This window comes from Anabrus simplex, chromosome 2 (assembly GCF_040414725.1).
Source record: "Anabrus simplex isolate iqAnaSimp1 chromosome 2, ASM4041472v1, whole genome shotgun sequence".
In the NCBI taxonomy this organism is placed as follows: Eukaryota; Metazoa; Arthropoda; class Insecta; order Orthoptera; family Tettigoniidae; genus Anabrus; species Anabrus simplex.
In genome coordinates, this window is record NC_090266.1 from 465,811,290 (window position 1) to 465,955,468 (window position 144,179).

The window sequence follows — 144,179 nt, forward strand, 5'->3', positions numbered from 1 at the left end:
TTGAAAAACAAAACACAAAAAAGCCCATGGTATATAGTCAAGTACCACAGTATCGTATTAACAATATAAGCTGTTTTATGACAAAAGAGTTTTTCTTGCCTCCTGCAAATTACGCTTCTTGTCGCTTACGATATGCTGGATTTTCAGGGACGAAATACTTCTTGTTAGTCTATACGAGAGCAAAATGTGTAAAATAGGCAAAAATCTTCTTCAATTGAGGTATTTTCAGGCTGTAAAGAACCACAATTCTAATCACATATTACAATAAATCGTGCACATATAACGTTTTTCATGCACCCCAACGAGGAAAATAAAGGTGAGGAATAATAATACTGGTATCTACCATAGACGTTCGCATTTTTATTACAATGTAGTTCTTACTTCGCGCTGCTAAGACAAAGGGATGGTGCCGTGCCGTTACTGAGCGGTGAGCAAACTGCGATAAGGTGTAATATATAAGGTATTACACTGTTATTGAGTTAGTCAGCGATCAGTGGGCAAGAAAGGAAGCAGCAAGCAGCGAACACAAGTGTCATATCTCTGGTGAGTAAAGGATTTCTTGTTAATAATTCAGGTTTGATGTATTTATCTATACATTTTAATATATTACTAAAAGCTTGGACAATTTTATTTTATTCGTCCTGATCGCAACCGTTTGTGAAAGTTACGTCAACCATACCAAACTGCAGTTTCATTTTATTTCGTTGTGTCGGTATGAAAACGATATTTCAGAAAATAATCTGACTTCTCAGACGTTTATTCTATATTTTACTGTAAGCTATCAGATTTGTGCCGGCCCCGTGATGTAGGGGTAGCGTGCCTGCCTCTTACCTGGAGGCCCCGGGTTCGATTCTCGGCCAGGTCAGGGATTTTTACCTGGGTCTGAGGGCTGGTTCGAGGTCCACTCCGCCTACGTGATTACAGTTGAGGAGCTCTCTGACAGTGGGATGGCGGCCCCGGTCTAGGAAGCAAAGAATAACGGTCGAGAGGATTCGTCGTGCTGACCACACGGCACCTCATAATCTGCAGGCCGTCCGGCTGAGCAGCGGTCGCTTGGTAGGCCTTTCGGGACTGTTGCACTATGGGGATAAAATATTTGTAGCTAATCTTCTTTATCAGGGTCCTACCGGATTAGTTGGCCGTGCGGTTAGGGGCGCGCAGATGTGAGCTTGCATCCGAGAGATAGTGGGTCTAACCCCACTGTCAACAGCCCTGAAGACGATTTTGCGTGGTTTCCCATTTTCACACCAGAAATGCTGGGGTTGTACCTTAACTAAGGCCACGGCCGCTTCCTTCCTACTCCCAGTCCCTTCCTGCCCTATCCTCGCCATAAGACCTATCTGTGTCAGTGTGACGTACAGCAAATCGAAAAAAAAGTGTCAGGGTCCTAATGACGTGTTAGTCATAGAAAAATAAGCTGCTTCTTGAGAAAAAAAAGTTGTTGAATCATATGAGAAGTACAGTGTTCAAGAGTTAAGTGAAATTTTTTTTTTGCTATTGGCTTTACGTCGCAGTGACACAGATAGGTCTTATGGCGACGATGGGACAGGAAAGGGCTAGGACTGGGAAGGAATTGGCCGTGGCCTTAATTAAGGTACAGCCCCAGCATTTGCGTGGTGTGAAAATGAGAAACCACGGAAAACCATTTTCAGGGCTGCCGACAGTGGGGTTCAAACCCACGAATACTGGATACTGGACGCACTTCAGCGACTGCAGCTATCGAGCTCGGTTAAGGTGAATTTAGTGTGCGTAAAGGTTACCTAATGTAGCCTACTGTAGTCATACATTTTCGGTTTTGGCGTGTTTACTTGCAACTTTCCGGGCCGGACTTCGATGAAAGCGGGCATGACTAAAGGCCGGTCTCACATTTAACACCAACATGTTAAATTGAACACATTAGAATTGGCATATATGTTGTCATTGTGTCTTCCAATTGACTTTGCATGTCAACTCAGAATGTTGAGATTAACACTTTAAACATGTTGGCGTGTTTTCCGCTCCAAGTGGAAAACATGTCAAGTCAATTCGTTGTTCGTGAGATGTCGGTACAGCTTCGGCAACGTCCGTGCTGTTTCCGTGCAAACAGATGGCTTAAACGGCGTGCTTCTCGTGAAAAAGCCAAAAAGTAGGATTATAGTTACAAGCTACAAATACAGTACGCGCACGTGTGTCGTTAACTCTGCACTATACTAAAATGTATAATCAGAAATGGAGTGAAGCAAGGGGATCACTCTGGACTTAATTGATGATATAATAGAAAGGCCTTCTTTGTGAAAATTCTCATCGAAGGAATACCGACATAAAGTGAGGGAAGTCGACAGTTTCCAGGAACTCGAAATTATCTATAATTGCTCCCGCGAGTGCACTGAAAAGAAATTAACCTCCCTCCGCTCCCAGTACAGTTGAGAATTGCAAAATGTTCAGAAAAGTCAGAAGTTGCGGAAACGCAGAGTTATCCCAAGACGCAGGTGAGGTGGAATAGCTGCTCGTACCTGTGTGTCCTCCTTTCTTATGGTAGGAAGTATTTTTTTTCCAAAACTACATTAAAATCATGGTCAGACATTCTCAGAAAGTTTTTAAATCCAAACTTGTCTTCTACTTTTAGCTCATTCAGAATGTCATCTTCATTGTGCCTTTTATTGAGATACTGTCGAACCCACATTCTCCTTTCCTTCGTTCTCAAGAACTTGTAAGAAGCAACAGTGTCAATAACAAAGGTCAAATCTTCTTCATCTGAGTCTATTGCCCTTGTTTGAAAATACAAGATACCACCTGAATTTATTACCTCAAACTGATATCATGAACTACCTGTATATAAACAAAGGAAGTCAAGTTTAATAATAATGTTATTTGATTTATGTCCCACTAACTACTTTTACGGTTTTTCGAAGACACAGAGATACCGGAATTTTGTTCCGCAGGAGTTCTTTTTACGTGTCCGTAAATCCACCGACACAAGGCTGACGTATGTGAGCACCTTCAAATACCACCGGACTGAGCCAGGATTGAACCTGGCCAGTTGGGGTCAGAAGACTAGCGCCTCAACCGTCTGAGCCACTTAGCCTGGTGAAGTCAAGCTTAACATGTTTATAAGTGTGGACACAATGTTAAACGAAACAATATTTAACATTTAACAGTTAACATGTTGATGGTGTCACCAGTTAACATTTTTTTTTCTTTGCTAGTTGCTTTACGTCGCACCGACACAGATAGGTCTTATGGCGACGATGGGACAGGGAAGGCCTAGGAGTGGGAAGGAAGCAGCCGTGGCCTTAATTAAGGTACAGCCCCAGCATTTGCCTGGTGTGCAAATGGGAAACCACGGAAAACCATTTTCAGGGCTGCCGACATTGGGGTTCGAACCTTCTACCTCCCGAATACTGGATACTGGCCGCACTTAAGCGACTGCACCTATCGAGCTCGGTCAGTTAACATTTAACAGTTTTAACATGTTAAATGTTAATCAGTGGAGACCGGCCTTAACATTCCAAGTATTCCACCGACCGGGATCAACATGAAGTGTGAGGGAAAATATGGGAAGTCGCTTCTAGACTGAACACGAAAGAGATGTTAACCCTCTTCTCTTCTCCTTACTTACCTTCTCTTTTCTTCTTTTCTGAGTGTTTTTTCCCGAGACTAAGTGTACTCCCTTTTCCAGACTCTCCAATAAATCTTAAATTTATAGTAGAAGAGAAAATCGAATTTAGACTGATCAGATGGGAAACCAAGACTAAGATCTCGCTTCCGATTTCAACATAACTATTCGTTAATGCTTTTTGGCTGTTAAATATTAATGTAATAATAATAATAATAATAATAATAATAATAATAATAATAATAATAATAATAATAATAATAATAATAATAATAATAATAATAATAATAATAATATCCATCTTCGTTATAGACTGTAGGTGTATATATCTGTCCCTGTATAAATTAAGAGGGGAATTCCGCAAGGTAGTATTATTGGACCTTTGTGTGTTCTTATATAGGCCCTATATCAATGATATGTGTAAAGAAGTGGAATCAGAGATAAGGCTTTTTGCAGATGATGTTATTCTGTACAGAGTAATGCATAAGTTACAAGATTGTGAGCAACTGCAAAATGACCTCGGTAATGTTGTAAGATGGACAGTAGGCAATGATATGATGATAAACGGGGTTAAAAGTCAGGTTGTGATTTTCAGAAATAGGAAAAGTTCTCTCAGTTTTAATTACTGCGTTGATGGGGTGAAAGTTCCCTTTGGGGATCATTGTAAGTACCCAGGTCTTAATATAAGGAAATATCTTCATTTGGGAAATCACATAAATATGATTGTAAATAAAGGGTACAGATCTCTGCGCATGGTTATGAGGGTACAGGGGTTGTAGTAAGGATGTAAAGGAGAGGGCATATAAGTCTCTGGTAAGACCCCCAACTAGAGTATAGTTCCGGTGTATGGGATCCTCACCGGGATTATTTGATTCAAGAACTGGAAAAAAATCCAAAGAAAAGCAGCTCGATTAGTTCTGGGTGATTTCCGACAAAAGAGTAGGGTTACAAAAATGTTGCAAAGTTTAGGCTGGGAAGATTTGGGAGAAAGGAGACGAGCTGCTCGACTAAGTGGTATGTTCCGAGCTGTCAGTGGAGAGATGGCGTGGAATTACATCAGTAGACGAATACGTTTGAGTGGTGTCTTTAAAAGTAGGAAAGATCACAATACGAAGATAAAGTTGGAATTCAAGAGGGCAAATTGGGGCAAATATTCGTTTATAGGAAGGGGAGTTAGGGATTGGAACAACTTACCAAGGGAGATGTTCAATAAATTTCCGTTTCTTTGAAATCACTTAAGAAAAGGCTAGGAAAACAACGGACAGGGAACCTGCTACCTGGGCGACTGCCGTAAATGCAGATCAGTAGTGATTTATTATACCTATCAGTGTTCAGTCTGCAAGACATTGTGAATGAACTAAGCACCACAACTATCCCCTCCTTAGCCTCTGCTTACCTTACCCTTTATTCATCCAGTCCATTATTATCCTTGTTAACCTATTCTGCTGCATTCGTCTCACATAACTCCACCCCAGAAGACGGTTCATATGCACCGCTTCGTAATCGGACTTAATTCCCAGCTTAGCCGTTATTTCATCATTGTGAATACCCTCCTGCCATCGTTTCCACTTGTTTGTACCCGGAATCCTTCTCACTAGTTTCATATCTCTTACCCCCAGGTTATGAATTATATATCCCGAGTCCAGCTTTCACTCCCGTACATCAAAGTCGGTCTGAAAACACAGCAACTTAACGGTAATTTCGTTGGAAAGTTAACATCTTTCCTGCAAAATTACGCTTATGTTAATTGCCAACTCATGGCATTATTTTTGCTACACCTTGATTCAATTTCACTTTTGTCTAATAATAATAATAATAATAATAATAATAATAATAATAATAATAATAATTTCTGTGGCGAATATTTTTACTAGAAGTGGTATAAACAACGTAAATACATAATATAAATAATTAAAACACTCGCCTCACTCTTGGGCATCAATTAATTTCTTAATATAATTACAAATAATGGACATAAAATAAATGGAATGATTAATTGAAATGTCCGGATTTGGGTACCAGATTTCACCAAAACCGATCCCTCAAATTGTGATAGAGCGTGATAATTCTCTCTCCCAGGTCGTGTTCATAAAGCTGCGTACTGGTACATCTGCTTCGGGCCTTACCTATCCCTCCGAAAACAATTTTAGCAGGTAGAAACTGCACCTAGGTTCTCCAATAACTTCTGCATTGATTCCACAAAAACTACATATAATCTGATTTGTATCAGTGCATGAGCACTTAATCAATGCACAAGGATATATACTTAACATTCGAAACATTAACAACCGCTGGAAGACTCCCTATGCACATTGAATAATTCGAGAACCAAAGGAGCGAGCAAGTGGCCGTGCGGTTATGGTAGCGCAGCTGTGAGCTTGCATTCGGTTGATAGCGGGATCGAACCCCACTGTAGGTAGTCCTGAGGATGGTTTTCCGTGGTTTGCAATTTACACACCAGGCAAGTGCTGGGGCCTTCTTTACCTTAATCAAGGCGACGGCCGCTTCCTTCCCACCCCTAGCCCCTCCTATCCCATCTTCGCCATAAGACCTATCTGTGTCGGTGCGACGTAAAAAGAAGCAGTGGGAAACGACAGCGAGCACCGCACTACCACTTGTAGTGAGCCCGATGACCAATAGTTACGATGCGATGTATATTGCCCTTCACTATCCGGCTCTCACACTCAACACATGGTATAGCACTTTGATACTGTACCTCTTTAAGCACTGACACTAACATTTAGTTTTAGAGACACTTTCGCTTCCACAAACACACGCTGTTGGTCTATGCCTTGAAACCAGGCCATAGATTACGGAAAGTTGCCATGAGATACAGAAGACCAAGTACATGTACTAGAAAAGTACACAATAGTTGTATAAGTACAGTATTAGTAAATTCTTCTTCGTCCGACTCGTTGGCTGAATGGTCAGCGTACTGGCCTTCGGTTCAGAGGGTCCCGGGTTCGATTCCCGGTCGGGTGAATTCCAATGGCCCGGGGGCTAGGTGTTTGTGCTGTCCCCCACATCCCTGCAACTCACACACCACACATAACACTATCCTCCTCCACAATAACACGCAGTTACCTACACATGGCAGATGCCGCCCACTCTCATCGGAGGGTCTGCCTTACAAGGGCTGTACTCGGCTAGAAATAGCCACACAAAATTAATTAGTAAATTCTTCAAAAGTAAATTCTTCAAAATTAAAATGTTCTTCGGACCACATCTTCCACACGCATAAATAGACTTCCTCACCCCCCTACGCCTCGGTATGTTCAAGCTCGTTCGGCGTGTCTGTCCAATCATGAGCGAGAGATTTCTCGCGCTATGATACCAAATTTGATTTTTCTCCAACCAAACCCGAAGCTATCACTTTTAGGTCCGTAACTAGCTACGGAGATAACTTCAGGATGTCCTGGTCCAACACTTGGATTCTCCGCATAACTCACTAAAATTTTCCCTGGATGTATTTCCAAACCGGGAAATAGCTATATGTTACCCTACTGCCTGTACAAAACAAACTACTAGTATCTAATATGAAGACCTTCCAGCTTCAAATATTACTACGGGAATAATAATAATAATAATAATAATAATAATAATAATAATAATAATAATAATAATAATAATAATAATAATAATAATAATACAATTTGCTTTATATCGCACCGACACAGATAGGTCTTATGGTGACGATGAGATAAGAGAGGGCGGCTAGGAGTAGGAAGGAGCATCCATTGTCTTGGGGTTCGAGCTTACTATCTTCTGAACGCAAGCTGATAGCTGCGTGACCCAAACCGCGCGGACACTTGTTCGGTATAATAATAATAATAATAATAATAATAATAATAATAATAATAATAATAATAATAATAATAATAATACGTTGTGACAGAGTGTGCGGGTATGACATTTGTACCAACACAAATAATAAGTGCTGCTGATGTTGTATGGCTAGTAGGGTATGATGTACATCTCAATGCTACCCCAACGTGACGAACACTTTTCATCAGTACGGTACTGAAAACTGTTAATGATATTCATACCACGAACTCGCACTATCTCATGCACCCTACGATCCCTCTTCCCCAAACTACATGATCGAGTGATTGAAAGTGCAGTTATTGAGATTACCACGTTTACAAAATATTAAACTGCAGAACCGTAAAGAGTTGATAGTTCGTGTTTAAACCATTATGTTATTAAATGGGGCCTTCCTGGGCTTCTTTGAAATGATCTCTTTTATCAGAAGAAATTTGAATGTCTGGAGTGTTTCTAAAACCGGAAATAATTTCATTCTTTCTCTAAATTAAATACATTATTGAAAATCCTCTATTTCTCTAAAACCTACCTATATTTTAATTTTAATTTCGTGTGGCTATTACTAGCCGAGTGCAGCCCTTGTAAGGCAGACCCTCCGATGAGGGTGGGCTGCATCTTCCATGTGCAGGTAAGTGCGTGTTCTTGTGGTGGAGGATAGTGTTATGTGTGAGTTGCAGGGATGTTGGGGACAGCACAAACACCCAGCCCCCGGGCCACTGGAATTAACCAATGAAGGTTAAAATCCCCGACCCGGCCTGAAATTTAACCCGGGACCCTCTGAACCGAAGGCCAGTACGCTGACCATTCAGCCAACGAGTCGGACACCTAGGTGATCTTTCTTAAGTCATAAGGATAACACGTCTGGGTAAAGGAGGACGTTTGGTAAACCACAAAGAAATGTCTCAGTTAGGGATATGCTGCCTACTGTCCTGAAAAAAAAAAGAGAAAAAATAACTTGTTACAAAGATAAGTAATTAGGGGGCCATATAATAGGGAAGCGTATTTTTGACTTTCCTGTGCTATGTCTCGCATAGAACTTCGACCGACACACGGGAATGTATAATAGCTACTACTTCATCATTAGGGAACCGTAAACGATATCTGAATGCTTAATATACGGTGTAAGATGAAAACATTCTTTGAAATTAGTTTCCATAATCAGTGACGACATGGCGAGTGGTGGGAGCATCCGACATTTCGTACTGAAAATCAAGATTGTCACGACGCAGTAAAATTAGTATAGCTCGCGGCTCCGTGGTGCGCGAGTATTGCGTGTGTTATCACTACAATTGTCTCGTAGAATTCTATCATACTGGCTGCCATCGGTCACAAAAAACTACTATAACTACAAGACCAGGTCAGTTAAAAAGTTGAAAATTGTACTAAATATGCACAAAATGTCCTAATATCTTCAGGTCATATGAATCAGGAACTACCGTGAACGCGTTCAGGAAGACAGAGGAAAATTTGAGGAATCGAATAAGCCCGGGAAGTCTGCAGAGAGTACAGAGGGAGCTTGCGGACTGGGATTCGGCTGCAGATTACCAATTGGTCCTTATAAATTTCAGATCATATTCTTATTACATCTGCTTTTTTTTCGCTATTAGCTTTACGTCGCACCGACACAGATAGGTCTTATGGCGACGATGGGACAGGAAAGGGCTAGGAGTGAGAAGGAACCGGCCGTGGCCTTAATTAAGGTACAGCCCCAGCATTTGCCTGGTGTGAAAATGGGAAACCACGGAAAACCGTCTTCAGGGCTGCCGATAGTGGGGTTCGAACCCACTATCTCCCGAACACTGGATACTGCCCGCACTTAAGCGACTGCAGCTATCGAGCTCGGTATTACATCTGCTTCTTATCTGTCACAATGACGTATTCTACACCATAAACCTTGCCTCCGACACAGCCCACCTATTTTGCGATCTTCCCTCGTACGGTATTCAATGACAACTCCTGGTAAAGTCGCCCTATATTCTACCAAAGGGCACGATGTACCAAACGAATCAGCTTCCCCTACCAATATTTTGTTCTGTAGCCCAACGAAGTGTGTAATTCGTGAGATCGATATTTCTCTGCTAACATATCATCCCATATATTACTAATGCACTAAGAGCACATCCTGCAAACGATTCAGGAAACTATTATTGTTCCCGCCATGTGACTAAAGACCGTTCAAAAAATATGAAAATCAGTCTACAGTGTAACTATGTTAAGATGTGCCAATATCAATCAATCAATCAATCAATCAATCAATCAATCAATCAATCAATCAATCAATCAATCAATCAATCAATCAATCAATCAATCAATCAATCAATCAATCAATCAATCAATCAATCAATCAATCAATCAATCACTACTGATCTGCATTTAGGGCAGTCGCCCAGGTGACTGAATCCCTATCTGTTGTTTACCTAGCCTTTCCTTAAATGATTGCAAAGAAATTGGAAATTTATTGAACATCTCCCTTGGTAAGTGTTCCAATCCCTAACTCCCATTAACACAAACGAAAATTTGCCCCAATTTGTCCTCTTGAATTTCAACTTTATCTTCATATTGTGATCTTTCTTACTTTTAAAGACACCCCTCAAACTTATTCGTCTACTGATGTCATTCCACGCTATCTCTCTACTGACAGCTCGGAACATACCACTTAGGCGAGCAGCTCTTCTCCTTTCTCCCAAGTCTTCCCAGCCCAAACTTTGCAACATTTTTGTAACGCTACTATTTTGTCGGAAATCATCCAGAACAAATCGAGCTGCTTTTCTTTGGATTTTTTCCAGTTCTTGTATCAAGTAATCCTGATGAGGGTCCCATACACTGGAACCATACTCTAGTTGGTGTCTTACCAGAGACTTATATGCCGTCTCCTTGACATCCTTACTACAACCCCTAAATACCCCCAAAACCATGTACCCTTTATTTACAGTCATATTTATGTGATTACCCCAATGTAGATCTTTCCTTATATTAACACCTAGGTACTTACAATGATCCCCAATAGGAACTTTCACCCCATCAACGCAGTAATTAAAACTGAGAGGACTTTTCCTATTTGTGAAACTCACAACCTAACTTTTAAGCCCGTTTATCAACATACCGTTGCCCACCGCCCATCTCACAACACTATCGAGGTCACCCTGCAGCCGCTCACAATCTTGTAGCTTATTTATTACTCTGTACAGAATAACATCATCTGCGAAAAGCCTTATCTGTGATTCCACTTCTTTACACATATCATTGATATGTATATATATGTCCTATTATACTGCCTTGAGGAATTCCTCTCTTAATTATTACAGGGTCAGATAAAGCTTCACCTACTCTAATTCTCTGAGTTGTATTTTCTAGAAATATAGCCACCCATTCAGTCACTCTTTTGTCTAGTCCAATTGCACTCATTTTTGCCAGTAGTCTTCCATGATCTACCCTATCAAATGCCTTAGATAGGTCAATCGCAATGCAGTCCATTTGGCCTCCTGAATCCAGGATATATGCTATATCTTGCTGAAATCCTACAAGCTGAGCTTCAGTGGAATAACCTTTCCTAAACCCAAACTGCCTTCTGTGAAACCAGTTATTAATTTCGCAAACATGTCCAATATAATCAGAAAAATGCTTTCCCAAAGCTTACATGCAATGCATGTCAAACTGATTGGTCTGTAATTTTCAGCTTTATGTCTATCACCCTTTCCTTTATACACAGGGGCTACTATAACAACTCTCCATTCATATGGTATAGCTCCTTCAACCAAACAATAATCAAATAAGTACTTCAGATATGATACTATATACCAACCCATTGCCTTTAGTATATCCCCAGAAATCTTATCAACTCCAGCTGGTTTTCTAGTTTTCAACTTTTGTATCTTACTGTAAATGTCATTGTTATCATGTGTTGCGTATGTTGAGTATTCAGCCCGAAGGCTGGTTGGATCCTAAACAGGTTCACCATTAGCTGTCATAGATGGCCTAGGTGTCACTGAAGAGGCGCACTAGGGAAATGAGGAGTGAGGTAGTTTCCCGCTGCTTTCCTCACTGAGCCAAAAGTTGCTATTGCACATCAGTCTGCCAGACCCACTGAAATGCGTGCACCAACCGACCCTATGAGGGACATTTTCACACCATTCGTACTAGGGACTGGCTGCAGAAGGAATGGCATTACTAGCGTCGCTCATACCTTAGCCACTTTCATATTGTCAAAGCCAAGTATAAGACTGAGACAGGTCAATGAAAGTAACAATTTTATTCTAGCTCATACCAGCAGACATGGTGCACTGTAAACACTACATCTTGCCAGCAAAGGCCTATTGTTATCATAGGTAAATTTTAATACTTCTTTAGTATTACACACCTCCCCTATCTGGACATTATCCTTGTAACCAACAACCTTTACATACTGCTGACTGAATGCTTCTGCCTTTTGAAGATCCTCGCATACACACTCCCCTTGTTCATTTATGATTCCCGGAATGTCCTTCTTTGCAGTAGCGTAGCCAGGATTTCAGTTTGGGGGGGGGGGCATTCATCCAGAATTTTATTTTGATAGGTGTCCAAACTTCCAGAGTTAAGGTGGTGTAGAACACATAAAAAGGAAATTAGTGTCCTTGGAATCAAGTAAAAGTGGTGGATTCATGCGGATTCCGGAAGCTAATAGTAATGCTCTTCTTCTTCTTCTTCTCCTTCCACCCCCCTCGCTTTTCCCACATCTGTAGGGTCGTGGGTGCGGACTGCGCCGCACATGTTGATTTGGCCCTGTTTTACGGCTGGATGTCCTTCCCGACGCCAACCCAATATGGAGGGATGTAATCACTGTTGTGCGTTTCTTTGGTAGTTTAGTATGTTGCCTGAATATGAAGAGGAAAGTGTTGGGACAAACGCCTACTCCCCGAGCCAGAAGAATTAATCAGACGCGATTAAAAACCCCGACCCGGCCGGGAATCGAACCCGGGACCCTCTGAACCGAAGGCCTCAACACTGATCATTCAGCCAATGAGTCGGACTCCGGAAGCTAATATTAATATACGTTATATATAAAATGCTTAATAAAAGTAGATTCGTTAAAACTCCTGGGGTGTCTGGTCTCCTTGGACGACAGTCCCCCTCCCCCGGCTACCTCTGTTAGTCCCATCCCAACACAACTGTAGCATTTCATATACTCCGAGTGCAAGTGAAATGAATGCAAGAATAAACAGTGTGATTAAAGATGCAATATTCTGGTTTAGAACAAATACGGTAATGTTATTATAACAATGGTCATGTGATAAGCAATAAAGAAGTGACATTTTATACAAATAATGCGGCAAAGAAACACACACACACACACACACACGTACGTCGAATACAGGTTTCTCGCCCTTCTTGTCCATGGCTAGATGTTGAAGCCAAGAGAAAGATGGCCCATCGTGACTCGTTATTTCGATATCATAAACAAACCCTAGATGGCACACACTTCGAAACTTACCGCATCTTAAAACATCGCACAAAGCAGTTAATCACAAATAAGAAATGTATATATTTCCAGAATTTAGCTAACAACTTAAATTCTAATCGCGCATGGGACCAACTTAGAGCTCTGGGAATAGGAAAACATCAACAGAGACTGACGACTTCTGATATTCCACTTGAAGAACTGAATGATTACTTTAGTAGAATAAATATTCAACCTACCCCAATTAACTGCACCGACTCATCGCCCTCCCCTCCAGCCAATTCACCATTCACATTTCACAGCGTCACAGAAAATCAGGTTGAAAAGGCTTTGCAATCCATTAAATCAAAGGCTACAGGTGTAGATGATATTCATATTTTATACATAACATTATGGGTGGTGTCCTGCCTATACTACTGACGCATATACTGAATTACTGTTTACTAAACGGAGATTTCCCTTCTGTATGCAAAACAGCCAATATTATACCGGTACCTAAGAGTTTACACCCTCAATCACCCTCTGACTATCGTCCTATGTCTATACTACCTGCGCTTTCTAAAGCCTTTGAACGTTTAGTATACGAGCAAGCTCTGGAATACCTAAATCAAAATGCTCTTTTGGACCGTTTGCAATCTGGATTTAAGAAGGATCACAGTACGGCGACAGCGCTTTTGAAGGTTACTGAAGACATTAGAAACGCTGTGGACAAACGACTGCTCACTACATTTATCCTTCTTGACTTCAGTAGCGCCTTTGGCACTATAGTAATTTGACTATGATAAAGAAAATGAAACTGCTAAATTTCGACCTGGCTGCGCTTAAGGTTTTTTGTTCTTTCTTGAGTAACCGTCAACAGCGTGTAACAGTAAACGACAAAGCCTCTAAATGCAAAATGAAACTCAGTGTTGCCCCACAGGGCAGTATTCCAGGGCCTCTAATTTTCTGTATTTATAACAATGACACACCATCTGTGACAGGTAATAACACCTGAAGTTAAATTTAACTCGATAAACCGACTCTCTCGCCGTAATTATTAATGCACAATTAATGCTGACGATCTTCAAATATATCGCCTTTGCAAGACAAGATATTAACAATGACCTCCGACGAATCAATATACCAGGTGGCTCACGGACGCCGTACTTTCTACTTATAAATGTCCCGCATGCATAAGTGATTAAATTTCCTTTTCTGCATCTTTGGCGTGTTAACAAACAGTAGCGGCGGTGCGAGCTCGCAGCTGCGCGGCCCTAACTTCACGGCTAGCTCAGCCGGTACAATTAAATAGAAGTACGGCATGATCATGCAATTAAAAGTTATTTAGTATTTTAATACACACTAAGGAACTAACAGACACTGAAGAGGCTGCCAGACTGACGAATGCATGCGGCATACCGGTGAATTATAACTCAGTGTCCACGACCTTGGCAAAAACTTTATACCCCTACTACCCTTCCCCACAGCACATGCAAAGTCTCCACTACTTGCCGTAGCGCTATACAAATCGGTTAGCCGCGACGAACGGCATTTGGTGCTTATTTCCGCCAAAAATTATGTTAATAATTAAGGAAAATAAAGGAAAGAATTAGCAGATAAGACACAAAGGCTTGTACGGATAACGTTTCTTTTACAAATAATTCGCTGTGAGCTTGCATCCGGGAGATCGTGGGTTCGAATCCCACTGTGGGCAGCCCTGAAGATGGTTTTCCGTGGTTTCCCATTTTCACACCACGCAAATGCTGTTGCTGTATCTTAATTAAGGCCACGGTTACTTCCTTCCAACTCCTAGGCCTTTCCTATCCCATCGTCACCATAAGACCTATCTGTGTCTGTGCGACGTAAAGCAATTAGCAAAACAAATAAAAATAATTCCTAGTTCCAGGTGGCTAAAGTGAATATGTAATGTTTACTCCACAAAGTGGCGAGGGGCGGGGGCGACTTTCCTTTCACGCCCCACCCCCTAAACGCCGCTACTGTTTGTTAACAGGCCAAAGATGCGGAAAAGGAAATTTAATCACTTGTTAATTTATACATGTGTAGACATTCCACTCCATAAAAGAGTTGCTTGTATGAAACAAAGACGATACTGTTCGGTGAAATACTTGTGTAGAAGGCATACGTCTGTTTGGAGCTTCGGTTGCATTCCGACCGGGTTTTCCAGATTAAAATAATGTCTATGTATTCGTCGCTGCTGAACACACTAGCCATTGGCGATAAGCAGACAGTAAATATAGTGCGGCTGTACCATACACCAGCCTAGAACTATGCGGTCGAAAACGATGTTTACTAATGCAAGGGGTGCATTCGACCTCCAGCGCTGAGTAACATGCTGCGAGTGGGACTCTGTTTCTTATCTCTTCATATTCTGACGTAACCTGCCCGCTAACAGTAGTTCCCCTGTTAAAATCAGTTGGTAGACACCCCACACATCACTTATGCACGCGAGACATTTATAAGTAGAAAGTACGGCGTCCGTGAGCTACCTGGTATATGCACAACGAAACTCTCTTATACTAAACTGCACAAAATCTCAGGCAAACATAATTGGATCACGAAAATTACCGAGCTGCTCAAACAATGTCGCAATCCCGCCTATCCTACTGAATGGTAACGGTTAAAACGGTTAAAAATCTCGGCGCTATGATGAATGAAACAGTTGATTGGTCTGATTACGCGAAAGAAATACGTAAAAAGATTTTTGGAGTGCTTCACCTTCTTAAACGGCAGAGGGATGTATTTCCATTTGAGCTACAGGCCAAACTCATACAGACACTCATTCTCCCTATTCTTGATTATTGTGACGTTGTTTTAGTTGACATGACGAGAGAAGAAACACTTAAACTTCAACGAGCACTGAATCCCTGTCTGCGATTTATTTACAATATTGGGTACGATGTTCATATCACCCCATATTGTCAGGCTGTCTCATGGCTGATGTCTGATAAACGTCGGCAGCTACACACTTTACCGATGGTGTTTAGAATGGTAACTGAAAGCCAGACATTGTATATTTCTTCTAAATTCATCTTTTTATCATCATTTCACAACTTAAATACACGTTCTAGATTCATTCTTTCTATTCCACTGCGCCCCACAAATAAAGTTTATAGATAATGTGTGGCGACTGTCGCCAGATTATGGAATTCCCTGCCAGCTCAGGTCAGAGAAACTAGCTTTTCTTAAATCACGATTTAAGGTCACCTGCCGAGACTACCTGGTGAGGACAGCTGACTTAATGGTTGAACATGAATGTGTGCGTGCCTGAGGATTAGTCATTTTAGGAGATTTTAATATTAATTAGTTTTAATATTAATTTAGTTAATAATATATTTAAATTTGTTTTCAATTCTATTTATTTTCAATTCTATTAATTTATGTAGTTCTAACTATTTTAAGTACCTCAGTATTTTATTTAATATTCTGACTAGTATGTGGTTAAGTATACGAGGGGGCCTGGATCCCACTGTACAGAAGGCACTAATAAATAAATAAATAAATAAATAAATAAATAAATAAATAAATAAAGAAATAAATAAATAAATAAATAAATAAATAAATAAATAAATAAATAAATGTAGAGTGTAAAGTGTGTGGGTGTATATATTCTTTTTAGTTGGTAAAGAAAAATTTTACGTCTCAACATATGCTAGATAGGGTTTACCTTGTCCTATTAGTATCCCTCATGGTTAGGGCCGCGCAGCTGTGAGCTTGCATACGGGAGATAGTGGATTCGAACCCCACTGTCGGCAGACCTGAAAATGGCTCCCCGTGGTTTCCCATTTTCACACCAAGCAAATGCTGAGGCTGTACCTTAATTAAGGCCACGGGCGCTTCCTTCCCACTCCTAGGCCTTTCCTATCCCACCGTCGCCATAAGACCTATCTGTGTCGGTGCGACGTAAAGCAAACTGTTAATCAGTTTCCCTCGCAAGCCTGGGATACAGAATATAGTAGTATAAAGTTACAGTTTTGTGACGCTAATATTCGAATGTATAATTTTTATTAACACGCCATAACCAACGACACGGAGCTGTTGCCATTTCAACACCGTTTTAGGGCCACCTACCCAAGCCGGGATTTGAACCTGTGAACTCAGACTCAGAAGGACAGCGACTCAACCAACTGAGCCACATGAAAAGGAGGCGTTTGTGATTATTGTTATAAATAGATGCCCTTAGTATTTATACAAAGGTTTTTTGAGGAGCATTTATTACGGCGTACGTTTTCCAACTGTCCTAAATGCATGAGGCCGGGCAGAAGAACTAGCTGGAAGCTAAAGAGCCTTGCAGGGGTGTCGCTTCGTTCTCTGTTTACTTTTCCAAACCAAACTCCATGGCGTAACAGCCCCGAAGGGCCATCGCCTAACAAGCGACCGCTGTTCAGCCCGGAGGCCTGCAGATTACGAGTTGTCGTGTGGTCAGCACGACGAATCCTCTCCTCCGTTATTCTTGGCTTTCTAGACCGGGACCGCCATCTCACCGTCAGATAGCTCCTCAATTATAAACACACGGGCTGAGTGTACCTCGAACCAGCCCTCAGATCCAGGTAAAAATCCCTGGTCTGCCCGGGAATCGAACCCGGAACCTCCAGTAAGAGGCAGGCACGCTACCCCTACACCGCGGGGCAGGCTGGTTACTTTTAGGTCTCCTTATTTTAGAATTTGACTTAAGGCATCCTGCATTCGATTCCCGGCACTGACAGAGTTAAGAAAGGCATTGGATGGGGAAGACAATCTTGTTTGTGGGTGCAGTAGAGTTGGCCTTGAGTCTCCCGTAATCAAAATATCTACGACCTGGAAGGTAGTCACCTTCATGGGGTGTAGTACCAAAGTGGTTCCTTTTATTAAGAACACAAATTAAATGAAAATTCTACTTCCTCACAAACGAAGACCGATATTATCAATTTTAGGAACAGTTCAAATAATGCAGCCGGTTTATGTTAAGAGTACAGAAGCTATGATTGTACATGGTAACAATCAAAACCATCAATATCTACTGAATATCCGTCACCGCACTCGGTAGGACCGGCTTTTTTTCATATCCACCGGGCGAGTTGGATGCTTGCATCCGGGATATAGTGGGTTCAAATCCCACTGTCGGCAGCCCCAAAGATGGTTTTCCGTGGTTTCCCATTTTCACACCAGGCAAATGCTGGGGCTGTACCTTAATTAAGGCCACGGCCTCTTCCTTCCCACTCTTAGCCCTTTCCTTTCCCATCGTCGCCATAAGACCTAACGTGCAACGTAAAGCAAATTCTAAATAAAAATAAAAAAATCTTTTCACAGCCCCTTCAAAGGAAAAGTTGTATCCACGCTACTGGCCTCCACTTACACCTCACCCACTGAAATTATTTTGTGGGTGCGCCACTGCATCCACTCACCATTTAAGGTACAAGGTAAGCCCGAAGAATGGTTGGATACTCAAAATACACCATCATAAATGACGCGCTTATGGCTCAAAAGTATAAAGAAAGGTAAGGGACGGGATCTAGTGTTTTAAGTAGAATCCATATCAATACTACGTGACTTCCCATTTTAAAAATATTTCATTAATCGACTGCGATTCAAATCTGGGCCGTCCTGAGGAGAAGATAGAACCATTGGAACTGAGTTATCACGCCCGCCAATTACAAAATATTTACCCGCACTTTTGATGGTGCAATTTGAGGTTCCAATCAATCTCCGGGTATTTGACAAAATATATAGGCCTACATATCGAACTTAGGCACGCATCCACGATTGTCTTGCTACTGTTAGAATTTAAAAAAACCCTTTTTCTTAACCTACCGAGGATGTACATAGTTTTGGCTTCTCAGTGACGAAATGGCCCTCTTCAAAAAAAATTACTTGTATGGCACAAAGTGGGGAACTGACGTGTAGCTCAAAATCCTGTCACAGTCTTCCCAACGCTGCAACTTAAACACAGCATATCTCTCAACCACGATACAATTCGAGATCCCTAGAACATTGCTGTTTCCTAGAACCGATGTGCAAAAGCTGACACAATGTTCTAAGCTTGCAGCTGTTTCTGGCCGTGGCCCCAGTTATCTTGGTGGTCACGTTCCGGCCCCCAACTGAGTAATACCTTGGTAATTGCCCTTTTACTGTCCGGCTCCATGGCTAAATGGTTAGCGTGCTGGCCTTTAGCCACAGGGGTCCCGGATTCGATTCCCGGCAGGGTCGGGAATTTTAAACTTATTTGGTTAATTTCGCCTACAGGGGGCTGGGTGTATGTGTCGTCTTCACCATCATTTCATCCTCATTACGACGCGCAGGTTGCCTACGGGAGTCAAATCAAAAGACCTACATCTGGCGAGCCGAACTTGCCTTCTGACCCTCCGGCACTAAAAGCCATACGCCATTTCATTTCATTTTTTTGTTGCCCTTTTCCTCATGTCTTGGCATTTGTCAACACACGGTTACATTCCCAATACTGAGGCCTCTACAGGAAAATATCCCCGCGCACCACAATCCTAAGTGTTTTCCTTTCATTCAAGCAGTACAAATATGGAGAATTATATATGGCTCTATTGAGCCTTGCTAGTAGAATCTTTGTCGCTACGTTAATTTAACATTTCTGTACCGGTACTCTAACCTTGCTACCGACGATGCTCAAGGTGGTACCAATCTTCAGTCACACATTTCTGACATCTTTTGATTCAGTTACCGTTCACATACATGAGTTCTTCTTCGATAATGTTCCTAATTTCTGCTATAATATTCCCCTGCAGTTCCTCTATAGTGCGAGTAGTATTTCCCACGGATAAAAGTTACGCATGGCAAGATCAAGGGAACGAGATGAATAGCGTCTTCTTTGTGAAGATTTTCTTTACCAAGCGAGTGTGTGCGTAGTTTGCGTCACGTTGCTGTCAGCTAGCATCAGGGAGATATTGGGTTCGAACCCCAACTTCGGCAGCCCTGAAGATGGTTTTCCGTGGTTTACCATTTTCACACCAGCCAAATACTGGAGATGTATCTTAGTTAAGGCCATGGTCGCTTCATTCCTAGTCCTAGCCCTTTCCTAACCCATCGTCGTCGTAAGACCTGTCTATGTCGGTGTGGCGTAAAAATATAGTAAAAAACGTCTTTGTGTTGATAACAAATTTTCTTTGGTGGATGTGACTTGCCGCACCCGATTCCGCGAGATCTCCACAGTTAAACAACATTGGGTGTGGTCAGCACTTGGATGGACAGTCACGTGCTGGTGGCTAGAGGAGGAGCGAAAAGGAATAGACCACCTTACCACAAGTAAACTTCGGCTCTGGATGCCTGATCAGTCGTCCTTGTTAGCTTAACTCGGGGCACTGACTAGGTTGCCAAAGTTTACGTTTGTAAAAGGTATTTGGTTTTGGATGCAACTCAGTATTTCCTTCTTCTTGCGTCCATCAGATGTTATTCTACTACTAAGATATACAAACTATGCTATGAAGCCTAATATAATAAATTCTTCTTTGCACATTCACTGGACTTTCTCGAACGTGTGTTTATGTGTCCTTTGGTCCTAATAGGAGCTACTACCCGCAGTTTGTGCTTATAGTTTGTAATCATTCTGCAGATCCTAACTCTACATGAAGGTGGTAAGCTCATACCGTATAGTGTGAATCACAGCAAGAAAAACATCCCACCAGGTACCATCAGGAAGTACAGAGCCAGCAAACATAACACGTAGAATGTTATGCCACTGCCGTGTGAGGCTGCGCCAGTCCTCTGAGTGATAAACATGTATTGTATGTCATTGAGTCACCTTCCAGCAACTGCTTGTGAGTCAGTTTCTTCTCGCTAAGTTTCCTGACTGAAGACCATCGTGCACGGAAAAATAAGAAGATAATACTCCCTTCCCATAGTTACGGAATATCAGGAAATGAGGAGAGAGTATTAGTTTATTGTAACCCATTTTTTGATAGGTAAAAATAACCCTTGGTGCAACAGACTTGATGGGCCTTGGCGTAGCAAGTGAGGCCTGAGGTGACGCGTGGTCAGCGTGACGAACCTTTTCGTCTATTCTTCTCGGCTATCATCATTATAAGTGCCCAGCTCCATGGCTAAATGGTTAGTATGCTGGCCTTTGGCCTAAGGCGTCATAGGTTCGATTATGGGATGGATAGGGGATTTTAACCTTAATTGGCTAATTCGCCTTGCTCGGGAGCTGGGTGTCTGTGATGTCTTAAGCATTAGAAGTCATCTTAAGAAGCACTCCATCCTCACATACGTGAAGGTCGCCCATAGGCCGTCTACTAGGAAAAAGGCCTGCACCAGGACTCTCCGCCATTATTATTAGCCCGTTATCATTCCTCGTCGCACGTGTACTTTGCATGTGAGCAATTAACACATCGTCGCTGTGCCTGCACAAACTATGTGACATATTTTAGCTTAGAACTTTGGCCGGCAATGTTCTCTCATCTAAGGTTCAATATTGTGCGAACGTTGTCAAGGAATTCTCGCTCTTCATAATGCATGCGCTGCGAGTCATTTCCCCAAAAATGTTATCACATAGCGGTTTCTGCAAGGCGCAACGACGAAAGAAAGTAAACCTGTGTCCTCGCCCCGAGGTGGTGCAGCTTTCTTCAGGTGTGAGCTGCATGCATCGTTTTAACCACATACCAGTCCTTCTGCCAATGTTAAATTTCTGGCAGTACCAAGAATCATACCCGGGCAACCGAGGACGGCTGCTAATAGCACCAACCATTTCACTACGTAGACGGACACGAACAAATAGGCCCTATTAGTAGTATTTATTATACATTATTTTATGTTTCAGATAAAATAAATGAAGTCAATAAAATTGTTCAATGGAAGGGGCTATGTTAAACCCGGTAACCTCCCACTCTTGTGTACTCGACTGGAGCAACTTTCGATATATGCGTTGTTTGTTTGTTTGTTTGTTTGTTTGTTTGTCCAACCCTTGTCCCGTTTCTCCAGGGGGTCGGGTATGAGGTGAGATAAATCTGTCATGACGCATGTTTATGACCCGATGCCCTTCCTGACGTCAATCTCATCAGAGGAGTGGATGAGATGAAATGAATGACGTGATGTATACGATAGTAGGAAGGGAGTGGATGAAGTCCTGTGCTGGCACACAGCCTACTCCTGTCGAATAGCACCAAGGGGTCTGCTCAAGGCTTAACGTCTCCATCTGACGGACGAATGCCCTCACTCCATATGAGCACTGCAGAGAGGTTTGGAACTTAATCCAGGCTTTTGGCACGTAATCTAGTGATTAGAAATTGTATACCACCAGCTCCACTACCACGCCGGCCAACATTCTGATGGCCAACATTTTTTCGACCAATGAGAATCGAACCGGCTAACCACGGTGTCAAACCGTTTTGACTTCAACGCCTTAACGATCATGACTTTATATTTATTACAACAGCCAGTACGTGTCCCCTCCATAATTTAGCTTTCCTTTTCGAAAACCAACATAATTTATTAGCAGCAGTCATTGCGTCCTGTGTTGCATAAGCGGTAAGCAAGTAAGAACCAATAATCTGATCATCAATATCGGACAAATTGTCAATTTTAGGAATTTCATCTCGAAACACACACATATAAATGTTCAAACATGCTTCACCTTCGTCACGTAAGTTGTAAACACACATGTTCAGCCTCCAACCAAGTAATACACCAGATTCTTCTGGTTTATACAACATAAATGCATGATGCGGGCTGATATATACGTTTTTTAATAATACTTCTTACTACTATTTTTGTCTGTTACTACATCATAATTCTTTCTTTCTTTCTTTCTTTCTTTCTTTCTTTCTTAATCGGTTAACACGCCAGGGTTGGCTTTTCCCTCGGACTCAGCGAGGGATCACATCTCTACCGTTTCAAGGACAGTGTCATGGAGTGTGAGAGTTTGGGTTGGGGATAAAACTGGGGAGAAGGACCAGTACCTCTCTAGGCGGCCTCACCTGTTATACTGAACAGGTGCCTTATGAGGGGAAGGGAAGATTGGAAGGGCTAGACAAGGAAGAGGGAAGGAAGGGGCCGTAGCCTTAAGTTAGGTACCATCCCAGCATTTGCCTGGAGGAGAAGTGGGGAACCACGGAAAACCACTTCGAGGATGGCTGAGGTGGGAATCGAACCCCCCTCTACTCACTTGACATCCCGAGGCTGAGTGGACCCAATTCCAGCCCTCGTACCCCTTTTCAAATTTTATGACGGATCCGGGAATCGAACTCGGGCTTCCAGAGGTGGCAGCCAATCACACTAACCACTACACCACACAGGCAGACACTACATCATAATTATAATTTAATCGTAGTAGTGTTGTTATAGCCATTTTATAGGTTATCAGAATTTTTCAGCCCAAGATGTTAAACAAAGGGACTGTATAGCCAGGGAGGTAAAGGCTCGCTCGGTTCATTTGATAGCACCTGGTTTCGATTCCCCATCAGGAAAACAAATGAGATTTCCAATTCTGAATAGACGAAAACGAGTGCCAGGTTATTTGCGGGGAACAAAGACGGCCGGACCTTAAGCTAACTACTCTATCTCACTTATTGTAGTGCCGTGGTTACGGATAGCGGAAGCTTTTACCTTCCACTAGTCGAATGTTCTTCATTGTCTGTGAGGAGATGACCTTGTTTTACGCAAGATATTAAACAGTGTTATAATTCTAGGACAAACACGTATCCTACCCTTCAGTATTTATATTAGTGCTTTTTAATGTTATTTTCTTCTACATTGCCGCAAATTTCTTATCGTACAAAATAGTTTTGTTGTATTTCCCGGTGGGATCAATCTTTGTTTAATAGGGGAAAGTCGGGAGGTATCGGACAGTTTAACTTTTCTGCCATAATTTGTTCATGGAATAGGAAAAAAATCATGTAATGCATTTTATAAGCATCTATATTCTTGTATCAACGTACTCACTAGAATATATTTAATCACAATTAAAAACACGGACAATATTAACAAATTAAGGAGGTCATTACACTTTCGTAGGTTTGAAAAATGGAGGGTGGTATCGGACGGTCAATCTTTTTTAACAAAAATTTATTTTTTTCACATTCAAAATAAAACAAATTAACGTTTAGCCATTCTGCAAATATCACACCCATTAGCGTTGAAGATTCTTGATGGACTAAACAAATATTTAGGCACAAGATAATTTAATTTATCAAAAATATGTCCACTTGCTCCTTGTTGAAGCCTACTGCTCGCTGCAAGCTGATAGACTCAACCGTCCTCAAACGGAGGTCTTAATGCCTCTTCATAAAATCATATAAAGGGTCTTTCCTGACATCATTTTAGTTTTATTAAACCTATGTTCAGCTCTCAATTCCTCAGCAAATTGATACACAAGTTTTAAAAATTCTGTTTTGATGAGTGGCATGAGCTGACTGTCGGGGCCCTGATATACATGTACAGGTCATTCTCTTCTTCATCTGAGAATGTTCTCTGAAAAGTCTCACTGTTCGCCGTACACGCTTTTATTGGAATCTCTTTACCAGCTTCAAGAGCTTTAATTGTATCTTCTAACGTGCTTTTGTGGAACAGAGGAACATTGACTGGCCTCTCTAATACTCATTCTATTGTCCCTGACACTATTCACGGCTAATATTATATTGCTTTCTTCCCATTATCCGCGTATTTTCCCCATGCTTGCCTAAAACAAAAGATAGTACTATCAGTAACGCGGACGGAACTGCAACCTATGTGTCCGATACCGCACGCCAGTTTCGTGTCCGATACCGCACGAATGACTCCCTTAAGAAACAACTGGAATTGAACGAGAACGTTCGAAAAGAAACTGATTCTAAAACCACGATATTACAGAGTAAGGAATACTGCTTCTGCTAATGTACTTAAAGTTCAATGTAACTTATCCTTGTTGCTGCTACTTCCTGGTAAAAATAAATCCGTGCCGGCCGAAAATCACACATAGGACAAAAATACACCACCAGTCATAAACGACCCTGCCTTTCGACTGAATAGGATGTACCCACCCTTCAAACATGCAGGCGGACCTGTGAGTAGCTAAACAGGTTCTGCCACATGCTGCTAACAAAGACATCTGTGAATTGTCCGATACCAGCCGCCGTCCGATACCTCCCGACCTTCCCCTACAGAAGTCTGATAATTATGTAGATATCTTTCCCTCTTGTACCCTTAGATTCACTATCAGGATATTTCATTCGAAGTTATTCCTACTGCAGACTCTTAACAGATGTGCTTCTGTCATCGTTTCTTCACACAGCAAACAATAATTATTCTCATCTTCTTTCCTTTTTGACATCTTTGACATCTATATACATGTCCTGCCTGGCTGACTGACTGATTCATCATCGCCGAACCAAAACTACAGGACATAAAGAAATGAACTTTTGAGGATACATTTATATTACAATGAAGGTGCTCACTAAAGGAGGATTTTTGTATATTCCGTCGCTAAGGGGATGAAATGGGGGAGGGGGTGAATTTTAAAATGAGTGTATCTATATCTCGCCGGCCCCGCGGTGTAGGGGTAGCGTGCCTGCCTCTTACCCGGAGGTCGCGGGTTCGATTCCCGGCCAGGTCAGGGATCTTTACCTGTACCTGAGGGCTGGTTCGAGGTCCACTCAGCCTACGTGATTACAATTGAGGAGCTATCTGACCACACGACACCTCGTAAACTGCAGACCTTCGGGTTGAGCAGCGGTCGCTTGGTAGGCCATGGCCCTTTGGGGTAAAGTAAGGGTTTATAGATGTTAAAATTGGTATTTGGAATCTCCTTTAAAATAAGGAAACACGTATATTTTTGTTTTCGGAAAATCCTCTTAAGGGGAGTGAAAAAATGTGAAGAAAGTGTTGAATTCCTTTTATGAGGATACTTATATATAAAAAATGAAGATGTTACAGTCATGAAAATTGGTGTTTGGAATCTCCTTTAAAATTAAAGAAACACGTACTCTTTGTTTTGGAAAATCTACGTAGGAGGGGGTAAACGGAAGGGACAGATGGGGGTGAATTTTTAAAATGAGTATATCTATAATATATCTCAAAAACTTAACATATTACAGACGTGAAAATTGGCATTTTTAATCTCTTTTAAAAATAAAGTAACACGTATGTTTTGTTTTCAGAAAGAACACTTGGGGGGGTAAAATGACTGTAAAAGAGGGTTGAAATATTTTTATTAAGATTCTGGTATAGATATCCCCAAAACTGAAGATATTACAAACGTGTTTGTTTTTGGAAAATCAGTTAAAGGGGTAGAGTGGGTGAAAAGAAGTGAAGAAAGTGTTAATTTTTTATGAGGATACTTATAGGGCCTATATCAAATACTGAATATGTTACACATGTGAAAATTGGTATTTGGAATCTCCTGTAAAAGTAAAGGAACACGTATAATTTGTTTCCTGAATATCCACTTAAGAGGAAGCATTAAATAGGGGTGATTTTTTTAAAAATTGGCATATCTACAGTAGATCTCAAAAACTTAACATATTACAGACGTGAAAATTGGTATTTTTAATCGCTTTTAAAAACAAAGTAACACGTATGTTTTGTTTTCAGAAAAAACACTGGGGGGGTTAAATGACTGTAAAAGGGGGTTGAATTATTTTTATTAGGATACTGGTAGTGATATCTCCCAAACTGATGATATTACAGATGTGAAAACTGGTATGTGGAATCTCCTTTAATAAAGACACCCGTATTATTTTTTTCGGAAAATCCAATTAAGAGGGGTGGGATAAAAGAATTGAAAAGTGAGCTGAAATCTTTATTTGAGGATACTTATATCTCGAAAACGAAGGATGGTAGGGGGAGAAAATTGGTATTTGGAATTTCCTTTAAAAATACAGACACACGTATTTTGTGGCGGGGGAGCGGAGTGGGATGCAATCAACTTAAGGGGGTGTAAAATGACTCGAATTCTTTTTATGAGGATACAAAGAAGAAGTGGACTTAAGACAAGACACCCCTCGGGGGGTTTTGACTCGGGATGGGGAGTGGTGACAAAAATATGGATTTATATGAAACCATTTGAATTATGAAGTTAAAATTTCAAGTGATATCCTAGGTGTTAAATAACAGAAGGTTTGAAACAAATTTAACCGCTCAGGGAGTTACACTGGGGTTAAGATCGGAAAACAAATATATTCATTCGTCCCTCCGAAACGGTTTAACGTACATAGGCAAAATTCCAAATTGCGGTATATATTTTAAATTCTAGGTGTGAAATAGGAAATATTTTTTGACGTTCCACCCCTAAAGTGTCAAATGAAGTTAGCTCCGTAAACGAAATTATTTATCCCTCCAAAACCGTTTGACGTACAAATCTGCAATTTTACGAGAAGGGTCTTCTTTTATGTCCTAGGTATAAAATATCGTATACTTAAAAATATTTCTCCCCTAAGGGGTTTGGATAGTGGTTGACTCTCAAAAACACAATATCCATTCTTCCGAAACAGTTTCAGACACATACTAATTTTTTTTATGAAGGGTGGTCTTCTATATCCTACATGTTAATACAGTAAATTATCAAAAACATTCACCCCTTGAAAAAGTATTCATTCTTCCATTACTGTTCGTCGTGCAAAATCAAAATTTCACAGGTTGGTCGCTTTTACAAGGTAGAAGTTAAAAAAGATAGGGTTTTAAACATTCAAATATATTCTTATGGGGTTAAAATTAGTGTTAGATCAGGGGAGATGTTTACAGGGTTCCGCCATGGCATTAGATGCTGATCATTCGTTGTTACATTGAGGGTTCAATTCTCGATGACTGCTAACGTAATTATACTCTGCCGGGCAAAGGGAATGCGGGACAGATTTTATTAGGGAATTCACTTTCCTCTAGTACTTCCATTCCAGTAATATTCATGTGTCAGACTTCGCCTACTGGCATTTTCCTGTACCTCGCCCATATCTGGAGCCATGTTGCCTGATACGGCACTTGGCACAAATTATATTGATAGGAATATTAGGCCTAGATATATAAGCTTATTTATTTTATTTTATTTTATTTGGGGTCATTATTAACGTAGTGGATGGCCGAAGTTTGATTCCCAATCGATCTCGAGTTGACATTTTTACCTGAAGTATCACGTGGTATCAGGCCGTAAACCCCCAGTCAAAATCCAAAATGAGTCAGGTGGGTCTGGCTACCCCAGAAGTACCTAATAAATAATTTAAAATATTTATTTATTTATTTATTTATTTATTTATTTGAAAGCTGTTTAGCTATGTGAGTAGAAGTCAGTCAATATCACTAGGAAACCTTTCATGAGTTAGGGCGACGTTAAACAAGAAGCAAGGAAAAACCCCTTGTAACACTGGTACCACAACTGAATATTAATTAAAACTTTGCGACATCCAGTGAAATAAGACAAAGACAGAAAACTAAATAATAATAATAATAATAATAATGTCCGCCTCTGTGGTGTAGTGGTTAGCGTGATTAGCTGCCACCCCCGGAGGTCCGGGTTCGATTCCCGGCTCTGCCACGAAATTTGAAAAGTGGTACGAGGGCTGGAACGGGGTCCACTCAGCCTCGGGAGGTCAAATGAGTAGAGGTGGGTTCGATTCCCACCTCAGCCATCCTCGAAGTGGTTTTCCGTGGTTTCCCACTTCACCTCCAGGCGAATGCCGGGATGGTACCTAACTTAAGGCCACGGCCGCTTCCTTCCCTCATCCTTGCCTATCCCTTCCAATCTTCCCATCCCCCTACAAGGCCCCTGTTCACCATAGCAGGTGAGGCCGCCTGGGCGAGGTACTGGTCATACTCCCCAGTTGTATCCCCCGACCAAGAGTCTGAAGCTCCAGGACACTGCCCTTGAGGCGGTAGAGGTGGGATCCCTCGCTGAGTCCGAGGGAAAAGCCGAACCTGGAGGGTAAACAGATGATGATGATGATGATAATAATAATAATAATAATAATTATAATAATAATAATAATAATAATAATAATAATAATAATTTGTCAACAAATGTCCAGGCAAATGCAGCGGAGAGGTCACCATAGGATCCCACATTTTAGAATAATAACAGGAATGTATAATTTATATAGAGCATAAAAGATTCTATCTCAGGTAGTGCAAATAATGACTGGAAAACTAGTATGCTGTTATCTGACAAGGGGGCATTCCCTACTCGTCACCACCGATTTCGCTCAAATTTATAGAACATGCAGGGCTTGACTGGAAATGAAAGTACCTGAAGTGGGAACTCCAGATGGCCAAGCGCATAGAAAATAAAAATAAAAATGTTGACGGGGCTCTCGCACCGTATAAGCCACTTTCGTTAGTGTGCACGGCGAGCAGTTGTTGGCGTAGCGGTTAAGAGCTCGAACTGGTAATTTGATGGTCATGGGTTCTACTCCCAGTGTGGAGACTGTGTTTTCTGTCAACTTTTATATTATTCATTTTCCAATTACGCAAAGAGGTGAATAATTCATTTTATTTCATTTTATTTATTTATTTATTTATACGCAAAAGGCATAGAAAAGGTAAAAAATTGGGATTTCATTGTCAGACTCTTTTCTACCTGTGCCAAGAATCTATTGTTTGTTTACAGCCGCCAGGAGCAACCTTCATTTGTCAGATGAAAACCCAAGGAGGGGAGATAGCCAGTAAAGGAGCAAAAAGAAAAATGTCTGTTTGAACACGTCGAGAAAGTTCGCAACTCCAAATTTTCTACAATTGTGCGCTCATTAAAAAATGACGTCCTATATGCCTTTTGTATATAAATCATCATCATCATCATCTGTTTACCCTCCAGGTTCGGTTTTTCCCTCGGACTTAGCGAGGGATCCCACCTCTACCGCCTCAAGGGCAGTGTCCTGGAGCTTCAGACTCTTGGTCGGGGGATACAACTGGGGAGTATGACCAGTACCTCGCCCAGGCGGCCTCACCTGCTATGCTGAACAGGGGCCTTGTGCAGGGATGGGAAGATTGGAAGGGATAGGCAAGGAAGAGGGAAGGAAGCGGCCGTGGCCTTGAGTTAGGTACCATCCCGGCATTCGCCTGGAGGAGAAGTGGGAAACCACGGAAAACCACTTCCAGGATGGCTGAGGTGGGAATCGAACCCACCTCTACTCAGTTGACCTCCCGAGGCTGAGTGGACCCCGTTCCAGCCCTCGTACCACTTTTCAAATTTCGTGGCAGAGCCGGGAATCGAACCCGGACCTCCGGGGGTGGCAGCTAATCACGCTAACCACTACACCACAGAGGCGGCTTTGTATATAAATAAATAAAATAAATAAAAATAAATGAATAATATGCAAATTGAGAAAGATATCCTCCACACAGGGAGCCGAACCCACGACCATCGGATTACTAGTCCAAGCTCTTACCGCTACGCCAACACCTGCTCAGCGTGCGCACTAACATAAGTGGATTATACGGTGCGAGAGCCGCGTCAACATTTTTATTTTTATTTTTATTTTCTATACGCTTGGCCATCTGGAGTTCCCACTTCGGGGCTTTTCATTTCTAGCCAATCCCAGCATGTTCTATAAATTTGAGCGAAATCGGTGGTGACGAGTAGGGAATGCCCCCTTGTGAGTCTTACGTAATACCCCGGCAAACGATAGAAAATGGTAGGAGCATGCAATCAAGGCTAACATAAATGACTTTAAGGAATGGTTTGACTCTATTCTCTATATTGCCAGAAAAAAAGGAAAACATATACAATGTGATACAGATAATAATTTAGAGTTTTTGTGGCGTGAATCAGATCCGTCGTAATACTCTCGCCGCCCACCCCCCTTAGAATTATCAATTTACTTCCCACATTTGAAATGGGCGGGTACTCACTCCAGTAGATCGCTGGTTTTTGAACCTCATATGCTGAAACTCCGGAGCTGTCCTTTGTTTGGTCTCGTTGTGAAGAAATGTTCCAAACCAGCGCGCAGCGTGTTTTTGGTGAAGTTAAACACCATCCAATCTGGCACATTTTATAGTACTTTTAAAGCTATTACCGCATTACGCTTTAAACACACGAACCCAATGGACTGACAATGGTTCGTGTATGCTAATTTCAGTACTGAGACCGAATTATCGGTACTTATCATCATCATCATCATCTGTTTACCCTCCAGGTTCGGCTTTTCCCTCGGACTTAGCGAGGGATCCCACCTCTACCGCCTCAAGGGCAGTGTCCTGGAACTTCAGACTCTTGGTCGGGGGATACAACTGGGGAGCATGACCAGTACCTCGCCCAGGCGGCCTCACCTGCTGTGCTGAACAGGGGCCTTGTGGAGGGATGGGAAGATTGGAAGGGATAGGCCAGGAAGAGGGAAGGAAGCGGCCGTGGCCTTAAGTTAGGTACCATCCCGGCATTCGCCTGGAGGAGAAGTGGGAAACCACGGAAAACCACTTCCAGGATGGCTGAGGTGGGAATCGAACCCACCTCTACTCAATTGACCTCCCGAGGCTGAGTGGACCCCGTTCCAGCCCTCGTACCACTTTTCAAATTTCGTGGCAGAGCGGGGAATCGAACCCGGGCCTCCGGGGATGGCAGCTAATCAAGCTAACCACTACACCATAGAGGCGGACATCGGTACTTATACCACGTATAAATAACACTGGTAACATGATGGTCTTACACCAGCTCGTAGCAACTGGCTTAATTAAATATACAAGCATCGTCGCCATAAGACCTATCTGTGCGACGTAAAACAAATTGTAAAAAAATAAAGAAAAACACGTTTTCACAAACTTCACAAATACGACTCACGACGTGGCACACTGACAGCAGTCATTGCAAATGGAAGATTGTAGAATCGGTCGTCTGAATTATACTTCCTAGGTTTTTATATTCATAGGTAATAAATTTCGTATTATTCCGGATTGAAGAGCAATGCAATGTAAAACAGAAGCTAAAGGTTTCCACCTATTCAAAAATGTTACATATTTTTGATGAAACAAGTTTATGTTTTACTAGAGACCATCATCAGTCAAAATCAATAAAAGTTAAGGCAACACATGAATTATAGATAAACTTTATGAAGCAAGCTTGTGTTGTTGAAATAAAAATTTGGATATTAAACACTCATCGTAATCACATGTCTTGTGTAAGTTTTCAGTTTCATTAAAATTTGAAGAATTCATGTGTGTATTCATTTTTGCATATTCAATTTAACTGTAACTTCAGTTATCACCGTTTAATGCGAACTCATGTTTCCCTAACAAAGAACAAACCCAGGCTCATAACGTCACTCTTCACGTGTACCTAACAAGCTATGAGTGCACTCGCACTTGAGTGTATTGTCTTTCAAGCGAGTATACTAGCACTTGAGTATATGTCCTTTCATGCGAGTGCACTCGCACTTGAGTGTATGTCCTTTCATGCGAGTGCACTCGCACTTGAGTGTATGTCCTTTCATACGAGTGCACTCGCACTTGAGTGTATGTCCTTTCATGCGAGTGCACTCGCACTTGAGTGTATTGTCTTTCAAGCGAGTATACTAGCACTTGAGTATATGTCCTTTCATGCGAGTGCACTCGCACTTGAGTGTATGTCCTTTCATGCGAGTGCACTCGCACTTGAGTGTATGTCCTTTCATACGAGTGCACTCGCACTTGAGTGTATGTCCTTTCATGCGAGTGCACTCGCACTTGAGTGTAGGTCCTTTCGTGCGAGTGCACTCGCACATGAGTGTATGTCCTTTCGTACGAGTGCACTCGCACTTGAGTGTATGTCCTTTCATGCGATTGCACTCGCACATGTGTGTATGTCCTTTCAAACTGCACCAGTCCAGGGCTTTAGTGCATAATAATAATAATAATAATAATAATAATAATAATAATAATAATAATAATATTAATAATAATAAATTCGTAAGTGCATTAGCTGAATGGAATTATACACCAGCTCGTAGCAACTGGCTCAATTAAATATACAAGCATCGTCGCCATAGACCTATCTGTGCGACGTAAAACAAATTGTAAAAAAATAAAGAAAAGCACTTTTTCACAAACTTCACATATTGACGATAATACCACAATCTCACATGACTTCGAAGAATAACCCTAGAATCAAAGTCTCTTCACCCTTGCTTCACAGTAACCGCGACTAGATTTTAGAGCAACCGGGCCGATGGTGCGTCCTTATAACGTGTATTAAACGAAACATGCCTATTTATAAGTAGGGGTTTCAAATATAAGAGGAATACAACGTCACTACCAAATTAGAAGAATGGTATTTTAAGGTTTTACAAACATCAATTTTATTAAACTGAGAAAATAACACTCACAAATACTAATATAGAATGTGCCACAAAAATTAATATTAATTAGAAATATGAGGGATTTAAATCGGTGAAATTAAAGTTCATCTGTCGTTTCAGAATTTGCATTCTGCACCAAATAATCCCATAATATCTGAGAGGCATTTCCCTCATCATTATTTCAACTATTCACACACAGTGTTAGAAACGCTCATTAATTGATTGGTGAATTAATTTTACACAATAAAAGGGACAGTTATAATTACATGTTATGTAATCATCATGACTTCATATTTAGGAGTTGAAGTCCGCTGTATCATGATCTTCTGTGATCGTGTCATTATATGATCACGTGATTTAAGGCAATGATCAAACTATGACGAGCACATCCCATGATATCTGAAGTCATATTATAACTCCTACTAACTAACCTCATTATTATTTACAATGATGTAAATAATCGCATAGGTGTATTTCGCTGAAATTATGACTAATACCATGGAATAATATAATACAGAAACAACGCTGAACCTATGGACAACATATTGACGATAATACCACAATCTCACATGTATTAATACACTTATCTGAAAATAAACACACATTATATCACTTTTAATGTATTAACAAAAGTATGGGAGGAGTGGTCGTTCCACCACCAAAACGACGGTGATGATACTCGTCACCCTCAGATGGGATCGAACCCGTAGTCTTCTTGCAGCTGGATGCATGTTTTTAAATCCCTAAATCGAATCAAATAAATGAAATAAATTTGGGAGGAATTCTTCCGTTTCCTAATATGTTAATTCAATTACAACAATGACAATTAACTATTCTGTGTGTGATTGTTTGTCGTATATTACCAGAAACGAACATTAAGTCAACATCCCAAAAGTTGTGAAGCCTGCGGTCTGGTCATTCTCCTCAGCCCCCTACCGCAAGAAGCATACTCAGCTGGCACTTTCACTCAACGTAACGGTAATCTGCACTGTCTCCCTTTCAACTCAGTTAAGGAAGGATATCTCCCTTCCCTCAGCTGCCGATTTTAAAATTCGGGCTAATGCAGCCCCTTAGAGTACAAATCTAACATATTTTGTTCCCATATGGTTTTATTCAATCTCATTTTGTCGGCATTAGTGTGGCATAACTCCTCACACTTTACATAAATTATCTCTGACACATCTCCGTTTTGCTTCAAACTATCAATTGGCGACGTATTATCTGACCATCGTTCTCACTTTGACATTCCAAACACACATATTTGCATAAGAATTTATTCTTCGGGACATTTTAAAAATTTACATATTATGACCACGATCTAAAAATCATACTTGCATCCGGTATTGTATCTTTAGCTTCTAAAATACCCTGTCTTACGCATGAAGTAGTCTACGTACTTTCTGAGGATACACAACGTCTCATCTCATGATAATAATCGAGATTATTTAAATGAATACTACTCCCATTCATAATAATACTTAACGTAGAAAAAATATCAATACTAAAATCTTATAATTAAGATGCAATAATCTTCCCAGGGGGTTAAACAAAATGCTGGTTACTATACCAGTAAAAAAATTCCTACTACATTAAACTAAGAGACTATAATCCCTTTGAAATAGCCTGCGATCATCATTCATATTTTACCTAATTAACATGCAAAATTTAAATATTTACAGGTGGGATATGGCGTTCACATAGAAGAATTTTGAAATGTACTTGTCTATTGTGATCATTCTTCTCCGAGATGGGCACATCCATGTCGACTTAAACTATCTTCTCGACGTCTTCGATGTCGTGAGGTCTTCAGCTCGTCCCTATGATTGGGTCCTCCATGTTGTAGATTTTGACCAGGAGTTGAATGATCTTGAAGACACCTGATACACTATGATGTAGAATAGGTAGGCAACTCGTAGATTCTCCCTCAAGGCCGACGATCACCCGTTCAGATATGCAATGAGGAAACAATGTGATTATAGTTGCGTCAATTTTGTGATACGCACTACAATCAAATATGGTTAGAATTACTCATGTACTTAAGTAAGCCAACACAGCAGCGATAATGTCCTGCTGTTTCGTCGCCCTGATCCTCTACTCTGCATGTACAGTTATTAACACTCAAATGTTATTGAAGTATTGCATACACACACTAGCACTGTAACTTGATGTTAAGGATATGAATTTTGCCTAGTTCACAACACCTCAACATGTAAGACAACTCACTCATCACGTTTATATGCTTGGCAGACGTTGCCCATTTATTATTATTATTATTATTATTATTATTATTATTATTATTATTATTATTATTATTATTATTATTATTATTATATGTGAACCAGTATTTTCTTATTAAATTCTCCTTTCAACTATATAGTCGTAATGTTGATTACGTATTCACGACACTTCACTGTGTTTAACCAATTGTACTTCAATTGGGCCACACACACATTTATTTACACATATATAAAAGTAGCTGAGATACCACGCAGCTCACTGTAGGTAGATTATTCCTTGTTCACAGAACCAGTTATTAATTTCGCAAACATGTCTAATATAATCAGAAAGAATGATTTCCCAAAGCTTACATGCAATGCATGTCAAACTGACTGGCCTGTAATTTTCAGCTTTATGTTAATCACCCTTTCCTTCATTTACAGCGGCTACTATGGCAACTCTCCATTCATTTGTTATAGATATATTTCTCAATGCTGTGTCAAATTCCGCCTCTCATTTCATCAGCATTGAAAGACTCTTCTGTTTATATTCCATTATCATCTGCTTCTTTTCCTTGATACAATTATTTAATATGTTCCTGCCATCTTTCTGCCTCATTCATTTTTCCCTAGAAGCGGTTTTCTGTCCGAGGCCTTGATATTCCTGCAGTTAGTTTTTCTTTCTCGAAAAGTCTCTTTTATTTTTCACTGTTCACCATCTACATTTCCCACGATCGTCATCGTCATCATCATCATCATCATCATCATCCTATTATTATTATTATTATTATTATTATTATTATTATATCATCATCATCATCATCATCATCATCATCATCATCATCATCATCATCATCCTCCATTTGTTTCCATAGCGTGGCTCAGGCTATGAATCCTGCTATTCTTTCAAACACCCGTTTTAAGTCCTGTATCGGAATGTCGTACTCGGGTGAGGCCGTACAGCCATAAAAAAAAGTGTTCAGCGACACGCCCCTGGAAAAATGTGACTGTCGTTATACAATACAACGGTCCGCATATCAGAATAATATAGAATAACACAGCGAAATTGAAGATACGCTAAATAAACAAGTAATAATGAATAATTAAGTAATTTAATTGTACCAGCGGTACACATTCTCCGGCTATTTAAACTGCGCTCCTTCTCTACGCCCATCTGTGTCAAGGGACTTGACTTTTAATCTCCCAAACTTACTTCTTCATTGGTGTGATGGCTCTGTCATCTGTTTAATAATGCCACCTGCTGGACTAGCAACAAGCTAATTAGCAATGAAATGTTTATTTAGGGAGTTGGTAAACCTTTTTTTGAGGAATTTTTTTAATGTACGAAAGTTGTTAACCCTTCAGCTGGTTCTTCCTCTATTGTAATCTATCAGATGCTTGTAAATATGTTCTCTAGCCAATCAAATCCGAGGGTGTGTAGGGGAATTCAGCCTATAAGCGAAGTGCATTTCCAATTTAATCTGGAAGCTTCCCCTACGGAACTATAATAGCAGGGCACTTTAGGGCCACCTTGTCTGAATTGCTCCAGTGTCCGGGAGTACGACTTGTCGGAAGCCTAGGGAGGCAGGGGCGCGGCCTGCTTGAAGAACATCCAGCAATAACAAGGTAATGGCAGAATTTACCTAAACATGTGATAACACCTGCGAGTAGTTTGAGGGGAAGTTTTCAGCCTTTTTAATTTATCGTAACTTTGTAAACTGGTGGATTAAATGTAGGATCTTCGGTGAAGACTGAGGATTCTGGTTCTACTCCCTGCTGGGAAATATGTAATGTAAGAGAAAGAAGAGTGGTGACCCTCTGCCGTCTCCCCTTCAACTTTGCAATTGGGTGACTAAAGTTTTCAACCTCTAAATTTTGTAAATCTTATCTCGGCTTAAAATGTTCCCCCTTTATTCACCCCTTTGTAGCATAGAATTAGCCTCTGTAAAATTGGGCCTTAAGCCCACTTAGGGTTCTAGAAATATCTATGAGGAGTGCTGGTATTTCGCATCCTTGCCTTTTGTTGTTGGCCGGTTATGTGTCTGTTCTTTTTACTCTTAAGGCCATGTAGTATGGGTAGTTATGCCGCTGTTTACTCTGTTCTATTCATAGGTTAACCGTTTCTTCGTTTTAGTTCCCTTTGGGAACATTGACTACTATTATTGTTCAGCAATGGTGAAAACTTTGAGGTGGGTTCACCCGATATGTTGCCTAGTGTAATTTTAAGTCCGTCATGAAAAACTGATTGCGTCTTCGAGGCTAGACTCTTGTACTTTGGAGCTCAGACTCCTGTGTAGCGTACCTGCTCGGAGCAAATCTTTCTCTTGGAAAATATTGTACCTATCCGGAGCAATAATGCTCTTCTTTTTGTAATTTAGCGACTAGGTATTTATTCCAAGATTTGTACCTGATTTAGGACTTATAAGTCCAAGATATTGTTAGAGCTGAGGAGCTCATTATTAACCTTGCAATTTTTCCATATACTTCTATTAGATTTTCTATCTCTCAATTTTATGAAGGGAAAGAAACAAAATTTCCAAATTTGTTATACTAAAAATTGCTCTAAGTAATCCCATGTCCAGCTATTCAACTCAGGCGATTCCTATTCCTCTATGAACCACGGAAAATCCGTAATATAAATAAATAAATAAATAAATAAATAAATAAATAAATAAATAAATAAATAAATAAATAAATAAATAAGTGAAATGAAGCTCGATGTGAAGAACTTCACTGATCGTCGGTGTGAGTGTATGGGAGGGATCCTTGCTATTTTGTAACTGAACTGTCTCTGCATTTCCACTCCGAATGCTTGCAGTGAGCGTGTAGTTTATTATTACTAGCCCCTTGAAGAACTGTTACAGAGCTGTAAATGTGCTACGTACAACGCATAGCGGGCAATGGGGAACGTGCAAGTGACTACTAGCGCTAAAGTTGGCGAAACAGTGAGGTGGCGTGCAGGCTATGCTGGTTTACCTAACATACGACTGTGGTGTTGATTGATGGAAAGATTTGTTATTTGTGTGTATAATAGTATATTGTAGCACCTAATTTACAATATAATATAGAAGCAATATGGAATGTCGACGCCGTGCTAAACGACACTGTTGTGTCGTGAAGTGCCCTCATTCAGGACGTTGTAGCGATCCTATTGTAAAGGTTTTGGCGTTCAATACGAAAAAAGAAAGAAAAACTGAATATTGGCAGTGAACCGAGTGAAGTAAGTATCGTGAAATAATACCAGAAGTATAATTGACACCTTGATAATGACAATGGCGCAAGTCATTATTAAACCAGACATTAATGGCGTCTCGTAAGTTCCTTGTCCTTGTTTCATTATACTATTATTGCTTAATCCGTTTACAGTTCAGGGTTGCATTTTCCCTAGGACTCGGCGAGTGATCCCACCTCTAGGGTAGAGGAGTGTCCTGTAGCGTGAGACATTTGTTCGGGGATACAACTGGGGAGGAGAACCACTACCTCGCCCAGATGGCCTCACCTGCTATGTTGAGGATGAGAGGATTGGAAGGGATAGTTAAGGAAGAGGGAAGGAAGCAGCCGTGCCCTTAAGTTACAGTAGTTACCGTAGAGGAGAAGCGAGAAACCACGGAAAACCACTTTGAGGATGGTTGAGGTGGGAACCGAAACCCCTCCACTCAGTTGACCTCCCGAGGCTGAGTGGACCGCCTTCCGGTCCTCGTACCACTTTTCAAATTTTGTGGCAGAGCTGGGAATCGAACCCCGGCTTCCGAGGGTGGCAGCTAATCACATAAACCACTACATCACAGAGGCGGACTGTCCTCGTTTATTACAACGCTAAATTCATATAATACGATAATTAGTTTTATGCTGATTCCAGATTTCACTCTTTCTGTAAATAAATCCGAATTCTTTCCTGCGAAATATATATATATATATATATATATATATTTTTTGCTAGGGGCTTTACATCGCACCGACACAGATAGGTCTTATGGCGACGATGGGATAGGAAAGGCCTAGGAGTTGGAAGGAAGCGGCCGTGGCCTTAATTAAGGTACAGCCCCAGCATTTGCCTGGTGTGAAAATGGGAAACCACGGAAAACCATCTTCAGGGCTGCCGATAGTGGGATTCGAACCTACTATCTCCCGGATGCAAGCTCACAGCCGCGCGCCTCTACGCGCACGGCCAACTCGCCCGGTGCGAACAATATTGAAGAGAGTTAATACTGAATTTTGAAACTTCTTTAGTTTTGATTCTATTTTGTACCAAATGTACGTTTCACATTTAATGACAAATAAAGACATATTTTATCAAATTAGAGATACGTAGATTTGTTCAAACGTTTTTTTAAAGTTTTCTCATCTAGGCCTACAGTACTAGCAAGATACCTGTGCTTTGCTACGGTTTTAAACTGACAGTTTTCTTTCCAAGTTTTCAGTTTTGGAGAGTCCACTGTTGACCAGCCTATAAAATACACGCTCAGTTCGTACATCAAACGGTTTTGGAGAAATTATTATTTCTTTTCGGGTCTAACACTCATTTGGACACCATACAATTCGAATGTTTTAAAAAAAACCCTATGTTATTTAACATCTAGGGCGTAGACGCGACCAACCTGTGAAATTTCGACTTCGTACATCGAACAGTAATGTAGGAATGAATGTTTTGTTTCAGGGTTAGAATGTTTTAAACATATTTCTTATTTAACATTTAGGGCATGTAAACTTTTAAGCTGGTTAGGAGCGCGCAGCTGTGAGCTCTCATCCGGGAGATAGAGGGTTCGAACCCCTCTGTCAACAGCCCTGAAAATGTTTTTCCGTAGTTTCCCATTTTCACATCCGGCAAATGCTGGGGCTGTACCTTAATTAATTCCACGGCCGATTCCTTCCCATTCTTAGGCCTTTCCTCTCCCATCGCAGAAAAAGGAACTTTTAAGCTCGTACATGTAAAGTTTTCAGAAGAATGAATATTGTAATTGTCAACCCCCATCTAAACTCCTTAGGGGAAGAACATATCTCTAATTGTGAAGCCAAGCTGAGTGGCTCAAATGGTTACGGCGCTGGTTTTCTAAGGCCCAGTTGACAGGATCTATCCTGGCTCAGTCAAGTGGTATTTGAAAGTGCTCAAATACATCAGCCCCGCGTCCATAGATTTACCAGCACGTAAAAGAAGTCCCGCGGGACAAAATTCCGGCACCTTGGCGTCTCCGATAACCATAAAAGTAGTTAGTGGGACGTAAAACCTATACTGTTATTAAAAGATTTTGAAGTACATCAAACATATAAACATATTTCTTATTTAACATTTAAGGCATGTAAACTTTTAAGCTGGTTAGGAGCGCGCAGCTGTGAGCTCTCATCCTGGAGATAGAGGGTTCGAACCCCACTGTCAGCAGCCCTGAAAATGTTTTTCCGTGGTTTCCCTTCTTGTAAAATTACAACTTCGTACGTGAACGGTATTGGAGGGATGAATAATTTCCCTTAGGCGTGGAATGTTTAAAATATTTCCTATTTTATATCTAGGATTTATAAATATATACCGCCATTTCGAATTTTATCTTCGTACGTTCAACCGTTTCGGAGGAATGAGCATTTTCGGATCTTAACCCCACTTTAACACCCTTAACGATCAATCTTTTTCCACACCAGGTAAATGCTGGGGCTGTACCTTAATTAAGGCAAGGGCCCCTTCCTTCCCGATCTTGCCCTTTCCTATCCCATCGTCGCCATAAGACCTACCTGTGTCGGTGCGACGTGAAGCAAATTTAAAAAAATAGAACCAGTTATTTAACACCTATGATATTATTTTGTAATTGTGGTATTATTTGATTCACTTCACGGCATTAAATCCATCATAAGTGAAAATGTCCCTCGATGATCGCTCCTTGCTCAGTAAGGAAGTCTGCTAGAGCGCTCTGAACTTCCCCATAGCCTTACAATCGTAAGTGTACTAACGCGCACTAAACCGCGCGTCAGTTAGCTCCGATGAACTGTGACAGCCTGTCAAGGTGGGAACAAGGGTTTTAGTCCTGCTCAGCGAATTACTTTTTTTTTTTTAAATAATGCTTCTTGTTAACCAAATACGTGTGCATTTCTATTCATTTTGAAATATGGCATTGCGATTTTAATTATGCTAGTCTTAAAAAGGACTGTTTTAGACATGGCTTAATACCTCGTCCATTATCCATCGGCTTGAACAGCTTGTCGGAGCCGACGTGGCATTGACTCAACAAACTTCCTAAAGTATTACTCATCGAGGGCGATAGAGGCATCTGCAGACAAAACCTAGTGCTCTGTATGCCTTACACCTCACTTCCTCCACGTGCTTATTCCATTTTAGATTCTCCGTAATGTGCATACCCAGCAGTCTGATAGAGTTTGAAGGCGGTAGTTGGATTCCACATGGAGTAGGATGATTCTGGAGTGGTTGTCTAGCTCTTCTTAATCTTTTATATTTACAGTTACTATTTATATACGATTTCCACAGATCTATACCATCCACAGCCGATTTGAATCGTACTAGATCATCATTATTTTTCGTGGCTCTGTAAATGACGAAGTCAATGGCGTACTGTGCCATGGTCGAATTTACACAATCCGGTAAGTCGAGAGCATAAATCGGGTACATGAGGGGTCCTATCACACTACCCTGAATTACTCCAAAAATAATTAAGGTTTGGTCTGATTTGGTCCTTTCGTACACAACACATGGCGTTCGACCCACCAAAAATGACTCAGCTGTGCCAGCAGTTTACCTTGAATGCCGTAGTTGCAACTTTCTGATGTGACACCTGGACAAAAGTTTTGCTTCAGTCCAAGGTCACACAGTCTATTTGTGAGACATCCGTCTGCTCCAAAGAGAACTGCCGGTCATCAATGACGTTTGTTAAGTGTTGTGCAGGATTTTCCAGGAAGGAAGCCATGCTGGGTTGAGTTCAACGGATTAGAGATGGCGATCCCAGAAACCCGGGACCAGGGACACTGTGTCTACTTCCACAGTGATGGCTGGTCACTAACATGATGAGATAGTCTGTTTCCGAGGTGTATGCCGTGCCGAAGGAATGAGTACTCAAATTCAATTTATTAAATATTATATGCTTACTTAATTGGCAATGGGATAGGCTAATTTCATTAATGTGTGATTTAATAAATTAACAAAAAATGTAAACGAAAATGAACCTTAACTACATCATACTGTAGGAGTGCTTAAATACGCCATGCAGACATTCATTCCTACAGTACGGTACGGTAAGATTCATTTACCTTTACACGCACTTATAGGAAAATGAACACAATGGAAACTATTCTGATGGACTGCATTTTCATACATGGCTGTGAGGCGTGAAGTCTTAAGGAAAATAATGGGTTGGAAAAGCGCATTGCTTCCTCAGCGACGATGTCGCTCCTCTCTTTTCGTTAAGTCCTAAGATATGACAATATATTGGCAAAAGCAATCGAGATGTAGGCCTATCTAGATCCTAAATAAAAAAGCAAAGCAAAGTCACCTTTGTACAGGCCATGAAGGCCCTTGGAGGAGTGGAAGGTAAAGGCTTCCACCATTGTTAACCTGGGCACGTGATGGGGGAGAGTGGTTAGCTTTACGCCCGGCCGCCTTTGCCCCCAGGAATTAACCTGTTACTCATTTTTGGTGTAGGCTGAGTGGACCGCAGGGAAATATGCACCTCCGGAAGTGGAAATCTAGTTTCTTAAATTTTACGACTTCCTGACGGGGATTCGATCCCACGTCCTTCCGGGCGAATCGAGCACGCCTTTACCGCATCGGCCAGGCAGCCCCTATCCTAAATAAAACGACTCCTTTTCATTGCTGAATCTATGTGTAGTGTATAGTACTGATGAAACATGTTTAATTAATAGAGTTTCCCTACAGATTTGATACCGAGTCGGCTGTATCTCTTATTCTGCTGGTCCTCTTTAAGTTCACCAACAATTACATGAGTACCATTGTGACTCATAGATATCTTGTAATTCCTGATAGTCTACCAGTAATATTCTGATTCCAGATGGCTCACTTCAAGGAAAATGATAATTTGGAACTGATGACTGAAGATTCTACATTCATCATGCCTACCGACCAAACTCGTAATCAGGTAATGTAATTAATCTACTTAATTAATAAGTATGTAGAGTGTGTTCGTATCGTAGTCTTCTCTCTGTAGGTAGAACACAGAAAAATAAAGCATATATATACAGTACTGTACATACATATAATATATATTGTAACCTTGGGAATGTCAAATCAACGGTAATGTCCTCTATCATTCTGCCACGGCATTCTGTAATAAACTGTAGGCTACTTACCGCTCTGAGACTCTCATCTGCTTGGAGCGCGATCGGCTCGGTGGTATTCTTCTTCTTCTTCTTCTTCTTCTTCTTCTTCTGGTACATAAGGATATTAAGTACTATGGGCACTATCACTACTAAATGAGAATGGACCAGGTTAAATTTTTACAAATTCATTTATTCAAATCGAACTTAATTAAAATAAAAAATATTTGGTTTGCAAATAAAATCATTAAATGGACTCGAACCGTAAAATAACAATCAACAGTTCGGTTACGCCATGAGCAAGAATTATCCATAACCGATGAATTAAACTGAAATTAATTACTGACACCACATGTGTGCAATATTGACTAATGACTGACGTAACGTAGTTACCAATCATCTACAATGTCAAGTACAATGATTGTTACATAAAATAACTCTGAGAAGTGTTAAAGTTATATTTAGTTTACTTGACAGTTACCGAAAATTAAAATCATAAAAAGAATGACATTGACTTATGTGAATTGACACTGCTCCGATAAATAATTAGGATTTTCCTGAGAACACACTTGAGTTTGCGAGTCTACTGCTCCCCCTTTACCTTATTATTATTATTATTATTTAAATTAACATAACATTAAATATATGGCCTCAACTGACCTTTCATTACCTGGTATCGGAAGGATATTCAAACAAAATTTTATCCATGAGCATTTCAGATCACTGTGTTGTTACCCTGGATTCTCTAAGTTAGAAATTCTCATAAAGAAATCAAATGAACAGCCCTGTCTAACATCTACATGTTATCATTACACATTTAAATGTTTAACCCAACCGAGTTTGCATGATTCGCATACATTTTCCCCCAGTTATAACAAAATATCTTACCGGGCGAGTTGGCCGTGCGTGCAGAGGCGCGCGGCTGTGAGCTTGCATCCGGGAGATAGTAGGTTCGAATCCCATTATCGGCAGCCCTGAAAATGGTTTTCCGTGGTTTCCCATTTTCACACCAGGCAAATGCTGGGGATGTACCTTAATTAAGGCCACGGCCGCTTCCTTCCAACTCCTAGGCCTTTCCTATCCCATCGTCGCCATAAGACCTATCTGTGTCGGTGCGACGTAAAGCCCCTAGCAAAAAAAAAAAAACAAAAAAAATATCTTAAGTCTACATCTGTACATTTACAGTCCTACTTATTTACAATTCTACAGAGACCTGTTCAGTGACTTACTTACTCATTTGGAATTTGCTAGGATACTGTAAGAGAAATGTTGTTTTAACAGACGTAACCAAGTTGTCTTCCTCTCCTGAGGTAACTGACCTCATATTTACATTATAGTGTGGGTGAATCCTCCCACGTTGATCATAAAACAAACTAATTGACAAAATGAAAGAGACAGATAAACCTCAGTTGTCCTAATTCTACCATCTAAATACACTCCTGAAAAAGAAGACATCCTATCATATCTAAACTGTAGTATTTACACACAGCAATAAAATCGCGTACCAATGACTGTATCTTCTATCTCAGATGATGAAGGCACCTGTCTTTCAAATGACTGAATGTCACCGGAGGTTCTAATGATTTCCCTTGTCACAGTGACTATGGTAAAATCTCAATGTGGACGGTGTGTGTGACCAGGTCCAATTATCTAATATCATGGTCACTATAATAATTTAAATGTCTGAAACGTCGCTTAACCTCAACATAAAAGAAATCAGATTAAAAAACAAATAGGCCTGAAAATACGTCCGGCTGAAAGATATTCAGAACTTAACCAATACTCATCCTTCCATGGCAGAAAATTACGAATGAAAAGTCAATCAACATTCATGGACATAAATAAATAAACAATATTTTACCTACGTAGCAACATGTTACCGTGCCATAGATTATCATTATTCACAGGTGTAATTTAAGAGTATAAAATAATTGGACATCAATTTAATTATGCTTCATATCAGTGGACACAATCTGGAATCAGTTCAATATCGATTAAATTTTCACAATGCGTCTGGATGTGAGTACGGTGGTCGAGTAATTATAAGCAGACATCTGCCTTTCTCTATTACACAGCGGCTAGTCCCTCTTTATTTCATTTCTTATTTCCACCTAGATTCTTATTTCTCTCTTATTATTATTATTTCATCGAAGCTTCATTAATATTCCTCACTAGCTCATCACTTGTTAACCAGGACTATTTCCACTGGTACCTCAACTTAATATTTTCCTCCTCTTGCGGTGATTTCTTTCTTTCTCATTTTTCTTGTTGCTCGATATTTTCATTTATATCAGACCTAAACTCACTTCTACACATCCGATCGGCACTGTATAAATTTTACTCACTGTTACGTAAACAAGGCAACAAATTTATAATTTATTTCTTACCAGTTTCCAATTATTTTATTACTGTGTGGTCATTACCGATCCTCTCAGGGATATCAATATCAACCTATTCTGACGTCATGTTGGAAACCTCGTAAAAGTCACAACTAGAGACAGTTAAATAACTGATGCAAATCGCAACAGTATTATTATTATCATTATCTTACAAATTTTCAATTTTTTTAAACCACGTCGTTGAAAAAATCATGACAATTATTATTATTGTTGCGATCCATCACTATAAAATTATTATTCGCAACACAGCATATTATTATTGTTTGACTTCTTATTATTGTTATCAATGTGACTTAGAAATTCTGGGCACGGTAGATACAAATTTAGATCATTAAACGGCACAGTAGATATTCCAAAATTTTGAACACAACGAAATCAATGCACGTTAAGCAGCTGATGATTAATATCGGGCCCTCAACATTAATTCACGACATGCCCCTAATTTATGGTACGTGGCCTACAATTTTACATTTAAAGCAATATTAGCTGTCCTTTGCAAAACCTAAAACAAAGCAAAGTTGGCATAATTGGGAACATGCATCATTTTCAAAAATATTTTTTTTGAAAAGTACACCAATGAAATAGTATGTAAACGTATTACATTGTGGTATGTTGCCTTGTTTTCTACCATTAAAAAAATATTTAATAGTGCCTTTCCGCAAGGCGAGTGAAACGGCCTCTGACGTAAGCGGCGCGCTGTGACGTCACGATCCAGTACCGCATGGAGCTCAACCAGCCGTTATGCATCAGCCGTTGCTAAAAGCCGATTGTTTATTATTCATGATCGCGAATAACTTCAAAATGACAGAAAGAAGGTTCAAAACAGCACAATCAGACAATCTATCATGTGTAGATGTCGTCATTCTTGAAAAATAGTGACTTTTGTGGCCGCAGAATTTCGCGGATAAAAAACAAGTTTGTAAGTGGCATCTTTTATATACGTGCAATGTACTGTAACCCATAGTATTAGGATAACAACTGAACCTGGATAGATATCACATCACTTTCAACATTTCCTTCTAGACTGATTCCCCTATTAAACATTACATTTTCGGGCTTTCAGCATTAGTAAAGTAAGAAATCGGATTTCAGCACTAACATAAACATATAGGTAGCATTGTAGTACTAGTCCGCTTCTGTGGTGTAGTGGTTAATGTGTGCCACTCCCGGAGGCCCGGTTTCGATTCCCGGCTCTGCCATGAAAGTTGAAAACAAATAGTACGAGGGCTGGAACGGGGTCTACTCAGCCTCGGGAGGTCAACTGAGTAGAAGGGTTTCAAATCCCACCTCAGCCATCCTCGAAGTGGTTTTTCGTATTTTCCTACTTCTCCTCCAGGCACCTAAGGCCACGGCCGTTTCCTTCCCTCTTCCTTGTCTATCCCTTCCGATCCTCCCATCCTCCAACAAGGCCCCTGTTGAGCATAACAGGTGAGGCCTCCTGGACGAGGTAATGGCCCTCCTCACCAGTTTCATCACCATACTCAAAGTCTTACGTTCCAGGACACTGCCCTTGAAGTGGTAGAGGTGAAATCCCTCGCTGAGTCCGAGAGAAAACCAACCCTGAAGGATAAACTGATTAAGAAAGAAAGAAAGAAAGAAAGAAAGAAAGAAGGAAAGAAAGAAAGATCATAGTACTATAGGGCTATAATCTATCATCTCTAGTGGATGACAGCGTGTTCACGGATATAATTATTTACATATTAATTAAAACAACAGTTCAATGATCTGGTATTTCCATTCTCCAAGCTGCATCAGTCAGTATCTCCCATGTGATCCACGGAAACTTCGTTCGGTCTAAGCCGTGTTAAATATTAGCGTTGTCATGGTGAAGATCGATGTTATCTAAACTTGCACATTTACACTTATGGCACACGCCTTATTTATACACACGCGAAACACTCTTCTTTAACTTAACTCTATGCTCTAATATTAATATTTATTTTAACACACTCCTGGTGATGACCTCACTCTATCAGCGTAACTTGCGACACTGTCCTACATTTACATATCTTCCTATCAGCTGGTCTTATATCCGAGATGGGCCACTCAATCACTGCCAACTAGTGAAAACTAAAATTCTCTTTTGGAGGGTTAATTTAGAAGGCAGTGGTTGGCATTACACATTCAGTTGCGCGGTACAGCAAATTCAAAACACAACATTGTTATCGTTGCGCGCGAAGGGAATTTGGTCGTACGGTAAGTAATAGTGCTTGTTAGACGAAAATTTGTTGAGATTCTTTCGCATTGAACGAGATTTTTGATCCAGTTTTTTGAGAGTATGGAGTGAAATTATAATTATACACGTTCTTAGTGTGAAGAAATAGTATTATGATCATGAACGTACTTCACATTGAACTACCTAGCTGTTGCGAGTAAACGTGTGTGTGATTGTGCTTCTTACCTGCTGTTTGGAATAAATAAATTCAAAATATAAACTGTGTGCATTATGCTGTGTTGTACGTCTTCCTTTCCTTCTCCTGTTTTCCATTCCCATACATAAAAGTCGTGGGAAGGGTTCAACGAACGAACGAACGAACGAACGAACGAACGAACGAACGAACGAACGAACGAACGAACGAACGAACGAACGAACGAACGAACGAACGAACGAACGAACGAACGAACGAACGAACGAACGAACGAGCGAAAGAATGAGGTTATGTTAGATCGTGATTTAGGCAAGTATGGGCGGTTTGGGGTTTTATATGAATTGCATTAACATTTTCAGTAATCAATGTTGCATTTATTATTTAACAGATGTAAATTTACATTAAAATGCGAACGGTGAAACAACGATACAAGCTAGCGTTATAACAGTATTGCCAACATACAAATACGGTAATTGCAATTAACTTTTCAACTAAAAGACACGAGAGAAGCTTTAGATACAACTTTCCTACCGAAATGCAAACATTATCTCTATCACAATTAAAATTTTAACAAAGTAACAACTGTCATTGTCAACTTTATTACGAGGTATTATCGTAGTATTTATTTCCGTATGTTGGCGGAGATACAGGGCCACTATAGCTTCCATGACCTGTTTTCTCAGTGGAATTTATTATACAGGAGTGACGGATCTATTTCCCTTATATGATCCTTGTAGCAAACTGTTCCCTTCTTTACATACTCACAATGTTCCGTTAGCCTCTGCGGAATTTTAGCCTGCCCACCCTCACAGTTTTTAAAACAAACCGGCTACTTTTATCCTGACGTTGTACTTCTCCCTTTGTCTCATGATATCAACACTGTCCTAGGCAATAGTAAATTATTACGTTAAGAATGTCCTCTACTTAGAGCCTATTTTCTCCACGGCGAGTGAATAAATATTGTTTGTGAATATTTACTTACATTTTCCAATTATCTTGATGCAAGCATCTGAATAGTCGGTCACTTGGCGTTCCCTCGAATTTAGTTGAACACGTACTGTATTGGCGTTTACAAAGATCTATGCTCATAACCTTTTGTTGCGAAATACAAATCTTCACAACAATCACTACTGATCTCCATTTAAGGCAGTCGCCTAGGTGGCAGATTCCCCATCTGTTGTTTTCCTAGCCTCTTCTTAAATGATTGCAAAGAAATTTGAAATTTATTGAACATCTCCCTTGGTAAATTATTCCAATCCCTAACTCCCCTTCCTATAAACGAATATTTTCCCCAATTTGTCCTCTTGAATTCCAGCTTTATCTTCATATTGTGATCTTTCCTACTTTTAAAGACACGACTCAAACTTATTCGTCTACTGATGTCCTCCTACGCCATCTCTCCAATGACAGCTCGGAACATACCACTTAATCGAACAGCTCGTCTCCTTTCTCCCAAGTCTTCCCAGCCCAAACTGTGCAATATTTTTGTAACGCTACTCTTTTGTCGGAAATCGCCCAGAACCAATCGAGCTGCTTTTCTTTGGATTTTTTCCAGTTCTTGAATCAAGTAATCCTGGTGAGGGTCCCATACACTGGAACCATACTCTAGTTGGGGCCTTACCAGAGACTTATATGCCCTCTCCTTTACGTCCTTACTACAACACCTAAATGCCCTCATAACCATGTGCAGAGACCTGTACCCTTTATTTACAATCATATTTATGTATTCGGAAGATGCAGCTTACATTTTTCTACATTATTAAGGCTATTATTAAATAAAAGGTGACAAAACCTCCGTGCACCTAGTCCATTTTCCTGTGCAACAGGTGGCATCAAAAGATCATTTAAGAAATGGTGCTTAGCCGGTTGATACATAACACCGTCCGTTTATGAATTTAAAACGTTTAAATTTAATAGGTGAAAAGTTAACAATAATATTTTATTACAATTAATAGATTATTCCAGAATAATATGCCTATTCCCATTTCACAGGCGCCGGTAGGTTCCATTGATTTCTGGTTATAGGCCTACTGTACGTCATGAACGCAGAAGACATATCCAAAATTACGAGATGTTTAGTTATGACCTGATGGAGGAGTTCATGTCTGTAAGTGCTCTGAAGTGCTGCGATGTAAATCAAAGGACAATTGAATCAGAAGGTCCGAGTGGAAGTGCATCAAACCTCCGCTCCGTTAAGAGCACCAGAAACTTTCAGCTGGGTTGAATATAAGTTTCAACGAAAGAGGATATAATTCTGTCCGATGGCGATGGGGACCGGAGCCGAACAATTGATGGAATCGATTCCAACCAGACATGTGCTCTCCGGTACGATTGCCGGATGTTTTGCTCCATAGCGGAGAGAAACGGAGCAATCGGAGGCTGTTGGCAGCATAGAATTGAACGGGAAGGAAAAGGGACAGAGGCGATATTTGTTGTTTTCAATTACCGTAATGTGTACCAGGCACGTTTTGAAAGTGCAGACATTGTGGTGAAGTTTCATTGTCTTCATTAGTACCTCAGATCTGATTGTTGTACTCTTTATAATACCGTGGTTTTAATTGCTTTAAATATGCCAAAACGCAAATCAAAAGACTGGAATTTCTTCGAGAAAGATGCAAGTGGAAAGGAAACCGAATGTGGTTCGTGTAGCCAATCATACTCCTTGGGTGGAGTTATCTCCAACCGCAATGCCCATTAGAAACGGTTCCACAAAGGCTGCCTCGGTCAGGATGGAAATCTAATTTGCCGGTCCACTCCAGAGGACGTAGAAGATTTGAAAGTTGACGAAGTTCTCAGAAAATTTATAGTTTGCCCTTTTCATTAGTCGATGAGGAATCATTTCGGATCATTGTAGAGGCTCTTAACCGAGATACTCATTACTATGTCGTCAAACATATATGTTAAACATCTCTCTCTTGGTTTCTTTTGAGCATAAAACGTGCATGAAAACAATTTGCTATTTGCTTCACGTCGCACCGACATAGATATGTATTATGGCGACGATGGGATGGGAAAGGCCTAGGAATGGGAAGGAAGCTGCCGTGGCCTTAATTAAGGTACAGCCCCAGCATTTGCCTGGTGTGAAAATGTGAAACCACGGAAAACCATCTTCAGGGCTGCCGACAGTGGGGTTCGAACACACTAAATCCTGATTACTGGATACTGGCCGCACTTAAGCGACTGCAGCTATCCAGCTCGGTAAAACAATTTAAAGAAATATTGTATTCACGGTCAATGAAGTTTCCTTCACCCATTAGACAGACTTACAGTGACAAGAAATCTTTAGGTCTAGACGGCACGCAAAATTTATTTAGCGCCCCTCTCTATTTGTCTCTAAAGACAAGAAATCTCACACCGAGCTAGCTGGCGGTATGGTTTTGGTCGCGTATCTATGAACTTGCACTCGGGAGATGATGAGTTTGAATCCCACCCTGAAGATGGTTTTCCGTTGTTTTCCATTTTCACACCAGGAAAATGGGGCGGCTGGACCTTAAGTAAGGCCGCGGGCGCTACTGTTCCAATCCTATCACTTCCCCACACTTGCGTGATCGAAAACCTTCGATGTGTTAGTGCGACGTTGAAAACTAGGAAAAAAAGGAAAGAAAGGAAGAAGAAATGTCACGAGAGGTAACTGAATGTGTTTACTATGTGCATTTCCCAATAAATATTTGTGGTCTGCATATTTTCTTCTTCACTGAAGCGTTATTGTTCATGAAGGTTGATAATGTGTTTTGTCTTGTCTGAACACGTTTCTTTCCATAGGACACATTACAGCGCACGTATGGTAAAGCGAAGGAAATTATGCGAGACCACTTCTACTAAAATGTTTTTGGGAACATGCATGATCCGGGGTTTTAATTAAAAATATGCTAATCTGATTCAAAATTGCATGCAGAATTCAAAAATGTGATCAGAATGTACAAATAATAACTCCAAACATGATAAAAATCTACGAAAATGTCACGTCACGCAAGTACGCGATCTCATTGGCCTGACGTCATCGTACAGGTTGAGTGAATTAGCAGACGAAATAACACATAGTGTGCTGTGAGAAGCAGGATACACTTCGCGTATTTCTACTTTACGTTAGTGTCTAGTATGGTTAAATTCGAGGTCTATACATTGGATAATAATCTGAGTGGTATATTTTAGACTTAAAATGAATCCTGCGCAGACAGTGAGGCAGAAAACTTATAAATGGTGTAGAGTTCCGATGTGCAATAGCACATCGCATACCATACCAAACAAATTGTTTATAAACGTTCCAAAGACGCTAAAACTGGGAGAAATGGATTTTGGCGAGCTGCAGAAATGCTGGTGATATATCGGAAAAGTCTACAGTTTATTTTTTTTGAAGATTTTAGCGTAAGATGAATTTGTTTGAATTTTCAAATCACTTTTTCATGTCAGCTGTTCTAGTGGTAAAACTTTAAATTTTAATGTATGATGCTTTATTTAAATGCTTCAATTACATCTTGGAATATGAAAGTAATAAACAGTGCATTAAATAATGCTGATTATTAAAGTATTCTCCAAACCTAACCTATGTTTTGGGTGATCCATGTCAAGATAATAAATCAAAGGGGTTATGAACCATTTTGACAGCTCTAATTCTACCAATATATCTTGGCATGGGACAGTTATGTATGTCTTTATTGAAGAGCTTAATTGGTAAATAAATTTAGGCTATATCTAAATACTCTATAATGTAACAAAGAATAGGCGTGTACATCATGACAGGAAACAACGTGAATTTAACAAATGTATAACTCTACACAAAACCAATGCTTGTCTGTTGGGGTCTTATAAGTTAACAATGCTCAATTATAATAATTATCATAATATTAATGAAATAAATAACATAATTGCACAAGGTGAAAATAGTGATGTAGGTGTTTAAAATATTATCCAACTTAGCCTAAGTTTTAGGTTATACAAGCCAAGTCAATAAACCGAAGGGTGAAAATACCGCGCGAGTTGGCCGTGCGGTTAGGAGCGCGCAGCTGTGAGCTCGCATCCGGGAGATAGTGGGTTTTGAACCCCACTGCCGGCAGCCCTGAAGATGGTTTTCCGTGGTTTCCCATTTTCACACCAGGCAAATGCTGAGGCTGTACCTAAGGCCACGGCCGCTTTGTTCCCACTCCTAGGCCTTTCCTGTCCCATCGTCGCCATAAGACCTATATGTGACGGTGTGACGTAAAGCAAAAAAAAAAGTAAAAGTCACAGCACCCAAAGACATTCCTGTATTGAGCGACTAAAATGTCACCAGGACACTTTTCTTTCCTGATATGCTCAGCTTGTTAAAAGCCAAATGTAATTAATGTTATTGGCTTCACGCCCCGCTAACTACTTCTACGATTTTCGGGGACGCCGATGTGCAGGAATTTAGTCCTGCAGGAGTTATTTTACGTGCCAGTAAATCTACCGACACGAGGCTGACGTATTTGAGCACCTTCAACTACCACCGGACTGAACCAGGATCGAACCTGCCAAGTTGGGGTCAGAAGGCCAGCACTTCAACAGTCTGAACCACTCAGCCCGACTTGTGAAAACTAGATGAAGTCATATTTATCTTTATCATGTTTAACTTTTTCCCTCCACAAAGATATTTAATTCTCTTTCATGGGCCCCGGAAGTGGGTAGGCCAGTTGTCCCAACCATAAATACATATTTTTTGGGGAGTGATAGATTATAGCCCTATAGTACTATGATCTTTCTTTCTTTCCTTCTTTCTTTCTTTCTTTCTTTCTTTCTTTCTTTCTTTCTTTCTTAATGAGTTTATTCTTCAGGGTTGGTTTTCTCTCGGACTCAGCGAGGGATTTCACCTCTACCACTTCAAGGGCAGTGTCCTGGAACGTGAGACTTTGAGTATGGTGATGAAACTGGTGAGGAGGGCCATTACCTCGCCCAGGCGGCCTCACCTGTTATGCTCAACAGGGGCCTTGTTGGAGGAGGGGAGGATCGGAAGGGATAGACAAGGAAGAGGGAAGGAAACGGCCGTGGCCTTAGGTGCCTGGAGGAGAAGTAGGAAAATACGAAAAACCACTTCAAGGATGGCTGAGGTGGGATTCGAAACCCTTCTACTCAGTTGACCTCCCGAAGCTGAGTAGACCCCGTTCCAGCCCTCGTACTATTTGTTTTCAACTTTCATGGCAGAGCCGGGAATCGAAACCGGGCCTCCGGGAGTGGCACGCATTAACCACTACACCACAGAAGCGGACTAGTACTATAATGCTACCTATATGTTTATGTTAGTGCTGAAATCTGATTTCTTACTTTACTAATGCTGAAAGCCCGAAAATGTAATGTTATTCTTTAATAGGGGAATCAGTCTAGAAGGAAATGTTGAAAGTGATGTGATATCTATCCAGGTTCGTTGTTATCCTAATACTATGGGTTACAGTACATTGCACGTATATAAAAGACGCCAGTTACAAACTTGCTTGTTATCCGCGAATTTCTGCGGCCACAAAAGTCACTATTTTTCAAGAATGATGACATTTACACATGATAGATTGTCTGATTGTGCTGTTTTGAACCTTTCTTCTGTCATTTTGAAGTTATTCGCGATCATGAATAATAAACAGTCGGCTTTTAGCAACGGCTGATGCACAACGGCTGGTAGAGCTCCATGCGGTACTGGATCGTGACGTCACACCGCGCCGCTTACGTCAGAGGCCGTTTCACTCGCCTTGCGCAAAGGCACTATTAAATATTTTTTTAATGGTAGAAAACAAGGCAACATACCACAACGTAATACGTTTACGTACTATTTCATTGGTGTACTTTACAAAATAAATATTTTTGAAAATTATGCATGTTCCCAAATTGGGCGGTCCGCCTCTGTGGTGTAGTAGTTAGCGTGATTAGCTGCCACCCCTGGAGGCCCGGGTTCGATTCCCGGCTCTGCCACGAAATTTGAAAAGTGGTACGAGGGCTGGAACGGGGTCCACTCACCCTCGGGAGGTCAACTGAGTAGAGGGGGGTTCGATTCCCACCTCAGCCATCCTGGAAGTGGTTTTCCGTGGTTTCCCACTTCTCCTCCAGGCGAATGCCGGGATGGTACCTAACTTAAGGCCACGGCCGCTTCCTTCCCTCTTCCTTGCCTATCCCTTCCAATCTTCTCATCCCTCCACAAGGCCCCTGTTCAGCATAGCAGGTGAGGCCGCCTGGGCGAGGTACTGGTCATACTCTCCAGTTGTATCCCCCGACCAAGAGTCTGAAGCTCCAGGACACTGCCCTTCAGGCGGTAGAGTTGGGATCCCTCGCTCAGTCCGAGGGAAAAACCGAACCTGGAGGGTAAACAGATGATGATGATGATGATGATGATCCTGATGAGGCACGGCAGGCCTCCTAGATGATGTGCCCTTTTTCAGGCCAGGGGATGTGTTGCTGTCATTTGAGGTGTGGAGAAGGTGAGAGGGAAGCGGCCGTGGCATGTAAAAGGAACAGTCCCGGCATTCGCGTTGGCGAGGAGACTGGAAAACCACGTAAAACCGTTCTGAGGACAGTTGACGGTGAGACCAGCCCATCGCCTCCTGAATGCAGAGCTGTAAAGCCGTAATAAATCTGTGACCTGCTCTGCTCGGTCTTGTGCAGATATCGCACAAGCGACAATAGTTACCTTGGTTGTTGTTGATCATGGTCACTTCACTTCATGAAAGAGATCTGGTGTCCACGCTGTAGGCGGCACAGTCCAGCTGAATGAAGGGCAGAAGTGATGACATCGACTGGGAGATTAGGATCCACACCACAGGTGACACAAGTATAATTGGTAGTGCAGTCAGACGGCGGTGGCGATGGTGGATGCTCAGGAACCGTAGAGGAATCTCTTGCAGCTTCGTCGACAGGCAGTTGCTGTGAGTCGGACCGTTGAGCATGGTGTTGAGTAGGAAGAGGAGGAAACGTCATGACAGGGAATGGATGAGACAGAATGGTAGTGGTGGCAGGAACGGTAGAGACGGCAGAAACGAAGACGGTAGTGGTGATAGGTGTGGTGGTAGTGGTGGTAGCTGGGACGATGGAAGAATAAGACGATGCCAACGGCAGTGCAACAATTGTAGATAGAGCAGGCGCTGGGTCCATCAGCTGGGGGGGACGACGTGAAGTATACATGTAGGCCGGTCGAGGGAAGTGCAGTGGTGATGCCATTTTCGAAGAGACCAGATTGGAGTGGATCGAGGACGTAAGTGAATATAGCCGACTTCCAATTGTGGTGTCAGCCTTTGTGCTCGACGAGGTGCGAGTTACAGATGTGGCGTCACCCCGGCCGAAAAAATAGAGAATTAAGGAGCCCGACACCACTGTGATAAGCACAATGCAGTGCCGACGTGGTAGGGGAGATTTGCATCTCCACTTGCTATATATACGCCCTAGCATGACCAGAAATATGGATGCCGAAAGAGATAGCTAAATACATTTCTGAGTTTCCTCAAATTTACATTAGTTGCTCTTTGTTGCTAGCAGTTCCTGCTCTGCTAAAATGAACGGCATTTTATGAAGGTAGGGTGAAAATGAAACAGTCAGAGCTTCAATTAAGTACAGGTATAAAGTATCAGATATATCGTTATGCATAACAAAGGTAGAAGTCCTACCTCAGATTTTGTTTTGTTTGCTATTGGCTTTACGTCGCACTGACACAGATAGGTCTTATGACGACGATGGGACAGGAAAGGGCTAGGACTGGGAAGGAAGCGGCCGTGGCCTTAATTAAGGTACAGCCCCAGGATTTGCCTGTTGTGAAAATGGGAAACCACGGAAAATCTTCAGGGCTGCCGACAGTGGGGTTCGAACCCACTATCTCCCGAATACTGGATACTGGCCGCACTTAAAGCGACTGCAGCTATCGAGCTAGGTACCTTAGATTTTAATAGTTTAACATTAAATTGCTCATAATGAGTTTCTAATATTATCTTCGTATTTATGTCGCTCTTGAACATGACGTATTCGCGATATTACATAGCGCACTTCCTGAGGCCACACAGTGCGTTGTCTTTGTTCGAATTCAGACGTACTGTATGTAAATATTATTGCAAGTATCCAGAGCTTCGTTGTACCCGGGTACGAGAGAGCGCGTCCCCCATTGATACGATAACACAATGCTATTTTAAATACTCATGATAACCGACACTTGTGAGTCAAGGTCGCAGCACAAAGCATAATCATTCTCTCGCGTAGTGGAAGCGAACCAATGAAATCTCTTGTGTCAGCTGCTCTATTATACTCAATGTAAAATAAGTTCACTTATAATAATAATAATAATAATAATAATAATAATAATAATAATAATAATAATAATAATAATAATGTTCCACTAACTGCTTTTACGATTTTCAGAGACCCAGTGGTCCTGGAATTTTGTCCCGCAGGAATTCATTCACGTGCCTAACAAACAAATACGATGGCATGAAAAGGCTATGTATCTAAGGGTAATCCTAGACAAAAAGCCACCGGGCGAGTTGGCCGTGTGGTCAGGGCCACGCGGCTATGAGCTTGCATCTGGGATGGAGTGGGTTCGAATCTCACTGTCGGCAGCCCTGAAGATGGTTTTCCGTAGTTTTCCACTTTCACACCAGGCAAATGCTGGCTCTGTACCTTAATTACGGCCACGACCGCTTCTTTCCCACTCCTAGCCCTTTCGTGTTCCATCGTCGCCATAAGACCTATCTGTGTCGGTGCGACGTAAAACAACTAGCAAAGAAAAAAGACAAAAAGTCTACCGAGATCGATAGTTGCAGTCGCTTAAATGTGGCCAGTATCCAGTATTCGGGTGATAGTGTGTTCGAACCCCACTGTCGGCAGCCTGAAGGTGGTTTTCCGTGGTTTCCTATTTTCACACCAGGCAAATGCTGGCTCTGTACCTTAATTACGGCCACGACCGCTTCTTTCCCACTCCTAGCCCTTTCGTGTCCCATCGTCGCCATAAGACCTATCTGTGTCGGTGCGACGTAAAACAACTTGTAAAAAAAAGACAAAACTTACAATGCTACATCACGTCAGAGTTATCAAGCGGAAAGTACTCATAGAACTTGTCAAACTCTATCCAGTACTGAATAGAAGATCCAGTATAAACAGTAAGGTAGCTGTCAACATGTAAAAGAAGTGAAAATCCACAGCCTGTTTCCAGATGTTCGACCGGGTCAGGAATGGAATGAAGCGCCCATCTAGCGGCAAGGATAGGAATTGTGCCGGCTGCTGAAGCCTGTCGCACTCCTCTGGGGCAATGATTAATGACTGGCAGATGAAATGATACTGGAGAGTGTCGCTGGAATGAAAGATGACGACAGGGAAAAACGGAGTACCCGCAGAAAACCTGTCCCGCCTTCGCTTTGTCCAGCACAAATTTTACATGGAGTGGTCCGGATTTGAACCACGAAACCCAGCAGTGAGAAGCCGACGTGCTGCCGCCTGAGCCACGGAAGCTTCCTGTCAACATGTATACTGTAAAGCCTTAATCAGGCCGGTTATCATATATGCAGCCGTAGCATTTGGTACACAGCCAAGACGGACCTGAAGCCTTGAGAAAACTACAAAACAAGTGTCTACGAGCAACAGCGAAGCTCCCTTACTCTAGGACTGGAGGGAACCTTAACGCCTTAACAAACACCCGCCCTGTAAGAGATCATCTCAGGAAACAAAGGGGTAACAAGGCCAATCCCTTAATCAGGAGTATTGGGTGCTATGTCGCCGATCTATATAAGAAGTAGGCTACCCCACGCTAAACATATATTATTGCCGGGCTGAGTGGCTCAGACAGTTGAGGCGCTGGCTTTCTGACCCGAACTTGGCAGGTTCGATCCTGGCTCAGTCCTGTGGCATTTGAAGGTGCTCAAATACGTCAGCCTCGTGTCGGTAGATTTACTGGCACGTAAAAGAACACCTGCGGGACTAAATTCCGGCACCTTGGCGTCTCCGAAAACCGTGAACGAGTAGTTAGGGGGACGTAAAGCAAATAATATTATAAAAGCAAATATTATTCAGCCACAGGATTAGAAGGTAAAGGCTCACCCCCCTTTTTTCTTAGGCGCCTACCCCACCAATAAAAACACACAAACTCACTCAACACACACAAAAAAAGTCTTAGCTTATGTAGGCTACTTGTACTTGTTTATTTTTCATTATTGTTGTAACAGCGATGCGCGTGAGGAAAAGGCAGCCCACACTCCAGAAAGCAGATAGTTACATCTGATTGGCCAATTGAGACAAGAGAGAGGAATCCAAAGCCCGCACTCTGTCTATAGTAGGCTACCTTGCAATCATTGTTTCCTTTGCATGAATGTGTGTGTGTTTATATCCTAGAATAGCAGTTACATGGGTGACCATAACCGGGACATCCATGGGATGATGAAAGAGACGACGAAGAAATAATAACCCCAGCACTCCTGCAGGCTTGTCTAATAGTATTCCGTATACGAAGGCTTGGCATCAAAGAGCGCTAGCAGCTGGGCAGTGGGACTTATCCTTTCCCAATCCGCCCTGCTGTCTCTTCCTCTTTTTAGAATTAACAGCATGTCGGAGGTGATGTAGATTGTGCTGATCGCCATGCGAGGGGTGGGGTTGGAGCGGGCCCCTCCAGAAGAAACAAAACCCCACTCAATATCCAGTCTTCGATCCAAGCAGTACCATGCTGGTTAGCAATTGGGATTAGATCAGAGATTGTTACGTCATTCATTTCCTCGTCTACATACTTTCATTTTCTTCTTCTGCAACGTATTAACTTCGAAATTCATCATCATCATCATCATCATCATCATCATCATCATCTGTTTACCCTCCAGGTTCGGTTTTTCCCTCGGACTTAGCGAGGGATCCCACCTCTACCGCCTCAAGGGCAGTGTCCTGGAGCTTCAGACTCTTGGTCGGGGATACAACTGGGGAGTATGACCAGTACCTCGCCCAGGCGGCCTCACCTGCTATGCTGAACAGGGGCCTTGTGGAGGGATGGGAAGATTGGAAGGGATAGGCAAGGAAGAGGGAAGGAAGCGGCCGTGGCCTTAATTTAGGTACCATCCCGGCATTCGCCTGGAGGAGAAGTGGGAAACCACGGAAAACCACTTCCAGGATGGCTGAGGTGGGAATCGAACCCGCCTCTACTCAGTTGACCTCCCGAGGCTGAGTGGACCCCGTTCCAGCCCTCGTACCACTTTTCAAATTTCGTGGCAGAGCCGGGAATCGAACCCGGGCCTCCGGGGGTGGCAGCTAATCACGCTAACCACTACACCACAGAGGCGGACAACTTCGAAATTCACCCAGTGAAAATAATTAACTCCTCATATCTAGTGTTTATTTGGGAACTTATACTTTCGACTTAACTCCTTCATTAAATCTACACGCAATAGTGACTATAAAATACAAGCCAAAGTGACCCGTCTTCAAGAATATCCATCGGGAGAGCCTCCTCAGTATACATAGTTCTGTATTGATGGAATCAGAATACGGGGTTCCATAGTGATGGCAACTGGATACGTGGTTCTATGGTGATGACATCAGGATACGAAGTTCCATGATATGAAGGGATCACTAATAGGTCTAGAAGTACGCATCATCCCAGAAAGCTACCAGTTTGTTATGAAGGTGATATAAGTCAACACTGAAATAAAAACAGAACTTTAATGCCGATTTATTAAAATAAAACCTGTCTCTGTACCAACTCCAATGGTGAACCGCACACGCCCTGCGTATGTCGCTCATGCTCATCAAGCTAGCCTCAAGTGCGGGCATTTCCCGATACAATATGTACACTCAAAATTTAGAACTATATATTTTTGACGAAATTTCTCTGTTAGCAGGTCACCATTCAGATGGAGTCTGAAGATGAGAAGACTGACATTGGGACGGGCGAAGCCAGCACTATGAACAACACCACGGTAAGGCAAATCCTTGGTAACATCACTCTTGTTGCTACTGAACTTTTACCGGGCGAGTTGGCCGTGCGGTTAGGGGCGCGCAGCTGTGAGCTTCCATTTGGGAGATAGTGGGTTCGAACCCCACTGTCGGCAACCCTGAAGGTGGTTTTCCGTGCTTTCCTATTTTCATACGGGGCAAATGCTGGGACTGTACCTAATTTTTTTTTGCTAGGGGCTTTACGTCGCACCGACACAGATAGGTCTTATGGCGACGATGGGGTAGGAATGGCCTAGGAGTTGGAAGGAAGCGGCCGTGGCCTTAATTAAGGTACAGCCCCAGCATTTGCCTGGTGTGAAAATGGGAAACCACGGAAAACCATTTTCAGGGCTGCCGATAGTGGGATTCGAACCTACTATCTCCCGGATGCAAGCTCAAAGCCGCGCGCCTCTACGCGAACGGCCAACTCGCCCGGTGTACCTAAATTAAGGCCACGGCCGCTTCCTTCCCACCCCCAGGCCTTTTCTATCCCATCGTCGCCAAAAGACCTATCTGTGTCGGTACATTACGAAGCAAATAGGAAAATTAATACAAGCTATTCCTAATATAATTACTAATTTTATTCATATTTCAACCTGGTAGAGAATACATATTTAGGTATTCAAACGGGATGTATTTTCAACTTGCCTCTCCAAATGTAACCTTTTCTGAAAAATCATTCTTCATGTACATATTATCCTGAACTAATTGTTGAACCCATCCTTGACGGGTTAATTTCTATATACTTGCAACAATACTGCCATCTACCGGAGATCAATGCAATCAGAAGAGACGGAGTTAGCAATATTCTGGCTGTGTAATGTTATTGGTGATAAGCTTTAAAGAGTTTTATTTTCGTTCTGACTTGGTGACATTTGAAGATCCAAGACCTGGAGAATTTTTCATCTCCTTATGATTCCATTCTTCCTTATTTTCCGAAGGAATTTTTTTTTTTTTTTGCTATTTGCTTTACGTCGCACCGACACAGATAGGTCTTATGGCGAAGGCCTAGGAATTGGAAGGAAGCGGCCGTGGCCTTAATTAAGGTACAGCCCCGGCATTTGCCTGGTGTGAAAATGGGAAACCACGGAAAACCATCTTCAGGGCTGCCGACAGTGGGGCTCGAACCCACTCTCCCGATTACTGGACACTGGCCGCACTTAAGCGACTACAGCTATCGAGCTCGGTAAAAGGATTTATTATTATTATTATTGGTATTATTATTATGCTGTTGGCTTTACGTCGCACCGACACAATCAATTCTATGATGGCGACGGGATAGGACAGCACTAGGACTGGGAAAGAAGCGATCATGACCATTATTTACGTACATTCTGGTGTGAAATTAGGAAACAATTGAAAACATCTTCAGCGTTGGCAACAGTGGGATTAGAACCACTACCAATCGAATGTACTTAGAACGATTGTTCCTTCACATATTCCTTCTTATTTTGAAAGTCGTATTCATTGTCTTTCTGATTAACACGACCTCTTGTTCATGTGGGTTTGGATCGTATAAAAACAATCATGACAACAACTCTTTAACTCTTCATGTAGGTGTATGTATGGTCGGACAGAATAGCAGGCTTCATAGCCTGAGTCCCGCCATATAAAACAAGACAATAAATAAATAAATAAATAAAACAACAACCACCATCGGCAGTTAACTCGTTATTGTAACGATCGAGCAGTATTTCTGTCAGTGACACTCGTCGTTTATTGGTTTATCGATAAAAGTCTAAATTCGTTAATATCTCCGTTATCATAGCTCGTACGGTAGAAGTACACTAATGTCCGAAAGTTTAGCATAAGTAACGAGTAAGCAGGGCAACAGGGAATAGACCGCAAATCGCACGACATATGCACCTACCAACTTTACGTGCTCGCTCTGTATTGGAAAGGAGTGTTCCCTGTTTTGACTAGCGGCGTAACCGAAAGGTAAACACAGCCAGTGCCTGCGCTCCATATTCCCTCTTTCGTGTTTGCCCTTTTATAGTGTGCGGAGTGTAGCCTCGTGGTGAACGTAACAACATAATGGCACATCGACGCCATTTGGACCCCGTTTTACAGGGTAGAACACTCGGCCGCCTGGAAGCAGGCCAGACACATACCGAATTCGCCCTATCCTTGAATGTGCCACAAAGTGTCATTTCCGAGGCTTTAGCTTGCAGCTGTCTCAGGGGTTGCCGATTCGCGGCAAACTGTGTACCGGAGGCTCAGAACAGCAGGGCTGTTTGCCCGACGTTCAGAGGTGTGCGTCCCGTTCACTCCAGCAGAGAGACGGGCCGGTTTACTCCGGAGCCGTCAACATCGAAACTAAACCATGAATGAATGGAGGCATGTGCTCTTCACGGATGAATCCCACTTCAGTTTGCAGAACGATTCCCGTCGCACATTAATCTGGAGAGAACCGGGTAACCGACACAACCACAGGATCATCGTGGAACGGGACCAGTATGATGGTGGTGGCGTCATGGTGCGGAGCGGCATCATGTTGAATGGCCGTAAGGTCCTGCACACCTTCATGGGTGGTCCGAGGAACACTGTTAACGCTCGGAGATACAGGGATGAGGTACTGAGACCACATGTTCGACTCTTCAGAGGTGCGGTTGGTTCAGACTTCCTCTTAATGGACGATAATGTCCGACCGCACCGCGCTGCTCTGGGGGATGAATTTCTGGCTGGGGAAGACATTTATCGCATGGACTGGCCAGCGAGTTCTGCGGATCTGAATCCTATAGAACATGCCTGGGATGCACTGGGGAGGCGAATTGCATCCCGTCAGCCTCCAACAAGGATCCTCAAAGACCTTCGCTTATCCCTTTCCGAGGAATGGGATCGACTGCCACAAGAGCTCTTGGATCATCTGATAGAGAGCATGCCACGTCGCTGCGAAGCATGTGTGGCCATTAGGGCTAACCATACACCCTATTAACAGCATATTTTGTTGTGGAAGACATTGCCAAGTTTTGTTAGTTGTGGTCAAAAGTGTACCTTAGCTATCAGAACCTTTCTGACACTGGTTTTTGGACAAGTTGTGTGACATGGTGTGTGAGTCAGCTTCCGTTTGTTCAGCAATCCGTCTGCCATTCCTATCAGGCGGTATGGCCTTGTTTAGTGATTATGCTTAACTTTTGGACACTAGTGTACCAGTATATGAGAATGAAGTTAATTATAACTGTTACCGTGTTTTAGTGGTAGGTAGAGGTGAAAGAAGGTGCGGGCGTGAACGGGTCTCAAACTACGGAATCAGAGTTAATGTAAAATTTAACAAGGTTATATTTTCTTTTCAAAAACAAAGAAATAACAAGCATGGCAGGTACAAAGTAGCAAGTCCAAAGGATAGGATAGTTCGCGCCCTGACTTCACAATGCTTGGGCAATCAGCTCAGTTTTACCCCAAACACAAGTTTCAACAGAGGGGCAGAAAACCCCATTCATGCCTAGGAGTCCTTGCTCCAAATTACACTGAAAAGCCTCCACGAGGCATACAACACTCAATTTTCAAAAGAGCCACACGCTCTCAACTTTAAGCCTCTCAAAGGCCACACCAAACTCCACCTTCGAGTTGTCCTCACTGGACATAGACACAGGGGTAAAATACCCAACCTACTGAGGTCTATTAAATGAAAAGGGGCAATTACATGACCTCTAAAATAACAATTTGAGAGGAGGCGATCTGCACTCCTAATACACTTGTTTTTAAAACCTAATCTGGCTCTAGGCCACTAATGCAAGGGCTAATCCCATACTACAGAGGTGACTTTAGAAAAGAGCAATTTGTTTTACGTTAACGAAGAATAGGTTGAGAAAATAAGTTCACCTCAAAACAATGTGAGTGGGAGCTCGAGAGGGTTAGCACTCTCTATCCCAATATGCAGCTTTAAAAGAGAATAGATGAAAGATTGGTTACATTTTAGGAAAAGGTTACATGGTGGAAACGCTTCGAACCCGCTCCGAGAGTTAAACTGCCGACCTAGCAAGAAAAGAAGTTATTAAGAGGCCATTACCTGGTGTTGAACAGCCGGAGAAGAAAGAGGCGCTTCCCGCCCCCTGCTATGTACTTTACACACTGAAAGATGGAACAGAAGTGGCCCGGAGACCCAAAAATCAGCAGTTTAAATACTCTCGCGGAAGGTTCTAGGCGTTTTAGGGAAGAGAACACCCGCCCACAATCACTTTATTGGCTAGGGTACAGAAACATATCCAAGTTGGGGGAAGATACATCGGATTGGTCGGAAATTACTAAAAGAAATTCGGGATTGGATAAATCTAAAACAAGGGGAAAAAGAGGGGTATACAGCCAACTTAAACAATAACAGAAAGAAATTTAACAAGAAACAAACTTTTGAAATAAGAACTTCTCCAAAAAAAATAGTTCTTTCACTCCGCACTAGGGTGCACTATTGTTGATCTTCAGTAGTGTCCTCTAGAAGAGAAAGTTCACACTTCTTACTACAAGCAAAACAAAAATACGTCGAAAATGACACAGTTCAAAAACTCCAAAATTTCCAGGTAGAGACATCTTCTGAGAAACTTGAAAATTAATACTGTCCATAAAGTTCAGACTTCCTCCAGCAGAGGAGTTTCAACAGGCGCACATTTTAAATTAGCGGTGTGGAGGTGTACCGCCCGGTACAGACCTCCCCCCCCCCAAAGTTCCTCCCGGGGTGACACATGAAATTGTTTGAAAACAAGGTCCAAGTTTTGATGTAGATATGGAGATTAAATGCCAAAAAAATTTATAAGATTTTCTTAATTTGGTTTGATTCAGTTTCGAAATTTTGTTGTTGCAGGTGAAGTACAGTCTTTATGTTTGTAGAAGTTGAATTCTGAAGATAAACTTTTAATACTTAAAAGTGATGAAAAATTTTGCAATGTCCACCAAATATTGCTGTTGAATTTCCAAGTGCAGTAATTGCTGATAGTAATAGTTCATGTAGTTAATGATGATTAAGTTGGATGGCCAGACCGGCCGTTGCAGCTTGCGTCCAAAGGAGGCCGCTCGGACCCCTCAAGTACCCTGAGATACCGCTCGCCCGCACTATGAGGGGAGCAGAGGTGTTGAAGCACGCCGCGCCCGCGGTGAGCATATACAGGCTGCGGGCAAGTAGCAGGTCGTGCGCCGCACATCAGCCTTGGCCGGGAGGAGAGCTCCGGCTCGCCGTGCACATGTCGTCCTCGCTGGGGCCGAGGGGGCCCTTCCTCAAACCCAGTCGCGGCACGGCGCCGCGCGGCTGCGGGGGCACTGAAACATTAAAACTAGGCGGCAGAATTTTGTTGGACCATCATCATTTTGAGGGCACAGACTTGTTGGAGAGGTAGAGGGGCCAGCGGCGTGCAAATATCCATGGCATTTAATCTAAGCAAGCCACAGTGTGTATAGCAGGAGACGGGAGCGTGGTAATGGCCATGGTAAGTACAGAATGGCAGTTTAACGGATCGGGGAAGGTTTTACAAAAATGCTTACATATAAAACAAAATAGAAGGAGCAGAATGCCTTAAGAGTGGAAACTCAAAAAAAAATATAACCTTCATATTCCTATCAAATTATATGAAGCAAGTTGACACAAAATTTACACCGGTTTCACCTGGGACAGGTGAACCCTAAATATCCTCTCGGTGGCTGGATTACTTACTAACAATGTAACCGGCGTAAGAAAATCGAGAATGATACAAGGCCCATGAAATCTGGGGGCAAGCTTGCCCGCGGGAACAAAGTTCTTGACCATAACTTGATCACCTACCTTCAAAGGGGTGGGTCTCCGTCCACGATCATACCTTTCCCTAACCTTTTCATGAGACACTTTAAGATTGGCTTTAGCCTTCTTCCAAAGATCTTTGATGTTGTCCGGATCTATTGTCTCGGGTAGAATGTCACTCAGAGACCAGAGGTTAGAGAGCGGCGTGTTGGGAACAAACTTGAACATCAAAGAGGCTGGAGTAAATTTATGTGATTCATGAACCGCCGAATTCAAAGCAAAAGCTAACCAATGCAGGGACGTGTCCCACCTGGAATGATCTTCATGATGATAGGCAATAAGCGCGGACCGGAGATTACGGTTAACCCGTTCAGCCAGAGATGGTTGAGGGTAATAAGCAGAAGTAGTTACATGAGAGATGGACAAGTCAAAACAGAATTTACGAAATAAATTAGATGTAAAAGCCTTAGCATTATCAGACACAATATATTGGCACGGACCAAAAGACGCAAAAATAGAATTTAGGCAAGTAATGGTAGACTGAGCGGTAGCCAGCTTAGTCGGAAATAACCAGGAAAATCTAGTAAAGCCATCTACGCATACAAAGATGAACTTGTTAGCATTTCCCTTTGACTGGGGGAAGGGTCCTACATAATCAATATACAGGCGTTACATGGGGCGCGACGCTTGATGCGAAGACAAAAGGCCTACCTTGGTGGACATGGTTGGTTTACTAAGCAAACAGGATTTGCAAGCCTTCACTAGTTCACCGATTTCACTGTCCATACCTTTCCAGATGAACATTTCACGAATCTTCTCACGAGTTTTAAAGATACCCAGATGCCCTCCTAATGGGTTCTCATGATAATACTTGAAGATCATAGGTACAAGAACAGCTGGAACGACAACTTTCATCATCTTATCATGCCTCGATGGACAACATAGAACACCATTCCTCAGAACATAAGGGACAACATGTTCCCCAGAAGAAAGGGTTTCCATTATCGGAGCCAGCGTCGGATCTTCACGTTGGTATTTCTCAATATCCCTAAAAAGCATGGGAGCATCTGTTAAGATGGCATTAACACCAGATATTATGGACTCGGGAGGTGATGAACTGTCGACCGGTTCATGGGTCTCGACGTCGTTAGAAAACATACGACTGAGTCCATCAGCAACAACATTTTCGGTACCTCTGATATGCCTGACATCGAATTGGAAGGCAGAAATACGGATGGCCCAACGGGCTATACGACCAGTACGACGCGGCCTACCTAAGACCCAGCTTAAGGCTTGATTATCTGTCTCCAGGTCGAATTTGACGTGTTCCAGATAGAGACGGAACTTTTCTAAGGCGAATAAGACTGCCAAACCTTCGAGCTCATAGATGGAATACTTGGCTTCTTGAGCCGACATGGTCCTAGATGCATAGGCGATGGGTCGCCTCCCTAGTTCAGTCTCTTGAAGAAGGACTGGAGCTACTGCTGACGACGACGCGTCAGTTTGGACGATGAATTTCTTCGAGAAATCAGGCATAGCAAGTACAGGGGCATTACAGAGAGCCAATTTAAGATCTTCAAAAGCGGCTTGTTGAGAAGGTCCCCACTCGAATTTGATGCCTTTCCTACGAAGAAGGTTTAAGGGCGCCGCTCTATTAGCAAAGTTAGGAATGAACTTTCTGAAGAAATTCACCATACCAATAAACCTGGCGATGCCTTTAATGTCCTTGGGAGGTTTAAAATCACGGATGGCCTGTGTTCTCGAATGATCGACTGCAACACCATCAGGTGACACAATATGCCCTAGGAATGACATAGAGGGCTTAGCAAAGGCAACCTTGGACAACTTGACAGTTAACCCAGCCTTACGAAGGCGATTGAGAACTTCTCGCAGATGATCTAGATGTTCTTCGAAGGTTTCCGAAAATACGACGACATCATCCAAGTAGTGGTACAAGTATTCAAATTTGATGTCGGAGAAGACCCTATCTAGCAGCCTAGTGAGTACAGCTGCTCCCGTGGGGAGCCCGAAAGGCACGCGGTTGTATTCATATAAATTCCAATCCGTGGCAAACGCTGTAAGGTGTTTAGACTCTTCGGCAAGGGGAATTTGATTATAGGCCTGATTCAAGTCCAAGATAGTAAAGAACTTGGCCTTACGAAACCATGAAAAACAAGAATGAAGGTCGGGAAGGGGCACAGATTGTAACACCACCTTCCGATTGAGAGCCCTGTAATCAATGACAGGCCTGAAGCCCCCTTGGGGTTTCGGGACTAGAAAAATAGGCGAAGAATACGCTGACTTAGAGGGCCTAATAATACCATCCTTCAACATCTGATCGATAATTTCTTTCAGAGCCTTTATTTTAGGTGGAGATAGCCTATAAGGTGGAAAACGGACAGGAATCGAATCCGTGACCTCAATTTTGTATTCAATAAGGTCAGTAACACCAAGAGTATCAGAGAACACCTCCGGAAAGGACTGACACAATTTGCGAATACTATCAGCCTGCTCCTCAGGTAGATGTCTAAGGTCTAACAACATCTCATCCTGGGTAGGCGAAATAGATGAACATGATACAGAGTTACACTTTAACAAGGGAATGTTACAATTGGACGCAAATTTGAATGTGCACGACTTACTCTGAAGATCGAGCACAAGACCAGTGTGAGAAATGAAGTCCGCTCCCAGTATGATGGGGCAAGACAAGTGCTTAGCCACAAACAGTTTGGTTTTCCATGTAAATTTAAAAATACGAATTTTGACCAGTAAGGAACCTAGAATTTCTAATGGAGATGAATTAGCCGAAACATATAGAACAGGAGATGAGACATAGTCAGGTAGTTTACAAACAGATTTCAATTTAGAATACCATTCAGCCGAAATAATCGAACAGACACTGTCTGAATCTAATAAAGCGGTTATAGGCTCATTGTTTAACTCAATCTTAAGAAAAGGAATAGGTGCGGGGGAATCCGCCGCAATCCTAAGACACTCTTTGGGACATTCAAAAGATGCATTTGAAATTTGCTCGTTCCCTGAATTTACAACCTGTTTACTAGGGGCTGAGTCTCGGGAAGATGGATTAGTCGACTCAGCCGAAGCCACTAGTCACTTTTTATTATTGGCATAGGTGGAATTTGCACCAGAAGTTGAGCAGGAGGGGGTGCTATTCGAATTTGGGCAATTCTTGGCGATATGTGAGAAAGCCCCACATTTAAAACAGCCTTGTGATGAACCAGCCCCATTACTTGTCCCACTCGACTTGATCAGTGGACACTTATTGCGCAGGTGGTCAGGCGACCCACAAGCATAACATTTACGAGGGGTGACTGATCGGCGAGGTGGAGGCCGAGTATTACTAAAGGAAGGTGGGGGTTCTTTCGCTACACGCAAAGAATCGGCGTATCTAACTCCTTCCGCTGAGACGGCCAATGCTTCAAGTTCCGAGAAAGTTTGCGGGCACGCCGCGAAACACAAATATGACCCGTAAGGTGGTGAAATCCCTTCCACAATAGCTTGTACAATCTGATCCTCCGGGAAATGAAGAGCAAACACCCTAGTATAAAACTTAATATCTTGGATGAAGTCTACCAAGTTTTCATCCAAGCGCTGTACCCGATAATAGTACTTCTGAATAAGGGAGGACCTGGCCCTAGCAGGGATGAAGTTAGCTAGCAAGTGGGCATGGAAATCCTCAATAGATGATTGCTCGGCAATGGCTCTTACGATTTTATCAGAGAGAATACCAATAGCATACGGATAGATAATTTGCAAAATTTGACATGGAGAAAGAGAAAAAACAAGGGCATGATCCTGAAATTCAACTAGAAATCTTAAAAATGAAATTACGTCACTGGTGGTATTAACGGAAAACTTAGAGATACCTCTGAGCAACATTGCCAATGGATGAGGCAAGCTACTAAACCCGGGTGACATAGTAGGTAAAGGTTTCAATGGCAAGGTAGTTAATTCAGAACGTACATTATTTAATGAGTTACGGCGTTCAGACTCGTCCAATGGGGCAGAGGTTGTTTGAGCAGCAATGGTTTTCCTATTGACTTCTCCCTTATGAGGCTCTTCCTCGCTACCTACATTCACCGTGACGGGTTGATCAGTTTTGGGAGGAACCTCCCCAGTTAACAATTGAGTGACCTTGCTAGATAATTCAGAAATGTTTTCAAGCAGCGTACTAGCTTCCTTCCTCTGAACGTCATTCAACTTCAGAGACAACAGATCATTAACTCTATTTGAAAAGTGATATAGCCTGGCTTGCACACGCTTAATTTGATTAGGAGAAGGATCATTTTCATCAAAAAAACTAACTACAGATGCTAGCCCAGTAATATTCTCGACGATCGTGGAAAGAGAGTCGTCAACTTCTTTCTCTCCCAAGGTGGGGATTGAAATAGGCAATTCAAGGGACTCTCTAAGCTTGTTTGTGTCTACTGCAACCGTGCCTCCAGATTGCACATTTCTAATAGTTAACTCATATATCAACTCCTCTTTGCGCAAATAGTTAAGATGGAGAACATCGCGAGGTCCGGGCATGATGACAGAACAACTCAAAAAAAATTCCAGCAACTGAGAAAATTGTTAGAGTTCGGAATAAAACAATGTTTAACCGTCAAAAAGGGCTAAATTGAGACCCATTCAACCACGCTCTGCTACCACTTGTTACGGAGTTTTTCCGTGGTAGGTAGAGGTGAAAGAAGGTGCGGGCGTGAACGGGTCTCAAACTACGGAATCAGAGTTAATGTAAAATTTAACAAGGTTATATTTTCTTTTCAAAAACAAAGAAATAACAAGCATGGCAGGTACAAAGTAGCAAGTCCAAAGGATAGTTACAATATTTACAGGATTTGGGCTTCGCGCCCTGACTTCACAATGCTTGGGCAATCAGCTCAGTTTTACCCCAAACACAAGTTTCAACAGAGGGGCAGAAAACCCCATTCGTGCCTAGGAGTCCTTGCTCCAAATTACACTGAAAAGCCTCCACGAGGCATACAACACTCAATTTTCAAAAGAGCCACACGCTCTCAACTTTAAGCCTCTCAAAGGCCACACCAAACTCCACCTTCGAGTTGTCCTCACTGGACATAGACACAGGGGTAAAATACCCAACCTACTGAGGTCTATTAAATGAAAAGGGGCAATTACATGACCTCTAAAATAACAATTTGAGAGGAGGCGATCTGCACTCCTAATGCACTTGTTTTTAAAACCTAATCTGGCTCTAGGCCGCTAATGCAAGGGCTAATCCCATACTACAGAGGTGACTTTAGAAAAGAGCAATTTGTTTTACGTTAACGAAGAATAGGTTGAGAAAATAAGTTCACCTCAAAACAATGTGAGTGGGAGCTCGAGAGGGTTAGCACTCTCTATCCCAATATGCAGCTTTAAAAGAGAATAGATGAAAGATTGGTTACATTTTAGGAAAAGGTTACATGGTGGAAACGCTTCGAACCCGCTCCGAGAGTTAAACTGCCGACCTAGCAAGAAAAGAAGTTGTTAAGAGGCCATTACCTGGTGTTGAACAGCCGGAGAAGAAAGAGGCGCTTCCCGCCCCCTGCTATGTACTTTACACACTGAAAGATGGAACAGAAGTGGCCCGGAGACCCAAAAATCAGCAGTTTAAATACTCTCGCGGAAGGTTCTAGGCGTTTTAGGGAAGAGAACACCCGCCCACAATCACTTTATTGGCTAGGGTACAGAAACATATCCAAGTTGGGGGAAGATACATCGGATTGGTCGGAAATTACTAAAAGAAATTCGGGATTGGATAAATCTAAAACAAGGGGAAAAAGAGGGGTATACAGCCAACTTAAACAATAACAGAAAGAAATTTAACAAGAAACAAACTTTTGAAATAAGAACTTCTCCAAAAAAAATAGTTCTTTCACTCCGCACTAGGGTGCACTATTGTTGATCTTCAGTAGTGTCCTCTAGAAGAGAAAGTTCACACTTCTTACTACAAGCAAAACAAAAATACGTCGAAAATGACACAGTTCAAATACTCCAAAATTTCCAGGTAGAGACATCTTCTGAGAAACTTGAAAATTAATACTGTCCATAAAGTTCAGACTTCCTCCAGCAGAGGAGTTTCAACAGGCGCACATTTTAAATTAGCGGTGTGGAGGTGTACCGCCCGGTACAATAACAATTCAATTTTGCTTAACTTTTATTAGTTTGTGTAGGCCTACTGTTCCTCGATACAGCATATATTATCGAAGTAAGTTGATATTTGAAGAGTGTCTGCTCAAAATGTGCTTTTCCACTTAAATTTTTTCTTAGTATTTCGTCCACATTCATTACAGTGTTTGAATACTATCGAATGACATAAGCAATTCAGACCGGAAAGGTGTAGTTCCTTAAATGCAGTACCATGCCCGATCCGTTGTTTGTGCCTTTTATTATACGATTCTTTGCATTTTTCCAGAATTTTCTTAGGGTGGAAATAGCGCCATTTGAACAGACACTCCTGATTTCCTATTCTGACCCCCTTAGTATTACTACACAACTGTGTACTAATTATATATTATATTACCTAGTTTACAATCGATTGTCCACGAACTTAAATAACGAGTTTCAAGAAATCGAGCTGTTTTACTGTGATGCCTTTACAAACAAACAAACAAACAAACAAACAAACAAACAAACAAACAAACAAACAAACAAACAAACAAACAAACAAACAAACAAACAAACAAACAAACAAACAAACAAACAAACAAACAAACAAACAAACAAACAAACAAACAAACAAACAAACAAACAAACAAACAAACAAACAAACAAACAAACAAACAAACAAACAAACAAACAAACAAACAAACAAACAAACAAACAAACAAACGAACGAACAAACAAACAAACAAACAAAAAGAAAGAAACAAAAACAGACAAGCAAGAGAGCAATCAAACAAACAAACAAACGAACGAACGAACAAACAAAAATAAACTGACACACCAGTAGCTAGCTAGATAGATAGATATATAGATAGATAGATAGATAGATAGATAGATAGATAGATAGATAGATAGATAGATAGATAGGTAGGTAGACAAAAATTGTACTGAATCTGATTTCGAACATATCGTACCTAATCCGAGATAAAATGTAGTGTGAGGTAAAAGTTTGACGTGTACTAAAAAAACCTTTATATACATCGATGACAGGAGTACTACGAGTCTAGGCAAAATGCATACATTGCAGTCAACATTTGACTGTTTTGGAGTGGCGTCGATGCCAAGTGGCGTCGCAACTGGCTCCCCAGCAAGACGGCCATGATTAGAATTCCCGCCAATGTATGTAGTTTTTTGAAATTGAAAAGTACATCCCTGTAGTTCGGAATCTACGTTAATTTGGAAGTCACGTGGCTAGGATCCCTGGAAGCCTATGGATAGTCACGTAAAACTGCAAGGTTAAGTACCGTCTATGTTTGGGCTCATTCATAAAGCATTCCAATGTATTATGCTTCCGAATAGTAATAATTTTCTACTCTGTGGTCTGGTGTTTAGTGTGATTAGCTACAACCCCCGGAGACCCGGGTTCGATTCCCAGCTCTGCCACGAAATTTGAAGACTGACACGAGGGCTGGAACGGGGTCCATTCAGCATCGGGAGGTCAGCTAAGTAGAGAGGGATTCTATTCCCTCCACAGCCATTCTCAAAGTAGTTTTCCGTGGTTTTCCACTTCTCCTCCAGGCAAATACCGAGATGGTACCTAACATAATACCTCGGCCACTTCCTTGCCTATCCCTTCCGATATTCCCATCCCCCTCAAGTCCCTGTTCAGCATAGAAGATGAGGTCACCTGGGCTAGGTACTGGTCCTCCCTTCCAGTTGTAATTCCCCGACCCAAAAGTCTCACGCTTCAGGACACTGTCCTTGAGGCGGTATAGGTGAGATTCCTCGCTGAGTCGGGAGGAAAAGCCAACTCTGGAGGGTAAAGGGATAAATAAATAAATAATAATAATAATAATAATAATAATAATAATAATAATAATAATAATAATAATAATAATAATAATAAATGCCTTTGCTGTAAGAGTCGTAATAAATAGAATTCATGAATTAAACTTTAAACATTTCAATGATTTTTTAAATAATTTCATTTTATTAAATTTTCATCTTTGGATATGAGATTACAAACTTGAAAATCTCTTGAAAGTTATAAAACTTTGCAAAGACAAACGAATAACTCTATCCTAATATGTAAGGAAAAGTCATAACGAAAATATGACGTGTGTATAGGAAGTGTATTTGCTACGATGTTGTACAGTTGTCAACGTCCTGTTGTTCTCCAGAAGGACAAAAGTTAATCTTTCTCGTTTTAATTTACGTCGCATGCGTTACGAGTATTTGTAAACACATTTTTACTCACGGCATATGGGTGACAGACAAACGACACTGGTATCTGTGACACACTGCGGGTGTTTGTAAGTATGATGTTACACACTGTGGACGTTGACCTTCACACAGCAGTGAGCTCGCATCCGGGAGATAGTGGGTTCGAATCCCACTGCCGGCAGCCCTGAAAATGGTTTTCCGTGGTTTCCTATTTTCACACCAGGCAAATGCTGGGGCTGTACTTTAATTAAGGCCACGGCCGCTTCCTTCCCATTCCTAGGCCTTTTCTATACCATCGTCGCCGTAAGACCTATCTGTGTCGGTGCGACGTAAAGCAACTAGCAAAAAAAAAAAAAAAAGGCCTTCACACAGTCAAAATGGTACACGCGATGCTGGAAATGATGGGGACGCTTTCGAATGGACACCGAGGACGCCCAAGGTACTAGAGTAGGTGTTCGACATGTCCATCATTTGCTCACAGACATGCTTCACGACAATTCCATGATACCCGAACATGTCCAAACAATTGCGGGTCCGCCGTATGGATTCCGCTGCAGCAAAAGTACGGTGGCAGAACTTTTCTTCCGTGTCGGTTTCAGATGCGTACACCAGACACCTGATATAGCCCCATAGGTAAAATCCAGGGGATTTAAATCAAGGGACCCAAATGGACACCTGTGGTCTATTGGGTCGAGAATTTCACGTACATTACGGCTGCACCATCATGAAGAAAATACATGGTCATGCGCATTGCAGCAGTACATTCTCAAGACACGCCAAGAGCTCATCTCTGAGGAACGCTAGATCATGTGCACCTGTCAGATGCATGGGTAATACGTGCGGCACAAATGGGCAATCACTAACGACACTGGCCCACATATTCACTGTAAATCACCGCTTAAATGACCCTGCTAAATCATGTATGTGTTACAGACAGTGCAAGTGTGGGTGTTACGGACATTCAATTCCCCGTTCCTCGTGAAACAGATATGGTCCGTTTCGTTTAAAAACCACGTACAGAATTCTCACCTTTGTAGAAAATCCTCGACTTGCAGGCACTGTGCAGGCGCTCTTCTCTTAGGATCCTATGCACAGTCCACTGAGACACACCGACATCACGCATGTGATTCTCTCCGGGTGTCGTTCAATTATTTCCTGAATGTCGGCTTCTATTGCTAACACTTGCTACGATCTTCGCCGATCACAGACGCGGCCAGTATTGCGTACTCGTTGGTACGCAGCAACGAACGTTCGCTCATTGGGCGTGTCACAATCAGGAATTATTCTCCTTACAATCGGACGGCAGATCCTGAATTACGATATTCTTCGCCGTAAATGGGAAACGTATCCACCAACTCGTTTGCAGAAAACTCTGCAGTTTTTTGCGCTTGTAGCTCACAGATATGTCATGTCTGTTATCTTCTTCTTCATTTTCTATAGCTCTTACCACATTCGTGAGGTCGCGGATGCGAATTGTGTCCCACAAGTGAACTTGGTTCAGTTTTACAGCCGGTTGCCCTTCCTGACGTAACCCTATGTGGAGAGATGTAATCACTATTGCGTGTTTCTGTGGTGGTTAGTGGTGTCTTGTGTTGTGTGAATGTGAAGCGGAGAGTGTTGGTACACATACAAACACAAACACCCAGTCCCCGAGCCAGAAGAGTTAATCAAAGGCGATTAAAATCCTTGGACCCTCTGAATCGAAGGCCTCAACGCTGACCATTCAGCCAAGGAGTCGGACATGTCATGTCCATTATCACTCTAGCAATAAGCAGTTTTGTCGGCTTGTAACGATTCACTCTACTGCACTTAGCTTCCCTCAGGTGTCTTAGTGTCTTTTTTTTATAGACAAAGTCGCTCCAGGAAATGAAAATCTACAACCTGTTTTCCAGTCATTGACCGGGTCAGGGATGGAGTGAATGAAGCCCCATCTTGCGGCGAGGATAGGAATGGTGCCGGCTGCCAAGGCCTGTCGCACTCCTCTGGGGCAATGATTAATGACTGACAGATGAAATCAAATGATAATGGAGAGTGTTGCTGGAATGAGGTGGTGACTGGGAAACCGGAGTATCAGGAGAAAAACCTGTCCCATCTCCGCTTTGTCCAGCACAAATCTCACATGGAGTGAACGGGTTTTGAACCACGGAACCCAACGGTGAGAGGCCCACGCGTTGCCGCCTAGCTACGGAGGCTTAGTCGCTCCAGAAGTTAGTTCATAATTAACTCTACATTGGGCAGTGTGTCTGTGTTTGGAAACTTGCAGTTTTCCGGTTTACTCCTTCGAATCAGAATTACTGTAATTCCAGTTTTTTTACGTTTACATGCAACACGTGTAAAACTGACAGTTTGGTAATTATCCGCTTTATGCTTACCACCCTTTCCTTTGTACATTGGGGCTACTATAACAACTCTCTATTCATTTGATATAGCTCCTTCATGCAAAGAGTAATCAAATAAGCACTTCATATGTGGTATTATATCCCAACCCATTGCCTTTAATATATCCCAAGAAATCGTATAAATTTCAGCTGATCTTCAAGCTTTCAACGTTTTTTTTTGAGAATTGGCTTCACGTTGGACCGACACAGATAGGTTTTATGGGGACGATGGGATAGGAAAGGGGTAGGAGTCAGAAAGAAGTGGCCGTGGCCCTAATTAAAGTACAGCCCCAGCATTCGCCTGGTGTGAAACTTTTCGTTCTTTTTTAAAACGTATTTACGAGTATTTATCATACGCAAATTTCAGATCTCCGCTAATATTAGTCACCTCCTCAACCTGGACATTACCCTTATGTCCGACTATTTTAACATACTGCGGACTATAACAAATACTTTTGTCTTCTTTTATTCGTCACATATTATACTCCTTGTTCATTTATGATTCCTGTAAAGTCCTTCCTGGTACCTGTTTTTGCTTTAAAGTCCCTACCATTTTTCACTAAGATACATATAACTCCAATTATGCTTGTCATCATGGTATCCTTTGCTGAATTTTTCAGTTTCCTAGAAACTTCCTTCAGTATCTCCTTACTTCCACGATCATTCCTAATTCAATTCCTTTCTGACACGCACTACCTTCTTAAACTCTTTTATAATATAGTGAGTCTTTACTATTCCTTACCACCTTGAAAGTGCATACTTGTTTTCACACTCCTCAGCAATATTTTCTAAATCCATCCTATATTTATATTGTTATTTACCATGCCATTTTCCGCAGATTATACTGTATTTACTTTTTTAAACGCCCTCATGCCTCTCTTATCAAACACATTGTATTACCTAATAGTCTTATTTTTACAACCAACTTCTTTGTCGCCTAAATTTTTAACTACAACAGAACCGGCTTCGTGATTACTTATGACATCTATCTGTACATATCTCTATAGACCTTATCTGGTTTGATCAACACTACGTGTAGAATATTCTTCCCTCTAGTAGGTTTCCTTACATTCTTATCCAGATATCCTTCCCACATTAACTTATTTACCATTATTATCTTACAGGTCAGCCTGACATCTAGAATTTCACGTTTCTCATTCTTAAGTTTATCATAGCTTACAAATTCTGCTTTTACCTGTTTGAATAGTCTCCTTCCTTTCGATTTTATCCAGTCTTCACAATTTTCCGGGAGACAATTTCTGCATGCATAATTTCACTTCTCAGCCATGATCCAACTCCTATTGCAGTATCTGGTAAATATATATCTACTAGCAAGATACCCGTGCTTCGCTATGGTATTATATTGAAATTTATAACTGAATGCCTATCGTTTTATATATAACCCGCCGATATTCGCGATCTGACTCGTTTTCTGAGAGATTACGGCAACGTTCCTCCCATTTTTCAATCTTTTTTCCAGCAATCGATTTCGTACTTCCCGGGCTAGGTCCAGGTATTCCACCCGGTCAGTTGGGTCCCTAAATCTTAGCCATGTTTTCCTATAAGCATTTTTAATGTGGATCAAATCCTTGAGGAGATTCGGCGTGGTGTCCTCTTGGGTGCCTTGGCGGTACTGAACCGGCGGCCGGACTGCAATCGTAGTCATTACCCGTCCAGGACCCGTTTCCAGCACGGTCCGCACATTTTGACGACGGCCCAGAACATTATTATTATTATTATTATTATTATTATTATTATTATTATTATTATTATTATTATTATTATTATTATTATTATTATTATTATTATTATTATTATTATTGTTCTGGACCCCACAGCAAGATGCAAGACCTCTACTTGGCGGTAAATTACATCTGCTGCCATTGTCGTAGATAACAGTATGACCAGCACCATTGTCGCCCGTAGGCAAGTGCGCAGGACTTCTGGCGATACGAATGACACTTCCGTGTATTATTGACCTTATTAGTCTATAGAAGTGAACAATTGCACGGTCAATCTTATACCTATCGTTTATTTAAAATATGTTTAAATTTTTATTTATATGCCAGAAGAATCTACTGTAATCTAAGAAGGTTCTCCAAAGGAAAACATGGCTCTTGAAAACGAACCCAGGAAAGATTAAAAATGAAAGGTTTATGATCAGAATAAGTACATTGAAAATCCACAGGCTGTTTCCAGTCATTCAACCGGGTCAGGAATGGAATGAATAATCACCCAGCTAGCGGTGAGGATAGGAATCGTGCCGGCTGCCGAAGCCCGTCGCACTCCTCTTGGGCAATGATTAATGAATGAAAAATGAAATGAAATGATATTGGAGAGTGTTGCTGGAATGAATGATGACGGGGAAAACCGGAATACCCGGAGAAATACCTGTCTCGCCTCCGCTTTGTCCAGCACAAATCTCACATGGAGTGACCGGGATTTGAACCACGAAACCCAGCGGTTAGAAGCCAGCGCGCTGCCGCCTGAGAGACAGAGGCTCCTTATAAGAACATTAGGAACAGTAAAATCAATTGGTCTCACCTCAGTTTTCACCCCACCGCGGTTAAGTTGATTTACCCCCCCCCCCGCACCCCCCAGAAAAAAGAAGGAGTGTTTCTTTATGTTTAAAGGAGATTCCAAATACCAATGTTCACGTGTGTTACCTTCAGTTTTGAGATGTAAGTATTCCCATAAAAATAATTCACTCTTTCACTTACTTTCACACTCCCCCGTCCCCTAAGTGAATTTTCCGGCAAAAAATATTTGTTTCTTTAATAGTAAAAATAATCTTCTAAATACCGATTATCTTCAGTTTTTGAGATATGTGTCCTCATGAAACGAATTCAACTCCTTTTCACACCCGCCCCCAAAGATGATTCCCCCCCCCCAAAAAAACGCGTCGTTTTATTTTTTTAATTTTTTTTGCTAGGGGCTTTACGTCGCACCGACACAGATAGGTCTTATGGCGACGATGGGATAGGAAAGGCCTAGGAGTTGGAAGGAAGTGGCCGTGGCCTTAATTAAGGTACAGCCCCAGCATTTGCCTGGTGTGAAAATGGGAAACCACGGAAAACCATTTTCAGGGCTGCCGATAGTGGGATTCGAACCTACTATCTCCCGGATGCAAGTTCACAGCCGCGCGTCTCTATACGCACGGCCAACTCGCCCGGTCGTTTTATTTTTAAAGATGATCTAAATACCAATTTTCACGTCTGTAACAACTTTAGTTTTTATTAGATGTAAATATCCTCATACAATTAATTCAATTAATTTTTTAATTTTTCACCCCCCCTCGACCCTTCATTGGATTTTCCGAGAATACCTGTTTCTTTGCTTTAACAGGATATTCCAAATACCAGTTTTTTACGTCTGTAACATTTTATGTTTCTGAGATATATTGTAGATATCGTCTTTCTAAAAATTCACCACAATTTGTCACTCCTGTTTAACCCCATTAATTAGATTTTCCAAAAAAAAAGTTTCTGTATTTTTAAAGGAGATTCCATAAACTAACTGACTTGTCTGTAATGTCTTCAGTTTCTGAGATATAAGTATCCTCATTAAAGATATTCAACCCCTTATTCACACTTTTCAGCCCCTCCTATTGGGATTTACAGAAAACAAAAAAAATGCGTGTTCTTTTATTTTTAAAGGAGATTCTAAATATCAATTTTTACATCTGCAAATTTTTGAAGTTTTGAGATATAGACACACTAAGTTTTAAAATATCGACCCCCCTTTCACCCCCACTATTTGGATTTTCTAAAAACAAAACATACATGTCTCTTTATTTATAAAGGAGATCCCAAATACCCATCTTCAGGTCTGTAACATCTTCAGTTTCTGAGATATAAGGATCCTGATTAAAGGCATTCAACAATTTTTCACCCCTTTTCACCCCTCCTATTTTTATAGGAGGTTCCAAATTTAAATTTTCATGACTATAACATCTTCAGTTTCTGAGATGTAAGTACCCTCATTAAAGGCATTCAACCCCTGTTTCACCCCTCCTATTGGGATTTTCCGAAAAAATACATGTTTCCTTATTTTTAAAGGAGATGATAATAATAATAATAGTAATAATGTTCTGGACCGTCGTCAAAATGTGCGGACCGTGCTGGAAACGGGTCCTGGACGGGTAATGACTACGATTGCAGTCCGGCCGCCGGTTCAGTACCGCCAAGGCACCCAAGAGGACACCACGCCGAATCTCCTCAAGGATTTGATCCGCATTAAAAATGCTTATAGGAAAACATGGCTAAGATTTGGGGACCCAACTGACCGGGTGGAATACCTGGACCTAGCCCGGGAAGTACGAAATCGATTGCTGCAAAAAAGATTGAAAAATGGGAGGAACGTTGCCGTAATCTCTCAGAAAACGAGTCAGATCGCGAATATCGGTGGGTTATATATAAAACGATAGGCATTCAGTTATAAATTTCAGTATAATACCGTAGCGAAGCACGGGTATCATGCTAGTAATTCATATAAACTTATTAGCCCTATACTGTCCTGTACTGTCGCTTTGCCTGGAAGGTATGGCTTCCTTCTTCACAATATATTCCGCAGATCATAAATAAATACGGTAGGTTGTACGCACGAGTCGGGAGTTGGCACCCCGTTTACAGATTTGTTGTGCACACGTTTGCCTTAATAACAGTGAAATGTTAATCATTTCTTCAGTACTGTATAACAAACACATGGATGGCTTAGTTCTAAAACCTCATACGTCCCAATGTTTTTCCTATCCATAACATCCGCAGGACTGATCACGCCTCCCAGTCACATATCGATATGCAGCCCATCAGAACAATTTTTGTTGTGTTCATTTTCCTGTGCAAGTGTGCAAAGGAAAATGGACCTTAAATACATTATACTGAATGAGTGTGTAAATCCGCCATGCAAGCAATATCCCTACAATACGGTATGATAAGGTCAATTTTCCTTTACACATCAGCATAGGAAAATGAACACAACGAAAATTATTCTGATGGACTGCGTATTCGTATCTGGCTGGGATGCGTGACCAGTCTTAAGGAATAGCCTGTAATGATTAGGAAGAGCATTGCGACATACGAGGTTTTAGAAGTAAGCCGTCGATATCCTGTGAAAATCAGATGATTATCACCACCTTGTGGGGCTTTAATATTTTTTAAATAGCAGTGTACATTCCCAAAGCTACTATCTGTCAATTGAAAGTGTCTATTTTCATATAAAGGTTGTTACAATTTGTTCTACTCTCGTTTTTCAGGAAGAAGTGGGCCAAACGATTCAGAAGAAGACTCACTGCATGACTGCACGTCAAGTGAAAGATTTACTCATCCTAGGCTGCGTCATCTCTTTTGGTCTTCTAACCTGCTATTTCGCCCAGTGCATTATTTATCACTTCATGGACTGAATCACCAGTACCATTAAAGAATCACTTGATTGAAACACTTTGTATTAACAAGATTCATATTTTAAATGAAATAAAACTGGGTTAAATTAACGTATGCTATAATCCTTGAATACATTTGTAAAATTTGAGCAAAAACTTTGTACTAACAAGATTCATATTTTAAATGAAATAAAACTGGGTTAAATTAACGTATGCTATAATCCTTGAATACATTTGTAAAATTTGAGCAAAATCTTTGTATTAACAAGATTCATATTTTAAATGAAATAAAACTGGGTTAAATTAACGTATGCCATAATCCTTGAATACATTTGTAAAATTTGAGCAAAAACTTTGTATTAACAAGATTCATATTTTAAATGAAATAAAACTGGGCTAAATTAACGTATGCCATAATCGTTGAATACATTTTTAAAATTTGAGCAAAAACATGCAAAGCCAAGACGGATGTAGCAACCTTAATATCTAGTGGAATATAAAATATATTCAGAAAATCTACGAGCAGGGAAAAGGAGAAAGGATTAATGAATCTATTCTGCAGTAAGTAACACTTCAAAAAGATGTGAGTTATAGGCGCACGCACTTCAACAACATGAAAAAAGTATGCAAAATATCGGCATGTAATTTGTATTATTAGATTTATGCAGATATTCAATGTAAGGTATGTCTGACTAACGCAGTCTCTTCAGGTGCTCAAAAGGTTCACCTTTATCATCTAGACACTTCTGAGTATATAGAATTACCGCACGGGCAAGGGTGGCTAAAATGTTTGCAGAATTGCTCTGCAAGCCATCTCAGTGGAGGCAGTGTAACTGATTTTCGAAGGTACATCATATCCTTCAAGCTTCCCCACGCAGAAGTCGAAAGGTGTTAAATCAGGGAAAAGTGACGGGGAATCTGCTGCATGACTTTATCCCATCCATCGTCCTGGCAGCATTTCATCAAGATGGGCTTTCACGCCGCGATGGTACTGTAGTGTGGTAATGCGCCATAGTGCTGGAAGTAAAATTGCTCATCCACACTAAGCACATGGATGGCCGGTAAAATGGTACGCACAACATATTGGGGTACGCGAGGCCACAAACCAACCGTCTAACAGAATAGTACAAATAACCCCCTATAAATTGACTGATTCTTCCATATGGATGTGCGGATGTTCTGGAGTGTAGTTAACAAAATCACAACGATTGAGTACCATTTAATTAATTAATTATTTAATTTTTTAATTTCTTTCTTTCTTTCTTTCTTTCTTTCTTTCTTTCTTTCTTTATTAGATACAGCCTATGGACGGCTAAACTTCATCAGACAATCTGCAATCAAGTAATCTGCACGTGAATATAATCATCCAATATTCCTTCATGGTAAATGCTAGATTGTATCGCTAAGCAAAATCCAGCTGTAAAGTAAGTTATCATAGCAGGCTCGAAGACTTAAAGAAGAGTTTTGTGAGGACGTCGAGAAGAGGCACCACAAAATACGCGTGGTTGTTGAAGTTAGCCCTGTAAAAAATAAATATCGATGGCTTACTTCTAAAACCTCGCATGTCCCAGTGTTCTTCCTGTCCATTATATTCCTTAAGACTGGTCACGCCAACCAGCCACATGTGAATATGCAGCCCAACAGAACAATTTTCGTTGTATTAATTTTCCTATGGTTACGTATAAATAAAAACGAACGTTAAATACATTATACTGTAGGAGTGCGCAAATTTCCTTGCAAACAACATCCCTACAATACGTTATGGTAAGGTCTATTTTCCTTTACACTTTAGCACAGGAAAATGAACACAACGGAAATTATTCTGATGGCCTACATGTAAATATGAGGCTGGGAGACGTGACCAGTGTTAAGGAATATAATGGGTAGGAAGAGTATCGGGACGTACGAGGTGTTAGAAGTAAGCCAACGATATACTCCATTACAATATGGAGTTCAAATTTGAACTTGACAGTATAACTACCTCTACGACCCGTCCGATTGCCTCATGCGCTTTTCTCCATCTTCGAATTTCTAGAATTTTTTTGTTACATAACTTACATTTAAATATTATCTGATTATTTTGGTTCGGTTTATAACTCTCAAATGAATATTGTTCTGTTTGTGGTATCAATATAATTAAACAATTCAGTCGAATTCAACTTTGAAAATACTGGCGTCAGGGTTTGAAACAAAAATTGACAAATACCCGCCTTTGATACAAATATGATTGTAGGTGTCCATTTTTAATGCAAATGACTCAGAATCGTTTGTTTTAAAATGTCCACCTTTGATGTTAAGCCCCTCATTTAGTATCATACTAACATTAAAGATTAACAGTTGTATAGACCGTTCACCAGTGGCGTAGTGGTGAAATACGTAGGTCTCCGCCATAAGCAGCACCTGCAGGTAGCGTAGATGGTCGCGAGTGATTATACTGATTAAACACACAGCGTAACCACAGAGGCGAGTGAATTGAAATGTGTCTGCACGTAAGATACTTTGTAAAAGGTAGGTGGTTCAGTCAGTTTTAAGCTTTGTTAACTCTATGCCTCTTTCTTTCTTTCTTAATCCGTTTACCCTCTAGGGTTGATATTTCCTTCGGACTCAGCCAGGGATCCCACCTGTACCACCTCAAGGGCAGTGTCCTGGAGCGTGAGAATTTGGGCAGGGAGGGATACAACTAGGAAGGAAGAGCAGTACCTCGCCCAGGCGACCGCACCTGCTATGCTGAACAGGAGCCTTGTTGAAGGATGGGAAGTTTGGAAGTGATAAGCAAGAGGCCATCCCGGCATTTGCCTGGAGGATAAGTGGGAAACAACGGAAAACCACTTCGAGGATGGCTGAGGAGGGAATCGAACCCCCCTCTACTCAGTTGACCTCCCGAGGCTAAGTGGACCCCGTTCTAGCCCTCGTACCACTTTTCGAATTTCATGGCAAAGCCGGGAATCGAACCCGGGCCTCCGGGGGTGGAAGCTAATCACACTAACCCCTACACCACAGAGGCGGATATTATTATTATTAAAAGTATACATTTAATAAAATATCTTAGGTGCAGAAGTTTTTATTTTAACTGGCCACTCGGCTGAGCGCGTTTGTTGTGCAGATTTGCAAATGGACATTCGTGAACCTGTAGTTTGGCTCGATCCTCTCTCTGCCTCTGTGTCTGTGTGTGTGTTTCATCGCTCCGGGCTGGTCTATCACGTTCGCTGTTTAAATTTGAAAATTGAGTTTCGCAGGACTGAAGGTTAGTTAGATCCTTACAGAGCGAGCCGCCAGCTCTCCGTGCATAGGTTTGCAAATTGAATTTCATAAACCTGCAGGTTGGTTGTATCCTCAGATATCGAGCCGTTAGATGATGCACTTGACAGGGCTATCAATCCATTGTGGGAAAATCCCTGACTTCCAGCAACGGGAGAAGCCACCATCTTATACTATTCAAAAGTCGAATATTTGAAAATTTCGAAATATAGATCAGGTTATGTTAGGCAATGTTAGGTTAGGGAAGGCAGCCAACGAGGACTGAAGATTTAAATAGGGTTACACGTGGCCGCCAAATGGTGTATTAACCCCTGGTCCAACTCCGACCCGTACCTCCTTAGGTTAGTTTAGGTTAGGTTAAAAAAATTTAAAACAATGCAATTTTCCCCCTATCGTGGCTCCAGAGTGAACTAGTACAGACACCGCAGCCATGCAGATGTTTAGAATATCTTCACATGCACTAAGTACAACAGGCTATTCACCGAGATTACCTTAATCTGTTTACATGGAAAATGAACAAGACTTTGGACAAGGATACAAACGCAAGGAAGATGAGTTACTTTCCACTAGTCATCGACAGCAATCTGAATATTATCATCGGTAACAGACGTGACCTAAGGTGGAGAGGTGTATACTTTCATGTCTGGCGTCTGGTGCAATTTTGAACGTGACATATATTACAGAGAGGTAACGTTCCTGGTAAGGCAACCTTACCCCATCCACTGTGGGAGCCCCTCACCCAAGGAGACAAAGCTGTATTTTGTTTTAATAATAATAATAATAATAATAATAATAATAATAATAATAATAATAATAATAATAATAATAATAATAATAATAATAATGTTTTTTACTCACCACTAACTACTTTTACGGTTTCCGGAGACGCCGAGATGCTGGAATTTAGTCTCGCAGGTGTACTTTTCCGTACCGGTAAATCTACCCACACGAGGCTGACGGATTTGAGCACCTTCAAATACCACCGGACTGAGCAAGCATCGAACCTGCCAATTTGGAGCCAGAAGGACAGTGCCTCAACCGTCTGAGCCATTCAGTCCGACTATTTTTTTAAAATGTCTGTAGAGATTATCTATCCAGTGCAGGTTTTTCTTATTACCCAGTAATACACAGTACAGGCCGATTATCTGTAAGTCTGAGTTCGTGAGATTGTTGATACGAACCCTACCATCTGCAGCTCTGGAGATAATGTTCCATGGTTTCCCATTTTTAAACTAGACAAATGCTGGGACTGTATCTCAATGACGCCACCCCCGCGGTCTAGGAGTAACTTGTCAGCCTCTACCATCGTAGTCCTAACCCTTTTTTATTCTTACCCTATTAAAACAAAACAAAAGAACCTGTGGCATATACAGCTCATTAACAGGAATTCAGAAATAATGATTTAGGGGGATTATGATAACAGCTCCGATCACGAATGACGAGGTAAGCAACTGAGGAAGGTAAAAAGAGGGGTAAATAGTTCTAGGACAATTAAGAAAGGGGAAAACTGATTCATACACCGTACAATTTTGAGAATAGATCCCCTCCCCTCATAAATGTAGATAATAGAGGATTTATCGGAAGCAAAGAAGAGGAAGAAGAAGGGATGATGATGATGATGGTGATGATGGGTTCGAACCCCACTGTGGGCATTCTTGAAGATGGTTTCCCCTGGTTTTCTATATTCATATCAGGCAAATGCTAGGGCTGTACCTTAATGAAGGCCACGACCGCTTCCTTTTCACTCCTAGCCCTTTCCATAAGACCTATCTGTGTCGGTGCGACGTAAAGCAATTTGTAATAAAAAATATGATAATATGGTCATGTCCGCCTCTGTGGTGTAAAGGTTAGTGTGATTAGCTGCCACCCCCAAAGATCCCGGATCGATTCCCGGCTCTGTCATGAAATTTGAAAAGTGGAACGGGGTCCACTCAGCCTCGGGAGGTCAAATGAATAGAGGGGGTGTTTGATTCCCACGTCGGACATCCTCGAAGTGGTTTTCCGTGGTTTCCCACTTCTCCTCCAGGGAAAGGCCGGCATGGTACCTAACTTAAGGCCACGGCCGCTTCCTTCCCTTTTTCTTGTCTATTCCTTCCAAACTCCCCCCCCCCCCCCGACAAGGCTCCTGTTCAGCATAGCAGGTAAGGCCGCCTGGGCAAGGTACTTGTTCTCCTCCCCAATTTTATCCCCCGACCGAAAGTCTCATGTTCCAGGACACTTCCCTTGAGGCGGTGGAGGTGGGATCCCTCGCTGAGTCCGAGGGAATAATCAACGATGGAGGGTAAACAGATTAAGAAAGAAAGAAAGAAAAAAAGAAAGAAAGAAAGAAAGAAAGATGATGTGGTCATGATGACGACGATGACGACGACAACAACAACAATAATAATAATAATAATAATAATAATAATAATAATAATAATAATAATAATAATAATAATAATAATAATAATAGCAGTAACGATTGGGAATTTTGTCTGAAGTAACAAAATAAACTCATGGCACATACAAACGTATCCAGTGTGTTGGCCTACGAAGACGGCTGGTGCTCAACCAAATAGCCTGGAAATATTGGAATGCTCCGTGGTCAGCATGAAGACCTCTTCAGGCATATAGGTTGATTTTCTTCACGTAGTCCACTGCTTCTCTCATATCGGACATCTTCTCCGTTGGTCGGAAATAGAACCAGAGCCTTCAAGTAAGAGACAAGCACGCTTGCTCTACAGCATGGGAATGGTCCTTTCATATCCTAGCGTCGTTAAAATTATATTTGTGTCAGTGGAACGTCTATCAACTAGAAAAAAGTATCCAAATAAATGGAAGTGGAAGCGTAGCGATAGGAAAAGGTAGGTATAAACATGAAAATGGAGTACTTCCAGCAACGCTGGAAACTAAAAGCTTGGTAGGCCTACCAGTTTATACCCCCGCGGCCCTAGAAAGATCCCAGAGGGAGCCGTAGTGGGAGTTGGGAATCTGAAATCAGAAGCTAAACAATATAAGCACGCAAAAGTAAGCAATTTTTCACCCAGTGATAAATATTGCTTCCTGAGCAATGACCAATAGTTTTGGTAAGCCTAAATATCTCCTGAAAATGAAAATTAATTTTAACATCAAAATCTGAGAAAATGTGAGAATTTTTACAGATATTAAGAAGGAGAGGAGACACTTCCACCCTACGTGGTTATAATATTTCCAAAATTCTTTCAGGGGTCCTAGCTGGGGGTTCGAAACAAGGGCTTAGAAACAAACCAAAGAAAATATCGATGGCTTACTTCTAAAACCTCGTATATCCCAATGCTCTTCCTATCCATTATTTTCCTTAAGAGTGATCACGCCTCACATGCAAACAAAATCCCTACAATGCGGTATGATAAGGTTCATTTTTCTTTACACGTTAGCATAGGAAAATGAACACAACAAAAATTATTCTGATGGACTCTTTATTCGTATCTGGCTGGGAGGCCTGACCTGTCTTAAGGAATATAACGGGTAGGAAGAGCATTGGGACATACGAGTTTTTAGGAGTGAGCCGTCGATATGAATATGTGGCTGGGTGGCGTGACCAGTCTTAATGAATATAATAGGTAGGAAGAGCATTGGGACATACGAGGTTTTCGAAGTAAGCCGTCGATATATACGAGTAAGCGTTTCTTCTTCTAGTGGAATTGTTTTCAGTGCGATGACCTGTAGTCTTTATGCAGGCTTAAATATTTCCTGAAAGTCCAAATAAATTTTCAACATTAAATCCCGAGAAAGTATTGGTGGGAATTTTCCAGATATTAAAGATATAAGGAGACGTGTTCGAAGTAGAAATATTGCAGTGTATAAAGGTAGGAATAAAAATAAAATAGACATGTAATAATGAGGATAATGAAGTACTTCTATGGACCCTAGAAGTTTAAATCTTAGTACAATAAAACCGCAAGATTCCTAGAAAAATGGAAAAATCTCAAAACTCCCGGAGCGGCGCAAATGTGGGTTTCGAAAATGGGGATCAGAAGAAAAACTAAATAAATATTGGTACTCAAGTGTATGCATTTCTTCACCCAGTGGGACACGTTATTCCTAAACGATGAGCTGTAGTTTTCGTGGGTATAAACGTTCCTCAAATTAATGTTAAGGTCGAGTCTTGAGGATCTGCCTATCGGGTCTGTGAAGATGAGCCCATACGTATGATGAATTCCAATGAAGAAGGCGCACATAATCCCAGTCCCCGAGCCAGGGGAATAATCCAATGAAGCCTGACCCGGCCAGGAATCCAATCTGGGACTCACTGGACCAAAGGCCAGCACACTAACCATTTAACCATGGAGCCGGACGATAAGGAGGTAAGGGTATATGATTGATCAATAAAGGAAGCCCCACTGAAGTAGTCTCGTTAGTCCTAAAAATGCAGTAAACATGAAAATATCATTAAAGTATATATATAAATATATTCCTTTCTACGATTGTTGCTGACCTGATCGATATGTAAAAGATCCATTAAAGTAACGCGGATACTTGGTATAAAGTAGACTACGCTCAAGCCACGCACTTGGTAACAAAATACAAGTATAGGCACTTAATGTAACATAAATTTATATATATATATATAATAATAATATGTCCTGAATGACTGACTGACTGACTGACTGACTGACTGACTGATTCATTATCGCCGAGCCATAACTACTGGACAAAAGGAAATGACAATTTGAGGATACATTTATATTACGGTGTAGGTGCTGACTAAGAGAGGATTTTTGGATATTCCGTCGCTAAAGGGATGAAAAGGGGAGTAAACTGTTTAAATGAGTAGACCCATATTTCAAAAACTTGACAGTTTAGAGACGGAAAAGTTGGTATTTTGAATATTCCTTAAAAATAAAGAAAACGTATTTTTTCGTTTTCTGAAAATCCTCTTAAAGGGTTTGAAAAGAGGTGAAAAAGGGGTTCAATTATTTTTATGAAGATACTTATATATCACAAACTGAAGACATTACAGACAAGAAAATTGGTATTTGGAATCCGCTTTAAAAACAAAGAAAAGCGTATTTTTCCTCTTCGGAAAGTCCACCCAAGAGAGGTGAAAAGAAGTGAAAAATGGGGTGAATTTTTAAAATGAGTAAATCTACAGCATATCTCAAAACCTGAAGATGTCACAACCATGAAAATTGGTATTTGGAATTTCCGTTACAAATAAAGAAACATATATTTTTTTGTTTTCGGAAAATCCACTTAAGGGGCTTAAGGGAGGAGGCGTGAAGTAGATTGCATTATTTTTTGTGAGGATATTTGTATCTCAAAAACTTAACATGTTACAAACGCGAAAATTGGTATTTGCAATCGCCTTTAAAAATAAATAAGCACGTATTTTTTTGTTATCTGAAAGTCCACTTGAGGCGGGGGGAGGGGGGCGGTTGTAAATAAGTGAAGAAGGAGTTGAATTCTTTATATAATATATCTAAAACTGAAGACGTTACAGAAGTGAAAATTAGTATATAATTATATAAATGGCAATAAGCACCCACTAATGAAGGGTTTCGATAAATTCCACCCCTAAGGGGATGAAATGGGAGTAAAATCCTAAAAATCAAAATATTAATTCCTCCGAAACGGTTGACCAGACAAAGTTGAAATTGTACTCAATGATTACTTCCTTAAGTACTAGATGTTAAATAAGACAAGTTTAGAAAACAGTTCAGACCTTAAGGGTGAAATAGGCGTTAATACCCGAACACAAATATATTCCTTTCTATGAAACTGTTTGACATACGAGGTTGAAATTTAACATGATGATTCCTCCTGTTTGTCTTAGATTTTCAATCAAACTTGGTAGTGAAATAATACACCCCAAAGAGTTTTTGAATGGGGTAGATGCTGACAAAATAAATATTAGACTAATTTATCTCCAACAGTTTTACATCTCTCTCTTTTAGTCCAACCTTTCGTAAGGGTGTAGAGGCATCACGCGACAATCCTTTCGGTGATCTTCCTCCAAGAGTCTCTGCTTTGGGCATGGTGACTTGCTTGCTGCAAACTCATCCTGGTCAAGTTCTTGATCTGGTCCATCCATCGTAACGGTGCACGTCCTCTAGGTCTTCGGCCTTCGACTTTTCCCTCTATGATAAGTATTTCCATTGCCTCCTGTCTTCTGCCAATACGACCAAAATATCTGAGTTGTTTTTGGTTGATAAGGGTCGACAGTCTTGTTCTGATGCCAAGCTGTTGCAGGATCGATTCATTAGTACGGTGTGCTGTCCATGGTATTCGCGGATCTCAGGTTCACAGTCTCCAGTATTTGTGACAATAGATCCTAGATACTCGAAGCGACTGACAACCTCATAATCCGCAATTCTTGTCAAGGCAGGTCTGTTGTTATTAAAACGGTCTACATATGGGATTGAAATATCACATGATGGTTGTCCTATATTGTCGTTCCTATGCCAAACAACGCGAATGTGACAAGTCCCTTCCTTTACATTATTTTCCTTAAGACTGGTCACAATTCCCAGCCACATATTGATATGAAATCCATCAGAACAAACTTGGTTGAATTCATTTTTCTATGCTGATCTGTTAAGGAAAATGAACCTTACTGTACCGTACCGCAGGAATATATGTCGATGGCTCACTTCTAAAACCTCGTATATCCCAATGCTCTTCCTATCTATTATATTCCAGCCACATGTGGATATGCAGCCTAACAGAACAGTTTTCGTTGGGTTCATTTTCCTATGATTATGTGTAAATAAAAAAGAACCTTAAATATATTATACTGTAGGCGTGCGTAAATTCGCCTGCAAACAACATCCCATCAGTACGGTATGGTAATGTTTATTTCATTTTAGACCTTGGCACAGGAAAATGAACACAATTATTCTGATGGACTATAAATAAATATGTGGCTGGGAGGCGTGACCAGTATTAAGGAATATAATAGGAAGAGCATTGGGACATACGAGGTTTTAGAAGTAAGCCATCGATGTGTGGATGGGATATTTACCCCCTCCTAGAGTATGATGTATTTAAGGTTCGTTTTCCTTTTCAGGGGGGCGTAGGAAAATGAACTCAACGAAAATTGTTCTGACGGACTGTATATCAGTATGTAGCTGGGAGGCGTGACCGGTCTTAAGGGCAATAATAGATAGGAAGAGCATTGTCACATTCACGGTTTTGGCAGAAGAAGGTGACGATATGTCTTAGATTTTGAATTAAGAAGTGTTCTTAAACAATACACCCTTAGGTGGGGGAGGGGTTGTTGACTAGGGGGTGAGATCTTGATGTCATAAATATTAATTTCTCTCAAACCATTTGGTATACGAGTTTGAAAATTCACATGACGGTTGCTGATATAGGCCTATTGTATGTCTTGGATTTTAAACAGAATGCGATCTTAAAATAATACACCAATAAGGGTGTTTTCACCGTGAGAGCGAGGCCTAAAAACACAAATATTCATATCTCTGAAATTGACTGACATATGAGGTTGAAATTTCACGTGTTGTTCGCTCTTTTATGTAATAGATTTTAAATAAGAACTGGTCTTAAATCAATACACCCGTAAGGGTTTTTGACTGGGGGTGGGGTGTAGCTGACGACATAAACATATCGATGGCTTACTTCTAAAACCTCGTATCTCCCAATGCACTTCCCATCCATTTTCTTCCTTAAGACTGGTAACGCCTCCCAGCCACATACAGATGTACAGTCCATCAGAACAATTTTCGTTGTGATCATTTTCCTATAGGAATGTGTAAAGGAAAATGAACCTTAAATACGTTAAACGGTGGGAGTGCTTAAATTCGCCATGTAAATAACATCCCTACAATACTGTATGGTAAGGTCCATTTTCCTTTACACGTTAGCACAGGAAAATGAACAATACGAAAAAGATTCTGATGGATTGCATATAAATATGTACCTGGGAGGTGTGACCAGTGGAATATAACGGGTAGGAAGAACATTATAACATACTACACCTTTCCAATCATCAACTCTCCTGTCATCGGTACCTATCTACTCATATAACTCTCGTTGGGCGATCATAATATCATACCTCGGCTGCAAAATGACCCAAAACTAAGATAACCATCATGTAAACGGGGGTCTCTCGCATGAATAAGTACGATGGTCGGAGGTATACATTCGGTTCTCAGGGTAAAACATCTCATTAAAATCTCAAATTATACAAAACAGTTGTAGGTTCCGTTGAAGAGTAGTCATGATTCTAATCAATCATTCAATTCCCCCGGAAGTAGGTAAAAACCCGATATGATGTTCATTATACAGCATATCTAACCTTAAATAGCTCTAATACAATCCTATTACTACGTATTACAAGTTACTTCGAGAAAAGAAACACATAAATAAGCCTAGATCTAATTTATTAGCATGCTAATATTTTATAATTAAAATAGGAATTAAACTATCAGCAATAGTGAAAAAGAAATTGGATTCATATTATAATATCATTCTTGAACTCGTAATCTTCATGGTAAACATAATTGAATTCATCATATTATATTCATTAAACTGAATATCATCCGGTCATATAACCATATTCATTATTTTAATATGTTTCATGGGGTATGAGAGGGATAATTCTTTATTTATCATGGAGGGAGTGGTATATCTTCCTGTTAGTATTATTTGGGCTAGCTTTGGGACATCCACTGGATTCTCATTTGAAATTTTGGTTTGGATTTTCATTATAACTTCTTCACGACAAGAGATAAGTAATATGTTTCTAAATTATGGTTTCAAAAAAATCAATGCAACTATAAATGTACCTATCGATACTTATATCAAGCTTATTATAATTATATACTTTCATATGTGCAAGATTAACTCAAGTATTCTTACTATTAAGGTAATCAATCAGTTGTAGTCACGAAAGTCGTGCCAAATGTTTTCATAAATACGTGCCATTGCATATAAAACCAACTCTCAAGTTATTCACCGCTGTGCCAAAATTAGGTTAAAAACCTACTCTACCGATCTACATTCACATATTAAGACGTATATTTAGTTATGCGATGTTCCTTCAATCTGTACGTATATTCAGATTATATTGCATGTAATACTCAAATAACCTAGCGATATGTCTGGCATCATTGCTATTTGTCGATCATACAACGCTTGGACTGTAACATACATTCACATAAACATGACCTAATTCCATCTCTTGCAATGTTAACCTCTATATTAAAAACCGTAACCGACACAGAAACTCGCAATAACCTCATCTAGGCTTTGCTTACGCAGAGAACAATACACATTTGCTCAGACTAACAATATTATACAATTCTCATATTTCAATTCTTCCCGATACCTTCATATATAAAAAAATACACATTCAACTTCATTTCAATAACCTCTGTGTTACGGTCAAAACAGTCCAATAGCCTGAGTTTCCATTCATAAACTGCAACTCCCTAATATTTAATCATTTCCTTTCAATATATAATCGTACTGGCCATGTCTGCCGATCAAGTGTTCATAAAAACTAGGTTACGTTACGTACATCGCATACATTTCTCTTAACCACAAATAGTTCGATATAAATTGGTCTTCTCAAGTAGATTGGCATTTAAAACATGGATATGCTCATTTTGATCTTGTTTATAACAACCTATAAATATCTCACGAGTACTGCATTTGTATTACTTAAAATAGCACATGTCAGCGGTTAATTATTTAAATCTAGACCATAGTATTCACTTATTGACACTTTATATATATCTGTAGGCACTTCTGCACTCAAATAAATATATCCTAGCAATTAGTTAGAATTTTATAATGCAAAGTTCGAAACCATATTACTTATCTCGTGTCGACTTTCCCGTTGCTGGCTCCTTCCTCGACTAGGACATCTGGGAGTAGTCAGTCATGTCCCAGGATCACGTCACGGCTGGATTCGGCTGGGCATCTTGGCTTGAGCTGAGTTCATCTTGCGCAATTTTTCTCCATCCGTTTAGGCGAGCTTCATTACGTCACCAGGGATCATGCAACGAAAAGACAGCAAATATTTTGCAGAATACATATTTCCCTGATTAATTGCAGGTTTTCCAATACGTGTACTTGAGTTTATATATTTTATAACTGACAGAAATATTTCTCTTAAATTATATATTTCTTCAATTTTGGTCTGCTTTTCGTCAACTATGTCGCCTAAACAGGTACTGCTTATAACTTGAGAGTGTTATTTCTGCGTTTCTTAGTATAGATTGGCCACTTATTTTGCTATTTCGGCTCCTTTTTACGTCGATATCTGACTCGGCTGCAGTCACACTTTACTTCAATATCTTGGCGTTTTCCTTTGATTCCTTAAGTATCCTGCAAATATTGGAGGTTTATTCCTTCGATTTATTATATATAAATTACTTTAGTATTTATAATTCGTTGATTTTCTTTCGCTATCTCGTAGTAAGACGTACAGTTCTTCCTTCATGCAGTTTTTCTTCTCAAGGTATTTAAGAATCGAATCAATTCTATTATTTCATGGTCCATAGTTGTTCAATCATGGAAACTCTTTTCTCTTTTGCCGGTCAATATCGACCTCCGCCTACTGATCAAGATCGACTTGCTGTAAGATTATATTTCGTTCGCATTTACGCCGCCTGAAGCTGCTCCGCGCCATATTTGTCCGCTGTATTTCCATAATAGTTACCGCCTCAAATGTAACGTAATGGTACAATACGAGGTTTTAGAAGTAAGCCGACCATATATTTCTCTCAAATCGTTTGACACACGAGCTTGAAAGTTCACATGATGGTTGTCTTATATGTCTTAGATTTTAAATAAAAAGTGGTCTTAAAAATAATACGCCCCTAAGGTGTTTTGACCGGGAGGGAAAAGCCTGAAAAAATATATATTCGCATCTTTGAAACTGTTTGACTTACTTAAGGCATTGAAATTTCACATGATGGTTCCTCCTATATGTGATGGATTTTTAAATAAAAAGTGGTCTTAAAACAATGCACCCCTAATGGGTCATGACTGGGGGTAATGTCCGATGAGAAATATGTTTATTTCCATGGAACCGTTTGACATAACTGAGGTTGAAATGTCACATGATTTTTGCTCCTATATATATTCGATTTTAAATAAGGAGTGGTCTTGAATCAATATATCGTCGGCTTACTTCTAAAACCTCGTATGTTACAACGTTCTTCCCACCCATTATATTCCGTAAGACTGGTCACGCCTCCCAGCCACATATTTACATGCAATCCATCAGAACCTTTTTTGCAGTGTTCATTTTCCTATGCTAACGTATAAAGGAAAATGGACCTTACCACACCGTATTGTACGGATGTTGTTTTCATGGCGAATTTAAGAACTCCTACAGTTTAATGTATTTAAGGTTCATTTTCCTTTACACGCTACCATAGGAAAATGAACACAACGAAAATTGTTCTGATGGACTGTACATCCATATTTCGCTGGGAGGCGTGACCAGTCTTAAAGAAGAAAATGGATAGGAAGTGCATTGGAGATACGAGGTTTTAGAAGTAAGCAACGATATTTATAAGGGATTTTGGCTGGAGTTTGTGGCCTGATGATGAACACATTCATTTCTCTGAAACCGTTTGACATACAAGTTTGAAACGTAACATGATAATTGCTCCTATGTACTGCACCTGTCCAAGGTTCCAGTGCATAATAATTTATCTTAATTGGCTTATGAAGTGGCTGAAAGTATTTCTTTGATGAGACCCTCGAACAGACCCTGGAGTTGAAGTCCATCACCCCTACTTGAGTTTTTACTCGTCTGGCTCAAGAACTTTATGGGTATGTCGTATGTCCGGAAAGTCGCTTAAACTACTTAATTCTAAGTAGCGCGGAGGAGTCTTACATATCAGAGGAATACGAACATACTACTAAATGAGAAGGAAGATCATCTATTTTTGCAAACACGTTTTTAATTAGCTAAGGAAACACTTGTATAATACGATACATAAAGATATGCCGAGATATTTACATATCGTCGCTCGACCGGTAAAAGGTTGTATTTCACAAAGCTCTTCCTATCAGTTATTCTCCTTAAGACTGGTCACGCCTCCCAGCCACGTATGGATATGCAGTCCATCAGAACAAATTTTGTTGTGTTCATTTTCCGATGCCCATGTATAAAGGAAAATGAACCTTACAGTACCGTACTGTAGGAATGTACGTTTTCATTACGTATATACGCACTCCTAGTGTACAATGCATGTAAGGTTCATTTTCGTTTAATCGTCGACATAGGAAAACGAACACAACGGACATTGTTCCGATGGACTGCGTATCCATATGTGGCTGGGAGGCGTGACCAGTCTTAAGGAGAATAATGGACAGGAAGAGTATTGTGGGTTACAACCTTTTACCGGTCGAGCGACGATATGCAACACATTAATTCACAGTAGGTTTGAGCTTTGGGTGTCTCTTTTTGTCTATCTCAGGTACGCATCTATCACTTCTTAACCTTCAAATCATTGAAAATACATTGAAAGGGCGTCCCCTTCCAGAACTATTTAACACACGGAAGACCTTATCATATATCATATTAAAAGACTGTATACATCTCTTTCACAAAGGCATATCTCCTTTACGTTCATGAATTATTTAATGGATTTATCATTCAGTTTGTATATCACGGTGCCCTGAGATCATGTTAGCTGAGGGTTGCTACAAAATTCATGAGCGCATTTTAAACATATGAAAGTTATGTCACATTTTCTACGTCAATGACCTCGTCTAACTTATCGTACGGAGTATTAACACCCTCATAACGCATGTTTCATTGGGATTACCTATGCACTAATATAACACACCACATTTCAATTCAACGATGTCCCTATAAACGATTAACATAGGAATCAACAACCCATATATTACATCATATGACACATAATAAAGATACACTAGAGGAAATAACATAACACCCTGCACTTCATTTCCATAGGAAGAAGAGTATCTGGCATAATCCATCTCATTTGCCAACGGTGGGCAACAATCCTCGCCAGAATCCGTAACTTGAACCCAGGGACTTCGACGTGTGTGGGTGTAACAACCTGAAAATCCTGTAGCGGCCTTTACTTTAATAAAAACAAATAATAGAAACATGGGATGATTTCACTCATCTATAAGATCGGGAACCCATACGACGGTGTTGTTTCCTTAATTTATGCATGTCTTCTTTATATTAGAGGAAGAAAAGAGCGAAAGTGGTGAACAGACTTCGCTTGAGGTGTAGCCTCCCATCCCCCTCATAAAACTGTCAGGCTACTCTGTCAAGGCCGCATGCTCGTTTTTCCTCCCCTGCAGAGGAAATATTCATATCATCGCAGAAACATTCTCTTTCTTCGAATCATTAACGCTCTCAGCGTAACATCGTATACCAGCCTATATTTGGCCTCAGTTGTCTTATTCACGAGGCGGCATTCTACATCGCCATACATATACTGTATATCCAACAGGGGAAGTCATATATCTAAACACCACTGTACTCTCAGAATACGAGCCTACAAATCAAGTTCAGTTTTCTCATCTCTCATGCCCCGAGAACATGCATATTTAAATGGTTCATGTTTGTGTGTTACTGTAGTCACGTCCTAGTTCGTGAACCATGGGCAACGGCTGAGTGGCCTAGTAAGTGGTCCTGAGAGTCGGGATACCAGTTGCTATGGAATAGGAGTGGGCATCTCGGACATATTCTGAGTCGTGGCCCTCCTTGTGTTCAGGCGCCTAGGACTATACAATTCACCGGTGGTCCATAACCCGTTAGAGGAGAGGTCCTCACTTGCACTATGTGCAAGTAGGGCAGCATCCTGCTTCATGAATTTACCGAGCTCAGAACACTTTAAGCAAGCCTCGGACCTATGGGAGTAATGGAGCCCCACTTCCATTTGACAGGCGAGGGACTCCTTGGAAACAACTTGGCGAACGAAATGGAATTCGATGGGGAGTTATCAATATTAATGGGGCTTATGAAAGAAAGAAGGTAGAACTGGCTGAGTCAGCAAAGAGGATGCATGTGGATGTGCTAAGAGTAAGTGATATTCGGGTAAGGGCAGATAAGGAGGAAGATATAGGAGATTATAAAGTGTACTTGACGGGTGTTAGAAAGGGAAGGGCAGAGTCTGGGGTAGGGCTCTTTATCAGGAATACCATTGCACGCAACATACTGTCTGTTAGGTACGTAAATGAGCGAGTGATGTGGGTAGATTTGTCAGTGGGAGGAATTAGGACAAGAATTGTGTCCGTGTATTCACCATGTGAGGGTGCAGATGAGGATGAAGTTGACAAGTTTTATGAAGCATTGAGTGACATCGTGGTCAGGGTCAACAGCAAGGATAGAATAGTGCTAATGGGCGATTTCAATGCGAGAGTTGGGAATAGAACTGAAGGATACGAAAGGGTGATTGGTAAATGTGGGGAAGATATGGAAGCTAATGGGAATGGGAAGCGTTTGCTGGACTTCTGTGCTAGTATGGGTTTAGCTGTTACGAATACGTTCTTCAAGCATAAGGCTATTCACCGCTACACATGGGAGGCTAGGGGTACCAGATCCATAATAGACTATGTCTTAACAGACTTGGAATTCAGGAAATCTGTTAGGAATGTACGAGTTTTTCGCGGATTTTTCGATGATACAGACCACTATCTGATCTGTAGTGAACTAAGTATCTCTAGGCCTAGGGTAGAGAAAGTGAAATCTGTCTGCAAACGAATAATGGTAGAAACTCTCCAGGTCGAGGAAATTAGACAGAAGTAGATGGAAATGATTAGTGAGAAGTTTCGAACAGTAGACAGTAAGCAGGTTCAGGATATAGAAAGTGAATGGGTGGCATACAGGGATGCTGTAATGGAAACAGCAAGGGAATGCCTAGGAACAACTGTGTGAAAAGATGGGAAAAGGCGAACATCTTGGTGGAATGATGAAGTGAGAGCAGCCTCTAAACGTAAAAAGAAGGCTTATCAGAAATGGCTCCAAACAAGGGCCAAGGCACACAGGGATTGGTACGTAGATGAAAGAAACAGAGCGAAACAAATAGTTGTTGAATCCAAAAAGAAGTCGTGGGAAGATTTTGGTAATAACCTGGAAAGGCTAGGTCAAGCAGCAGCGAAACCTTTCTGGACAGTAATAAAGAATCTTAGGAATGGAGGGAAAAAGGAAATGAACAGTGTTTTGAGTAATTCAGGTGAACTCATAATAGATCCCAGGGAATCACAGGAGAGGTGGAGGGAATATTTTGAACATCTTCTCAATGTAAAAGGAAATCATCATGGTGGTGTTGCAAACAGCCAAGCTCATGGGGAGGAGGAAAAGGATGTTGGTGAAATTATGCTTGAGGAAGTGGAAAGGATAGTAAATAAACTCCATTGTCATAAGGCAGCAGGAATAGATGAAATTAGACCTGAAATGGTGAAGTACAGTGGGAAGGCAGGGATGAAATGGCTTCATAGAGTAGTAAAATTAGCGTGGAGTGTTGGTAAGGTACCTTCAGATTGGACAAAAGCAGTAATTGCACCTATCTATAAGCAAGGGAACAGGAAGGATTGCAACAACTATCGAGGTATCTCATTGATTAGTATACCAGGCAAAGTATTCACTGGCATGTTGGAAGGGAGGGTGCGATCAGTCGTTGAGAGGAAGTTGGATGAAAACCAGTGTTATTTCAGACCACAGAGAGACTGTCAGAATCAGATTTTCAGCATGCGCCAGGTAATTGAAAAATGCTACGAGAGGAATAGGCAGTTGTGTTTATATTTCGTGGATCTAGAGAAAGCATATGACAGGGTACCGAGGGAAAAGATGTTCGCCATACTGGGGGACTATGGAATTAAAGGTAGATTACTAAAATCAATCAAAGGCATTTATGTTGACAATTGGGCTTCAGTGAGAATTGATGGTAGAATGAGTTCTTGGTTCGAGGTACCTACAGGAGTTAGACAAGGCCACGGCCGCTTCTTTCCCATTCCTAGGCCTTTCCCATCCCATCATCGCCATGAGACCTATCTGTGCCTGTGCGACGTAAAGCAAAAATAGCATACTCATGCGTATCTTTCTGAATATATTTTGACTCTTTAATTAAAAAATAATCGATTTTCCTAATTCATTTGTTTATTAGTAGACTATCATTACATTAATAGCTGTAGTAGGCCTACTCGTCGTTAACGGACAATCACTTAACATGTGCATGATGACATTTTCGTCCACCCCTCACCTTGTTCCTCATATTCTGAGACACATACGTGGGCATGCTTCTCCCTGTCAACGGCTTGTCGAGACGTACTCGCTTAAATGCTCTCCGTGGCCCTTTAGAATTACATTTTTTGGTATATTGTTGATCCTAATTTGATTTCTTCCTGCCGGTACAAAAGAGAGCCTAGTATCGGGTTAATATTAAAAAAATACTGAGAAGTGTACAAAACTTCCAAAACGTTGCCGGAATGATCTCCATAGCAAAATCTCTTTGCAGTCCATAGAACTATTTACCGGCTTTTGGACTTGAAACTTTCACATGACTCCCGCTGATATTTCCCTTGCTTTTTCACTGTACTGGAAAAAGATATAGAACAATAATTTGCCATTAGCTATTTTCGTGTAAAACCAACCGTAAAACAGATACACAGAGTTTCATACTTCAGGCCCCATTTAAAGCAACCCCACCTGAGGAACTTTTTTTGGACAACTTAACAGCTAAGATCCTACTCGACCTTATTCTAAAGTGAGATAACAAGGTTAATTAAAATCAACCCATTTATTTTTTCGTGATGCTGTTACTGACACAGACAAATGTTACACTGAACTCGACATAGTTCATTATAATGACGTCAGTATTCTTGTCAGAATACAATATTAACCGACTGGAATGTCGCGATTAAAAGCAATGCTATCGTATGAAATGCTCAATCAAATGAGGAAACACCACAGCCTACTGACAATGCCAAGTTCCAGAACTGGGATGACACAGCCACAGAGAACACAGCTGTGCCGTTTTCCGTTAAGTGTGCACACAGCTCATTCCTCTCAGCACCTCAGAGTAGGGATCAAAAACTGGAATACTATGATGAAAAAGTGTGTCACGTATCAGTAGCTACCAGAATATTTACGAATTAGAAAGACGGCATGTTAAAAAAGAAGTTCCCTAATTCTACAGGTACTTCCAGGGTGCTGCCAATATTCAGGCAGGATGTTCTACTCGGGACGCAGCAGTAACCGCATTATTATTGGAGATGAGCGGTAGCAGAAGAGATGAAGAACATCGCAACAAATAATAGTCAATGTAATGTAATTGTTGATCAATTTCATGGGCTTTCGATCCTGTAGACTAGGGCTTTTCAGGGTGCATGCACCATTCCATTGAACTGTACACGGTGCAAAAGACGACTTCGCTTGGTTGACCAGAGTGCAGACTCCCACTCCTCGATTTGGAGCAATAGCGCTGTCTCTCTTTTTCCCCCACGCCTGTCTTGCTCGCTCCGCCTGTCACCCTCTTCCTCACTAGCTCTGTAGCGCTCGAAATCCGAGCCGAGTTGAGCCGAGCTTAGCCAAGTAGCCCAGAGACGAAGCGTTGGTCCGAGCCGAGCTGAGTGGGACCGATGCACTGTGCACAGGAACTCTGCGCCTCAGTTTGCACGCGTGAGATTTTGGACGTTTGAGAGGCCCTGCTGTAGGCCTTCACATTTAGTCTTCTTCCGACTCTGTGATATTAGAGCAGCTAATGTAAAGTGAGTCCTTCTTCCTCCTTTTATGACTCCCTCATGTCTTATTCTTCATGCAATCGTTTCTTTACGATGTTTTCTCATTTTCATAATCATCTTCACAATTTTCCTTGAGGATATAGGGTGATGAACTCGCGGTTTTTTACACAAAGACAATCACTACTAAAAGCTACCAACATTGCCACTTAGCACGATTGAACAATACTTCCATGTTAGCGATGCTCGGCGTTAATATGGACTAAGCAGCAAAAGTCTAAATTCATGAATTCTGATTTAGACGGTACGGTAAAAATTCGTGTGATTGAAAATTGTATTCTCTATTGCATTTTTATGTAGTATTTATGGATAGGACCATATCTATATTAGAGAATTACATTTTAGGCCATCACCTAAACTATCATTTCACCCAGTGTGAATAAAATTATTTATACCCTAGACTGTAGTGCTTCATTCTCCGACTTTACGCATGGATTTTTATTAAATTATGTTCACCCACATTCTCCTGGCTCGGCGTTGAAATAAACTAAGCAACGCAAGTCTAAATTCATGAATATCTCTGTTATCACAACCGGTACGGTAAAACTGCACAATACATAAATGATCGGAAATTGTATTGTGTATAATGCTTGTTATGTAGTATTTATTGATTTTGTAGATTGTACCATTTCACTCGGTATGAATACAATTACTTACAACCTAAAATGTAGCGCCTTATTGCCCGACTTTAGATACCGATTTTCATTCAATTGTGCTTAACCATTTTGTCGTAATGCGCGTATGTACATACAAACAGATAGACAAATGACGGAAAATTAAAAATTGCACTTCCTCCTTACTGTGTACATGACCGATACAGAAATACCATACTTTCTTTAAATTCAGAATAATGTATCGACAAAACTCTCACTTTAGCCTATATATCAGGTGAGTCCGCTGCGGCTGCCTTTTTTCCCCTGCTGTTAGGCATCCTATCGAACGTCAGTAGTGTGATGGTCGATTCTCCTTTGTCGTATACAAAGCTACAGTCGCCTTTAAAGAACTTACTGTGTCACGATAGCAAGAATTTTGCAAGGGGCCGATGATTTAGATGTTAGGCCCCTTTAAACAACAAGCATCATCAGAATTTTGTAAAAAAAATGTATGTGACAGGTTTGTACACAATGCATCACACTGCCATACGGTTATGTAAAGAGTAACTTACGTGACTGGATCTGGAATTAACGTTAAAAGCAATAGCGTACTGATAGAAAACGTGTGCGAGTTTGCGAACCGGGAACTAGTTTTACACCAATACACCAAGAACGCTTCCTGACAAGCTCGAAGCAGCAGTTAGTGTGGTGTAATGGACAAAGATGGTACCACGTCTGTGTTTGGGTGGTGGGTTCGAAACTCACTGTTACTAAATAATGTTATTCGTATCGTGAGCTTGAAGGATTAAACATAAGGCCAATCGTGCGGCATTCATTCAGAAATAGCACGCAATGTTTGCAAAGAAATAAAGGCATGCAACATCGGACCCTCCTGATATGCCACAGGGCGGATGGCGTAGATCTCAGTGTTCCTTGATGTCCCGTTGCCTCATACTATGGGTTGTGAACGGATGTGATAACCCAAAGCTACTGAACACGAATTGTTTGCCAATATCAAGTAGTGGATTAGGAGTACTTATCAGCGTACTGGATACATTAACATTTACTGACCACAGACGGCGCAATCGGTTAGCGCAGATAGTCTAGGCGCGGACCAATATGCGAAGTTATGAGTAGAGATGAGAACTATAGGCACTAAAACAGTTAAAATAGGCAGGCATATAGGCTCTTAAATGAGCCAAAATAGGCATGTAAATAAGCACTAAGTGTAAAATAGGTAACAAAATAAAAAACAAACCAAACCCCATCGCACTACAGCCCTTGAAGGGCCTTGGCCTACCAAGCGACCGCTGCTCAGCCCGAAGACCTGCAGATTACGAGGTGTCATGTGGTCAGCACGACGAATCCTCTCGGCCGTTATTCTTGGCTTTCTAGACCGGGGCCGCCATCTCACCGTCAGATAGCTCCTCAATGTTAATCATGTAGGCTGAGTGGACCTCGAACCAGCCCTCAGGTCTAGGTAAAAATCCCTGACCTGGCCGGGAATGGAACCCGGGGCCTCCGGGTAAGAGGCAGGCACGCTACCCCTACACCACGGGGCCGGCATAGGTAACAAAATAGGCATGAAAAATACTTATAATTTAATAACACACTCAATTACTTAAAAAAATTACAACAAACAATTTTTCAATATTTTCCGGTAACAATCTTGTCGTCGGCTTACTTCTAAAACCTCGTATGTTACGATCTTCTTACTACCCATCATATTCCTTAACACTGGTCACGCCTCCCAGCCACATATTTATATGCAATACATCAGAACCTTTTTCGTAGTGTTCCTTTTCCTGTGCAATCACTAAAGGAAAATGGACCTTACCATACAGTATTGTAGGGACGTTGTTTTCATGGTGAATTTAAACACTCCTACAGTTTAACGTATTTAAGGTTCATTTTCCTTTGCACATAACCATAGGAAAATGAACACAACGAAAATTGTTCTGATGGACTGTACATCCATATACAGCTGGGAGGCGTGACCAGTCTTAAGGAAGAAAATGGATAGGAAGTGCATTGGGAGATACGGGATTTTAGAAGTAAGCCATCGTTGTTCTCCTGTCGGGCAGAATGTTTTGTACTAAGAGAAAGATGTCTCAACATCACAGGAAGTGATTGGACAAAACTTCAATGAAGCCACTTCATCTGGTTTTAGTTCAACTGATTCATCTACCCCACTTCGTAGCACCCTGACTAATTTTACCGTCGTTTTCCATCATGGATTCTGCTGCAGGACTCTTATGGAACTTCTTGCTGACAGCGGCTACCTTCCCAGAGGTTCAGTCAAAACTTCTCTTGACTTCTTCCACAACCCTAAATGCTCCACCAGGGGAAAGCCACTCTTCTCCAACCCGGTGATTGCTCCCGGCAGCTTGAAGTTTGAAGATGCTCCAATTTATGCAGGGGGATATTAGCTCCCACCATTACAGTGCACAGGTCTACAGGAAATTATTGTTGGTCCCTGTTCACAGTGGGCTGGTAGAAAAGTTGCGATGACAACGCTTTCTATACTCGTGTCAAATGCATCGCGGTAATTTTATGTTGATCAGAAAAATAATAAAATTGACTTAAATTACAATGTTCCTATATCTTAAATTTTCGCAGCTGGGCTAATTGGCAATAATGCTCAGCATAAACATGCATTTGTTTCTTAAAAGAGAGAAAGACTATTAGAAGTGTTGTTTCTAGAAGTACAAAACTTTAAAGTGGGAACGAGAGAATTCGTAAATTACACGGAAACATGGCCTCAGAAATGTTCAGTTATAATCTGTCAGTTTCCTGTCGAGTTCATCGGGTACAAAAAAAAAAAAAAAAAAAAAAAAAAAAAAAAAAAAAAAAAAAAAAAAACAAAACATGACGTGAAACGATACCTGAGTAGCGTAGAGGAGAGATCCTTCCTATATGCTTGCCAGGGACTCGCCAAGCTGCCCCTACCAGTATTCTTAGTTATACAGAATAATTAAAACGGAGGCATTATAAATATCAGATATGTGAACATTTTATATGTTGCCATTCGCCGGCTTAGCTGTCATGAAGACTATTTTCTGTTGCCTGCATCATGTGTGCCAACAAGACTGCCACCCTTGTTGAAAATGAGAAAACTGCGTGATTTGAAATTGCCGTGGCATGCGCCCATAACCTTACTTTTTGGCACAATTTAGTAAGACTCTAAATGGGATGCTACAGCTTACGCACCCCAAACTCTCTTTGCCTGCCCCTCCCCCCGCCCCCGCTTCCCAAGGACAACGGTTATTAACCGGACCTCACCAATCCAGACCAATGGCCTTTTCACTGGCCTGGTCTCGTAAAGATTGTCTTTGCAGCCTTGTAAAACTCTGTGACATCGTTCTAACTGCACCACATTCTATCTTTAACCTATGTTTCGAGAAGGCTTAACGGAAGCGTAACAGAGTTCACTAGAGCCTACACATAGCGCTGGTGAAAGTTACTCACGATTTTTTAAATTTACATTTCAGTTGTAGTCCGTTTCTGTGGTGTAGTAGTTAGCGTGATTAGCCGCAACCCACGGAGGCCCGTGTTCGATTCCCGGCTCTGCCACGAAATTTGAAAAGTGGCGCGAGGGCTGGAACGGAGTCCAGACAGCCTTGGGAGGTCAACTGAGTCGAGGTGGGTTCGATTACCACTTCAGCCATCCTATAAGTAGTTTTATGTGGTTTCCCAATTCTCCTCCAGGAAAACGCCGGAATGGTACCTAACATCAGGACGCGGCCACTTCCTTCCCTCTTCTTTGCCTGTCTCTTCCAATCTTCCCATGCCTTCACAAGGCCCCTGTTCAGCATAGAAGATGAGGCTGTCTGGGTGAGGTACTAGTCCTCCTCCCCAGTTATAATCCCCTATCCAAAGTCTCACGCTCCAGCACACTGCCCTTGAGACGGTAGAGGTAGGATTCTCCGTTGAGTCCGAGGGAAAAACCTACCCTGGAGGGTAAACAGATTAAGAAATAAATAAATAAATAAAATATTTCAGTTGTAAATCTCTAATTTCACAGGAAATGAATCAGAGTTCAAAATACCGCCTTTTAATTTTAATCTACTCTGTGACAAGGGACCACCGGCGTTCTAACTCCTCGTTCAGTAGTTAAGTGATTATTTACATTTTAGCATTATAAATTATTGAAAGTTCATGACTAATACAGCATTGCAACAAAACAATTTTCCACAGTATATAAATGAATAGGCCTATAAATGCTACAATGAAATGCGTTCGTAGTTCAGTCAAAAAAAGATAAAAGGAACAAACGAACTTACTTCCTTACAGCAAGCTTGGTAGAATACTACCCTTCCATTCGTAGTGAAATTGGGATACCCTGTGATACACCGCTTCAGCCAGTAGGACGACGATTTTTCTTTGCAATTACAATTTTTTTTTACGTCACGCCGACACAGATACTGTAGGTCTGATGGTGACGATGGGATGGGAAAGGCCTAGGAGTGGGAAGGAAGCGACCATGGTCTTAATTAAGGTACAGCCCCAGCATTTGCCTAGTGTGAAAATGGGAAACCACGGAAAACCATTTTCAGGGCTGCCGGCAGTGGGGCTCGAACCGACCATCTCTCGGATGCAAGCTCACAGCTGCGCGCCCCTAAGCACACAGTCAAATCGCCGGGTGATTTTTCTTTGGGCATTGCCGTAGATACACTTCTTCACAATAAATCATAACACGTTCTGAAGATAAAGCGTAGCCTACGCGTACAACAGTTTACATCGAGGAGTTGTAAGGGATATTGGTTGCGCAACGCAGTTCGACGTTGATTCGTTCTCGCATATTTCTTAGAAGGTTGGAGGGGTTGAAAGCTTCGAGGTCAAATTGTTCCTTGTTTCTCCTGGTGGAAATCTCCCAACAACTATTTATGGTTGGTGACTTCCGAGAATGCCGGCCCCGTGGTGTAGGGGTAGCGCGCCTGCCTCGTACCCGGAGGCACCGGGTTTGATTCCCGGCCATGTCAGGGATTTTTACCTGGACCTGAGGACTGGTTCGAGGTCCACTCAGCCTACGTGATTAGAATTGAGGAGCTATCTGACGGTGAGATGGTGGCCCCGGTCTAGAAAGCCAAGAATAACGGCCGAGAGGACTCATCGTGCTGACCACACGGCACCTCGCAATCCGCAGGCCTTCGGACTGAGCAGCGGTCGCTTGGTAGGCCAAGGCCCTTCAAGGGCTGTAATGCCATGGGGTTTGGTTTGGTTTGGCTTTGACTTCCGAGAATTCCTACTTTTGTTGGTGGGGAAAACAGATCTTGAGGAATGAGAATATACTACTGTCGAGTACATCAGTTACAATATAACGCACTGGACGAAAATCGGCTTTCTAAAATAGATTCAAAATGAATCAAATAGGCAATTATACACCAAATAGGCACAAACCACTGAAACAGGCATTTATAGGCACAATAAAACCAACGAAATTTGGCTGAAAAAAACCCTAAAACGGATTTATATCTCAAAAGCCTACGTTTCTGAACACAGGAATAAAATAGGTAAATAGACAAATTCCCGTCTCTAGTTATGAGGTTAACTACAATATGAAATTAACGCTAAAAACAAGAGTGTGTCCGCCTCTGTGGTGTAGTGGTTAGTGTAAATAGCTGCCACCCCCGGAGGCCCGGTTTCGATTCCCGACTCTGCCACGAATTTTGAAAAGTGGAACGGGGTCCACTCAGCCTCGAGAGGTCAAGTGAGTAGAGGGGGGTTAGATTCTCACCTTAGCCATCCTCGAAGTGGTTTTCAGTGGTTTCCCACTTCTTCTCCAGGAAAATGCCGGGATGGCACGTAACTTAAGGCCACGGCAACTTGCTTCCCTCTTCCTTGGCTATCCCTCCCGATCTTCACATCCCTCCACAAGGTCTTACTTCAGCATAGCAGGTGAGGCCACCTGGGCGAGGTACTGGTCCTCCTCCCTCGCTGAGTCCGAGGGAAAAACCAACCCTGGCGAGTAAACTGATTAAGAAAGAAAGAAATAAAGCAAGACAAGCGGAAGTATATGGACATCCAGTACGCTTTCTGGGGAACGCATGGGAAGTGGTACCGTGGTGCCATGAACTAAGAACAGACGTGCTGACTCATGTACCGTTGGTAAGGTGGTGCGAGTCCCACGGGCGCTAAACGTTTCTCTCTTCACGCTTTATGCTTTGAGGATCAAATGCAAGGCCATTTGTGCCACATTCAACCAATAACACGCAGCATGCATGTTCAATGTGTAGGCCTACTAGCCTGATACTTGGTGTAGCCTAGCAGTGCTGGTCATTTCTTCGCTGTGTATCCAGCATATGAGTATTTTGACATTCTCCTCTCATCTGCGGTGAAGCAAGGCAGGACGCAGAGGAAGCACAGCGCCTGTACGACGAAAGATTTCCACACAGACGACTCCCAATCGCAAATATGATACGTTTCGGAGGGTGGAAGTAGCCTATGTTTGCGTATAACTTCGTCACTTTACCTAACAGTTTCTATTAGAGAGGCACCAGCTACATCCGGTGAAACTTGGACACTTTCCGGAAGAATCCTCGCACGAGTACACGGGCAGTAGCACAAGAGGCCAACATCAGCCAGTCGTGTTGTTTGTTTCGTCCGTATCACCTGCAGCTACAGTAAGAGCTCCACGGACGGGATTGTGTTGAATTCTGTGCGTGGATACTGACGCAAGTGGCAAATGATCCCGCGTTTGTATCTCACATTTTATTTTCGGACGAGTCACGATTTTATATTAATGGCTCTGCGAATCGTTATTATAAACCGATGCACTATCGGAGTGTTGAAAAGCCGCACTGTATTAGGCAGGCAGCATTTCAGGCACGATGGAGAGTAAATCTCTGGTGTGGTAGGCCTATACTGAGTGATGAGTGATAGTAATGAAGTGATGTTCTATGATGATGAGAATGCTGATAATCACGCAGTAGTAAAAATATCTACAAACTTTATTTTAATGTATAAAACTGAATCCTTACTACTTAAAAACCAAAACCAAGCCCCATGGCACTACCTTGGCCTACCAAGCGACCGCTGCTCAGCTCAAAGGCCTGCAGATTACGAGGTGTCGTGTGGTCAGCACGACGAATCCTCTCGGCCGTTATTCTTGGCTTTCTAGACCGGGGCCGCTATCTCACCATCAGATAGCTCCTCAATTCTAATCACGTAGGCTGAGTGAACCTCGAACCAGCCCTCAGGTCCAGGTAAAAATCCCTGACCTGGTCGGGAATCGAACCCGGGGCCTCCGGGTGAGTGGCAGGTACGCTGCCCCTACACCACGGGGCCGGCTCCTTACTACTTAGCAGCTATAAATAATCAAATAACTACTTCGAATTGCTATCGCCACCAATTTAGGAAATTCAGTTTTATTGAGGAGATACTGGTTCCTGAATCTAGCAGAGTTTGCTTCTCTGACAGAGCTAGGTAGCTCATTGCATAGTCGTAATGTGAAACTCAGATATAAGTAAACCCGTGTCCTCGAACCGAGATGGTGCAGCTCTTCTTAGGTACACCCAAGTGGAGGTGAACTGCATGTACCATTTTAACCACATAGCAGCCTTCCTACCATTTTAAATCCCTGACAGTATCGCGAATCGAACCCGGTCCTCCGAGGACGGCAGCTTAGCGATTACTGTCACGCTACATAGGCGGACAGAACTTAGGTGAGATAGGCCTATGGTCATTTCTATACCAGGTTATTAGTAAGAAATTAATGTAAGACCTAACACGGGATAGCTATTGTCAGTTCCGACGTGTTCAGTTCCCTATTCTGACTCTTACCATCTGAGCTAGAGAACGATTTGGGACGCAAGCACACAGCAAATAAGCACATACAGTATCAGTGGCGTGGCGAGAATTTTTCATGGGTAAAAGCAAAAGAGTCTGCCTCTATGGTGTAGTGGTTAGTGTGATTAGCTGCCACACCCGGAGGCGTGGGAAGCCTCTCTCAGGAGAGCTTGTCTGCGTTCCCGCCGATTAATAACAAGATTTTAACGAGAAACTAAAAGTTTTCCTCTAGCACTTTTGTATCAAAACCGATTCCACGTGACAAGGCTAAGCACACAAATATATCACAGCAGTCCCAAACTTCAAAATGGCGATCTCCATAGACCAATGGCTGACAGTAATATGAATGCACTTTCTCCGTTCCTGAGGCCTCTTAATTGATGGGAGGACATGTAATATTGGCAGGAGGACTGGGGTGTGGTTAAAATGGTTCACGCAGCTTACCTCCATTGGAGGTGCGCCTAAAAAGAGTTGCATCACCTCGGGACAAGGGCACGAATTTCCATTTTGTACGTATCCTTGGCCGAATGGGCAGCGTTGTCACCTTCGGTTCACAGGGCCACGGGTTCGGATCCCGGCAAAGTCGGAGATTTTAACCTCAAATGGTAACCTCCATTGGATCGGAGACTGGGTGTTTGTAATGTCTCCAACATCCCTGCAACGTGCTCAGGTCACTGTCTTCCACTATAATAATAGGCAGTTTCCCCGTACACAGTAGATGCCGCCCGCCTTCGTTCGAGGGTCCCCCGTACTAGGGCTGCACCAGGCTGGCAATAGTCGCACGAAATTTTTAAAACCCAGTCATTTTGTTTTCTGAATGTTCATTTTAAAGTAAGACTCTTTGCTTACTTCGTTGATGTTGTTCGATAGCATTACACACATTTATTGTCTGATAACTCTCTCTGAAGTAAATTGTACCTCGGCTTGTTGAAATAGGATATCAACGGCCTAGTTTAATAAAACGTATCAGATAATGCTACTGCTATGAATTTTGTTCCTTAAGACTGGTCACGCCTCCCAGCCACATACGGATATACAGTCCATCAGAACAATTTTCGTACCGGGCGAGTTGGCCGTGCGGTTAGAGTCGCGCAGCTGTGAGCTTGCATCCGGGAGATAGTGGGTTCGAATCCCACTGTCGGCAGCTCTGAAGATGGTTTTCCTTGGTTTCCCATTTTCACACCAGGCAAATGCTGGGGATGTACTTTAATTAAGGCCACGGCCACTTCCTTCCCACTCCTAGGCCTTCCATATCCCTTCGTTGCCATAAGACTTATCTTTGTCGGTGCAACGTAAAGCAAGTAGCAAAAAAGCTAAAAAAAAGGCAATTTTCGTTGTGTGCATGTGTGTAAAGGAAAATGAACCATAAAAGGATTATTCTGTAGGAGTGTCCGGCTCCATGGCTAAATGGTTGGCGTGCTGGCCGTTGGTCACAGGGGTCCCGGGTTCGATTCCCGGCAGGATCGGAATTTTAATCATAATTGGTTAATTTCGCTGGCACGGGGACTGGGTGTATGTGTCGTCTTCATCATCATTTCATCCTCATCACGACACGCAGCTCGCCTACTGGTGTCAAATAGAAAAACCTGCATCTGGCGAGCCGAACTTGTCCTCGGACACTCCTGGCACTAAAAGCGATGAGCTATTTAACTTTTTTCTGTAGGAGTGCGTTAATGCATCATACAAACAACATTCCTACTGTACGGTACGGCAATGTTCATTTTCCTCTACACATCAGCGTAGGAAAATTGTTGTAATGGACTGTATATCCACCTGTGGCTGCGAGGCGTGATCAATCTTGAAGGAAATAATATATGGGAATAGCATTGTCGGATACGTGGTATTACACCTAGGCCGTCGATATGTTATGTGATACACTACCAGCTTGTGTTATTTCATTCATTTTAGAGCGTTCAAAAAGCCTCCTTGGTAATCACCTCAGTGTACTTGTGTATGAACCGTTCAATAACTTCGAGAAATGAAACTCAAAACGTGCCATCAGACTAGACTTGAAAAACATAGCAAGGAACAGGAGATAAACAAAATGCGATAACTTAGTTGAAATGTCCGGCTCCATGGCTAAATGGTTAGCGTGCTGACCTATGGTCACAGGGGTCCCGGTTTCGATTCCCGGCAGGGTCGGGAATTTTAACCATCATTGGTTAATTTCACTGGCACTGGGGCTGGGTGTATGTGCCATCTTCATCATCATTTCATCCTCATCACGACGCACAGGTCACCTACGGGTTTCAAATCGAATGACCTGCATCTGGCGAGCCGAACTTGTCCTCCGACACTCCCGGCACTAAAAGCCATACGCCATTTCATTTCATCTACTTAGTTGAAATACTTCCCAACTCAGTGATTGCATAATTCAGTAGGAATTATACGAATGAAATGTTTTTTTGTTTACAATCTACTTTACGTCGCACCGACACAGATAGGTCTTATGACTACGATGGGATAGGAAAGGCCTAGGAATGGGAAGGAAGCGGTCGTAGCTTTAATTAAGGTACAACCCCAGCATCTGCCTGGCGTAAACATGGGAAAACATTGAAAGTCATCTTCAGGGCTGCCGACAGTGGGGCTCGAATCCACTATATCCTAGATGCAAGCTCACACCTGCGCACCTCTAACCGTACGGCCGTCTCGCCCGGTAATGTTTCATGTTAGAAAGTAGACCTAATAAGATATGTTTTACAACAGATTTTGGTGCATATCTCCTTAGTGATATATTCTAAATTATTGTGAAAAATGGGCATTATTGGGTATCGATTCCAAATGCTCCCATTTCCTTGACAAATGCCAGGAACCGTTTCATAGTCCATCCAATGGATAATATATCGTCGGCTTACTTCTAAAACCTCTTATGTTATAATGTTCTTCCTACCCATTATATTCCTTAATACTGGGCACGCCTCTCAGCCTCATATTTGTATGCAATTGCAATTTCTACAAAATCCTCTGGCATATCTCCGTTTTCATAGCAGTACTTGGTGATTTTGAAGAGTTCATCCTTCAGCTTTTTCCAGAGTTTTTCCACAGTTCAGCAGGCAATTTGTCTGCTCCAGGAGCCTTTTTCTTTTTCAACTGCTGCAGTGCTGTTTCTAATTCACTTCTCGTTATGAAAGGAGCTAGTTCATCTTGTGAAACCTGCTCTTGTTTTATGATGTACTCATCTACATTGTCAATTTCTTCTCCATTATGTAGATCCTCCGAATACTCTTTCCATCTCTTCATTACCTCCTCATCTCCAATTAAGAGATTTCCTTCCTTATCTTTTATTACACTGGATTTCATTTTAGCCTTGAATTGCCTTCTTTTTACTTTATTGTATGCTCTGTCAGCATTTCCGATTTTCATATCATGTTCTATGCTTTTACAAATGTCATCTATCCATCCATCTTTCTTTCGCCTCTCGGCACTTCTGTGTAACTAAGTTTTTTAGTTTCTTATAGTTTATCATTCCTTCTGGAGTATTTTTCCGGTGTTCTTTATTTCTTTCCTGAATGAAATTTAGTATTTCTTCAGTCATCGAGTTCTTTCTGGGTTCAAGCGTCCTTTCTTCCTAGCACTTCATCTGCTGCCGTTGTAAATGAAGCTTTGTCAGCGTCCCAATCTGTTTCGTTGCAGTTGTTGTACATGATTGTGTATGTTGTTTCTTCGAATGCTACTTGTGTTAATGGATCATTTAACTTTTCTGGACTCCATTTCTTGCTTCATGGTTTCCTTAACTTCTTTAGCCTAATTCGACATTTTGCTAACACTGGGATATGGTCGCTGTCGATGTCTAAGACAGGATAGCTATGGCATGGCGTTACCTGATTTCTGTACCTTCTCTTAACTAGAATACAGTCAATTTGGTATCTGTTATTATCCCCAAAATCCTTCCATGTGCAACGTCTCCTATTAGGTGTGTCAAATACAGTGTTCATTATGATCATGTCCTGTTCTTCACAGAAGTCCATCATACGTTCTCCTCTATCTGTTCTTCCTAGACTAAACCTGCCAGCAAATTTTCTAGTAATATTACTGCCAACCACAGCATTGAAGTCTCCCATTATGATTATGTTATCTTTGTCATTGTTTAGTTTAATTATATCTTCTATTTTATTATACATTTCCTCAACTTCATCGTCGTCATGTCCAGTAGTAGGGAAGTAACTTATACCTGTATTATTATCATATCTGTTGGTTGGGCGTCTATTTTCACCATCATTATTCATCGACATATGTGTTTAGCACGTTGTTTGCCCACTTTTTTCTAATATTACAGCTACTCCACATTGTCCACCATTTTCGTTTCCACTGTACACAATTCTGAATGTGTCACTGTGGAAATCACATTTGCTAGGCCATCTAGTTTTACATAATCCCAGGATGTCTATTTTGTTTTCATCCATAATTCGTTTGAGTTCTTCTAGTCTTCCAGTTCTTAGCATTGTTATTGTATTTCATGTCACTATTTTAATCCCTTCTCCAAACTTCTGATGTTTTCCCTTGCTGACGACTTGGGATACCTCAGTTACTCCCCTGCCGGATCTTGGTGTCCGAGTACCATGATCAGTAGTATCTAAGTTACAATTCGTACTATCCATGGTTGCTATACAAGGAAAAGTAATGTCTTGGTAGCCCGTTGCCTTCCACATCACAGTTTTACTGCCATTCAACTCTTCCTGACCATGCCAGTAAATTTTCAGCGACAGTCCAGTAGACACCTTAGTCCTGCACTGTGCTGATACCGATAGCGCTGCTTCCACTACCAGGGAGAGAGACTCCTCTGCCTTTCCAGCTGTTGGGACATATCCTCATCCACCCTTCAAGCCGTTGGTCCTCTTCACCTGTAACCCTAGGTAGGGTGCTACCATCCGGAGCCAGCTGGACCCTGGTTTTTTAACGAGGTTTATTCTCCTGCTGCTCCTCCTTCCTCAAAATAAGTAAAAATAAAATGTAAGCATGCCAGAATCAATTTAATCTTAAATAGTACATGATGCGTTTGGAAAAGGGAAGGGAAATGGGGTAAGTTGTTTTAAATTACTGATTGTTTCTTTCCTAAAAATGTCTGTTAACATGTTAACACCTTGAAAGTCCGGCTCCATGGCTAAGCGGTTAGCGTGCTGGCCTTTGGTCATAGCGGCTCTGGGTACGATTGCCCGCAGAGTCAGGAATTTTAACCATAATTCTTTAATTCCGCTTGTTCGGGGCTGGGGGTATGTGTCGTTTTCATCATAATTTCATCCTCATCACGCCGCGACGCGCAGGACGCCTATGGGAGTCAATTCAAAAGACCTGCAACTGGCAAGCCGAACTTGTCCTAGGACACTCCTGGCACTAAAAGCCACACGCCATTTCACTTCAAAACTTTGAATTGTCACCGACTATCCTGAAAACAGAGGGACAATGACTAAGTAACTGCGCTACTAAAGTTGGCAAGAAATTAATTTGCGGCTACAAGAATATCGATAAGGCAGCTAAAGCCATTGATTCCCATTTTCCTTAATGTACCTTTCTTACCCTATAAGTTACATACAGTCCGCTGTCTGTAATGTCATTTATTTCGCCATATTTTGATTTATCCGCTTTAGGTCAACTCAAGATCGTATCAGTAGATTTTAGCTTTCATGTCTGTTTGTTTGATTGTTTCTTCCACCAACACGGGTAAACGACTGAATATATCTCAACCAAACTTCATATTTAGAGTCTACTCATCCAAAAGCAGGTTTCGATAATCATTTAAATCACTGAATAGACTGGGTGTTTTTAGGAAAGCCAGAAGAGTTTTTTTTTTTAGTTTTATCTTACACTATTCATTATATCGTCGCTTCCGGGACAAAACCTCCTATGTGAAATATTTTAGCTTAGGCCAGAAGAGTATTTTTTTCAGTTTTATCTTACACTATTCATTATATCGTGGCTGCCGGGACAGAACCTCCTATGTGAAATATTTTAGCTTAGAACTTTGGCCGGTAAGGTTCTGTCATCTAAGGTGCAATATTGTGTGCATATCGTCAAGGCATTCTCGCTCTTCATAATGTATGTGCTGCGGGTCAGTATATCTCCAAAAATATTATCACATAGGAGGTTTCGTTCCGGCAACAACGATATGTAAAATCTGTAGTCTAACTATCCGGCTCCATGGCTAAATGGTTAGCGTGCTGGCCTTTGGTCACAGGGGCCCCGGGTTCGATTCCAGGCAGGGTCGGGAATTTTAACCTTAATTGGTTAATTTCTCTGGCACGGGGACACGACGCGTAGGTCGCCTACGGGAGTCAAATCAAAAGACCTGCATCTGGCGAGCCGAACATGTCCTCGGACACTCCCGGCACTAAAACCATACGCCATTTCATTTCTTTTTCTGCTAGTCTAACTTGTAGCCTATGTGAAACTCCCCTTCATCTTACATAATTTTTGTTATGTCGTCATCATCATCTGTTTACCCTCCAGGTTCGGCTTTTCCCTCGGACTCAGCGAGGGATCCCACCTCTACCGCCTCAAGGGCAGTGTCCTGGAGCTTCAGACTCTTGGTCGTGGGATACAACTGGGGAGAATGACCAGTACCTCGCCCAGGCGGCCTCACCTGCTGTGCTGAACAGGGGCCTTGTGGAGGGATGGGAAGATTGGAAGGGATAGACAAGGAAGAGGGAAGGAAGCGGCCGTGGCCTTAAGTTAGGTACCATCCCGGCATTCGCCTGGAGGAGAAGTGGGAAACCACGAAAAACCACTTCCAGGATGGCTGAGGTGGGAATCGAACCCACCTCTACTCAGTTGACCTCCAGAGGCTGAGTGGAGCCCGTTCCAGCCCTCGTACCACTTTTCAAATTTTCGTGGCAGAGCCGGGAATCGAACCCGGACCTCCGGGGGTGGCAGCTAATCACGCTAAGCACTACACCACAGAGGCGGATTTTTGTTATGTACAGTACATAATTTGGCTTACTCTTCAAATGGCGAAGAAAAATTACTAGTTTACACGGGTTTCATGCTCGGCGCCCAGTCACGGACACCCTCGCTGACCTATAAGAGGAGAAAATGAGAGGATAGATAATATTTCACTCGGCTGGAGAATTAACCCTATCGAATGTAACTGAACACCGAAGAAACATGACGTAGATCGTCTTCGTTTGGAGTCAGTCAGTCTGTCTGCCTGTCTATCTGCAACCTGAGAACCACAGAGAATTTTGCACAACTTCAGACCAGGGACTGTGTCGCACAGTACAGTCGGAAATCGTCCTCATTCTTTCTCGACTTTGTTCAGCTTCATCATATTTCACATGTTACTTCGCATAACTTCCTGAAGGAAACAAGTAATCCACTGAAAATTCCTGTGAGAAGGACGGGTTCAACAGTAGTAACAACTATAACTTTTCAGTACAAGGACACATTTTACAACAAACCTTAGAATTAGCCCCACACACACAGTGGATGGACTACATGGTGCGGGTCCTGTAACTACTCGTATAACATTGTATTCGGGAAATAATGTGTTCGAATCCCATCGCTGGCGGTCCTGAAAATGGTTTTACGTGGTTTCGTATTTTCACACAGATCACTAATGAAGGCCACGCCCGTGCCTTTTTGTCCTAGCCCTTTCTTATCATAGATGTGTCAGTTTGAAGTTAAATATAAATAAATAAATAAATAAATAAATAAATAAATAAATAAATAAATAAATAAATAAATAAATAAATAAATAAATAAATAAATAAATAAATAAATAAATCTATATAGGCCTGCTGTATATAAAATAAGAGTTTTGTCTGTACATTGCTCAGAATTTAAAAAGAAAGATTTTTCTGTATCGGACTTGTCCACCGTAACAAGGAGATGCACGTTTTAATTTTTCGTCAATTCTGTCTGTCTGTATGCAGCCTATGTACGTGCGTCACGAGAAAATTGCTAATGAGAATGTAATGAAAATCGGTATGTAAAGTCAGGGAATGATCCACTACAATCTAGGCTATAAATCATGTAATGGGTGAACAGAATTTAATGAAAATCGACATGCAGAGTCGGGGAATAAGAAACTACAGTCTAGGCTATAATAATGCCATTCACCCCAGACGAAATGGTAGTTTAAGGGAAAGCGCCTAAAATTTAATTTTGAACTGGGCCTGTCTATGTTATTGGTCCTGTCGAAAAGTACTACATAACAAACGTTATAGAGAATACAATTTCCGATCATTTATGTTTTATTCAGTTTTACCGTACCGGCTATGATGAGAGTGGTAGGCCTATTTCAGAGTCTACCGAATTCGATAGCTCCAGTCGCTTATGTGCGGCCAGTATCCAGTAATCGGGAGAAAGTGGGTTCGAGCCCCACTGTCGGCAGCCCTGAAGATGGTTTTCCGTGGTTTCCCATTTTCACACCAGACAAATGTCGGGGCTGTACCTTAATTAAGGCCACGGCCGCTTCCTTCCAATTCCTAGGCCTTTCCTACCCCATCGTCGCCGTAAGACCTATCTGTGTCAGTGCGACGTAAAGCAAATACAATAGCAAAAAAAAAAAAAAAAAAAAAAAAAAAATTCAGAGTCGGAAGAAAACTAGATGTGAAGGTCTAAAATATCGAAAGCTTATAAATTTAATCAACAAATCATTACATTGACCATTGTTTGTTATAATGTTCTTTAGCTCTTATGGTGCCACTCATCTCCAATAGATGGGATTACTGCTGCGTACCGAGTATAGCAGCCTGCCTAAACAATGGCGGGAAATAGCTGGGGAATTAGATAACTTTCTTCTTTAGCATGCCATTCCCCTGGTTCACACATACACCGGGCGAGATGGCCGTGTAGTTAGGGGCGAGCAGCTGTGAGTTGGCATCCGGGAGACAGTGAGTTCGAATCTCATTGTCGGCAGCTCTGAAGTGCTTTTCCGTGGTTTCCCATTTTCACACCAGGTAAATGCTGGGGCTGTACCTTAATTAAGGCCACGGCCGCTTCCTTCCCACTCCTAACCCTTTACTATCCCATTGTCGCCATAAGACCTGTCTGTGTCGGTGTGAGGTAAAGCCACTAGCAAGGTTCACATATTTTCTTATAATGCTGATACGTATCTCACTGGTTCATCGTAGTATTCCATCTGTTCGATCCTTACTCTGAGACGCTGATTAGAATAAGCAGTGTGCACACTTAATGTAATAATGGCAGGGAGGAATGAAAATAGTAGTATTAGTAGTGTTAGTAGTATTAGTAGTAGTAGTAGTAGTAGTAGTAGAGTGTGTTCACGGCTGTCTGCGGCCTGGTCATTCTAGTTCTGGAACTTTACTGTTAGATCGGCAGCGTAGTACTATTCGTTAAATGTGAGAACATGTGTGGTTTTTTCCTTTGATCGAATATTTCATATGATGACATTGCTTTTAGTCGTGATATTCCTACTGACGTCATTGTAATGACCTATGTTTATTTCAGTTGGCAAAACCACTGAGACAGTCTTTCTGAGGATGTAAAAAGGCAAGCGGAGAGTGAGTGTCTGTCATTATAATGAAAACTCCCGAACTTGATTGTGACCGATGGTAGGAAACAGGTCCTACATTACAAAGAAAATTCCCTAACCCAGTCTACACATGAGAAAAGACGTATGGTGAATTCCCTGTCGCGTTTCTGATGTAACGTTAAGAGTTATGCAATTTAATACAAACTTACAACGTGTATACTACGTCATCTAGAATTCTGTATACAGTGTAGAGTTCCGTAGCGAAGCACGAGTACATCAGCTAATAAATAAATAAATAAATAAATAAATAAATAAATAAATAAATAAATAAATAAATAAATAAATAAATAAATAAATAATAGGCCCTACCATCTGCATAAAGGATAGTGATATGCAGGTATCTCATGAATCAGCCTTGACATTTGCTTATTTTTTTCTCAGGCCATTGTTCAATTTACTGGGGTCGGCACTTCGTGTGAATTTGGCCCAGTTTTACGGCAGGGTGCGCTTTCTATGTGGGAGGATGAATTCACCATTATGTGTTTCTGTGGTGGTTTGTAATGCGGTGTGTTGTATGTAGAGAAATAGACGAGTACGGAGACAAATTTAAATAGCTATTCCCCGAGCCTGATGAATTAACCATAGTCTACGCAGTCAAAATCCTCGGCTTGGCCGGGAATCGATCCCGAGAAATTGAAGGTCAGCAAGCTGACCATTCAGCCAAGGTGCCGGGCAATGCTAGAATTTCTTTTCTTACTCAGCTTACCCCAGTTATTTCTGGGGCCGCCGGAGCAACTCAAGCTCATTTTGGTTCTCGCCGGGAGTATAAGGCCGTATGTCCTTCCTAGCGCCACGTGAATTTTGAGATGAAATTCTACCGGGTGGGGAGCCAGCAGTTAAGCCACTGAGCTAATCACGCCTCAGCCTCACTTCCTTAAGCTCCCAAACCAAACCAAACCAAACCAAACCAAACCAAACCAAACCAAACCAAACCAAACCAAACCAAACCAAACCAAACCAAAACCAAACCAAACCAAACCAAACCAAACCAAACTACATGGCGCAACAGCCCCGAAAGGCGAAGGCCTACCAAGCGACCGCTGCTCAGCCCGAAGGCGTGTAGAATACGCGGTGTCGTGTGGTCGCCACAACGAAACCTCTCAGCCGATATTTTTCTCTTTCTAGACCGGGGCCACCATCTCACCGTCCGATGGCTCCTCAGTGGTAATCACTAGGGCTCGGATGTTTAAGACCTAAAAATAGCCCAAATAAGCAAGCAAATATGACCTCAAAAGTGACGAAATATGACGTAAAAATTACAAAATATGACCCGAAAATTATTAATATAAATATGGCCATTTTAAAGTAAATTATAAGTTGAAACGTCAATTCCTTTGACACATATTTTGCACCCATCAGAAAGAACTTCATTTACCTTGCACACAGAGCGAAAACAGTCATTTCGATTAAGCACGTTTTGAAGTTTCCATTTTACATTGTCGCCAACTATTCCGCGTGATTGTTGTACTGAAAGTTCAACACTTCTAACAGTTTCAATACCTGCACGAATGTCTAAACTAGCAGCTTCTAAACGAGTAATTGCACTCGATATTGGCTAATTCCAAAGTTGGACTTAATATAGGCCTATGCCAGACCTTCTGACAAACTATTGGAAAACAATTCCTGCACAATCATGATAAAAGAGGCAGAGTATTCCATTCGTATTAACTGCAGATGTGATACCGAGAAGCAGTTTTGTGAATACTAGTTCGCATTAGCTAAGTAGAAGATGATTTTGCACAGCTGCAGCTGTCGTCAAACCACCGAAACATCACCTAAATATGACGTTTCTACGAAAATAGCTCAAAATATGACCTTATGACAAAAAATAGCCAAAGTATGCATTTATATGACAAATAAAAACACTTAAATGCGACGATAATCACTTGATTTGCACCAAAATCCTATCAGGCAAGAAAACACAGACAAAGAAAAATAAGAATTTTCCTGAACATCCAAGCCCTAGTAATCACGTAGGCTGGGTGGACCTCGAACCAGCTCTCAGATCCAGGTAAGGAATTAAGCCGGCTACCGAAGCCTGTCGCACTCCTCTGGGGTGGTGGCCATTTCTTATGTCTCAAATTCTATTTTAAAGAACACTGTGCTTTTATCTTAGTTCTACGGGTAGTTTCAGAGAAGAAACTGACGGAAATCCCTAAGGCTTCGGGTCACAAGGTAGAAGCCGCGTCACGGCGTACTGAATTTTTTGAATTTTTGAGGGGACATATCGTCATGGAATAGTCCTTCACTGCTTATAAACATCCCATGTAGCATGCATGACGATAAATCGCACGCTGTGCTGCCAAATTCGTAGCATCAGACAATCAGACTTGTGTCCGACTCGTTGGCTGAACGGTCAGCGTACTGGCCTTCGGTTCAGAGGGTCCCGGGTTCGATTCCTGGCCGGTTCGGGGATTTTAACCTTAATTGGTTAATTCCAACGGCACGGGGGCTGGGTGTATGTGTTGTCTTCATCATCATTTCATCCTCATCACGACGCGCAAGTCGCCTACGGGAGTCAAATAGAAAGACCTGCACCTGGCGAGCCGAACCCGTCCTGGGATGTCCCGGCACTAAAAGCCATACGACATTTCATTTTTTATCAGACTCGTAGTACACACATGCATTTTAGCAGGAGTTGCCACAGGTTACCATAATGCATAAGTATACTACGAAAGTAGAGTAATAATACCATTATGCATTTCTTTAAAGGCGTTAGGGAATGTTCCTGTATTCCGGCCAACAAAAACTTTAATGAGTAGTTCCTTTACTACGATTATGACAAAGAAAAGAAAGGATTGATTTCGCTAAAACACCTCAACTAAGTACCTTTTCTTATACAAAATATGTATTTCGTTTCCTACTATGACGCCGATCTCTCGAATATGCACTTATAAATGTATATCGCCTGTGCGGAGATTCAAATTTACATCACAGAGAACAAGAAGCGAACATCTAACCGACAATCAATCAATCAATCAATCAATCAATCAATCAATCAATCAATCAATCAATCAATCAATCAATCAATCAATCAATCAATCAATCAATCAATCAATCAATCAATCAATCAATCAATCAATCAATCAATCAATCAATCAATACTAATCTGCAAATAGGGCAGTCGCCCAGGTGGCAGATTCCCTGTCTGTTGTTTTCCTAGCCTTTTCTTAAATGACCTCAAAGAAATCGGAAATTTATTGAACATCTCCCTTGGTAAGTTGTTCCAATCCCTAACTCCAATTCCTATAAACGAATATTTGCCCCAATTTGTCCTCTTGAATTCCAACTTTATCTTCACATTGTGATCTTTCCTACTTTTAAAGACACTACTCAAACTTATTCGTCTACTGATGTCCCCCCAGGCCATCGCTCCACTAACAGCTCGGAACATACCACTTAGTCGAGCAGCTCATTTCCTTTCTCCCAAGTCTTCCCAGTCCAAACTTTGCAACATTTTTGTAACGCTACTCTTTCGTCGGAAATCGCCCAGAACAAATCGAGCTGCTTTTCTTTGGATTTTTTTCCAGTTCCTGAATGAAGTAATCTTGGTGAGGGTGCCATACACTGGAACCACACTCTAGTTGTGGTCTTACCAGAGACTTATATCGATGGCTTATTTCTAAAACCTCGTACGTCCCAATGCTCTTCCCATCCATTATATTCCTTAAGACTAGTCACGTCTCCCAGCCACATATTTATATGCAATCCATCGCAATAATTTTCGTTGGGTTCGTTTTCCCGGGCTGGTGTGTAAAGGAAAATAGACTTTACCGTACAGTATTGTAGGGATATTGTTTGAAAGCGAAATTACTCACTCCTACACTATAATGCATGTAAGATTCACTTTCCTTTACACACTACCATAGGAAAATGAACGCAACGAAAAAGATTCTGATCGGCTGCATATTCATATCGTCACTGGAAAGGTAAAAGGTTGTATTCCACAAAGCTCTTCCTATCAATTATTCTCCTTAAGACTGGTCACGCCTCCCAGCCATGTATGGATATGCAGTCCATCAGAACAAATTTTGTTGTGTTCATTTTCCTATGCCCATGTGTAAAGGAAAATGAACCTTACAGTACCGTACTGTAGGAATGTACGTTTGCATTACGTATTTACGCACTCCTAGTGTACAATGCATGTAAGGTTCATTTTCGTTTAATCGTCGACATAGGGAAACGAACACAACGGACATTGTTCTGATGGACTGCGTATCCATATGTGGCTGGGAGGCGTGACCAGTCTTAAGGAGAATAATTGATAGGAAGAGTTTTGTGGAATACAACCTTTTACCTTTCCAGCGACGATATATTGCTGGGAGGCGTGACCAGTCTTAAGGAATATAATAGATAGGAAGAGCATTGGGACATACGAGGTTTTAGAAGTAAGCCGTCGATATGCTCTCTCTTTTAGATACTTACTACAACCCCTAAATACCCTCGTAACCATGTGCAGAGACCTGTACCCTTTATTTACAATCATATTTATGTGATTACCCCAATGAAGATCTTTCCTTATATTCATACCTAGGTATTTGCAATGATCCCCAAAGGGAACATTCACCCCATCAACACAGTCATTAAAACTGAAAGGTTTTTACCTATTTGTGAAAATCACAACTTGACTTTTAACCCTGTTTATCATCATACCATTGCCTGCTGTCCATCTCACAACATTATCGAGGTCATTTTGCAGTTGCTCACAATCTTGTAACTTCTTTATTATTTTATACAGAATAACATCATCTGCAAAATGCCTTATCTCTGATTCCACTTCTTTACATATATCATTGAAATATAAGAAAACATAAAGGTCCAATATACTGCCTTGAGGAATTCCCCTCTTAATTATTACAGGGTCAGATAAAGCTTCGCCTACTCTAATTCTCTGAGTTCTGTTTTCTAGAAACAGAGCCACCCATTCAGCCACTCTTTTGTCTAGTCCAATTGCACTCATTTTTGCCAGTAGTCTCCCATGATCTACCCTATCAAATGCCTTAGACATGTCAATCGGGGTACAATCCAATTGACCTCCTGAATCCACGATATCTGCTGTATATTGCAGGAATCCTACAAGTTGGGCTTCAGTGGAATAACCTCTCCTAAACCCAAACTGCCTTCTATCAAACCAGTTATTAATTTCGCAAACATGCCTTATATAATCAGAAAGAATGCTTTCCCAAAGCTTACATACAATGCATGTCAAACTGACTGGCCTGTAATTTTCAGCTTTATGTCTATCACCCTTTCCTTTACATACAGGGGCTACTAGAGCAACTCTCCATTCAATTCGTATAAACTTAGTTCCTTCGTGCAAGCAATAATCAAATAAGTACTTCAGGTATGGTACTATATCTCAACCCATTGTCTAGTATATCCCCTGAAACCTTATCAATACCAGCTGCTTTTCTAGTTTTCAACTTTTGTATCTTACTGTAAATATCATTGCTGTCATAGGTACATTTTAATACTTCTTACTTCGATAGCTTAGTTTTAGCTTTAGTATTAGCTTACTTCGATAGCTTACTTCTAAAATCTCGTAGGCTATGTTCCAATGGTCTTCCTATCCATTATTTTCCTTAAGAGTGATCACGCCTCCCAGCCACATATTGATATGAAGCCCATCAGAACAAATTTCGTTGTGTTCATTTTCCTATGCTAACGTGTGAACGAAAATGGACTTTAAATACATTATACTGTAGGAATATGTAAATCCGCCACGCAAGCAATATCCATACAATGCGTAATGATAAGGTCAATTTTCCTTTACAGATTAGCATAGGTAAATGAACACAAGTGAACACATCAATACTTATTCTGATGGACTGCATATTCGTATCTGTCTGGGAGGCGTGACCAGTCTTAAGGATTATAATGGATAGGAAGAGCATTGGGACATACGAGGTTTTAGAAGTAAGCCATCGAAATATTATTCTAATCCGCTGCACTTACGCTGGTAGGGTCTATACCATGCTCACCGCCCTGACAGATCCTTCCTTCCTCTGAAACTGGTATTCAGATTGTACCCTTTGGTCCACTGAAGGATACCTACCTTCCTTACCTATCAGCAATTTTCATGAGATCTCTCTCTTGGGTCGTTTCGGGTTCTTCGTCACTTGCTGAGGTAAAAGGCAGAGTTCAGTAATCTATCTACTCAAATGAAAGTTCTATTCATAAAATATTTTTATTTAATTTTGGGAAAATTTACTGAAGAAAATAATAATTTGTAATCCATGTATAATTCCGACTCTATCTTGTCCACTTAACACCACAATCATTTTTACACAGAGGGGCCTAACGCTGGTTTGAACCTTTGACTTAACTGCCTGATGAGCATCCTTACTAGAAACCATTGTCTCAATTATTAAATAAAAAAGGAAAATCTGGAAATCCTTAAATTCGTCTTCCATGTGAGACTACATGTACCATAATATTCTTGATGGTATAGCCCTCATAACACGAACTATGGACTCTGGGTATAATTAAGACAGTCCAATCGGTGTGTGCCACACAGTGGTTGTACGGCATGGACCCTTAATTGAATCGATGTGACCTGCGACTATGTCATGGACCGACCTCTAAATTTCTAAGTTACTTTAAAGTAATTGTGGATGATGACCGCAAGGAAAATGATGCTACAGTGGCATATGGCCCTAATCTAATTCCCTGAGGTTGATGAACCCATGACCATCCAAATTTCTAAGCTGAAGGCTAAACACAATTAAGTTACATCGATTGATGACCAAAGTTTCCACTTTACTAACCCCAGCACATTCACTGCTCAATCAAAGTAAAATAATGCAACAACAACAACAACGCACACAATACTTTGTGGCAGTCCCCTTAATCGTTACGTTAACATTTAAATATTCCCAGAAAAATAAACTTAGATTTCCAGAATGCATCTTCAAGTTATTCGCTTGGTTTAAGATATTTCACAAATACTGTTTCCACTGAATTTAATAATTAAATAAATTTAAATGATTTAATGAAACCTTAATGAACAACAAATTCTATCTCCACGGACGAATGGTTTCTTTCACAAGTCCCTATTCAAATTCTGACGTAGTTATTTTCAGTTCATGTTTAATGTTTATCCTCTATTGTTATCGTGCAGCTGGAAAAAAATTATATAATTTATTTCCAGTATTATATCCTGTTTCATGACATCACACTTTAATCTAATCTAATACTAACCATTATTAATACTTCGATAACCCTAATAATTAAGTACAAAACCATAAATAACTCACCGTACAATGTAAGCCGATTACGATGTCATATCTTGTCATCATTCCATAAAGCTTTGTTCACCCCTCACACACAAACAATCATCACTACCACCACTCTATATTTTGGGCAACCCTGAAATTGGCTAACCTCGCTCATTGTACTCTAACTTCGTGGTTTAAAATATACATTACGATCTCAATTAAACAAATTCACAGTATCTAATAACCTACACGTTATTCCCGGATGAAAATTTCAACTAGTTCTCGCAAATAATGATCTCCGCTGCCAAGAATGCAGTTTCATTTTAACACGTAGCAAGCGAACATCCCCGTTACCTTCGAGCGGTGGACTCCGATCAGCTGGCGGCATTGGACACAAACGACCCTCGCCCTGTCTGCCAGTTTTAATATGAAACACATGTCGTTCGCCACGCTTGACTGGCTTCTAAGAGTGAACCCCTTTGACTTCGCAAAATAAAACAAAATACGATATTCTGACCAAACAAATATGCGCATAGATTTTACTTTTAAATGTCCGACAATAATTTTACACGTCGCAAATTAATACCGGCGTGGATTATCGCACTCTACTTTCCATCCTAAACATTATAAAACCCTCCTCGGGCTCACACCAAAGTCCTGGGTTCACTACAGGCTTCCAATCACCTGTTCACAAATCCTATCTCAACTCATACGGCAAATCTAACTCTTGCCTTCAACTCGACGACTCTCACTGACTGGAATAAATATCCTTACTAGAATCCACGACGCCTAATAACGCACAGTACTTTAATAATGAACAACTTCGCATAAAATGATCTCGTATTTTAAAACTTGGATTTTCACAAAAATGACTGACACATTTTACTGTTATTTATTGTCACATAGACCCAGCTTAAACGGACATAAATAACGTTACACTTTGTGACAAAATTCACCGATCTACATTACTTAACACTACATACAGCGCTTCCACCCGAATGAAATGGGTAACCACGGATTTTTGCACCAATTCCATCAAACTTCCAACAGAAAATTTTAATCGATTAAACATCTTAATTTGACATCACAAAATATAGGCAATAAATTCACGAAAATGACGATCTACTTTGGACATGATATCACTTCGAAACCCTCGTTAATAACGTTTTACAACATTACACGGCACTCGCAATACTTAAATTTTTTTATCCAAGCAGAAAATAAAATAAATGACCTTTCGTCATATTTCTGACATTCGCCAAATCATATGGGTGACCAACTGCGTCTTAAATACCCATTTCAAATACATATAATTTTGACACCATAAAACAAGATATAGAAGGCGGTAAGATGTCATCTACCTTAGCTTACGTCAGCGTCCATCTTTGGGCTCACCTCTGACCCTCTGTCATTTATTTAACCATTTTTACATTTCTGGCTGCACATAGATTTTTCTTCATGTTTTCTGGAAATAAAGCATAAACAAGGAAAATGCCCTTCACTCGGCGTCTTTGTTGATCGCAGTCGACTGATTATATTTATTACCCGCACAAGAATTACTTTCTTTACAACACAAAACAACTTTATAAATACTTCTTCGGTATCTTGACCGTCTTTTTTAAAATAAAATTACTAATAATAAATAATGTTATTTGTTTTACGTCCCACTAACTACTCTTTTACGGTTTTCGGAGACGCCAAATAAAATTACTTATGCTCAAAAACTATCTCCACTTGGAGTTAAGACCCAGCCACATCGGCAGAATCTTGTTTTGTAGTACTTAGTCTTCTTTTGACGAATGATTTACTTGCACAGTTCAACCCTCTCTCTTACGCTTCAATAATACAAATGCAGGGGGTTTCAACGTGGCGTCCCTTCTTATTTATAGACACTACCCCGTCTCTCCAGGCATTTTCCCTTTGCCGCCAAGAAAACTTGCGTAATTTTTTCAACTTACATGAACTGTAATTAAAAGAGTTTTTGATGTAACCACATACTTGCTACATTGCTAGCGGTAGTGTTCATGAACATTTAAAATGTACTCTCATTAAATTTACCGGTTAAATTACCTCATTTGATAGGCGCTATTTTCTGTCTACTTAGCGTGGGTAAGCTAGGCACGCGCGTCCCTCTGAAATAATCCACAAAAATAGCTTAGCAGTCTGAAATCCGTCCTACTAAAGACCAAGTGTCTTATAGATAAATATAGGACCCTCATTATACTGCATCCACCACTAATTCTTTCATTTAAATATATTTATTCAACCTAAACTTTTTTCCTGTATCCTTCCACATTCGACACGTGCGGATGATGTCACATCTCATAGCGTGGCACTGAAGGTAGCCCCCCTCTTTGCCACGTGTCACCTCTGAGATATATAAAAATTCGAGCTTCTTATTACAATTGACAATTTAATACTAAAAATCCTTAGGGCACAAAGGTCATCGGTTCAATATAAAGGCGCCAACGTTTAGAACATTTAAAGTCAATTTAGTATCTACAGGCCCACTGAAGTAGGACGAGGGTAGAAGGATGTAAACGCCGAGTGGTATAATTACCAAGCCGGCCACTGTTCAACATTATGACGAATTCATGATGATTAAACAAATAAAAGGTCACGTCCGTGTGGTTGGGATTCAAGGTGAAAAACAAGAAAAGAAAACAGAATGTCCCGTGTTGTAACTCTATAATTTTTACATCAAATTATTTGTCCCATTATTAGGCGTCAACTGTATCTTCTCAAAAATACTTGCTTCTCTACTGAGCGTGGTTTGAACACTAAGAACATTGATATTAATAATATATAGGCCTATCAATTCTTGTACCACAAATTTTCGTAAGTACTTCCATCTGAGTGCACATGCACTTATTCTTGGCCATGGGTTTACCTAAGTAAGTTATACCGCCCCTCTTTTGTACACAAGGAGGGTGAGTTGAAATGTCCCAGAAAATGGTCGTCTGATTCTTACCACGTAGGCCCTATATACTATACAGTACATAATTTCATACATCATCAATGTAGACGTCATGACGTTCAGCGTTCAGTCTCTAAGACTTTGTGAATTTAATTAATGTCGCCACAATCCTCTATTTGCAACTAGTGCTGTGGCCCCATTTAGTTCTACACATCTTATCTTAAATTGCTAGAAACTGAGTCTAACCATCGTCGTCTTGTTTCCCTCTACTTCTCTTACCCTCCATAACAGAGTCAATTATACTTCCAGGTAAACTATCCTCCTCCATTCGCCTCACATGACCCCATGACCGAAGCCTATTTAAGCGTACAGCTTCATTCATCGAGTTCATTCCTAACTTAGCTTTTATCTCCTCATTCCGTGTACCGTCATGTCTTTGTTTCCACCTGTTTGTACCAGCAATCATTCTCGCTACTTTCATGTCTGTTACTTCTAACTTATGAATATGATATCCCGAGTCCACCCAGCTTTCGCTCCCGTAAAGCAAAGTTGGTCTGAAAACATACCCATGTGAAGATAGTATCGTCCGGGAGCTGACTTTCTTCCTACAGGATACTGTTGATCGCAACTGCGAGCTCTCTGAATTAGCTTTACGGCATCTTGATTCATTCTCACTTACTTTATTACCATCCTGGGAGAACACACATCTTAAATACTTGATATCTACCTGCTCCACTTTTGTATCACCAATCTGACATTAAGTTCTGTTGAATTTCTTAGCTACAACCATCAATTTAGTCTTCAAAAGGATAATTTTCATGCCATACTCATTGCACCTTCTTTCAAGTTCCAAGATGTCAGACTGCAGGCTTTCAGCACAATCTACCGTTTAAGACCAAGTCGTCAGCATAGGCCAGACTGCTTACTACATTTCCACCTAACCCAATCCCTCCCTGCCATTTTATACCTTTCAGCAGATGCTCCATGTACTGTAAACTACGAACAACAAATGTGAAAGATTACAGCCTTGTCTGCATCAGCCCTTGTTTGGAGCCATTTCTGATAAGCCTTCTTTTCACGTTTACAAGCTGCTCTCACTTCATCATTCCTCCAAGATGTTCGCTTTTTCCGATCTTCACACACCGTTGTTCCGAGGCATTCTCTTGCTGCTTCTACTACAGCACCCCTGTATGCCAACCATTCCATTTCTATATCCTGAACCTGCTTACTCTCCACTGTTCGGAACTTCTCACTAATTATATCCATGTGGTTCTGTCTAATTTCCTCGTCCTGGAGATTTTCTACCCTTATTCGTTTGGAGGCAGACTTAACTTTCTCTATCCTACGTCTAGATATACATAGGCCTAATTCACTACAGATCAGATAGTGGTCTGTTTCATCGAAAAATCCCCGAAAAACCCGTACATCCTTACAGAATTCAAGAATTCGAAATTGGTTAAGACATAGTCCATATCTTCCCCAAATTTACCAATCACCCTTCCGTATCCTTCAGTTCTATTTCCAGGGTAATACCTCTTTTGAGAACACTGCATGTTTCTACCCCAGAAGGTCACTGAAGATTTCTTTGGACATAACAACACCAGGATTCTCTTTTATCACCCTCAATCGTGATATTTGCGATATCTTTAACTTTGAAGTGTCTATAGTGTTGCTTGCTGCCTTTTCAAAGCCAAGAAACTTTCCACCTATTTGTAAAACACGGAATGGTCTTGAAGGTCTTGTAGTTGTAATCACCTTCTTTATATCTTCCAGCACATGGACTTTTGCACCCTTCCACCGTTTTTCTATTAGTGCAAAGTCCCTATCGGATTGAGAAAACGGTGTCCCACCATACGTAATTTGTGATATATTCTTTCAAGACCTCCAGTAGTAACAAGGACAATGTACAGAAAAAGGAGCATTCAGTTCTTTTATTATTATTATTATTATTATTATTATTATTATTATTATTATTATTATTATTATTATTATTATTAACAAATACATCGCAAATGGGAAATATCCCGGTGGCAATGGTCACTTACAGTATCGTAATAATAAAGTAAAGTTAACGTAATTACCCAACAACAACAAACAAACAAACAAACAAACAAACAAACAACAAGAGCACAACAAGCAATTCCATGGAAAGAAATTATTACAAGAAAACAACGGCTTGCTTCTAAAACCTCGTATGTCGCAGTGCTCTTCCTATCTATTACATTCCTTAAGACTTGTCACACCTCCCAACCACTTATGAATATACAGCCCATAAGAACAATTTTCGTTGGGATCATTTTACTATGGTACTGTGTAAAAGAGAATGAACCTTAAACATATTGTAGTGTAGGAGTAATTTCGCTTTCAAACAATATCACTACAATACGGTAGGTTAAAGTCTATTTTCTTTTACAACTTCGCACAGGAAAACGAACGCAACGAAAATTATTCCGATGGATTGCATATAAATATGAGGCTGGAAGGCGTGACCAGCCTTAAGGAATATAATGGAAAAGAAGGGCATTGGGACATACCAGGCTTTAGAAGTAAGCCATCGAAATACTACTAGTTTAACTTTCTAAATCCAGCGCCATAATTAGACCAGGGATTTTAAGGCAAATGCCTATTTCGTTCGTTACGAAATAACATGATTTTTTTAAAAAAATGTTGACGTTTCATGATAAATCCTTTACATGAATGGAGTTTTATAGTGCTCTAAAATGCCTATTTGGACCTTTAGAGCCTATTTTACTATTTTAGTGCCTAAAAATTCCTATGTTCTACACTTAAAGTAAAATTCAACTTCTGTAATTTTTACAATCATACATTAGACATCCCTGGAACGAGCAGAACAGCAGAGGGTGGGTTTTTCACAGAAATGTACTCTTCCCAGACAACTTTCACCAAGGGATTGCTGAGTGAAGGGTGGAGGTGGAGGATTAGCTCAGAAGAACAACGAGCAGATAGTAAAGGACGTACTGTGTCGAGTGACGAGGTGAGTGGGAGGATTATCTAGGAAGAACAAGCAGCAGGTAGTAAGAAGAGACATACTGTGTCAAGTCGCCAGTGAAAGAACATCTGTTTAAGTGAATATGGTTCATCATGCCTAAAACGAAATAATCTAAGAGTGCGCTTATACACTGACTGACAGAGCAAATGCAACACCAAGAAGGAGTGGTTCGAAAGGGATGAAAGTTGGGGAAAAAACGGAGTCGGCACGGATGAATAATTGATGTTTATTTCAAACCGATATGCAGGTTACACAATGCGCACGGCATCGACTCAGTAGGATGTAGGACCACCGCGAGCGGCGATGCACGCAGAAACACGTCGAGGTACAGAGTCAATAAGAGTGCGGATGGTGTCCTGAGGGATGTTTCTCCATTCTCTGTCAACCATTTGCCACAGTTGGTCGTCCGTACGAGGCTGGGGCAGAGTTTGCAAACGGCGTCCAATGAGATCCCACACGTGTTCGATTGGTGAGAGATCCGGAGAGTACGCTGGCCACGGAAGCATCTGTACACCTCGTAGAGCCTGTTGGGAGATGCGAGCAGTGTGTGGGCGGGCATTATCCTGGTGAAACAGAGCATTGGGCAGCCCCTGAAGGTACGGGAGTGCCACCGGCCGCAGCACATGTTGCACGTAGCGGTGGGCATTTAACGTGCCTTGAATACGCACTAGAGGTGACGTGGAATCATACGCAATAGCGTCCCAAACCATGATGCCGCGTTGTCTAGCGGTAGGGCGCTCCACAGTTACGGCCGGATTTGACCTTTCTCCACGCCGACGCCACACTCGTCTGCGGTGACTATCACTGACAGAACAGAAGCGTGACTCATCGGAGAACACGACGTTCCGCCATTCCCTCATCCAAGTCGCTGTAGCCCGGCACCATACCAGGCGTGCACGTCTATGCTGTGGAGTCAATGGTAGTCTTCTGAGCGGACGCCGGGACTGCAGGCCTCCTTCAACCAATCGACGGGAAATTGTTCTGGTCGGTATTGGAACAGCCAGGGTGTCTTGCACATGCTGAAGAATGGCGGTTGACGTGGCGTGCGGGGCTGCCACCGCTTGGCGGCGGATGCGCCGATCCTCGAGTGCTGACGTCACTCGGGCTGCGCCTGGACCCCTCGCACGTGCCACATGTCCCTGCGCCAACCATCTTCGCCACAGGCGCTGCACCGTGGACACATCCCTATGGGTATCGGCTGCGATTTGACGAAGCGACCAACCTGCCCTTCTCAGCCCGATCACCATACCCCTCGTAAAGTCGTCTGTCTGCTGGAAATGCCTCCGTTGACGGCGGCCTGGCATTCTTAGCTATACACGTGTCCTGTGGCACACGACAACACGTTCTACAACGACTGTCGGCTGAGAAATCACGGTACGAAGTGGGCCATTCGCCAACGCCGTGTCCCATTTATCGTTCGCTACGTGCGCAGCACAGCGGCGCATTTCACATCATGAGCATACCTCAGTGACGTCAGTCTACCCTGCAATTGGCATAAAGTTCTGACCACTCCTTCTTGGTGTTGCATTTGCTCTGTCAGTCAGTGTACAACAATGGGTTGTACAATTTCCAGGGATGACTTTTGATGGCAAGATTATTTTCTGCCAGTATTGCAATAAACAGGTATGTGCATGTATCTTAAATTTCATATTAATCTAAAACTAAGGTTTTGATATTGGATCCTCTAATTAATTGTAGAGACCTAGTCCAGGCGACCTGGGTTCGATTTCCAGTAGCGGCAGTAATTTATAAATTTGTGAGGTCTGGAACGGTCTTGACCCAGCATCGTGAGGGCAATTGAGAAGTTACAGTGGGCAGGGGTCACGGAGGCAAGGCAATACGGCTGAGGGATGTATCGTGCTGACCACACGCCATCCGGTATCTGCAGGCCATGAGCTGGGCAGCAACCGTTATTGAAAGCCAAGGCCCTTCGGGGACTGTAGTGTTCTTGTTCTTAATTAACTTTAGAGTAATAATGGCTTAATTTAAATAGTTCAAAATTACAAATTTTATTCAATAGCTCACCTTTTCTATTCCTCATCTTAGTCTCTAATTGACATCACTTTATTGTGTTTTAGATTTCACATGAGAAAAAAATGCCACCTTCAGCAGCATACAGATACTGCCAGTCACAAAGCGAAAGCATCCATGAAAAGTAACATTAGACAGACTCTGCTCACACAAATTATATCTCCTGCAACCCATAATGGTTTCTATGGTGATATGTGTAGAACCCTAGTTGCAGCAAATATCCCATGGAATGCTGTGCATAATCCGGTTTTCAGAGATTTTTGTACAGAAATACACCAAGCAGCACATCCCATCAGCATCTACATTAAATAAAGCTACTTAGATATTTGTTACAATGGGATCATTTTGTCAATCAGGGAGGATATTGGGGAGTCTTGCATATGGTTATGTGTGGACGAAACCACCGACTCTGTGGGCAGATACATTGCTAACCTTATAGTAGGAAAACTGGAACCCAATCAGGCATCTATCGCTCACCTTCTTTGCTCTAAACAGCTTGAGAAAGTCAATAGTCAAAGCATTACATACTTCATCAAAAAGGGGTTGCAATTGTTGCGTGCTGGGAGTGTTGATGATTCTAAAGTCCTTCTCCTTGTCTCCGATGCTGCTTCCTACATGATTGCCACTGCACCTCTCCTGAAAACTTTCTATCCTTCTTTAATTAATGTTACTTGCATGGCCCATGCCTTGCATAGACTCGCAGAAACAGTTAGGGCCGAGTTTCCTGCAGTAAATACTGTTATTTCAACAATGAAGAAAGTGTTCTGTAAGGCTCCATCAAGAATAGCCAACTTTCGAGAGAAACTCCCTTCTATTCCCCTTCCACCACAGCCAATCATCACCCGTTGGGGTTCCTGGATGGAGAACATCTTGAGGAAATCATGACTGTGATAGACAAATTACCTTTAACGGACAACTCTGCATGTGTGTCGTCTGTCAAAGAGCTGTTAAATGATTGTTCCAGTGTTCAGAGAGACACTGGGTATATTCAGGCAAATTTTTCATTTCTTCCAGTCACCATTACAAAAATGGAGGAAAAAGGAAACGGTCTCAAACAGCAATTTTCTGTAATTGAGGAAGCTGAGAATAACATACAAAGTGCTAGGGGCAAGGTAGGGGATAAAATAAGAGACAAGTGGTTTAGTGTACTGCAGAAGAACCCAGGTTATTCAGTGCTGAAAAGGGTACATCAGGTAATGGATGGGGAAAAGGTAGACTTACCAAGTGAGATTGAATTGAAAAATGTAGGTAAATTTTCCTATGCTCCTCTATCATCTGTGAATGTGGAATGCTCTTTTCTGCTTTCAAAATGATTTTAACAGACAAAAGACAGCCTGACTGTGGAAAATTTGAAGAAAAATATTGTTATGTAGCCTACTGTAAGGCAAACCACGAATGAAAGTACTGTAGGAATGTTCCTCACAAATAAATAAACATATACTCCATTCGCGTTTACACCGTTATTGGATGCCTGCAGTGCTGTAATTGTATATAGTGATTTTAGTATTAAGGTTTTAGATCAGTACTGATAATGATATATCATATAATCCATAACTTTTTTCTGACACATGGTTTTTTAATATTGTTTTTGATAAATGTATTTTTTATTCTGTCCTAATTTTGCAGTTATTTCGGTTAAGAATAGGGATGCCACGCTTGTTAAAGTAAACTAGTATCACGTTCCAGTTTAAGTGTATATTGTAATATTTTAAAGTCTATTTCCTGCCTATCCACACATTTTGAAAACATATTTTAAGTGTCTATTTTCTCTTTTAAAAGCCTATTTACTGGTTTTAAAAACCTATTTTAGGCGCCTAATACTAATTTTTAGAGCCTAAAATCCCAGGTCTAGTTATAATGTACAAATTCACTTACTACTAGCTTAACATGACAAGTGATAATAAAGTAAATTTAAAAACATAGGTAATTACCCAACAACAGCAATGATCACTCCAAATACAAACATTTTTTGTAGGCGAGGTGTTGAGAGAAGAAGCCATTTGGTTGCCTCTACGTGGCCTTCGTGCGATAGATACATTATTGCATCCGATTTATCAAAAATGTAAGTCCACAGTGATGGTGCATGTGTCACTATCAGGTAAGCTGCTGGCAAAAGATATAGCATCATTTTTCATCATTAAAAATGTCTTTTCGGTCTTTCAGTGGTGGAATTCCGGTTCTACTTTAGCTTTCGCTGCTTTGACTTTGTCTTTACTTTTGATGTCAATGTAAAGCCGATCACACGTCTTACAGGTGTCGACTCGTGGTTTCCTAAAACACACATTTGGAAAGTCTCGAAGGAAAACCTTACGATAACATTTATAGGTAACTATACTATTTGGGAGTTCTGTTTTGAATGCAGTAGGCTATAAAGACTGTGGATATTCTGATTATAACTCATGTAGGCCTACTCCTTTTCAAGTTTGTGACGGTTTTAATTACTCGGATCCCTTGGAATTGAATTAATATGCTGTCTAACCTATCTTGAAAGGTGAACTTAAAATATTTTACACCACCCCGGTTGTTCTTATAGACAGTTGGTCCAGATTTTTTCTTCGCAACCATTGTCTCAATCTTGTTTGAACTCATGCGAAAATTATTCATGAAAGTATTCTTGCATACCTGTTTGCGATTTCTTTCTCCATCTGGAATGGTGAAACATACAGTACTCTGTCTTCTACTTTCTGCCGGAGCGCCATAATTTCCATGCCGCCGCCCTTTTACTAAAATAATGTTTATTAGTTCCATCAGATAGTTTCCTTGGTCATTCATGCTTAGGGTATGGTAACCTTCAAGTAGCTTTATCTTCATATCCACTAGTTCTCTGCAGCTGTAGCGGCATTTGCACGTTACCTAAAATTACCGGTATTACCATACCGGTACTAAGCAAAACATCCAAGTAAAAGGCAGGACCGCCGGGCTGAGTGGCTCAGACGGTTGAGGCACTGGCCTTCTGACCCCAACTTGGCAGGTTCGATCCTGGCTCAGTCGGGTGGTATTTGAAGGTGCTCAAATACGTCAGCCTCGTGTCGGTAGATTTACTGGCACGTAAAAGAACTCCTGAGGGACAAAGTTCCGGCACCTCGGCGTCTCTGAAAACCGTAAAAGAGTAGTTAGTGGGACGTAAAGCAAATAGCATTATTATTAGGGTCTATTAAAAGGCAGGACCAGATTATTTACAACAATAATAAGACAATACCTGTAATAGGCCTACTAATAATTGTTATATTAATACTAATATTGTGTATGCTTTAAGTTCGACATAATAACATGGAATACACTAACCTCAACTGGAGGTGGCTGTTTGGCCGGGATTTCCATTCTGCTTTTTGTTGTCATATATGCCTTTCCACTTTTTCTGGCCTCATGTTGCTTTTCTTTAAAAGATTTAGATGTACTTGAATTAGCAAAGGCACTCTTATTGACATTTATCTCCATATCCATTGTTACAAAATGAATGAAACAGCGATCATGAAAGATGCAACCGAAATGGCGCCGTAGCTTCAAGCGGGTACTTTGCTCTATCAGCACTGCAGTGCTATCTTTCGCCAGCTGTAAAAAATAGTAGGAATGAGGCAGGCCTTGGCATGTAGCTTGATTAGCCAGGTATAACTAATATTCTGACATGCTGGCACTTAGCTCCATTAGCTTTTCCACTCTACAATTATGGATATGGACGACTTAATTCTAAAACCTCGTATGTCCCAAAGATCTTCCTACCCACTATATTCGTTAAGACTGGTCACGCCTCCCTGCCACGTATGTATATGCAGTCCATCAGAATAATTTCCGTTGTGTTCATTTTCCTGTGCTATTGTGTAAAGGAAAATAGACCCTACCATACCGCACTGTAAGGATGTTGTTTGCAAGCGAATTTACGCACTCCTGCAATATATTTAAGGTTCATTTTCCTTTACACATACAATATCCATAGGAAAATGAACGCAACGAAAATTGTTCTGATGGGCAGCATATCCACATGTGGCTGGGAGATGTGACCAGTCTTAAGCAAAATAATGGATAGGAAGAGTAATGTCAGATACTCGGTATTGTTTCTTATGTGATGATATGGGTATGAAGTCCATCAGAAGAGTTTTCTTTGTGTTAATCTTCCTGTGCTAATATGTGAAGGAAAATAGACCCTACCATACCGTATTGTAAGGATGTTGTTTGCAAGCGAATTTGCGCACTCCTATAGTATAATGTATTTGAGGTTCATTTTCCTTTACATGTAGGCCTAAGGATAGGAAAATTAGCTCATCGTAAACTCTTCTGATGGACTGCGTAGTCATATTTACCAGTCTTAAGGAAACTAATGGATTGGAAGAGCGTTTACGGAATCGCGTTATTATTTCTTAAGCTACGAAGTATCATTTCTAATGTGCCATCCATTTTGTTTGTCTCTTGATTTAGCCAAGGCGCCATCATGAGCAGAGATGTGAGGTCTCTTATTGGTCATACTGTTACCGATGAGCTCCCGTCATTGGTTCTACTCCTTAGCGCTGCCGAACATACGCTATACGGATTCAGCCGACTATAGCCGAAAGCAAATCGACTTCCACCCGACAAGCAACGCCCTACCATACCGTATTGTAGGGATGTTGTTTGCAAGTGAATTCGCGCACTCCTACAATATAATGTATTTAAGGTTGTTTTTCCTTTACACTTTACCATAGGAAAATGAACACAACGAAAATTGTTCTGATGGACTGCATATCCACATGTGTCCAGGAGGCGTGACCAGTCTTAAGGAATATAATGGACAGGAAGAACACTGGGACATAAGAGGCTTTAGAAGTAAGCCATCGATATGTAAATGCAGTCCATCAGAAAAATTTTCGGTGTGTTCATACCTCTGCTGGTGTGTGAAAGAAAATGAACCTTAATTACATTATAGCCTACTGTAGTCTAGGAGTGCGTGAATACGTCATGCCAACATAATTCCTACATTACGGTACGATAAAGTTAATTTTCCTTAGGAGCACGCATAGGAAATTAAAAAAACGAAAATTGTTGTGATGGACTGTATAGCTTATTCATACGTGCCTGAGGGGCGCGACCGTCTTTAGAAAAATAATGGCTATAAAATGTACGGAATTGCTTCCTCAGCGGTGCTGTCCGAATAGCCTACATAGATTTGCTCGAAGATGGGAGAAGTGGCTTAATTCTCCCCGCGAAAAGAACTTTATTATTATTATTATTATTATTATTATTATTATTATTATTATTATTATTATTATTATTATTATTATTATTATTATTATTATTATTAAGCCACCGTGGCTGAGGCGGCAGCGCGCCGGCCTCTCACCGCTGGGTTCCGTAGTTCAAATCCCGGTCACTCCATCTGAGATTTGTGCTGGACAAATCGGAGGCGGGACAGGATTTTCTCCGGGTACTCCGGTTTTCCCTATCATCTTTCATTCCAGTAACACTTTAATCTCATTTCATTTCATCTGTCAGTCATTAATCATTGCCCCAGAAGAGTGCGACAGGCTTCGGCAGCCGGCACAATTCCTATCCTCGCCGCTCGATGGGGGCTTCATTCATTCCGTACTATAGTCGATTATTTAATCGCCTCCTGTGTACAAGGGTGTGGCACGGTTTTGGGTATTTCAGGGAGTTTAAATGTAAGAGATCTCTGATAAGAGATTCGGTAACAAGCCAAGGAATTCCTTTTCAGGGGAAAATTATGGCACTCTGGCTTCACTTAAAAATCCATTGGAGAAATGTTAAGCACGTAGTAGGCCTATTCCTAAAGCTCTCTACTACTTCAGCATATAGACCAGGCTGCTACGAGAGCGCCCGCTGATGCAGTAGTAGAGGGCAATATGGTTGATCAGCATTCTCCATGATAGGTCTTCACACCCCCCCCCCCCCCCCCACCATCCACCCTTCAAAGGATATAATCGCTCCGAACGATGGTTGAGTTAACTAGAACGTAGCCTACATGGTGCATAGAGCACAGTTCTTTAATCTCTGCTACTTTCGTAGATGGACACTTTCATATTCTAGCGGAAGTGAGCGTGGTTTGTACAATGAATAGGCCTATAAGTTAGTCATTTAATCATAGACAAAGCATAGCCAAAGCCATCTCTGCACAGGCCATGAAGGCTCCTGTATGAGTAGGAGGTAAAGGCTTTCACTATTTGTAACTTTGACTCCAACTGGAACTGAGAGGTTAATTCTATCCCTGGCTACCTTTGTCCTTAGCCTACTCGTTTTTGGTGTAGGCTGAGTGATCCTCAGGGTCCTGTGCCTCTCCATAACTGGAATCTCGTTTTAAAATGTCGTCGCCTTACTTCTAAAACCTCGTATGTTCCAGTGCTCTTCCTACCCATTATATTCCTTGACACTGGTCACGCCTCCAGCCACATATTTATGTGCGTCCATCAGAACCTTTTTCGCAGTGTTCATTTTCCTATGGCAATGTGTAAAGGAAAGTGGACCTTACCAAACCGTACTGTAGAGATGTTGTTTTCATGGCGAATTTAAGCACTCCTGTAGTTTAATATATCGTCGCTGCCGGGGCAAAACCTCCTATGGGAAATATTTTAGCTTAGAACTTTGGCCGGTAAGGTTCTGTCATCTAAGGTGCAATGATGTGTGCAAATCGTCAAGGCATTCTCGCTCTTCATAATGTATGTGCTGCGGGTCAGTATATCTCCAAAAATATTATCACATAGGAGGTTTTGTCCCGGCAACGACGATATTTAAGGTTCATTTTCCTTTACACGTCAGCATAGGAAAATGAACACAACGAAAATTGTTCTGATGGACTGTACATTCATATGTGGCTGGGAGGCGTGACCAGTCTTAAGGAAGAAAATGGATAGGAAGTGCATTGGGAGATACGAGGTTTTAGAAGTAAGCCATCGATTTAGAAGTCGTAACAGGGACTCGAATACAAGTCTCGGTTAGGTGAACGCTTAATTATTTAATCATGTTTTAACATAAATATTGATGTTGTTCATGCAAGAGCTAGAGACATCTTGGTCATCCCTTTACTTGAACATAACGACAGTTTTAAGCGTGTCTAATCACGTTCTGTCAGTGGTAATGTGCGTAAATTTAATTCGCCTATTTAGTCTGGAATTGACACAAATGTCCCGATGTTTGGGACATTTGAAATGTGAAATGTGAAACTGTGAAAGGGTCGTGTAGGCCTACTAGTGATCACATCGCAACACAAC

The 144,179-nt window shown here is 41.3% G+C and overlaps 1 protein-coding gene across 1 annotated transcript; it reads left to right on the plus strand.

Moving 5' to 3' along the window:
• The first annotated feature begins 499 nt into the window (after positions 1 to 499).
• LOC136862887 (uncharacterized) lies at positions 500 to 83,102 on the plus strand. Its single transcript, XM_067139163.2, has 4 exons — positions 500 to 543; positions 43,230 to 43,316; positions 61,051 to 61,128; positions 82,830 to 83,102. The coding sequence occupies exons 2-4, from the start codon at positions 43,230 to 43,232 to the stop codon at positions 82,974 to 82,976; spliced, it is 312 nt and encodes a 103-aa protein (XP_066995264.1). The 5' UTR covers positions 500 to 543; the 3' UTR covers positions 82,977 to 83,102.
• Positions 83,103 to 144,179: the final 61,077 nt, after the last annotated feature.

Bases quoted from the DNA above. Each gene is read 5' to 3' on its own strand.
- LOC136862887 (XM_067139163.2), top strand. From the start codon at position 43,230: ATGGCTCACTTCAAGGAAAATGATAATTTGGAACTGATGACTGAAGAT. The intron at 43,317-61,050 runs GTAATGTAATTA...CTCTGTTAGCAG, and splicing joins CCGACCAAACTCGTAATCAG to GTCACCATTCAGATGGAGTC. The intron at 61,129-82,829 runs GTAAGGCAAATC...CTCGTTTTTCAG, and splicing joins GCACTATGAACAACACCACG to GAAGAAGTGGGCCAAACGAT.